This window comes from Myotis yumanensis, unplaced genomic scaffold (assembly GCF_028538775.1).
Source record: "Myotis yumanensis isolate MYYU_CA2020_CCGP unplaced genomic scaffold, mMyoYum1.0.hap1 SCAF_23, whole genome shotgun sequence".
Lineage (NCBI taxonomy): Eukaryota > Metazoa > Chordata > Mammalia > Chiroptera > Vespertilionidae > Myotis > Myotis yumanensis.
In genome coordinates this window covers 14834479-14978657 of record NW_027223774.1, presented here as the reverse complement: position 1 = coordinate 14978657, position 144179 = coordinate 14834479, and the positions used below count along the sequence as shown (strand labels likewise).

The 144179-nt window shown below is 43.2% G+C and overlaps 2 protein-coding genes, 1 long non-coding RNA gene and 1 pseudogene across 3 annotated transcripts; 1 reads left to right on the top strand and 3 right to left on the bottom strand.

Moving 5' to 3' along the window:
• Positions 1-8684: 8684 nt before the first annotated feature.
• LOC138999845 (cell adhesion molecule CEACAM21-like) lies at positions 8685-27184 on the bottom strand. Its single transcript, XM_070402059.1, has 6 exons — positions 27121-27184; positions 26183-26272; positions 25919-26083; positions 24422-24667; positions 10213-10566; positions 8685-8962 (listed from the first exon to the last, which is right to left on the bottom strand). Exons 1-6 carry the CDS (start codon positions 27182-27184, stop codon positions 8685-8687), a joined length of 1197 nt encoding a protein of 398 aa, XP_070258160.1.
• A 27217-nt stretch (positions 27185-54401) lies between these two features.
• Positions 54402-56435, bottom strand: LOC138999844 (zinc finger BED domain-containing protein 5-like; annotated as a pseudogene).
• A 4075-nt stretch (positions 56436-60510) lies between these two features.
• LOC138999861 (uncharacterized) lies at positions 60511-65538 on the top strand. Its single transcript, XR_011469465.1, has 3 exons — positions 60511-60848; positions 64265-64385; positions 65266-65538. It is a non-coding gene; the product is annotated as an uncharacterized lncRNA (long non-coding RNA).
• A 1453-nt stretch (positions 65539-66991) lies between these two features.
• Positions 66992-119616, bottom strand: LOC138999843 (cell adhesion molecule CEACAM1-like). Its single transcript, XM_070402058.1, has 5 exons — positions 119553-119616; positions 116837-117082; positions 95833-96078; positions 76920-77165; positions 66992-67269 (listed from the first exon to the last, which is right to left on the bottom strand). The coding sequence occupies exons 1-5, from the start codon at positions 119614-119616 to the stop codon at positions 66992-66994; spliced, it is 1080 nt and encodes a 359-aa protein (XP_070258159.1).
• Between the last annotated feature and the right edge of the window lie 24563 nt (positions 119617-144179).

The following is a 144179-nucleotide window of genomic DNA, read 5'->3' as shown; positions in this document are numbered from 1 at the left end:
CCTTTTTCGTACCCCTCACATCCATCTAGCTCTGGGGGAATGGCACACCAATACACTGTACTAGCTCCAGTGGCTGTTTTCTCAACAGATAGGGCAGCCCCTCTCCTGTTCCTCAACTCAACCTAAACCCACACATAGAGAGCCTTCCTATTTTACACCCCCAGATGCCATTTAACTCATAAAATGCCTCACACCCCCAAACCTCCCAAGCTTTACAATTTCCCATCCTGACTTTGAACAAACCCCATCCCTCCACGACCACTTCCTATGCTCCCTTCTGCTCACCCACAACACAACTTTGGCCAGGTCTGCAAAATTTTCCACCAAATATCCAGGAAGCCACAATGAGCAGGAAGTAAAATAGAACCAGAGGAGAGATATATTTCCATTTCCCATGTTCTGCTTATTGACGCTCTAAGGACAGGCACATCGAGTTTGCAAAGCAGCGACAAAAGGAGACAAAGAATGAGGACCCTGATGTCTGGCCTGAGCTCTGGGTCATGGAGGGCTGGAAACAGGGTGGTCCATTGTAGGCCTGCAGGTGGCTGACGTCACAGGGACGTGCATGTTTACTGGAGTTGTTCTTTATCACTGAATATTGGCTTAATTCTCTGTGATATTGTTCTTCAAAGGTGCAGTGAATATGAATATAGAATGAGAACACTTTTGATGGATAGATCGCATCTTCTCAGATTTGGTGCAAAGGCCACTCTGAGGCAACCTGGGAAAGATCTGGGAAGTCAGGCCATCTCCTGCTGTGAACCCCACTTCAGAAGAGAGGAAGAAAAGTGGGAAACATTTATTTGGAGGATTGTAGCCACATAAGGAAAGAAATGGGAAAATCTAAAAATATAATAAGGATTGACACTGTAAGATGACTGGTTCAGCTAATTACAGGTAGATGATGTCAAAGTAATTCTTGAGCCTGACAAATTCAGGGAGACAAGAGAGTCCTTATTCAAGACCATGCAATAGGGCAGTGAGACTGACCTCAACACCACTGAAATAAAAAGCTGCGGAGATTTTAAGAACAGGAGAAAGAATCATTGGCATCTGTGTTTGCTAATTGGATTGACACAAAAGATAAATAAAACTCATTAAATCCTAACAGGATGGTTTTCTTTATTGTTACATTTATCCCTCACTCAGGGATAAGATTTTATGAAACAGAAAGAGAGAGAGAGGGGAAGAGAGAGAGAGAGAGAGAGAGAGAGAGAGAGAGAGAGAGAGATGAGAGAGAAAATAACCAGTTGTGCAGGAGGCCGCACATTTTCTTTATTAGCAGAGAAGTGCAAACAAGGATCCAGAATGCTGGTGAACATTGAACCCATGGCAAGGGCCTGAGTTATGCACCGATTGTCTAGTCCTGACAAAGGGGCTCAAGCTATTTCCTGATCAAATAGTCTCCAAGTAAATCCTTCTAATATTTACTGACCTTTAAGATAGCCTGTCTGTTACTGCAATTACCTGCTTAACTAAGGGTTTTATGTTTAACCGAAGTTGAATAAAAGCCTGGAGAGACCTGGGCACCAGTGGAAGTCCTTCCCCTTGAGTTGGACTTGCCCGCCTGGCCTCCCAATATTTCCAAATTATCTCTTGTCTCTTCTATTTCATTTGTGTGCAGCTCCTCTTCCAGATCCTGAACCTTGAATCATGCGAAACATGGGGAACACACATATACATCTGCCACCTCAACGGGACATCTGGAAGAGAAGACTTCGCCTAGAGTGAAAAAACCGAGATTCACTGGCAAGGTGGGAAAGAATTCACCGTATAGGTGGGCACACAGTAGAGGTGGGAAGATATTTCACCGCACAAAAAGCCCACGATCAGCTGCAGAAATTGCGATCTGTAAGTGGGGTGAAACGTGTCTTTTTAGCCAGTCTAATGGAGCAGGATTCAGCTTAAAAGTAAGAAACTTTATTGTAGATTTTTGATTTGCATGCTTAAGAAATTAAAGTTTCAGAAGGTAATCTCTTACAGTTTGTGCATGTTATTACAGAACATAACCCTTGGTTTCCGGAAGAAGGTACATTAGGTCATGAATGTTGAAAGAAATTAGTCAGAACTTGGAAAAAAAAGACTCATCAGCAGGGAAAAAACTTGCATCCATACTGTTTCTCTTTGTGGAACACAGTATGTCATTTACCAGAGCCTTTTAAAGAGGCTAAAGAGGATAAACCTGGCTGAATGCTCAAACAACTTATGAAATGTTAGCAGGGCTGGGACAGTATAATGACCTGCAAAATCAGCTCAATTATATGCAGAAAGCTTATAAGCAAATCAGACTTTGTGGTAAAGTTCTTCTGTGATAATGTGCTGATAGTAAAGGGCCAGTTGCTCTTCTCTCTGTAGAAGCAGAAAAGCCAGAGAAGCCTGCGGTGGCAACAGAAAACTTATCTTTAAAGAAAAAAGTGGCGCTTTAAATCCCCTCCCCCTGCCTTCTTGCCATAACAGTTTTCCAAAGCCTTTGGTAACTTAAGACTTTAGAACATTGCTGAATTAAATAATAAAAATTATTAAATATCTAGGTATTTTAAAATGACAAAAATATGGAAATATTAACCTGAGTTTACCTCATTTAAAAAAAAATCTAGAGGATAGAATATAATCTGTTAATTGAATAGGCCTTGTATTTTATTGGAAACACATCCTTAAAATATAAATGTATTACTAATTTGAGAAATGCTAAGTATTTAACTTGCCACCTGAAATTTGAAGCTTCTAAGAATTCAAATTAAGTTGGAAGAAATTATATAGTTGTATTAACAAAATGCCCAAAGTATAGAAATTTATTTTTGAGAAAATAATTTTTGTGTTTTCTCTGAAATAATTAGGAATTCAAAATATGTTACTTGTTGGTCTAATTTTTAAAAAGGAAGATTAATTCTGTGATCCCAACTAAATTTTTAATACAAAAACCAGTTTCAACTTCATTAGTATCCTATCTAATAAAAGAGAAAATTGGTAATTAGCCGTACCTCCGTTACCCTTCCCATTGGCTAATCAGGGCGATATGCAAATTACCTGCCAGCCAAGATGGCGGCCGGCAGCCAGGCAGCTTGAAGCGAACATGAGGCTTGCTTGCCTCAGTGACGGAGGAAGCCAACGTTCCCCGCCTGCCTTGCTGGCCTCTGAGCTTGCAGGTTGAAACATTGTTACAAATATAGAACTAAACAAAACCCCAGAAACCTGCTTTCAGCCAGCCGGGATCTCAGAGCTGCAGTTGAAACAGTGTTTCGATTATAGAACCCAAACAAACCAGATACCTACTTTCAGCAGCCGAGGCCTCAGAGCTGGAGCCAAGCCTCAGAGCTAAAGCTGGCCCAGAATTTAAAAAAAGAAAGAAAGAAAGGAGCGGTTAGGAGCTTCAGTCACCTGCCAACCTGAAAACAGCCCTCAGCCCCTCACCCAGACTGGTCAGGCACCCCAGTGGGGACCCCCACCCTGAAGGGGGTGTGACCAGCTGCAAACAGCCATCATCTCCTCACCCAAGCTGGCCAGGCACCCAAACGGGACCCCCACCCCGATCCAGGACACTCTTCAGGGCCTCCTTGCACTGGGATCAGTGTGACAGGGGGCAGCACTCAAACCCCCTAATCGCCCTGAGGCTCTGTGTGTGACAGGGGGCGGGGCCACAAACTCCCTATCCGCCCTGTTCTGTTCGTGACAGGGAAAGTTACCTCAACCCCCTGATCAGCCCTGCTCTGTTCCTGATAGGGGGGAGTGCCCCACCCCCTGATCGCCCTGCGGCTCTGTATGTGACAGGGTGCGGTGCCCCAACCCCACCCCCACATGGGCCCTGCTCTGTGTGTGACAGGGTAGAGCCATAACCTCCCCATCGGCCCTCCTCTGTGTGTGACAGGGGGCAGTGCCCCAACTCCCCTATCGGCCCTACTCTGTGAGTGACAGGGGGGAGCTCCCCAACCCCCCTGATGGGCCCTGGTCTGTGAGTGACAGGGGGCAGTGCCCCAACCCCCAATTGGCCCTGCTTTGTGTGTGACAGGGTGTGGCGCCACAACATCCCCATCGACTCTGCCTTGTGTGTGACAGGGGCAGTGCCCCAACTCCCCAATCAGCCCTGCTCTGAGCCCGACCAGGGGCTGCACCTTGGGATTGGGCCTGCCCTCTGCACCCGGGGGCAGGCCTAAGGCAGCAGTTCATTATCTCCTGAAGGGTCCCAGACTGCGAAAGGGCACAGTCCGGGCTGAGGGACCCTCCCCCCTCCCCAAGTGCACAAATTTTTGTGCACCGGGCCTCTAGTCTTTTAATAATTACAAAAAGGATATAATCTTTAAATATATATCTGACAGTCTTCCCAGGTTAAATTTCAAGGCTATAACCAAGGGATGATTCTTAGAAAACTCCAAGGGCCCAGAGTGATCCAAAAAAGAATTTGTCCTCTCTTATTGAAGGAAATAATTTAAATAGAGTCAATCTAATATACTTGAAATTGTATGTAAAGCTTTAATTAAATAAAAATTAATAACTATATTTTACTTATACATATATTTTAAATGTTATGAAGATTTTGGCCTCTAAGGAGGGCAAAATAAAGTAACAAAATATTTCTTAAAATCCAACAGCAGAATTTTAAGACAGAATTCTAATTGCAGAAGCCTCTAATGGCCTGCATTTTGGGTAGGCTAGAGGTAGGGCAGCGTTTGTGCCTTGTGAATCAGACATATAAGTTTACTAAATTTACTTGCTTTGCTTTTTAAATAAAGATATCTGCTTTAATTACCTTATAAACTGGCTTTTGAAATTATAATCAAGGTTTCATATAATTTCAGCTAAATGAAAGCCAACATTTTTATAAATAATTAAATTCTAATAAATCCCTCTGAAAGTTACTGGGACTACTCTGTATAATCCCTCCGTATATGCAAATAAGCCTAAGGAGATACGCTTTAAAAATATAATTCTAAGATTAATAAAAAGGAGAAATTTAAAACTTTTGAAATCTCTTCCGCTAATATTTACAGGGTAAATTAAAGATTATTATTAAAATATTAAATCTGATCCTTACTAGTAGTCAACATAATGTAATGAGAGTCATTGAAATATAGCTATTTGGCTGCATGACCCAATATCCAAGCAGCAGCCTGTAAGTTGCTTGGTGTAAAAAGAAAGAAAAGGGTCTTTTAAGAGACACTCTCTAAGTGTGTCTTAATACTTGCTCTGGAAGGAAATAAAAAGAGGTTTCCTTCAAATACATGAAAGCTGTACTGAAAAGTCAATGTTAGGCTTCATAAGCAAAAGTACGTAATTTGTGTTTTTGTCTCCCTGAGAAAACTTAGGTAAACTTATTCAAAGGCTAATAGCACAAATTTAGTTAATGTCATTTACTGTCTATAACCTAGGACAAGTGAAGTTAAAAAATAAACTTTATTTTAGATTAACTTAAATTAGCTAGTTAAAATAAATATCCATAAAAACGTTGTTCTACTGGTCAGGAAACTGTCCCTGAAGCGTTACCTAATTTTTTACTAATGGTTTATCTCATAGTAAACTTGCAATGAATTCAAAGCAGTCCTATTTCTATACAGAAAATTAAAATTAAAAAGTTATCAAGACTGCATTGCAGAATTTCTAAAAGCCTTTTAATATTATTAGGATCAAAAAAAAAAAAGAAGGGGAGTAGTGGAATAATCCCCTGTGAGTAAATTACATAAAGAAAAATTTTTACTATAAAAATTATTTTTCACTTGTAATGCTAAAGACAAGTATGAAAACACACATGGTGTGAAAATAAGCCAAAGGAAAATGTTTTGGCCACAATGAAAGAAAGGACACAAGTCTAGTTTATAAAAAAGATTCCTTTATTAATCTTGGTCAAGAATATGTTTGTGTATTTCCAGAAAACTCCTCCAATCCCAAGTGGTTTCCTGCAACAACATATCACAGAAAAAAACTGACCAGATTGCTCCAGGAATGAAGATGTAGAAGACTCCTTGCAATGCTAGCAGTCAGCAGCTGTGCGTCACTGCAGGTTGCCCAGACCAAGCCGGAGAAGGTCGGACATGCATTGCCACCGTTTGCCCACCGTCCAAAACTAATATATCATGGCTGGCATGTACACATAAAGAACTGTTGGACAAGGACATTGAAATTCGGACACAAAGAACTATTGACCCAGTAAGAAACTTACTGCAGACTGATTAATTTGCCCCTCAACATACCCACTATTGCTTGTCTCATTTTTGTTCTCATATGTTTATTTCTAGTCTACAGATACGGAATTACTAAGGAAAAGAAACGGGGGAGATGCAGGAGGCCGCCAATTGTCTTTACTAGCAGAGAAGTGCAAACAAGGATGCCAGAACACTGGTGAACCTTGAAGCCATGGCAAGGGCCTGAGTTATGCACCAATTGTGTAGTCCTGACAAAGGGGGCTCAAGCTATTTCCTGATCCTTCTAATATTTACTGACCTTTAAGATAGCCTGTCTGTTACTGCAATTACCTGCCTGACTAAGGGTTTTATGTTTAACCAAAGTTGAACAAAATGATGGAAAAGCCTGGACACAGGTGGAAGTCCTTTCCCTTGAGTTGGACTTGCCCGCTTGGCCCCCAATATTTCCAAATTATCTCTTGTCTCTTCTCATTTATTTGTGTGCAGCTCCTCTTCCAGACCCTGAACCCTGAACCACGCGGGACGTAGGGGAACACACATACACACAGTTGCCTACCGTAAATGTCTTGACCAAGGATTGAACATGCGAACTTTAGGTGTTCAGGACAAAGTGCCAACCAACTTGGAAACACTGGTGAGGGTAAGCAGGATTTTTTATACATGATAAGGTCCTTACAAGATAAGGTCCTACCCTTCCTCAGAGAATGAGACACAGAAAACAGGAGAATTAAATTTTAGCAGAATGGACCCAAAACTTCTAGGCCAGTGATGGTGAACCTTTTGAGCTCGGCATGTCAGCATTTTGAAAAACCTTAACTTAACTCTGATACCATGTCACATATAGACATTTTTTGATATTTGCAACCATACTAAAACAGAGAGTTATATTTTTGATATTTATTTTATATATTTAAATGCCACTTAAAAAAGAAAAATCAACCAAAAAATTAGTTTGAGTGTCACCTCTGAAACACATTTCATAGGTTCCCCATCACTGTTCTAGACAGATATTCTATGAACCATATCACTGGCAAGTACTTGTGTTTTTTAAAAATATGCTTTTATTGATTTCAAAGAGAGGAAGGAAGAAGGGGAGAGAAATGGAAACATCAATGATGAAAGAGAATCATTGATTGACTGCTTCCTGCACAACTTTACTGGAGATCAAGCTTGAAACCTAGGAATTTGCCCTGACAGGGAATTGGACCATGACCTCCTGGGTCTTCGGTTGATGCTCAACCACTGAGCCATTCCAGCCAGGAAGCAAGAAGCTTTTAAAGAGATATAGGTATATTTCAAAAGGACAGGGAATGAATCTGCAATTACAAATTACAGTTACATTTCTAAAGGAAATGCTCTAAAACAAAGAATCGAGGTAAGAGGGCTATAGTCAGGAAGAAAGGTTAGAGACTCTGAGGGAATAATGAGGTCTTTGGTTCACAACACAACTGCTTTCTTCACAGCAGAGGGAAACACAACTAATTCCTTTCAGCAAAAACCCAGTTTGCATTGCCATCAGTTCCTGCAATTTATAAAGAAGGGCAAGTTCCCAGTTGTTTATAAATAGGTGCAAAATTGTTGAGAGACTGAACAGAGATGGCATCTGATCTCCCAGAAGGCTATCCTTCTGGAATTTTCCATGGAGACTATACATTTCTCTCTACAGTCACCTTCCCTTTGATAAAATGTCATCTCCAAGGAAGAAGAGTATTTTCCATCCTCCAACATGGCTGGATTCTGCTTAGTGACCTAAGTGCAGAGGACTGACATTCACATCATAGTTTGCTCTGATGCAGGTTTTTCTATGAAACCTGAGATGGGACATTTAACAGCCCCTTGAGCTTATGCGGCCTCACCCTAACACTTAACCTTCAGTCTCTCTACCTTTGGGTGATGCCCTCCTCTCAAACAGATTACAAGTCTTCATCAGGTCAAAATGAGCTCCATAAAAGGTGAGGTCACTTATAATTCTGAGGGCATCAGTTTGACCTAGGACATTTGCTAAGCCATGGTTGCATTAACAACATTCCCCATTCTATTCTATCAACAAAGAGGACAGAGTGCTACTGAATTCATGCAAATAAATCTATTGCTATAAACATAAGAATACTCCAGAAAGCATTAATAATTTTTTGGGAGAAGTAAAACAGGGAGGCAGTGTCACTGTTGCATCTCACAGAAGTGTTCTATTCCCTATTTCCATCGTCACAAGTGTCCAGGCACCCTGCACTGGTCTCCCTGGAATGGCAAAAAGTTTATGTTCCTGTGAGCTTATCTCTTACTCATGCCAGTCTTCATACAATGACTGCCCCTCCTGTGAAGCACATAGTGTCCCCTCCATTGTGGAGATGACACAAATGGGACCAATCAGAGATGAGATCCAATGTGGAATGTTATCTTATGCCAACAATAATGACAATGCCAGCTCACATTTTTTAGTATTTATTGATTCAAATCAAGTCCTCTAAGCAATTTCCACCACCACAAGAAATCTAATAGGTGCATTTTTATTTTTTTAGTTTAAGATCATAGGGGAGGAGAAGAAGATCACTAGTACTTGACATATAACTCTACAGGCGCACTTTCACTGTAGCTGACGGGGTTGGAGACTTTACACTGGTAGTTCCCAGCATCCTCTCTCCTGACAGGGTCTATGGTGAGGGTTGTGTTGTCCTCGGACAGCTTCATCCTCCTCCCGAGCTGCAGACTCGTAGCATTGAATAACCATTTGATGGAGATCTCATCTGTGTAGCAGGTCATGACCACGGCATCCTCATTCTCTGTGACTGTGGTGTTGCTGGCTAGGAGTGTCGGCACACTCACTGGCCCTGTGAAGAAATAGAGGGTGAGAATGATTGAGTGTGGGCTTGAGGCCTGGGGCCATGCTCCTTCCTCAAACATCTCAGCCCTGACTCTGATGGTTCTGAGGGTAATTTGGTTCCACAGTAAACATTAATTAATTCTAAATTTGCCCTCACTCCCCAGACCAAATCTACCCCTCTTAGCTGAAGACCCCTAAAAAGGAAGGAAATGAACCAATGATTGATCTAGGGATCCAAAGACATCTAATAAGGCCACTGGGATTGGAAGAAAAGTGGATCTATGGCTGCAGATAGACCTCAAGTGTCTCAGATCAATTTCTCATGGACTTCCTGATTCTGCTTAGGGACTGTATCTCCCTCTGACTCACTTTCCCCTCAGTGAAGGAGAATGAATATTTCACTGCCAGGCCGACAATGTACTAATCATAAAATTTTCACAGTATCTGACATTAATATTGGGAAGGAAAACTGCTCAAAAAGAGGTATTTGTTATTGATGGACTTCGTGAGAGACTCCCCTGGGCTGATCCCTGGTAAATGAGAGTTGCCGGGAGCATCTTTTCTCCTGCTCGTCACTTGGGATGCTGACCTTTCCCTGGACTCTCCTAAGTTCCCCAGAAGAGTCAGCTAATAATCTGTGGAGCTCGTCCCGTTGTGCTCTCCACACACAGTCTCATGGGAAGGACCAGGCTCCATCTCTTCCCAGAAGTGGCTGTTAGGGTTGAGCTCCAACTAGAGTCCAGATCAGGAGCCCTGTGACTCTGGCACATGGGAAACTGTTGTTCTCACTCAGCCCTTCCCAGGAGGCAAAACCCAACCTCACACAGGCTCCCTAGGGACTCCAGCTTCAGGACATTCTGTCAGGGGCCTGGAGAGGGGCTTCTCAAACTGAGATTCTCTGTGAAGAACGCAGAGAGTCCCTCAGGCCAGGACCTTACAGAGCTCTGCAGGGTCTATCTTAGGAACATGATAAGTGAAAGGGGGTCAGGGACCCAGACTGAGACAGGTGTCTCTAGGCTGACTCAATCTCATCAAACTGGTCCTTCTCTCTGTGGTGAATGTCTGTGGGGCTGGAATCTGGGAAGGGAAATCTGACTTTAGAAAATTTGTCTCCACTGTGTTTCCTGCACTAAATGCCAAAACCCAACTTGGGACACAGTGCAGAGGGGGATGGAGGAGAGTCCAGGGCTGGCATTCCTGTGTGTGAAGTAGAATTCACCCCACCCGACACCTAGAGGTCAGAGAGCAATAACTCACGGTATACATTGAGGCGTCCAAATCCCTTTACTATTTTCGAATCGTCAATGACGGCTACTGCTGTGTAGATTCCTAGGTCCCACACAGTGATGTTTCTTATGACCAGAGATCCATCAAATTTTACTGTCTCTCGACCAGTGTATGCAGGCCCTGTTATATATATCCTTGGATCCCATGATTTGTATGAAATTAAATTAGTGTAGTTCTGCCCTAATCCCCTGTACCAAATAAAGCCTGTAACATCGGGAGGCCTATTTTGGGTACGTAGAGTCACATCCTGCCCTTCAAGAGCACTGGTCATGACAATCTCAAATTGCGCAGTGGTGGGCGGGATCCAGAAGTTTAAGAGGAAGACTAGAAGAGAAGAGAGAAATTGGTCAGTATTTCATCGGTGTATTGGGATGGAGAGATGAGGCATTTCTCTTCATCTCTCAGCCTTGGTCTGCATGTGAGTTCATGTGTGCATCTCCTTGGTCATGGTCAGCAACATGGCCACCATGGCTTCAGCACCTTGGATCCTATGCTTTTTGTTTTGAATTCTCTGTCCCAGCTGTCTGTGTATCTATCCTCCTCACTGCCCTCAGATCCGTGTTGACACTCAGGGGCCTTCTTGGAAGACCTTCCCTGACCACGTTCTCTAAAGACCCTCTATCTTCACTCTCTGACCTGTCCCAGCTCTGTGCCTTTCAGGGCACTTGTGGGTACATGATGTCACTTGTAGATCTCTGTTCGTCTCTTTTCTCCCCATATAATGTGAGCTTCATGTGGGCACAGGGTGTTGTGATCTTGTGCCCCCAGTGCCTGCAATAGGCTGCAAACACCTGTGGGTCCATGAATGAGTGTTCCAGGCTTGACCAGGTCCCATGTTGTATTTTCCCATATTTGTAGTTGGTAGTGGGGACAATGTTTAGCACCCCTGGTTAAAATGTTTCTGATATCACCTGAAATAAATTGTTATGACTCTGGTCAATTGTCAAATTCAATACTCAGTGAGGAATAACAGAAAATGAATGGCAATTGAGGTTTTCCTGGCCCTCTCCACTTCCACATGATGAGATTTTCCTGCTGCTGAGCCCCCTCTCTCATCCTACTCTGCTCCCCTGTCCTATCACTCAGGTCCAAAGGAAAGTCCTTCCTCCCCTCCCAGAGTACTGTCCTCCCCAGGAGATCTTGGCCAGTCTCCGACTCCCAACCTTCCTTCAATTCCCAGGGATTGTCTCCTCCTTACCAGCCATTAGGAGCCTCAGCCAGGGGACAAGTCCTCTGCGGACAGGAGCTGCAGGGAACAGCATGGTGACTGCTAACTGCTCTGTCCCTCCCTCTGAGACAAGAGCTCAATGTCCAGTAAGGCTTCCAGGCACCTCTGTCCAGACTGGTGGGATGTGCTGTCCCTCCTAACTGTGCTGAGCCTCCTGCTGGGGCAAGATAACCTCCCTGGTCATGTGGGCCAGGGCACAGTCAGAGCTCAGTACCCTCCCTCTCCCTCTCCTCATTTTTGCCAAGCCTGTTGCCCCTTTCAGTTTACCTTTACTCTGTATTTTGGTTCCCTGGAAACTGGTGAAGCCTCTGACAACACACACAGATACAAACACAATCTTGCACATGCAGAGACAGGTGCCCAGAAAAGCAGTAGCCTGAGGCGTCCAGTTCCTGGTCATTCTCCACAGCTCCCTGTCAGTGCATGTTTGACATTTTCCTTCAGCAAAAGAGGTCTAGGGCCACCTCAGAAAATTGTTACAGGGATGTTAACCCAGCTCTGCATTGGATCTCCTGTGAAGCTTTGTAAGGACTGGCATGCCCAAGTGACATTTTAGAAAGGCTGCTTCAGGAGCTGCCCATCTACATGGATGCCAGGATGAGACCCAATGATGTGTGGGTAGGGGGCCCTGCCCCTCTCCTGTGCACAGGGAGGGTCTCCACATCCTGTTAAAATGTAAATTCTGACTCTGCGGCTGTGCCATGAACCAGAGACTATGCACCTGAGAAGCTCTCAGGGGAGGTGGAACTTACTGGCGTGTGAGCTCACTTGTTATAGCAAGGCTGTTGGGGGCACATGGCCCCTGAGAGGCTGACCCTCTAACAACAGCATTGGCCCCTGCTGCATCTTGGTCTTGGGTCTGTCAGCACCACACAATAATCCCCAATCTGGGGATTATTTCTGTTTGTGACAAAGAAACCAAGCTGGGCACTAGGTCTTCCCTGTGTTCTCAAATGTGCTGGGAAGATGAGATTTCCTCCCAGCAGGAAAGCCACAGAGGTGACTGGGGGTGAGAAGGCGTCAAGCCGGGTGATGAGTGCAGAGGGGACCCTCCATCTATTTCAGGTTATCACCAGCCTGGCCATTGTTTCTAGAGACGGAGACCCCATCATAACAGGTCTCACAAGGACCTGCAGTTTCCAGGTGTGAAGGGTAAGGTGTGAAGCAAGGACTGTGGTAGGAGCTCTCGTGGCTGTGGGTTCCAGGGACTTTGGGGAATGTTTTTCAGGAGACCCTCCCTCTCTTTGTTCGTTGACCCTCTATATGTCCTCCCTGACTATTCAGGCAGCCCCTGTCCTCTGCCTGGGGCACTTTTTTGAGGTCACTTCACCTTGATCATGTGTGATTCCAGTTAAGAGTTGGGGAGCAGCATAGAGATCCCTGAAAAAACAGCTGCACCTAGACACTGTCAAGGTCAGAAATGTTCAAACCTGTGGAGGATTTTTATGAGTATTTCAGCTGAATCGATGTCATATGACTGCAAGCAAGATCTCAAATCCTGAGAGGAACAGCAGTTTTATAGCTTATTTTTTACATTATAATCAAAGTAGAAGATGAAAAAAGTTGCATGAAATCCATTGTAAAGTGAGGAAAAGCATAGCAGGGAAATCTCTAGAAATAAATAAAAAGCAAAATGGAGAAACACCTATTATCTTGACTTTGGAGGGTCAGGACAGTTAACATTTCCAGCAGGTACAGAGGCTGTGCAGGCAACCAGGCAACATAAGCGCTCTGGGGGCTTGTATTCTGGTGCCACAGGCTCTGCCTTCAATGGGTCTAGCAAAGAAAATTTGCTGGAGGTATGTGATATCAAAGATATGTTATCCATGATGCATACGAACAGGCAAAGGGCTCACTTGAGGTAAAGTCTGACATTTGCAAAGGAAGCTGTGGGCTTGTGACCTGACTACCTGCCATCACCTGCCCAGTTAGGCATTTGTGATCAGACCACACTGTGCGTCACTGAGCTTGTCAGGCCTGTCATGTGGCCCCCTGGGCTTATCAGGTTTCTTGCACAGCCCCGTATTCATTCACAATTTCTGGAAAGAGCAGGTGGGACAGTGCAGGCATGACAGAGGGGCCAAAAAAATTCTGTTAGGGAATGGAAATAGGTCTCCTTCTGCACCTCCTTAGCCAAAGCCCAGTTCAAGTGTGGATTTCTTGTGTTTTGTAGGTGCTTCTCAATATCGCCCCCTGGAAGGCAAAAGAAGACCTGCAGGCAATGTCAGGTACTGCACTAGAAATGCTGACCAGGCTCCATAGGTGGGAGCTCACTGTGAGCCCTGGACAGAGGTGAGCCCTGATCACTAGACTAAGAGCCAGCCATCCGGGGCTTGGTCCCTGTGTGTCTCATGTCTCCTGACTGCATCCCAGGGCACGCTGGGCCCAGTGAGAGGACTGATTTTGTCCAGAGTATTATGAATCCAGTGTCAGGGGAGCTGTTCCCTCTGGTGGATGTGCTGTTTCAGGAGGATGTGCTGTTCCAGGTTTTCAAAACCAGGGCCTGGTGAGGGCTCTTTTGGGAGAGGGTGCTGGCCTGAATGGTTGAACCTCAAACTTCCCTCTATGTATTCCATCACAACATTGGGATGGTGCATCCAGTCCTCCATGTCCTTGTCTGTCATCTGCTCTAGGCCTCCCTAAGGGGCCCAGGGTCTGGAGCAGCTACACATGGAATGTCAACAAGGGGACTTTGTGGGTCCCCCTGTTAGGGGAGGGGAGGCCACCATGGGACCTTGAGCACCTCTGGCATGGAAGCAACCCCATATCCTGGGTTCTCTTCTCCCATCTGCTGAGGAAGTTCCCTTGTTCCCCAGGACACCGTGGGCTGGTGAGATGTCTCTATGGGGCCACAGGCAGCTGTATCCAGACCATAGACCTTGGGGATGGGGAGTCATCCCCTAATTTCCTTGAGGTGAGTGTGAGCACCCTCCTGCCTTGGTAGAAACTCTACCTGGGATGGAGAACCCAGAATGTCTGCCAGATTAGGGATCTGTGATAAAAGGAAGAACATGGGCTGCTTTCCAGGCCATGAAGATGTGAGGGATGTGGAGGGCTGTGATTTCCTGGCAATGAAATCAGAGAGGTCTGACCCCTCACTGTGAGGAGGTTCCTGTCCCCCTTTCCTCACTGTAAGTGGGGTAAACACCTGGGCCTGGGACATTGCAGTGTAAAAAGGGGCTGTGGTCTCCTCCTGGCTGACACCAAGGCCTTCGTGTGGATAAGGAACATGATCTGACTGCATGTTTCACACAGGGTGACCGGCTTCCATTATATGGCTTCCCTCATCTATTTAATGAGAGTTTAATGAGTATCTGTGGTGTTTCAGGTCAGGGATGGGCCCTGTGAAAACCACAGAGAGCAGGAAATACGTGGGCCCTGCTCTCGAGGAGTTTAACTTGTAAGGAAAGACAGGCTCTTAGATAAATGTTCCTTAAACATTTGTATAGAAAAGTCTTTCACACAAAGAATTAGGTGCCTGTAAAATTATTAAAGGGCTAGAGAAATGGAAGTAAAGAGTTGCCACTGGAAGTTGGGTTTCAAGGTCACACTGTCACAGCGCCTCTCACAGGTAAAAAATTAGCTGTGTCTCCCAGCGGCCACCCATCAGTCAACACAGTAGCAGACATGATAGGCCCATCTCCTCTCCAGTTTCCAAATTACACACATGTGCATCTCAGACGCTGAATTTAATTCACATCTGGATTCTCAGTCACAAGGAGTCGGGGAATGGAATATTTAACCTTTCAGTCTACCTGATATCAGAGGGAACATGGAAAGAGGTGGAACATAAAAGTCATGTGCCAACACATGGCATGTCTGAGCCCACATGCAGGCTGTGGGACTCTAGGCAAGTGATCCCACCTCAAAAATCTTCAGTGATATCATAGAAAGATATTTGGTGTTATTTCCTGGTTCTTAGAACTGAGCAACGAAAAATACTTGGAATTTTCTGATTGATAAGGGTTGATAAGAGTGTCTTTTGTGATGATGAAGAAACTCTGACAGGCCTCTGAATAGATGCAAGGTAAGGGCAGGTCAGCATAAAGCCAAAACCTTGCTTAGAATCTGGAATTTCCTTGAAGAGATGAGGGTACATAAAATGTGTAGGAATATTTGGCTGCCAACGTAAGAAGTGTTTAAACATGTAGATAATTTTTATGAGTTCATTTGAGCCAAACTGATGAGAATTGCTGGAAAGCCAAAACTCAATGGACTGAGAAAATGCTTCAGAGAATGGGAGTTTTACTTCTTATTTTATACATTACACTCAAAGCAGAAGGCGTAAGGGGCCAGAGGCACAAGAGGGAATGACTGTGCTTTTACAAACTCTCAAATCCACTGAGCTGGTTCGGGCGGGTCTCTGAGGCCCCAGGCCCCAAGGCGAAAGACGGCACGGCCTTCCAGCGGTCAGAAAGCGAGGGAGGCTCTGGCGCTTGGCTGCTCGCCGACACTGGGGGACGCAAAGTCCTGGTGTCCTGGATAGGCAAGGGGCCTCTGAGTCTCCGCCCCGGCGACTCCCTGTGACCCCGCCCTACGCAATTTACATTCCCATCTGGGCTGTGCCAGACTCACAAGTAGAAACGCCTTTGCTTCTGCAAACTTTCAAATCCACTGAGCTGGTTCAGGCGGAATCATGAGGCACCAGACCCTACGGGGAGAGGCAGCACGGCCTTGCAGCCATCAGAAAGCGAGGGAGACTCTGTTGACAGCTGCTCGCCGACACTGGGGGACACAAAGCCCTGGCAGAGATTCAAGGGGCCGCGGAGACTCAGCCAGTGCTATTTGCTCCGCCATGGCGACTCCCTGAGACTCAGCCCTAATCAATTTACATCCCCATCCAAGCTGTGCCAGGTGCACAAAAAGACCCACCTGCGCTTTTGCAGCCTATCCCAACAAATTGCAGACTTCAACTGCTCGCAGCCATGAGAGACACACTCAAGAAGCAGACCCAGGAGAACCAGGATGGCGGCATAAGGAAGAGACCTGTGCGTGCTACCTCACACAACAACATCGAAACTACCAAATATCAGACAAACACCTATCATACAGAACCATGGGAAAGTTGGCCCAGTGGAAGCTCTACAACTGGAAGGAGAGAAAGAACATTGAGACTGAGTAGGATGTGACACCAAGTACAGAGCCCAACCCAACAAACTGCAGATTTCAACTCCTCGCATAGAAAGAAGCGCATTGAGACTGAGTAGGATGTGCAGAGGCACCAAGTACAGAGCCCATCCCAGCAGGCTGCAGATTTCAGCTCCTTGCATCTGGGAGGGACGCAATTGGGGGCAGAGTCGGGTCCGGGGCCGGCCAGGGCTGGGCCTGACTGGGCCGGCACTGTGGAACTGCTGTACCAGCAAGCGCACAAACATGCCCACTGGTCCCAGTCTCTTGTGGGGCGCTGGGGGACAGCAGACAGGCAGTCTGTGCACTTGGTGGAGGGCAGGAGTGCTGGATGTTCAACCACCAGGAACGCCTGGAGATTTTGTCTGGTGGGGAGCCGCCGGCAGGGGACAGAGGGCCAAACTTCCTGTTTCCCCGGTCAGGCTGGGATGGCCCCGGTGAGGTCGGGATGGCCCCGGTGAGGTTGAAACGGCCCCGGTGAGGTTGAAACAGCCCCCGTGAGGTAGGGACGACCCCGGTGAGGTCGAAACGGCCCCGGTCTGGTAGGGACAACCCCAGTCAGGTCGAAACGGCCCCGGTGTGGTAGGGACGACCCCGGTGAGGTTGAAACGGCCCCCGTGAGGTAGGGACGACCCCGGTGAGGTTGAAACGGCCCCCGTGAGGTAGGGACGACCCTGGTCAGGTCGAAAGGGCCCCGGTGTGGTAGGGACAACCCCGGTGAGGTTGAAACGGCCCCCGTGAGGTAGGGATGACCCCAGTCAGGTCGAAACGGCCCCGGTGTGGTAGGGACAACCCCAGTGAGGTTGAAACGGCCCTGGTGAGGTCGGGACGGCCCCGGTGAGGTTGAAACGGCCCCCGTGAGGTAGGAACGACCCCGGTGAGGTTGAAACAGCCCCTGTGAGGTAGGGACGACCCCGGTCTGGTAGGGACAACCCCGGTCAGGTCGAAACAGCCCCGGTGTGGTAGGGACGACCCTGTTGAGGTTGAAACGGCCCCCGTGAGGTAGGGACGACCCCGGTGAGGTTGAAACGGCCCCCGTGAGGTAGGGACGGCCCCGGTGAGGTTGAAACGGCCCTGGTGAGGCTCAGACGGCCCTGGTGAGGTTGAGACTACTCCAGTGAGGTTGGGACAAATAAAGGGGACCAGTATGGACTGATGAACAGGGGTAGATACAGAAGCAGAGCAACATTGAACAGAATGTTAAACTACAGTGGGAAGCCTTGGGAGGGTTTGGGGGGGAATTAAGAGACCAACTGAAGGACTTATATGCATGCATATAAGATTAACCAATGGACACAAGACACGGGGCGGGGGGGGGGTAGGGGCCGGGGGAATGTCAAGCAGGGGAAAAAAGGAGACATATGTAATACTCTTTGTAATACTTTAAGAAATAAAAATTATTAAAATATTAAAAATATATATATATATTTTTTTAAAGAGAAAAAAAAAAACACTTAGGGGGAAAAATGTGGATTCTTTTTTCTAGTTCTTGGTACAACCAGTAAGTATGTCATATGGTTCATGCAAAGCCAACTTCTTCATTTTAGTCAGCAAAGGTCATCTCCTCAGCTGGCAATTAGTGGGTGAACAGAATCCACTCAGTATCATCTTTACAAGGTACCCATTTGGAAACTGTAGAAGTCTGTTGCTGGTCTTTTAGTCATCACAGCTCTGGCCACCAGATTGGAAAACCATAAAATTCTTTAAGGCTTTTCCTGTGACTGCTTTGCACTAATGAGGAGGACTTGGCCAAATCACTCTGTTAGTCATGCAGAGAAGACTGGGCAGGACCTGAATGCCCACAGGCACATGTTACTGTTTCTGGGCTCTTCTCATTCTTGTCATATTCCAATACATGGGGAAGGAGTCCTATCTTATTTTTTTAACAAATATTTATTAAATGTCCACTGTGGGTGTGTCACTTTACCAGGTATCTAAAGATGGAGAGGCATGGATAGTACCTTCCAAGAGTTATTAGTTTAGTGGGAAGAAAGGCAAATCAATAGACTGTAGGAATCCAATGTAATGTGTTCTGTATCAACCCAAGGTGCACAAGCAGGGTAGGAATAGAGGGTAAATTGCTATTTTGTCTGGAAAGATATAGAAATCCTATATAATAAAAGCCTAATATGCAAAAAAATAAAATAAAAAAATTAATGAATATTCATTAAAAAAAAACATTTTTTGTACTGGGCAGGAAACTGTTCCTGAAGCATTAGCTAATTTTTTTAAATAAATCTTTATTGTTCATATTATTACAGTTGTTCCTCTTTTTTCCCCCATAGCTCCCCTCCACCCAGTTCCCACCAACACTGTCCTCATCCATAGGTTTAGATTTTTGTCCAGTCTCTTCCCACACCCCCACACACCTTTTCCCCCTGAGAATTGTCATTCCACTCCCTTTCTATGCCCCTGATTCTATTATATTCAGCAGTTTACTCTGTTCATCAGATTTTTTATTCACTTGATTTTTAGATCCACTTGTTGATAGATATGTATTTGTCATTCATAATTTTTTTCTTTACCTTTTTCTTCTAAAGGAATACCTTTCAGCATTTCATATAATACTGGTTTGCTGGTGATGAACTCCTTTTGTTTTTTCTCATCAGTGAAGCTCTTTATCTGACCTTCAATTCTGAATGATAGCTTTGCTGGATAAAATAATCTTGGTTGTAGGTTCTTGGTATTCATCACTTTGAATATTTCTTGCCACTCCCTTCTGGCCTGCAAAGTTTCTGTTGAGAAATCAGCTGACAGTTGTATGGGTACTCCCTTGTAGGTAACTGACTTTTTTTCTCTTGCTGCTTTTAAGATTCTCTCTTTGTCTTTTGCCCTTGGCATTTTAATTGTGATGTGTGTTGGTGTGGTCCTCTTTGGATTCCTTTTGTTTGGGGGTTCTCTGTGCTTCCTGGACTTACAAGTCTATTTCATTCACCAGGTAGGGGAAGTTTTCTGTCATTATTTCTTCAAATAGGTTTTCAATATCTTGCTCTCTCTCTTCTTCTGGAACCCTTATAATTCGAATGTTGGTACGCTTGAAGCTGTCCCAGAGGCTCCTTACACTATCTTGATATTTTTGGATTCATTTTTCTTTTTGCTTTTCCGGTTGGGTATTTTTTGCTTCTTCATATTTCAAATCTTTTACTTGATTCTTGGGATCCTCTTGTCTACTGTTGGATCTCTGTATATTATTCTTCACTTCAATCACTGTATGTTTAATTTCTAGTTGGTCCTTGTTCATAACTTCGAGGGTCTCACTAAATTTATCGGCGGTTTCTAGAAAATTCTAGAAAAACCTTATAACTGTGGTTTTTAACTCTGTATCCAGTAGTTTGTTTTCCTCCATTTCTGTCGTTTGTGATCTGTTTCTTTGTCTCCGCATTTTGGCTGCTTCCATGTGTTGATAGAGTGACTTTGTGTGCTATGTGTCCTATAGGGCCCAGTGGCTCAGACTCCCCAATTACCTGAGGTGGACACTCTTGGTGCACCCCTTTGTGGGCTGTATGCACAGTCTTGTTGTAGTTAAGCCTTGATTGTTTTAGGTGTCACTGGGAGGAATTGGCCTCCAGGCTTGTTGTCTGAGAATCAGCGGTGTCTAGAGTGGGAGAACTTCTGTGCTGAAAACACCCTTATGGGGCAAGACTTGCTTCAGTGGGGCTTTGGTGCTCACTGAGTCTGCCCCCTGAGTGTGTCCCTTAAGGATCTAAGGAGTTGTAATCTGGATGGTCCCACTCTGACCACTGGGTACACTGACTCTTACATCTCTAAGGAGGTGCTAATTTAGCCTCTACCTGAGGCTACCCAGCAGGAGCTGTGGAGAGATCTGCAGATTCTTATTCCTTGTTTCGGGTTTGGAGGTACCCAGATGAGACCCAGCTTTGAAGCAATGCAAGCTGCTGTGGGGCCTTGGGCCTTCTTTTGGATGTTCTGGGTCTCTCTGACCCAGCTGCAATTTGTTAGGTAATATTCAGAATGCAAAGGGCTAGGCCTTTCATATGCAAAGCCTCTGCACACAGCTTAGGTGGGGCAGGGTCTCAAGGGAACAACAGGGCGGAGCAAACAGCTATGGCTGACCCTCAGCCCTGTCCTAAGAGGCCACCAGGTCTCAGTGTCCCACGCTAATCGCTGCAAGCACCTCTGCAAGAAAGCCGCCCTCGAGTTCATCACAGTCCAGTTTCTCCCCATATGAGTCTGGGTCCCCAGAGACTTGCCCGGAACTGGAGTTCAGAGCAGTTTGGAGCTTGAGACTCCCTCCCGATTGAAAGAGATACTAGTGTCCTCCGTTGCCAACCCTTTCCTCGCATCCCCATACCTTTGCACTTTACTTCTGCACCTCCTCTGAGTCTCAGTGTGCTTTTCTCTTTCCTTCTAGTTGTAGAATTCCCACTCAGCCAGCCTTCCTGTGGTTCTGGATGATGTCTATTTTGTCTTTTAGTTGTAGTTTTGAAGTGGTTGAGGGAGGCAGCAATTTCAGGTGTTTACCTATGCCGCCATCTTGGTTTCTCCAGTTAAAGTTCTGTGAAGGTGTGTCAACTAATTTTTTACTAATGGTTTATGTCATAGTAAACTTGCAATGAATTCAAAGAAGTCCTATTTCTGTACAAAAATTTAAAATTAAAAAGTTATGAAGACTGCATTGCAAAATTTCCAAAAGCCTCTTAATATTATTTAGATCATAAAAGAAGGGAGATAGTGGAATAATCCCTTGTGAGTAAATTACATCAAGAAAAATTTTTACTTTAAAAATTATTTTTCAGCCCTGGCCTATTTGGCTCAGTGGATAGAGTGTCGGCCTGCGGACTCAAGGTTACAAGGTTCGATTAAGGTGAAGGGCATGTACCTTGTTTGTGGTCACATACCCAATAGAAAGTGTGCAGGAGGCAGCTGATCAATGTTTCTTTCTCATTGATATTTCTAGCTCTCTATCTCTCTCCCTTCCTCTCTGTAAAAAACCAAAAAAATATATTTTTTGAAAAAATAAATAAATAAAAATTATTTTTCACTTGTAATGCTGAAGACAAGACACCTATGAAAACACACATGGTGTCAAAATAAGCCAAAGGAAAATGGTTTGGGCACAATAAAAAGAAAGGATCCCAAGTCTAGTTATAAAAAAGTTTCCTTTATTAACCTTTGGTCGAGGATATGTTTGCATATTTCCAGAAAACTCCTCCATGCCCGAGTGGATTCCTGCAACAACATATTACAAAAAGAAACTGACCAGATTGCTCCAGAAATGAAGATGGTGAAGACTCCTTGCCATGCTAGCAGTCAACAGCTGTGCTTCGCTGCAGATTGCCCAGAATGAGCAGAGAAGGTGGGACATGCATTGCCACCATTTGCCCACCATCCAAACACTAGCATATCATTGCTGGCATGTACACATAAAGAACTGTTGGACAATGACATTAAAATTGGGACTCAAAGAGCTGTTGACCCAGGAAGAAACTTACTGCAGACTGATTAATTTGCCCCTCAACATACCCACTATGCTTGTCTCATTTTTGTTCTCATATGTTTATTTCTAGTCTACAGATGCGGAATTACTAAGGAAAAGAAATGGGGGAGATGCAGGAGGCCGCACATTGTCTTCACTAGCAGAGAAGTGCAAACAAGGATCCCAGAACGCTGGTGACCCTTGAACCCATGGCAAGGGCCTGAGTTATGCACCAATTATCTAGTCCTGACAAAGGGGGCTCAAGCTATTTCCTGATAAAATAGTCTTATAGTAAATCCTTCTAATATTTACTGACCTTTAAGATAGCCTGTCTGTTACTGCAATTACCTGACTGACTAAGGGTTTTATGTTTAACCAAAGTTGAATAAAAACTTGGCGAGGCCTGGGCACCAGTGGAAGTCCTTCCCCTTGAGTTGGACTTGCCCGCCTGGCCCTCCAATATTTCCAAATTATCTCTTGTCTTTTCTCTTTCATTTGTGTGCAGCTCCTCTTCCAGATCCTGAACCCTGAACCACACAGGACATGGGGGAACAGACATACACACAGTTGCCTCCCATAAATGCCTTGACTGAGGATTGAACATGCAAACTTTAGGTTTTCGGGACAAAGTGCCAACCAACTTGGCCACACTGGTGAGGGTAAGCAGGACTTTTTACATCTTGGTTTAAAATGTTCCCACCCAAGTTAAGCTCCTACTCTTCCTCAGAGAATGAAACATGGAAAACAGGAGAATTACATTTTAGCAGAATGGACCCACAATTTCTAGGCAGATACTATATGAATCATAACTGAAAAGAAGTTATGCTTTTTAAACATACACTTTTATTGATTTTAGAGAGAGGAAAGGAGAAGGGGAGAGACATAGAAACATCATTGTTGAAAGAGAATCATTGATTGACTGCTTCCTGCACATCACTACTGGGGATCAAGCCTGAAACACAGGCATGTGTCCTGACTGAGAATTGAACCATGACCTCCTGTTTCTTGGGTTAATGCTCAATCACTGAACCACTCCAGCTAAATGTCAAGAAGCTTTTAAGGAGACATAGGTATATTGCAAAAGGACGGAGAATGAATCTGTAATTACAAATTGCAGTTACATTTCTAAAGGAGATGCTCTAAAAACAAAAAATCAACATAAGAGGCTTATAGTCAGGAAGAAAGGTTAGAGACTCTGAGGCAATAATGAGGCCTCTTGTTCGTAACACAACTGCTTTCTGCACAGTGGAGGGAAACACACCTAAATCCTTTCAGCCAAGACCCAGTTTGCATCACCATTAGTTCCTGTGATTTATAAATAAGAGCAAGTCCCCAGCCATTTATAAATAGTTGCAAAAAGGTGGAAAGACTGAACAGAGATGGCATCTGATCTCCCAGAAGGCCGAGCTTCTGGAGTTTTCCATGGAGACAATACATTTCTCTCTACAGTCACCTTCCCTTTGATAAAATGTCATCTCCAAAGAAGAAGAGTATTTTCCATCCTCCAACGTGGCTGGTTTCTGCTTGGTGACCTAAGTGCAGAGTACTGACATTCACCTCATAGTTTGCTCTGATGTAGGCTTTTCTATGAAACCTGACATGGGAGATTTAAAAGCCCCTTGAGCTTAGGCGGTCTCACCCTCACACTTCACCTGCAGTCTCTCTAGCTTTGGGTAATGCCCTCCTCTCAAACAGATTACAAGTCTTCATCAGGTCAAAATTTGCTTCATAAAAGGTGACGTCATTTATAATTCTGTGGGCATCAGTTTGAACTAAGGACATTTGCTAAGCCATGGTTGCATTACCACCATTCCCAATTCTATTCTATCAACAAAGAGGACAGAGTGCTACTGAATTCATGCAAATAAATCTATTGATTTCTTTGCAAATAATTCTTATGAACATAAGAATACTCCAGAAAGCATTAGTAATTTTTTGGGAGAAGTAAAACAGGGAGACAATGTCACTGTTGCATCTCACAGAAGTGTTCTCTTGCCAATTCCCATCATCACAAGTGTCCAGGCAGCCTCCACAGGTCTCCCTGGAATGGGAAAAAGTTTATGTTCCTGTGAGCTTATCTCTTACTCCTGCCAGTCATCAAACAATGACTGCCCCTCCTGTGAAGCACATGGTGTCCCCTCCATTGTGGAGATGGCATAAATGGGAACAACCAGAGATGGGGTCCAATGTGGAATCTTACCTTATGCCAACAATAATGACAATGCCAGCTCATATTTTTTAGTATTTATTGATTCAAAGCAAGTCTTCTAAGCAATTTCCACCACCACAAGAAATCTGATACGTGCATTTTTATTTTTTTTTAGTTTAAGAACACAGAGGAGGAGAGGAGGATCACTAATACTTGACATCTAACTCTACAGGCGCACTTTCAGTGGAGTTGATGGGGTTGGAGACTTTACACTGATAGTTCCCAGCATCCTCTCTCCTGACAGGGTCTATGGTGAGGGTTGTGTTGTCCTCGGACAGCTTCATCCTCTCCTTGAGCTGCAGAGTCGTAGCATTGAATAACCAGTTAATGAAGATCTCATCTGTGTAGCAGGTCATGACCACAGCATCCTCATTCTCTGTGACTGTGGTGTTGCTGGCTAGGAGTGTGGGCACACTCACTGGCCCTGTGAAGAAATAGAGGGTGAGAATGACTGAGTGTGTGCTTGACACCTGGGGCTATGCTCCTTCCTCAAAGATCTCAGCCCTGACTCTGATGGTTCTGAGGGTTATTTGGTTCCACAGTAAAAATTAATTTATTCTAAATTTGACTTCACTCCCCAGACCATATCTACCCCTCTTAGCTGAAGACCCCTAAGAAGGAAGGAAATGAACCAATGATTGATCTAGGGATCCAAAGACATCTAATAAGGCCACTGGGATTGGAAGAAAAGATGGAGCTATGGCAGCAGATAGACCTCAAGTGTCTCAGATCAATTTCTCATGGACTTCGTGATTCTGCTTAGGGACTGTATCTCCCTCTTCCTCACTTTCCCCTCAGTGAAGGAAAATGAATATTTGACTGCCAGGCTGACAATGTACTAATCATAAAATATTCACAGTATCTGACATAAATATTGGGAAGGAAACTGCTCAAAAAGAGGCATTTGTTATTGATGAACTTCACTAGAGAATCCCCTGGGCTGATCTCTGGTGGATGAGCAGCTGCCAGGAGCATCTTTTCTCCTGCTCCTCCCTTGGGATGCTGACCTTTCCCTAGACTCTCCCAAGTTCCCCAGTAGAGTCAGCTAATAATCTGTGGAGCTCGTCCCGTTGTGCTCTCCACACACAGTCTCATGGGAAGGACCAGGCTCCATCTCTTCCCAGAAGTGGCTGTTAGGGTTGAGCTCCAACTAGAGTCCAGATCAGGAGCCCTGTGACTCTGGCACATGGGAAACTGTTGTTCTCACTCAGCCCTTCCCAGGAGGCAAAACCCAACCTCACACAGGCTCCCTAGGGACTCCAGCTTCAGGACATTCTGTCAGGGGCCTGGAGAGGGGCTTCTCAAACTGAGATTCTCTGTGAAGAACGCAGAGAGTCCCTCAGGCCAGGACCTTACAGAGCTCTGCAGGGTCTATCTTAGGAACATGATAAGTGAAAGGGGGTCAGGGACCCAGACTGAGACAGGTGTCTCTAGGCTGACTCAATCTCATCAAACTGGTCCTTCTCTCTGTGGTGAATGTCTGTGGGGCTGGAATCTGGGAAGGGAAATCTGACTTTAGAAAATTTGTCTCCACTGTGTTTCCTGCACTAAATGCCAAAACCCAACTTGGGACACAGTGCAGAGGGGGATGGAGGAGAGTCCAGGGCTGGCATTCCTGTGTGTGAAGTAGAATTCACCCCACCCGACACCTAGAGGTCAGAGAGCAATAACTCACGGTATACATTGAGGCGTCCAAATCCCTTTACTATTTTCGAATCGTCAATGACGGCTACTGCTGTGTAGATTCCTAGGTCCCACACAGTGATGTTTCTTATGACCAGAGATCCATCAAATTTTACTGTCTCTCGACCAGTGTATTTGCGCCCTTTTATATATTGCCCTGAACATCATGACACATATACAATTAAATTAGTGTAGTTCACCATGAATCCCCTGTACCAAAAAAAGCCTGTAACATTGGGAGGCATATTTTGGATACGTAGAGTCACATCCTGCCCTTCAAGAACACTGGTCATGACAGTCTCAAATTGCGCAGTGGTGGGCGGAATCCACAAGGTTAAGAGGAAGACTAGAAGAGAAGAGAAAAATTGGTCAGTATTTCATCGGTGTATTGGGATGGGAGATGAGGCATTTCTCTTCATCTCTCAGCCTTGGTCTGCCTGTGAGTTCGTGTGTGCATCTCCTTGGTCAAGGTCAGCAACATGGCCACCATGGCTTCAGCACCTCAGATCCTATGCTTTTTGTTTTGAATTCTCTTTCCCAGCTGTCTGTGTGGCTGTCCTCCTCACTGCCCTCAGATCCCTGTTGACACTCAGGGGCCTTCTTGGAAGACCTTCCCTGACACATTCACTCTCTGACCTGTCCCTGCTCTGTGCCCTTCAGGGCACTTGTGGGTACATGATATCACATGTAGATCTCTTCTCGTCTCTTTTCTCCCTGTATAATGTGAGAAGCATGTGGGCAAAGGGTGTTGTGATCTTGTGCCCCCAGTGCCTGCAATAGGCTGCAAACACCTGTGGGTGCATGAATGAGTGTTCCCAAGCTTGACCACGTCCCATGTTGTATTTGCCCATATTTATAGTTGGTGGTGGGGACAATATTTAGTGACCCTGGTTAAAATGTTTCTGATATCACCTGAAATAAATTGTTATGACTGTGGTCAGTTGTCAAAATTCGATACCCAGTGATAAATAACACAAAATGAAAAGCAATTGAGATTTTCCTGGCCCTCTCCACATGATGAGATTTTCCTGCTGCTGGGCCCCCTCTCTCATCCTAATCTGCGCCCCTGTCCTTTCACTCAGGTCCAAGGGGAAGCCCTTCCTCCCCTCCCAGAGCGCCGTCCTCCCCAGGAGATCTTGGCCAGTCTCCAACTCCCAACCTTCCTTCCATTCCCAGGGATTGTCTCCTCCTTACCAGCCATTAGGAGTCCCATCCAGGGGACAAGTCCTCTGCTGGCAGAAGCTGCAGGGAACTCCATGATGACTGCTGTCTGCTCTGTCCCACCCTGAGACAAGAGCTTGATGTCAAGTAAGGCTCCCAGGCACCTCTGTCCAGACTGGTGGGATGTGCTGTCCCTCCTAACTGTATGCTGAGCCTCCTGCTGGGGCAAGATAACCTCCCTGGTCATGTGGGCCAGGGCGGGGTCAGGGCTCAGAACCCTCCCTTTCCCTACCCTCATTTTTGCCAAGGCTGTTTCCCCTTTTAGTATTTTGGTTCCCTGGAAACTGGTGAACCCTCTGACAACACACACAGATACAAACACAATCTTACACATGCACAGTCTGGTGCCCAGAAGAGCAGTAGCCTGAGGCATCCAGTTCCTGGTCATTCTCCACAGCTCCCTGTCTGTGCACGTTTGACATTTTCCTTCAGCAAAAGAGTTCTAGGGAAACCTCATAAAATTGTCACAGGGATGTCACCCGGCTGTGCATTGGATTTCCTGTGAAACTTTGTAAGGACTGGGATGCCCAAGTGACATTTTAGAAAGGCTGCTTCAGCAGCAGCCCATCCACATGGATGCTAGGATGAGACCCTATGATGTGAGGGTGAGGGGCCCTGCTTCTCTCCCGTGCACAGGGAGGGTCTCCACATCCTGTTAAAATGTAAATTCTGACTCTGTAGCTGTGCCGTGAACCAGAGACTATGCACCTGAGAAGCTGTCAGGGGAGGTGGAACTTACTGGCCTGTGAGCCCACTGGCTATAGCAAGGCTGTTGGAGGCACATGGCCCCTGAGAGGCTGACCCTTTCACCCCAGCATTGGCCTCTGCTGCATCTTGGTCTTGGGTCTGTCAGCACCACGCAGGGAGGCCCACAGGCCCCAAACTGGGGATTATTTCTGTTTGTGACACAGAAACCAAGCTGAGTACCAGGTCTTTCCTGTGTTCCCAAATGTGCTGGGAAGCTGGGATTTCCTCCCAGCAGGAAAGCCACAGAGGTGACTGGGGGTGAGAAGGCGTCAAGCTGGGTGATGAGTGCAGAGGGGACCCTCCCTCTATCTCAGGTTGTCACCAGCCTGGCCTTCTTTGCAGAGACAGAGACCACATCACCAAGTGTCTCAGGAGGATCTACAGTTTCCAGGTGTGAAGGTTAAGGTATGGAGCAAGGACTGTGGTGGGAGCTCAGGTGGCTGTGGGCTCCAGTGTCCTTGGGGAAGGTTTTCAAGGAGACCCTCCCTCTCTTTGCTGGTTGACCCTCTCCATGTCCTCCCTGACTATTCGGGCAGCCACTGTCCTCTGCCTGGGGGACTTTTTTGAAGTCACCTCTGTGTTATTCCAGTTAAGAGTTGGGGAGCAGCATAGAGATCCCTGAAAAAACAGCTGCACCTAGACCCTGTCAGGGTCAGAAATGTCCAAACCTGTGAAGGATTCTTATGAGTATTTTCAGCTGAATCGATGTTATATGACTGCAAGCAAGATCTCAAATCCTGAGAGGAACAGCAGTTTTATAGCTTATTTTTTACATGATAATCAAAGGAGAAGATGAAAAAAGTTGCATGAAATCCATTGGAAAGTGAGGAAAAGCATAGCAGGGAAATCTCTAGAAATAAATAAAAAGCAAAATGGAGAAACACATATTATTTTGACATTGGAGGGTCGAGTACAGTTAACATTTCCAGCAGGTACAGAGGCGGTGCAGGGAACCAGCCAACATGAGTGCTGTTGTGGTCTTGTATTCTGGTGCCGCAGGCTCTGCCTTCAATGGGTCTAGCAAAGAAAATTTGCTAGAGGTATGTGATGTCAAAGGTACGTTATCCATGATGCGTAAGAACAGGGAAAGGGCTCACTTGAGGTAAAGTCTGACATTTGCAAAGGAAGCTGTGGGCCTGGGACATGACTACCTGCCATCACCTGTCCAGTTAGGCATTTGTGATCAGACCACACTGTGCGTCACTGAGCTTGTCAGGCCTGTCATGTGGCCCCCTGGGCTTATCAGGGTTCTTTCACAGCCCCGTATTCATTCACAATTTCTGGAAAGAGCAGGTGGGACAGTGCAGGCATGACAGAGGGGCCAAAAAAATTCTGTTAGGGAATGGAAATAGGTCTCCTTCTGCACCTCCTTAGCCAAAGCCCAGTTCAAGTCTGGATTTCCTGTGTTTTGTAGGTGCTTCCCAATATCGCCCCCTGGATGGCAATGTCAGGTACTGCACTAGAAATGCTGACCAGGCTCCATAGGTGGGAGCTCACTGTGAGCCCTGGACAGAGGTGAGCTCTGATCACTAGACTAAGAGCCAGCCATCCGGGGCTTGGTCCCTGTGTGTCTCATGTCTCCTGACTGCATCCCAGGGCACGCTGGGCCCAGTGAGAGGACTGGCTTTGTCCAGAGTATTATGAATCCAGTGTCAGGGGAGCTGTCCCCTCTGGTGGATGTGCTGTTTCAGGAGGATGTGCTGTTCCAGGTTTTCAAATTCAGGGCCTGGTGAGGGCTCTTTTGGGAGAGGGTGCTGGCCTGGATGGTTGATCTTCAAACTTCCCTCTATGTATTCCATCACAACATTGGGATGGTGCATCCAGTCCTCCATGTCCTTGTCTGTCATCTGCTCTAGGCCTCCCCAAGGGGCCCAGGGTCTGGAGCAGCTACACATGGAATGTCAACAAGGGGATTTGTGGGTCCCCCTGTTAGGGGAGGGGAGGTCACCGTGGGACCTTGAGCACCTCTGGCATGGAAGCAACCCCATATCCTGGGTTCTCTTCTCCCATCTGCTGAGGAAGTTCCCTTGTTCCCCGGACACCGGGGGCTGGTGAGATGTTTTTAGGGGCCTCAGGCAGCTGTATCCAGACCATAGACCTTGGGGATGGGGAGTCATCCCCTAATTTCCTTGAGGTGAGTGTGAGCACCCTCCTGCCTTGGTAGAAACTCTACCTGGGATGGAGAACCCAGAATGTCTGCCAGATTAGGGATCTGTGATAAAAGGAAGAACATGGGCTGCTTTCCAGGCCATGAAGATGTGAGGGATGTGGAGGGCTGTGATTTCTTGGCAATGAAATCAGAGAGGTCTGACCCCTCACTGTGAGGAGGTTCCTGTCCCCCTTTCCTCACTGTAAGTGGGGTAAACACCTGGGCCTGGACATCCCCATGTAAAAAGGGGCCGTGGTCTCCTCCTGGCTGACACCAAGGCCTTCGTGTAGATAAGGAACATGATCTGACTTCATGTGTCACACAGGGTGACTGGCTTCCATTATATGGCTTCCCTCATCCATTTAATGAGTGTTTACTGAGTATCTGTGGTGTTTCAGGTCAGGGATGGGCCCTGTGAAAACCACAGAGAGCAGGAAATACGTGGGCCCTGCTCTCGAGGAGTTTAACTTGTAAGGAAAGACAGGCTCTTAGATAAATGTTCCTTAAACATTTTTATAGAAAAATCTTTCACACAAAGAATTAGGTGCCTGTAAAATTATTAAAGGGCTAGAGAAATGGAAGTAAAGAGTTGCCACTGGAAGTTGGGTTTCAAGGTCACGCTGTCACAGCCACTCTCACAGGTAAAAAATTAGGTGTGTCTCCCAGCGGCCACCCATCAGTCAACACAGTAGCAGAAATGATAGGCCCATCTCCTCTCCAGTTTCCAAATTACACACAAGTGCATCTCAGGGACTGAGTTTAATTCACATCTAGATTCTCAGTCACAAGGAGTGGGGGAATGGAATATTTAACCTTTCAGTCTACCTGATATCAGAGGGAACATAGAAAGGGGTGGAACATAAAAGTCATGTGCCAATACATGGCATGTCTGAGCCCACATGCAGGCTGTGGGACTCTAGGCAAGTGATCCCACCTCAAAAATCTTCAGTGATATCATAGAAAGATATTTGGTGTTATTTCCTGGTTCTTAGAACTGAGCAACGAAAAATACTTGGAATTTTCTGATTGATAAGGGTTGATAAGAGTGTCTTTTGTGATGATGAAGAAACTCTGACAGGCCTCTGAATAGATGCAAGGTAAGGACAGGTCAACATAAACACAAGACGTTGCTTAGAATCTGAAATTTCCTTGAAGAGATCAGGGTACATAAAATGTGTAGGGATTTTTGGCTGCCAACGTAAGAAGTGTTTAAACATGTAGATAATTTTTATGAGTTCATTTGAGCCAAACTGATGAGAATTGCTGGAAAGCCAAAACTCAATGCACTGAGAAAATGCTTCAGAGAATGGGAGTTTTACTTCTTATTTTATACATTACACTCAAAGCAGAAGGCGTAAGGGGTTACATGAAATCCATTGGTGAAATATTAGAAGGCAGGAGAAAGCAAAGTGGGGAAATCTCTGAGATAGGATAAACAGTAAAACAAGTAGACACTTGCTAATTTTACATGGGTGGGTACAGAATATTAACAGTTAACAATTAACATGATGACAATAACAATGCGGGGTTCTGCAGTGCAGTACAAGTCTGGAAATAAAGGAATTACACAAACTTTCCAAAAGTATGCTATTGTAGACAGGGCTCAGCTAAACAAAAATTGACCTTTTTTAGGGAAGAGATTGGCCTAAGCTATGACTACCCACCATGGCTTGCTTTTGTTTAGGAAATTTCATTTCAGACCATCCTATGTGCTTACTGTAAGTCTCTAAGTTTGTAAATACCACCACAGGCCTCCCTTTAGCTTGTCAGGTTGAGTATGTGGCCCTTTTATGTCAACACTTTCAAATTTTAGTCATAAGTCAATCTAAAGGATGCATTACCAACATTTTGATTGGATAATATGCTCCCATGGTGCTAGGAAGGCTCATTCCTAAAAAGCCTTAGTATAAGCATTTTTCTTGCTGAACAATGGACCATCAGGAATGGGCTAAGACTGTAACCATGGATGGAAGTCAAATCTGAATTTTCTCAAAAGGAAAATCAGGTAAGTGGAAGGCAGGCAGGTTCCATGGGCCTTCACTAAGGAAAACATTCTGGATTATTTCTAACCTGTAATCCAAGTTTGCTCTCTGTATTTTGTCTCTAGAATGACATTTACTCATAGTTTGAGGACAACCTATATAACTCTTCAATTATTCCTATCTGACCATGAGTTGTTCCCATTTATATGGCCCATATATTTCCCATTGAAAACACTGTAGTGCTATTCATTATTAATCTGATTGCTGCTACTTGTGCAATTGGAAGCTATAATCTTAAGGTTTATGCAGAAACAAGGCTGTAAGAACACAATGCTATAAATTATAATTACCATCTAAACATTCCAAACACAAGGAAGACAGTAAGAGTTTAATCAGAAAATTTCCTGACTCAGCAGCAGTTATAGAGAGCCTTGTTTGTAAAGTTTCTATTTTAATTAATAAAGTTAGTATTCCTTGCTAGGTTAAAGTGTAAGCATATTCCCATAATCTGTTCTACTATTCATACAAAAAACATCTTTCTCAACATTTCTTTCCACTAACATTCTACATCTTCCCTTGTTCTTCTTGATTTATCTCATTACAGTCCTTCAAAAATAACCAACTTATGTAAACATGCTCAAAGTCACTAATCATCCAAGAAATGCAAAACAAAACTACAATGAGGTACCTTCTTACACTGTCAGAATGGCTATCATCAACAAATCAATAATTACAAGTGCTGGCAAGGATGTGGAGAAAAAGGAACACTCTTATATTGCTTGTGGGAATGCAGAATGGTGCAGCCACTGTGGAGAACAGTGTGGAAAGCCACTGTGGAAAGCAATTTCCTCAAAAAATTAAAAACGGAACTTCCATTTGACCCAGTAATCCCACTTCTAGGAATATATCCCAAGAAAACAGAAATACCAGTCAGAAAGGATATATGCACCCCTATGTTCATAGCAGCAAAATTTATAATAGCTAAGATCTGGAAACTGCCTAAGTACCTATCAGCAGACAACTGGATTATAAAATTGTGGTAAATTACACAATGGAATATATGCGGCAGTAAAAAAGAAGGAATTCCTACCATCTGCAACAGCAGGAATGGAACTGGAGAACATTATGGTAAGCAAAATAATCCAGTTAGAAAAAGATAAATATCACATGATCTCACTCATTCGTGGAATAAAATGAACAACATAAAGTGATGAACAAAAATAGGACCAGAGACATAGAAGCATCAAACAGACTAGACTGTCCAACCTATGAGGAAAGACAGGAGATGAGAGGCTAAGAGATCAACCACTGGACTTGTATGCATGCATATGAGCATAACCAATGGACACAGACAGTAGGGGTGTGAGGGCATATGCTGATGGGTGGAAGCAGCTGGGGAGAGGTCAATGGGGGGAAAAGGAAACTCAGGTAATACATTAAACAATAAAAAATTAATTTTTTAAAAGCATAAAAGTGCTTTTAATCTTAAAAAAATAAAATAAAAAAACAACTTGGCCAGCCAGTGTGGATCAGTGGTTGAGCATCAACCCTTGAACCCGGAGGTCACAGTTCAATTCCCACTCAGGGCACATGCCTAGGTTTCGGGCTCCATCCCCCACAGCCAATCTATGTATGATTCTCTCTCATCATTAATGTTTCTCTCTCTATCTTCCTCTCCCTTCCTCTCTCTGAAATCAATAAAAACATTTTTCATATAACCAACTGATTAGGAAAAACTACTTACTTTTAAACTCTCTTAAAAACAAACACATTCCTTTCCTTTGCAATAACATTCCTTCTAAATTTCAAACTGTTACCAGAAAGGGAGCCAGGTCCTGAACAGATTTGCTTAAGGCTGGCCTGCAGTGTGTGGGTTCTTGACTTGGTGCAAGAAAGATTTCACAACATGAGTTCAGGTGATTTTGAAAGTCTGTTTTTTAAAGCTTGAACACTGAAATAAGGAAGGGCTTAGGATAGAGGCAGTAGGGGCTAGGCAGGGCTCTTTGGGCTCTCTAGAAACATTATGGGAATGAACGGAGTCTAGGTGGGGCTGCTGTCAGCTTACAGGAAAGTTAGAGTAGAAAAGTTTGGGGGACAGGTCAATGGGATTAGTCCCTGACAAGCTGCTGCTGCCCATTGCTCCCCTGGTTGCAAGTTGCATGGGCACCTCATAGAGTTTAAGAGAAAAAAAAAACACGCAAAAATGAGATTGGGCGGAGGGGGACACAAGGAAGGCACACACAGGCTTCTTTGTCTTGAGCGATTTTATTTACTTTCCAAAGGTGGGGATTTAGTGGAGGTCTCAGGGGAGATCTCAATAGAATTTTCATCAGCTTCCCCAAATGTCCCTTTTAAAGGTCATGGTCTCTAATAATAGGTCAGTGGCAGGGCAGGCAGTCTAAGCCTCATTATCAGCAATATCACAGGGAAAGGAAGGCCTCCCTGGGGGCAGTTTTGCCCATTACAAGGCACCCGGGGCTCTCCACCCTGATGGCATTCTGTATCTGGCTGAAAATCACTTGGCCAGTTTGTTCAGCTGTCTGTCTCAGTTGCCTAATTCCACTTGCCAAGGAATTTTCCTAGCTTCTTACTATCCTGTCTCAAAAAAAGAAAACATAAAAAAGTATTATTAACAATACAGAAGTTATCATAGGCACCTTTAGTCATTATTAAAAAGTGAGCTATATAGGCAATGTTTGAGAAAAGTCCAAAGAACAAGTGTAATTATTATTATCATTTATATTCACAGACAGGTCAAGATAATCAATTTGTAGTTATACAGGCCTTGTCTTGGGATAGGTCTCAATCTCTGATGTCAGTGACCTCTCATTCTCAAGAAGTCGTTGTTCACTGTAGGTGGAAGCAAGTGTCAGAGAGAGGGCAGATGTCCATTTGCAGTTGGGCACCTGATAAGGTCCCTTCAAACAATATTGGGGAGTCTTTCATTGATGTATTTTCCAATTGCTAAAATAAGTCATGGTCTCTGAAGTCTTCAGGTGCTGAGAGCATTCCTGTAAATAATGTCACTAATTTATCTTTCCCTATCAGCTGGTTTAGAAGATCTTGATAATAATGTAGAATTTCGCCTTTTCGTAAGGTTGGTTCATATGTCTCTTCATTTAGATACATGGGGTTACTGGTGACTATTTAATGAAGAGAAAAGCTATGTGTTTACCAAAAAAGGAGATTCCAGGTTGAGAAGAACCATAAGGAGGGCTTTAGGCCAAGGGAGATTAAAAGCTTCTGAAAATATACCTAGTGGAGAGAACTAGAGCTTTAGGTACAATAAAAATACTAGTAGAATAGGCCAAACATTAGAAATGAATTGTATTTTTTGAACAGTGAAATGTGTCCCTAAGTCACTGTAACTCATAGGAAATTCCCCAATAGGTGTTAATTTTCCCCAAACATAACTTACCTTTCTAACTGTTGCTCTCCTTCAAGTGAATACCTCAACCTAGTGAGAATAACATACAAATCATAACTAAGACATATTTGTATTCCTGAGATGGTATCACTTGGATAAAATTCAATTACCATCTTTAAAATGGAACTACAGGCAGGAAGTAGGAAATAACCTTGGGGATCATGGAATGATTTTCCAGGGTTATATTTAGACAGTAGAACATCTGCTACACACTTTGCAATCTATAGAAGGAAAAGGAGTGACATGAAATCCAGTGGTTAAAGATTGGAGAGGTAGGAGAAAAAACAGCAAGGCATAGAGAGAATCTCTGGAACTGGATAAAAGTGAAACCAATCAACGCATACTTCTTTTATATTGGTTGGTATAAGATAGCTAGCAGTAAGCAATTAGCATGATAACAATAACATGGAGGGGTCTTGTGCTCTCTGCTCTGGAGTTGTGAGGGGTTTGGTGTAGCTGGATATTTGTAAACAAGGATCTGAAGTCCTACCAAGAAGAGGTGAATGTTCTATCAGGAACAACCGCGTGACTTGCAAGCGAGTCACACTGGGTCAAGATTGCACAAAATCTTCAGTTCCCAGAATATTTACCTCCCTAAGAAAGGATAAGATTAAAAAGTCATGGGTAGAGCAGAAAAGGAATTGCACCCATGCAAGTTGTCTTCAATGCGCTATTGTAATAATATAGAACAAAACAAGATTTTGTTGATTAAGTGCTGATGCACTAATCTTGTGCCAAACCCCCATAAAAGCAATGGTTGAGGGTTCAGGGTTGTTACATGCCTGAGCAAGCTGTAGCCCTCTGTCCGGCACCAATTGCCTGCGTGCTCATCTTATCTCTGCGTCTTTGGTCCATTAAATATCCCTCAACACTTGGTGCACAGAACATGGGACCTTAAGGAAGTCCAGGCCATACACAGGACCGAAAGAAAAAAAGTCTGTGACGGTTTACCAAAACTTTCGGCAAGCCAGGCAGAGCAATGGGGAACTAACTCCCCGACAGCAGAGAATCAATATATGACTCTGCTGCATTCAGTGCTTAACAGCACTGGGGTTAGTGTGTCTCAAGACTCTTTTTGGAAATTAGCTAGAAAAATAAGAAGGCACTGTTATTGGTTTGAGCCGACAGGTAGAAATCAGTTAAATCTAAAAGTTTGGAAACAGGTTGTTCATGCACTACGGCATGCTCAAACAGAATGGAGATCCTATAGGACATGAAGTTTGGTCCTCGTGTACTTTGATTACCATGGCTCTTACATCTTTGCAGTCAGAATCAGATTATGAGGCTGCTCCAGTTAAAGTTACTAGCTCTCATTCTCGCTCTGCTTGTGAAACTGATAAAGACATGCCTAATAGACCATTACCTTCTTTGCCTCATGAAAATAATATGGAGCAAAAAAGGAAAGATGTTGAACAGAAGTTGGAGGAATATGAACATATAGAGGGACTGATAAAGAGGGCATCCAGGATCTCTCAGAAAATGAAACTAGTAGCACTGATTCTAGTGGTAGGGAAAGGAAGAGATTATTAAAAAAGAAAAGCAAAACAAGGGATGACAAACAAGAGTTATTAAAAGATTTGCTGATTCATAGGAAGGCTTTAATATGTGGTATCCCACTGCCTCATGTTAAACCCACTAATAAGTTATAGGAATTAATCAAAAATGCTTTTCCAGTTCAACAGCCACTGTCGGAGGATCCCAGAGTAACTCCCACAGCTCCTCCTCCAGACACACCAAATTATTCCACAGGGGTACATTGGCGATTCCAGCTGCCCTTGCCTACTGAAATAAACAAAATATTATTATATTTAGAACCTGGGGATGAGATTGTTCCTCCCACATAGAGAAGAGAAAAAGATTCCCTTGCATTTCCAATGCAGCAGCAGCAAATGCCACCGGATCTGCAACAATATCTCCAATATCCAAATGGTTAATGCAGAAAAAGGAGGGGGCCCTTGGCAGGGAGAGCAGGGAGAGAGAGTTTTTGTTAATTTTTTACTTATCTGAACTATGCTGGACTCAAGGCCACAAGCTAATACTAAGCACAACAAGTTTCTCTCTGCCCCGTTTTGTTCTCTTTAACCGTTCTAATACTAAATTAGACCAGGGTCATATTGAATATTTCTCTAGTCCCTGGAGTTCACCTGTGTTTGTTATTAAGAAAAAATATGGCAAGTAGAGAATGTTAACTGATCTACAGAAAATTAATGAAGCTATACAACCAAAGGGACCCTTACAGCTTGGGATTCCTAACCCCTCGCTAATTCCTAAACATTGGTCCATTGTCATAATTGATTTAAAAGATTGTTTCTTCATTATTCCTTTGCAACCTCAAGACTGTGAGAAATTTGCATTTACTTTCCCAGCTTTAAATCAGGCTCAACCCACTCAATGGTATCAATGGAAAGTCTTACCACAAGGAATGTTAAACAGTCCCACTATGTGTCAGGCATATGTGCAACAACCTTTAGAAATAGTCAGAAAAAGATTTCCTAATGTCTGAAATTCAATCACAATTACAGGAGATTTACCAATACCTCCTTCAAAAACTCTAAGACTACGGATTAGAAGGAGCCCCAGAAAAATTACAATGGTAGGAGCCATGGAAATATCTTGGGCAAAAATTAGCAGATGTCTCCATTATTTCACAGAAGGTTCAAATTAGAAGAGACAGTTTAAAGACTCTAAACAATTTTCAAAAGTTATTAGGAGACATTAATTGGTTGAGACCCAGCCTTGGTATACGTACTTATCAATTGACTAATTTATTTCAAATCCTAGAGGGGCCATCTGAATTAAATAGTTCCCCTGTTTTAACCCCTGCTGCAGAAAAAGAATTAACTTAGGTAAAACAGCATGTACAACAAGCACAATTAGATAGAATTCTTTGCATGGACAATTTTAAATTATTAGTTTTCCACACTGAGCATTCTCCTACAGGGTTACTTGTTCAAGACATTAATGTTGTTGAATGGATTTTCTTTTTTTTTTTTTTTTTTTATTTTTTTATTTTTTATTTTCCTCTTAAAGTATTACAAAGGGTATTACATAAGTATCCTTTTTCCCCCCCCCGCCCTTGACAAACCACTACCCTCCCTTACCCCCCAGTGTCTTATGTCCATTAGTTATGCTTATATGCATGCATACAAGTCCTTCGGTTGATCTCTTACTCCCCTCCCTCCTGCCCCCCAACTCTCTCTGGCCTTCCCACTGCAGTTTGACAATCAGTTTGAGGCAGCTCTGCCTCTGTATCTATTATTGTTCAAAAGTTTGTAATGGTCTTTATTATCCATGAATGAGTGAGATCATGTGGTATTTTTCCTTCATTGACTGGCTTGTTTCACTTAGCATAATGCTCTCCAGTTCCATCCATGATGTTGCAAATGGTAGGAGTTCCTTCTTTTTAACAGCAGCATAGTATTCCATCGTGTAGATGTACCACAGTTTTCTAATCCATTCATCTACTGATGGGCACTTAGGCTGTTTCCAGATCTTAGCTATGGTGAATTGTGCTGCTATGAACATCTGGGTGCATATATCCTTTCTGATAGGTGTTTCTGGTTTCTTGGGATATATTCCTAGTAGTGGGATCACAGGGTCAAATGGGAGTTCCATTTCCAATTTTTTGAGGAACCTCCATACTGCCTTCCATAGTGGCTGCACCAGTCTGCATTCCCACCAGCAGTGCACAAGTGTTCATTTTTCTCCACATCCTCTCCAGCACTTGTCGTTTGTTGATTTGTTGATGATGGCCATTCTGACAGGTGTGAGATGGTACCTCATTGTTGTTTTGATTTGCATCTCTCGGATGATTAGTGACTTTGAGCATGTTTTCATATGTCTCTTGGCTTTCTGAATGTCCTCTTTTGAAAGGTGTCTATTTAGATCCTTTGCCCATTTTTTGATTGGATTGTTTATCTTCTTTTTGTTAAGTTGTATGAGTTCCCTATAAATTTTGGAGATTAAGCCCTTATCCGATATGACGTTGGCAAATATGTTTTCCCACGAGGTGGGTTTTCTTGTTGTTTTGTTGATGGTTTCTTTTGCTGTGCAGAAGCTTTTTATTTTGATGTAGTCCCATTTGTTCAGTTTCTCTTTAGTTTCAACTGCCCTAGGAGCTGTATCAGTGAAGAAATTGTTTTGGCATATGTCTGAGATTTTGTTGCCTTTGTATTCTTCTAGAATTTTTATGGTTTCCTGTCGTACATTTAAGTCCTTTATCCATTTTGAGTTTATTCTTGTGTATGGTGTAAGTTGGTGGTCTAGTTTCATTTTCTTGCATATGTCTGTCCAATTTTCCCAACACCATTTATTGAAGAGACTATCTTGGCTCCATTGTATGTTCATGCCTCCTTTGTCAAAAATTAATTGAGCATATTGGTTCGGGCTAATTTCTGGACTCTCTATTCTATTCCACTGATCTATATGTCTGTTCTTGTGCCAGTACCAGGCAGTTTTGAGAACAGTGGCTTTGTAATACAGCTTGATATCTGGCATTGAGATCCCACCTACTTTGTTCTTTCTCAGGATCGTTGCAGCTATTCGGGGTCTTTTTTTATTCCAGATGAATTTTTGGAGAGTTCGTTCTAGATCTTTGAAGAAGGCCATTGGTATTTTAATGGGAAGTGCGTTGAATGTATAGATTGCTTTGGGTAGTATGGACATTTTAATGATGTTGATTCTACCAATCCAAGAACATGGTATGTTCTTCCATCTGTTTATGTCTTCCTCTATCTCTTTTTTCAACGTCCTGTAGTTTTCTGAGTAGAGGTCTTTAACCTCTTTAGTTAAGTTTATTCCTAGGTATCTTAATTTTTTTGGTGCGATGGTAAATGGGATTGTTTTTCTGATCTCCCTTTCTGAAAGTTCACTGTTGGTGTATAGAAATGCCTCAGATTTCTTGGGGTTAATTTTGTATCCTGCTACATTGCCAAATTCATGTATTAAGTCTAGTAGCTTTTTGATGGAGTCTCTAGGGTTTTGTATGTATAATATCATGTCATCTGCAAATAAGGACAGTTTTACTTCCTCTTTTCCAATTTGGATGCCTTTTATTCCTTCTTCTTGCCTAATTGCAATGGCTAATACTTCCAGTACTATGTTGAACAGGAGTGGTGAGAGTGGGCATCCCTGTCTTGTTCCTGTTCTTAGGGGAAATGGTGTTAGTTTTTGTCCATTGAGTATGATGTTGGCAGTGGGCCTGTCATATATGGCTTTTATTATGTTGAGGTATGATCCTTCTATTCCCACCTTTCTGAGAGTTTTTATCAAAAATGGGTGTTGGATTTTGTCGAATGCTTTTTCTGCATCAATTGATATGACCATGTGGTTTTTTTCTTTCAATTTGTTTATGTGATGTATCACATTTATTGATTTACGGATGTTGTACCATCCTTGCATCTCTGGGATGAATCCTACTTGGTCATGGTGTATGATCCTTCTGATGTACTGCTGGATCCGATTTGCTAAGATTTTGTTGAGGATTTTGGCATCTATGTTCATGAGGGATATTGGCCTGTAATTCTCTTTCATTGTGATGTCTTTACCTGGTTTTGGTATTAGGGTGATGCTGGCTTCATAGAATGAGCTTGGAAGCGTTCCTTCCTCTTGAATTTTTTGTAGTAGTCTGAGGAGGGTAGGTTTTAGTTCTTCCTTGAATGTTTGGTAGAACTCCCCTGTGAAGCCGTCTGGCCCTGGGCTTTTGTTTGCTGGAAGCTTTCTGATGACTGCTTCAATTTCTTCCATAGTTATTGGCCTATTGAGGTTTTTAGATTCTTCCTGATTGAGTTTTGGAATGTTGTATTTTTCTAGGAATTTGTCCATTTCCTCCAGGTTGTCCAGTTTGTTGGAGTAGAGTTGCTCGTAGTATTGTTTAACAATCATTTGTATTTCTGTGGGGTCTGTTGTTATTTCGCCTCTATCATTTCTGATTTGGTTTATTTGGGACCTCTCTCTTTGCTTCTTGGTGAGCCTGGCTAGGGGTTTGTCAATCTTGTTTATCCTTTCAAAGAACCAGCTCTTGGTTTCATTGATTTTCTGTATTGTTTTTTTGGTCTCTATTTCATTGATTTCTGCTCTAATCTTTATTATCTCCTTCCTTCTGCTCACTCTGGGGTTTTCTTGTTGCTCTCTTTCTAATTCTTTGAGTTGTAGAGTTAGATGATTGACTACCATTTTTTCTTGTTTTTTGAGATAGGCCTGTAGAGCTATAAACTTCCCTCTCAGGACTGCTTTCATTGTGTCCCAGAGGTTTTGGATTGTTGTGTTTTCATTGTCATTAGTGTCCAGGATGTTTTTAATTTCTTCTTTGATGTCATCGGTAACCCAATCAATATTTAATAACATGCTATTCAGCTTCCAAGTGTTTGAGTATTTTGGGTTGTTTTTATTGTAGTTTATTTCTAACATTATGCCATCGTGGTCTGTGAAGAAGCTTTTTATGATTTCAATCTTCTTGAATTTGTGGAGACTTTGCTTGTGACCCAATATGTGGTCTATTTTTGAATATGTCCCATGAGCACCTGAGAGGAATGTATATTCCGCAGCTGTGGGGTGAAGTGTTCTGAAGATGTCAATTAAGTCCATCTGATCTAGTGAGTCATTTAGGATTGCTGTTTCTTTGCTGAGTTTTTGTCTAGCGGATTTATCCAGTGATGTCAGTGGTGTATTAAAGTCCCCTACTATGATTGTATTGTTGTCGATCTCTCCCCTGATATCTTCCAGAAGTTTTCTTATGTATGTGGGTGCTCCTGCATTGGGTGCATATATGTTTACCAGGGTTATATCTTCTTGTTGTATTGATCCCTTTAGTATTATGAAGTGGCCTTCCTTATCTCTGGTTATGGCCTTCACTTTGAGATGTACTTTGTCAGATATAAGTATTGCTACCCCAGCTTTCTTTTCCTTTCCATTTGCGTGAAAGATATTTTTCCATCCCTTCACTTTCAGTCTGTGTGAGTCCCTTCTAATGAGGTGGGTCTCTTGTAGACAGCAGATGTATGGGTCATGTTTTTTTATCCATTCAGCCACTCGATGTCTTTTGGTTGGAGCATTTAGTCCATTTACATTTAAAGTTATTATTGAAAGGTATTTGTTTGTAGCCATTTCTTTTTGTGTGTGTGTGTGTGTGGCTGTTTTCTTTCTGAGCTTGATATTTCTTCTTTTTACACCAGTCCCTTTAGCATTTCTTGCATGGCTGGCTTGGTGGTGATAAACTCCCTTAGCCCTTTTTTGTCTGTGAAGCTTCTTATTTCCCCTTCAATTTTGAATGATAGCCTTGCTGGATAGAGTATTCTTGGATTCAGTCCTTTGCTTTGCATCACTTTGTAGATTTCCGTCCATTCTTTTCTGGCCTGATGTGTTTCTGTTGAGAAATCATTTGATAATCTAATGGGAGATCCCTTGTATGTTACTTTCCGTCTCTCTCTTGCAGCCTGTAAGATTCTCTCTTTATCCTGAACATTTGCCATGGTAATTATGATGTGTCTTGGTGTGGGTCTTTTCGGGTTCACCTTGTTTGGGACTCTCTGGGCTTGTGTGACTTTTTTCTTCCCCACCTCAGGGAAGTTTTCTGATATTATTTCTTCGAATAGGTTTTCTAATCCATGTTCATCTTTCTGTTGTTCTGGCACCCCTATTATTCGTATGTTGTTTCGTTTCATGTTGTCCCAAAGCTCCCTTAGGCTCTCCTCCTGTCTTTTAATTTTTTTCTCCATTTGCCGTACAGTTTGAGTGTGTTTTGCTTCCTTGTCTTCTAATTCACTAATTCGGTCCTCCGCTTCTCCCAGTCTACTGTTGATACTTTCAATGGAGTTTTTTATTGAAGCTATGTCACTCTTCATTTCTTCTTGGGACTTACTTAAGTTGTTGATTTTTTCATCTGTTTCTTCTAGCTTCTTGCATAAGTAGTTGAGTTTTTCATCTGTTTCTTCTTGCTTCTTGAACATGTGGTGCATGTACTCTAGGAACCTTATTCTGAATTCTTTTTCCGTCATGTTGCATATCTCTGTCTCACTTAGCTGCTTTTCTGGCGAGTCCTCCTTTTCTTTCCTTTGGGGGTTTCTTTGCCTACCCATGTTTGATCTCGCTGACATATGTAGATGTTGAGGTGTTCAGTGGCTGCTCCCTGGGTGGCAGGGGCTCCTTGGGTTGTGGTTGCTGCTCAGACGGTTGCGGTAGCAGCTGCTTTCCAGTTGGCAGCAGCTCCTCTGGTGGGTGTTGTTCACAGCTGTGTTGGCTCTTCTGGCTGGTGGGGGGAGGCTTCACGTACAGTTGCTGTTCCACAGACAGAGGGTGTGGTGATCAGGAGGCTGTGGTGATCAGGAGGCTGCGGTGATCAGGGGGCTGCTGTTGCTTGGATCTGCTGCGTTGATTTAAAGGCACAAAATACAACAGAGCAAGGCACAACGTACCAGGCACTGAACACAAGTATATTCACAATATTAATAACTCCAAATAAAGGTGACCACCCGAATTAAGAGAATTAGGGGATAAGGGAGAAAGAAGAGAAGAAGATAAAAGAGAGAACAGAAAAGAAAAATAAGAAAAAAACAAACAAAAAAGGAGTGCAAAAATAGAATTGGGAAAAAAGAGGGGGGAAAAAAGAGAGCGAAAAAAGAGAATGAAGTAGAAGTGGGGAAGAGACTCCCCGTATGAGGAGCAAACTCCAATAGAACTGCCACTAATCTCAACAAATTCCAGCAACAGATCCCTGGAGATGAATGCAAACTACAAACCACCAATAATATCCAGAGGGGTAAGGGAAAACAGAAGCACAAAAATAGCTGGGGTGGGGTGGGGGAGGGAAGGGAAAAACCAGCAGAAAAAAAAAGAAAAAGAAAAAGAAAAAGAAAAACAACCTCACAACCAGTCCTAAAAAAGAAGAAAAAACACAAAACAAAACAAACAAACAAATTAAAAAAAAAAAAAAAAAAAAAAAAAAAAAAAAAAAGCCCAATATATTCAACAATCAAGAAAACAATAGAAAGATAAGAGAGAAAAAAAAATGGTTGGAAAGTGAAGAAGGATAAAGAATAGGTGTATAAGGATTTAGAGCAGTAGATTGGAAATAGGATATATAAGTAGGGTGGAATTAGACAGGGGGTAAAAAGAGGGAATTGGGAAAGTCTGGAGCAGGAATAGGGTAAGAGAAACAGGACACCAAAAGGGGAAAAGTAAGGAAGAGGGTTTTAGCAAAGAGGTGGAATTGAGATAGGGAAAATTAATGCTAAAGGAACGATGAAAATAGAATGGAGAACACTAATCCCAAAAGAAAATAAAGAGAAAATAAAATGGCACTTTAAAAAATGGTAAAATGGTAGGAGTAATAATACTGGTTAAAAATAAAAATGTGGTAATTGAAAGGGTAAAATCAGGTGATGGAAAAAGAAGAAAAAGAGAAAAAAAAAATTGGTTTCTTAGTAAAAAGGTGAAAAAATTAAAAAGAAAAAGAAAAAGAAAAAATTTGCAGTAGTGATGGTCTTTCGGTTCTTCTACTCTTCAGCCTGGTTCGCCTTGGTCCTGCCAGGTATTTAGGAGAGTGTTGCCTGCATTACACTGTTCCTCCGTGTTGTAAATCACAGTCCTGATTTTAAAGCAGGCCGTATTTGTGATCCAGTCTGCCTTAATTTGTATTCCCCTAAGAGTCAGTTTGTGGCTCAACCTCTGGGTGGCAGTGTTTTTGGGTTGGCCTCTGAGGCTATACAGCTTCTCTATCCTTTTTTAATCCTTACCCTGCTCTGTGTTGTTGGTGGGACTGAAAATCCCTCTATAGGCCAGACCCTGGTAACTCCCAGGGACTAATCAGCTTGTTTTAGTCCTTTATCTCATACAGGGTGGAATCTGGGTGTGGCTGTGCTCCTTGCCTGGGGGGCTGGGGGGAGGAATTCCACCCTCTGGAGGAATGGCTGCCCCAGTCCTGGGCCCAGGGGGGTCTCAGCACTCAATTCGCTGCCACCTCCTCCGGCTCCCCCTCTTTCCTCAGCCTCTCCCCAGATTCCCCTCGTCTGCACCTTCACCCTCTCTTCAGCACAGGTGAGTGTCTGTATCCGAACTGTCCTATGAGCAGGGTTCAGTGAAAACAAAGAAACAGACAAACGCCGGCCGGCCGCGGAAACGCTCCTCTTACCGGTCTGGGAAACGCTCCTCTTACCAGCACTGCATGGTCTGGGAAACGCTCCTCTCTTATGGGCACTGCACGGTCTGATCAGTTCCTCAGGATGCCCCCTTTAGTCTCAGTTCTCCGCAATCACAAAATCCAAATCTCAAATCTCCTGGCGCCAGCAAACCCGCGGAACTCCTTACCCTGGTCAGGGTCTGTGTCTGTCCCAAGAGACGCGGCTGTCTGCCATGCGGTCTCCCTCCGACCCTCTGGGCTCAGGTCTGGCAAACTTTCCTGCCCAGATCCCTGGTTTTTAACCTTTCCAGGGGAGGTCTGCCCTTCCAGGCTGCAAGCCGTCTCACCAGCTGAGTAAATTTGCCAATTCGGGGTGGGTGTTATTAGTTTCAGCTGCTTACTCCGTTTGCTCCGGGACAAGACCTGGGACGCGTCTGCCTATATCGCCGCCATCTTGCTTCCTGAATGGATTTTCTTGCCTCATAAATCACAGAAAAAATTACAGACTTATATTTTAAAATTTGCCAAATTATTTAAAAAGGAAGATTAAGATTGAGACAATTATGTGGTTTAGATCCAGAAGAAATTATAGCACCTTTTACTGTCAAGGAAATTCAAGAATTGTTTCAAATATGCGATGATTGGCAAACTGCTTGTGCTCATTTTTTGAGAAAATACATAATCATTATCCTACAGAGAAAATGTTACAATTTCTTAAGAAAACTCAATGGATATTGCCTCGTATTGTAGCTAATGATACAGTTCAAGGTCCTAAGATGGGGAGAGGTTATGCTTATATTTCCACAGGTAAAGAAAAGATCTGGGTTCCTGAGAGGTGTCTTAAGCTGAGACATGGGAAACAAAAGGAAGTTCCACTTAAGTGACCTGACCAAGGATTTCTCAGAGATGATGTTGATGGGGACTTCTATCTGCAAAGCTCTATGGTCAATGCAACATTCATCTGTACCAACCTGGGGTCAGGTGAAGAAGCTTACCCAAGAGGGAGAACAACTGGTCCAGCATCATGGTAAAGAAGTGACGCCATCTACGTTGTTCCTTACTATGCTTGCGCTAATAACCACGCAGGTAAATGCTGAGAATCATACATACTGGGTTTACATTCCTAATCCCCCACTGAATAGAGGTGTTTCTTGGTTGGATTCAAAGGTTCAAATTTATGTTGACGACTCAAATTGGTTACCTGGACCTTATGATGATCGAGGCCCATTAAAACCAGAAGAGGAAGGTAGAATCATAGAAAATTATACCACTGGAACGCAGGGAGTGCCAATATGCTTAGGTCAAGGAGAACATTGTTTAACAATACAGGCACAAGCCTAGCTGTGCATTTTGGAAAACACTACTACTACAACAAAAAAACAGGTGCTTGTTTTTCTGAGTGTCCATGGGTTTAAAAATGTTAGTTAGGATAACAAGAGTACACCTCCATTACTTCCACCATGTCATGTGCCTATGTTTACGCACTTGTCCAATTGGGTCCATTGGGAATCCTGTCAAGGAGAGATGGTTCGGGTTTTATCTAATACTTCCTATGGAAGTGTCATTGATTGGAGCCCTTCAGGTTCTGCCTGTTCCAAAGCCAAAGGAGATCATATAGGATGGTGTAGAGGAGAGAACAATTCCATGTCCACACAAGTGAATGCAAGCATCGTGTGGCATGGTGGAGGATTTGCACCCCCAACACCTTATCAAGAAGGACATCCTGTTCAGTCTGACTTATGGATATTGGGATCTGCGTTACACTCTTTGGGGCTTTTTTGTTTTGTTTTGTTTTTAAATATATTTTATTGATTTTTTACAGAAAAAAAAGGAGAGGGATAGAGAGCCAGAAACATCAATGAGAGAGATCGATCAGCTGTCTGCTGTACGCCCCCCCCAGTGGGGATGTGCCCACAACCAAGGTACATGCCCTTGACTGGAATTGAACCTGGGACCCCTGAGTCTGCAGGCAGATGCTCTATCCACTGAGCCAAACTGGTTCGGCAACCTTACACTCTTTGAAAGCATGGACTGGCTACTATGAAAGTAACTCTGGAGAAAAACCAAGATGGTGGCATAGGTAAATACTGGAAATTACTGCCTCCCACAACAAACTCAAAAATACAACTAAAAGACAAAATGGACATCATCCAGAACCACAGGAAGGCTGGCTGAGTGGAAATTCCACAACTAGAAGGAAAGAGAAAAGCACACTGAGACTCAGAGGAGGTGCAGAAGTGCAGAGGTACAGAGGCACACGCGGCAGGGGCTGGCAACTGAAGACCCGGCTGTCTTTTAGAATCGGTAGGGAGTCTCAAGCCCCCAACTTCTCTGAACTCCATTTAGAGGTGAGTCTCCGGGGACCCAGACTCATACAGGAAGAAACTGGACTGTCTGGCAGGGGGTAGAACTCAGAAATCAAGGGCGACTTTCTCTCAAAGATGCTTGCAGCAATTACCTGGACACGGAGACACGGGGCCCCTTAGGGCAGGGCTGAGGATCAGGCATAGCTGCTTGCTCCACACCCTGTTGATTCCCTGAGACCCCGCCCCACCCAAGCTGCTGCAGAGACTTTTGCATATGAATGCCCTGGCCCTTTACAATCTGAAAATTACCTAACAAACTGCAGCTGGGCCAGACAGACCCAGAACTTCCAACTGAAGGCCCAAGGCCCCACAGTAGCTTGCATTGCTTCACAGCTGGGCCTCATTTGGGCACCTCCAAACCCCAAACTAGGAAGGGGAATCTGCAGATCTCCTCCTCGCTCCTGCTGGGTAGCCTCAGGAAGAGGCTAAATTAGCACTTCCTTAGATCCAAGAGCCAGTGTACCCAGTGGTCAGAGTGGGAACATCCAATTACAACTCCTCAGATCCATAATGCACACAATCAGGGGCAGACTCAGTGAGCACCAAAGCCCCACTGAAGCAAGTCTTGACTCATAAGGGTGTCTTCAGCACGGAAGTTCTCCCACTGTAGACACAGCTGACTCTCACAGCCAATTAGCCTGGAGGTCAATTCCATCCAGTGATACCTACAACAATCAAGGCTTAACTACAACAAGACTGTGCACAAAGCCCACAAAGGGGTGCACCAAGAGTGTCCACTTCAGGTAATTGGGGAGGCTGAGCCACTGGGCCCTGTAAGACACCTAGCACACAAAGCCACTCTACCAACACAAGGAAGCATAAAAAATGAGGAGACAAAGAAACAGGTCAAAGATGACAGAAATGGAAGAAAGCAAACGACGGGATACAGAGTTCAAAACCACACTTTTAAGGTTTTTCAAGAACTTTCTAGAAACGGCCAATAAATTTAGTTAGACCCACAAAGTGACTGGTGAGGCCACTGATAAATGTAGTGAGACCATCGAGGTTATGAAAAAGGACTTACTAGAAATTAAGCATACACTGACTGAAATAAAGGATATTATGCAGAGTTCCAACAGCAGACTAGAGGATTGCAAGAATCAAGTCAAAGATTTGAAATACAAAGAAGCAACAAACACCAAATCGGAAAAGCAAAATGAAAAAAGAATCCAAAAGTGCAAAGATAGTGTAAGGAGCCTCTGGGACAGCTTCAAGCGTACCAACATCCGAATTATAGGGTGTCAGAAGAAGATAGAGAGCAAGATATTGAAAACCTATTTGAAGAAATAATGACAGAAAACTTCCCCTACCTGGTGAAAGAAATAGACTTACAAGTCCAGGAAGTGCAGAGAACCCTAAACAAAAGGAATCAAAAGAGGACCACATCAAGACACATCATAATTAAAATGCCAAGGGCAAAAGACAAAGAGAGAATCCTAAAAGCAGCAAAAGAAAAAAAGTCAGTTACCTACAAGGGAATACCCATACGACTGTCAGCTGATTTCTCAACAGGAACTTAGCAGGCCAGAAGGGAGTGGCAAGAAATATTCAAAGTGATGAATGCCAAGAACCTACAAACAAGATTACTTTATCCAGCAAAGCTATCATTTTGAATTAAAGGTCAGATAAAGAGCTTCATAGAGAAGAAAAAGCTAAAGGAGTTCATCACCAGCAAACAAGTATTATATGAAATGCTGAAAGGTATCCTTTAAGAAGAGGAAGAAGAAGAAAAAGGTAAAGATACAAATTATGAACAACAAATACACATCTATCGACAAGTGAATCTAAAAATCAAGTGAATAAATAATCTGATGAAGAGAATGAACCGGTGATTATAATAGAATCATGGCCATAGAAAGGGAGTGGACTGACTATTCTTGGGGGGGAAAGGGTGTGGGGGATGCAGGAAGAGACTGCACAAAAATCGTGCACCTATGGATGGGGACAGTAGGGAGGGTGAAGGCGGAAGGGTGGTGGGAACCGGGTGGAGGGGAGTTATGGGGCATAAAAGAGGAGCAACTGTAATAATCTGAACAATAAAGATTTAATTATAAAAATAAAATAAAAACCTAAAAAAAAACCTCTGGGAATTACACCTTACAATTTCATGTTAACAAAACTGCCTTTGTACAAGCCTGTGTTCAATTACCATTTTTATTAATGAAAGGAGATGTTAAGTGCAATGCTAACTCGGGGGAAATTTCCTGCATTAATTATTCTTTCTATACTTCTCTAAAATCTTCTACTGCATTTAATCAAGCAACTAGCTAATAGAAAAGCAGCTGTGTTATCTCTAATGCTCCATCAAATGAAGCGAGAAAAAAGGGGGAATTGTAGCTGAACATTTGTAAACAAGGATCTGAAGTCCTGCCAAGAAGAGGTGAATGTTCTATCAGGAAGAACCATGTGACTTGCAAACGAGTTACGCTGGGTCAAGATTGCACACAATCTTGAGTTCCCAGAACATTTACCTCCCTAAGAAAGGATAAGATTAAAAAGGCGTGGGTAGAGCAGAAAAGGAATTGCACAGCTGCAAGTTGTCTTCAATGCTCTACTGTAATAATATAGAACAAAACAAGATTTTGTTGATTAAGTGCTGATGCACTAACCTTGTGCCAAACCCCAATAAAAGCAATGGTTGAGGGTACAGGGTGGTTACATGCCAGAGCGATCTGTAGCCCTCTGTCCAGCATTAATCACCTGTGTGCTCGTCTTATCTCTGTGTCTTCGGTTCATTAAACATCCCTCAACATTTGGAAAAATGAAGATCACCCTGACATGGCAAAGGTATGTTACAGATGCAAAAAGTCAATAGATGGGCTCAGTTAATGTAAAGATTGACCTTTGTCAGGAAAGATACCAGCCTAGCACATGACTACCCACCATGACTCACTTAAAGTTAGTAAGTTTTTCTTTTCAGACCATCTTGTGGGGTTTCTTCAGGTTTCAGAGTTTGTAAGGCCCTCAAAGAGGCCTTTCCTGAGCTTGTGAGGTTGAGTGTGTGGCCCCTTTTTCATTCAAAGAGCCCAACTCCTTAACCTCTTGGGAAGAGAGAGGAGCTAGAGATAATAACAAATGGCCAATTACTTCATCAATTATGCCAACATACGGATACTTCCAATAAAAACTTTAAACAGGGGGTTCAGAAAACTTTGTGCTGATGCTGAAAGGCTGAGCACTCAGGGAAAAAATGGAAGTTTCACACTTCTCCCCATGCCTTGATCTGCCAGTCTCTCCCATTTAGTTATTCCTGAATTGTATAGTTACAATAAACCAGTAATAGTAAGCAAAGTCCTGTCCTGAGTACTGTTTGGGGTTGTTAGATAATTATAAAGCAGGAGGGGTCATAGGAACCTCCAAACCTGGACTTAACCAGGACAAAATGTGAGTTACTTGGGCACCCCATCTGTGATGGCATCTGAAGTTATGTTACTAAGTCTTGAACCTATGGGGTCTGAACCCATTTCAGATATTTAGAATAAGAAGTGAAATGAATTGTAGGACAACCCATTGGAGAATTGGTAGTTGATGGGAAAAACAGAAACAAAAACCTCATATAAAAACTACCTAGCAGGGTAATGCTAGAAGTGATTATGATATTGTTAGTGATCTGCCTGTATTAGGTGCTCAGGGAGTTTGAGAAGACTTGACTTTCACTCCCCTCTCTCACTAAGCCCTCTCTCATCTTCAGAGTCCACTTTCACCCCTTTTCCTCTTCTTTGTTCTCACAGAATGAGGCTTGAGGCAGTGGTTCTGACCCCAGGAGCAGTGGAGGTACATGCCTGTAAGTCTATTCATATTGTTGTTCACCCTGAGGTGGGATCTGTTCTCTGAATGCCTAGACAGCCAGTAAACTGACATCATGTTGCAGTGAAAGGAAGAAAGTATATATTACAAAGGTACTAATGAAGGGTAATGGAGCAGCTGTTGCTCAAAGACCAGAACTCACAGTGGTTTGTATTTAGGATCTTTTAAGGGGCAAAAGTCATGACGTTGGTTTCAGAGTCATGAGTTTTCAGGATTCGTCAGCTATGTTATAAGTACTCATAATGTGACTTATTTCTCCTGGCATCATCCTGGCTGGGGTTTTTGGTTATTGGGGCCTAGAAGTCTTCCTTCGTGCAGACAACTCAATATTCAGCAACCCATTTTGGGGTTAGGTCAGTGATGTTACTCTAAGAGCGGAAAACATCTATCCATCTTGTGCTTAGCAAAAAACATCTTTCTCTTATCTTGAGCAAGATATCTCTTGCAACCTTTTTCACAGACTAGTTTCCAGGCTCAGGCCCCATGTGCATTCTTTCCTATCACACCTGCCAGGTTCTATTTTCTATTTATTCATTAACTGGAAATCATAACATCCAGCTATGGGAACAAAGGGTATTCTTCCTCTCATCTTTTAAATTCTTCTATCTGGGCTAAAAGTCATTATCAGACAAATTAACGGGAGACAATGTACAAAGTCTGTTATAAGAATGAATATTCTGGGGCTATAAGAATAGAGACCAAAGGAAGCATTGGGTAGTGGAGGCTTGTATGTCATTCTCAAGCTAAGGGGGAAAGAGGGTTGTGGCTTGAGGCTTCAAAAGGCAGGAACATTGGCATGGATATGCCAAAGCAAATGGGAATGTTCCTCCTGGAGCTAGTGCTCCATCTATACACATTCAAGGCCAGCGGTTCTCAACCTGTAGGTCATGACCCATTTGGTGGTCGAACGACCATTTCACAGGGGTCACCTAAGACCATCCTGCATATCAGATATTTTTTTTAAAATATATTTTATTGATTTTTTACAGAGAGGAAGGGAGAGAGGTAGATAGTTAGAAACATCGATAAGAGAGAAACACCGATCAGCTGCCTCCTACACATCTCCCACTGGGGGTGTGCCTGCAACCCAGGTACATGCCCTTGACCGGAATCGAACCTGGGACCCTTCAGTCCGCAGGCCGACGCTCTATCCACTGAGCCACACCGGTCTCGGCAGCATATCAGATATTTACATTACTATTTACAACAGTAGAAACATTACAATTATGAAGTAGCAATAAAAATAATTTCATGGTTGGGTCACAACATTAGGAACTGTATTTAAAGGGCCAGAAGTTTGAGAACCACTGTTATAAGCAGTTTAGTGGGAAGGTCCAAGGCTTATTTCTTAAACCTTTTTTTCCCGCAATTAGGATACCAGTATCAATACCCTAAAAGGTACATCTTGGGCAAACCCTCTACTTCCCTTCACAGCAAAGCAATGACTCTTAGTACGGTTTAAAATTCTAACTAAGGGGACCCTATCCCTCTCCCTACTTGGGAGTCAGTACTGTGGGACTCTTTCCCTCTCCCCATGTGGGAGTCTATACTTGTTCTTCAATAAATCTCCATCTTTGCTATAAAAAAAAGTCTAACTAAAAGATCAATCCTAGTTACCTAGTCGTTGAACTAATTCATTGGCAAAACAAAACAAAACATAAAAATACTTAAACATTGTTCTTTCAGTCTAAATGTGTCCATTTTTTACTTCTCATTAGAAAATAACTAAAAGATACATTGGAATCTACCATAAAAAATTTCATTCCTGGAGAGCAACTTGTCACATTCATATCATCCATAGCTGTTCAGGAAGAACTAGGAGTCCTGAGACCCTGGCTCACGTCTCAGATTAGTGTTTCCACCATCACTGCTCACTGGTTAAGCTGTTCCTTTGTTGTGTTTGTACATGTCCCTAATTTTGACTAGTATGTGAGCTTCTTGCCTGTGTGAAGGACTCCAGTCATGTCTTTATTGTTGATGAATTGCGGGCAGGAGTCTTGCCGCGGATATCCAGCTAAGCTTCAATATTACCCATGCAATTTCATGTTTAACTTAATTTAGATGCAAAATTCGTACAGCATGAATGCGGGAGAAAGGTCCTGATGTGACTTACAAAAACAAAGGGATTCCTAAAGGCCACCGCAGTCATGGTAACTTTATGGCATCTCTGTATTTTTTCAGTCACTAAGACATATTGTAAATGAGTGTCCAGGATAGAATCTGATTGTTCATTTGTTAATTCTTAGAATATGTAATGTACCCCTACTATGTACCTACCCATGACTATCTGGGGCCCTAGAGCAGTGGTTCTCAACCTTCCTAATGCTGTGACCCTTTAATACAGTTCCTCATGTTGTGGTGACCCCCAACCATAAAATTATTTTTGTTGCTACTTCATAACTGTAATTTTGCTATTGTTATGAATTGTAATATAAATATCTGATATGCAGGATGTATTTTCATTATTAGAAATTGAACATAATTAAAGCATAGTGATTAATCACAAAAACAATATGTAATTATATATTGTGAAATATTTATTTCTAATTACAAATAAATGAAATTTTGTCTTGAAGCATGGTGTAGCATGGGTAACAGTCTTAATATAACAACAGTAAACTACATTGCTACATTTTGCGACAGTATGGGTAAAAAGCCAAAGTCAGAGAGAAGGTTGAGTTTGCTTCTTTCTCACCAGATCAGAAATTCTTGGGGCAGTCTTTGCAAGAGCACAACGAAGATCATCTTCCACAACAAGTCTACTTCTGTATTTAGACTTGATAACCAACAAGCTGGAAAACCCTGTTTCACAAAGATATGTTGTTGGAAATGGTAGAAGAAGGCGCAACACAGTCTCAGACAGAACAGGATATGACTGCAAACACTTGATCCAGAATTTTGCACCTGGCATTGTAGAGAAGTCAGTTCTCGCTGCATCGTTGTTAATAAGTTCAATGAACTCTTCTTGTGCTGTCTCAGGAACACCTTCAACTTTGACTGTGTATGGGCTTCTGGCAAGTGCAAATGGGGTGTCAGGTAGATTTGGAAAGTACGATGAAATTTTGTCTGCAAGCATGTGCAAGTGTTCTTTCACAGAAATTACCATGGTAAACCTTTTGTCTGGTTCAATGTCATGTTCGTCAGAGAAAGCAGATAAGGTAGGCAACATGTAAGTTTTATTTTCATCTAATTTTTTTTTGCCAAAGCTGAAGTTTCATTTGGAATGCTCGGATCCTTTCAGACAAATAGAGGCATGTTGCTGTTGGTCCTTGCAGTGATAAATTTAACTCATTCAAGATGGCAAAGATGGCAACCAAGTAAGCTATTTTCTGCAGTTCACTTTTATCATTGAAAACAGATTTGAATGACAGTCTTGCTTTCTGATTTAAAAAAAAACGTTTTGAGTTCATCATGAAGCTCAAAAACACGTTTTAAATTTTTTCCATTTGACAACCATCTCACTTCAGTGTGAAATAGCAGAGCATTGTTCAGCGCATCCAACTGGTTGCACAATTGGGAAAACAATCGACTGTTTAAAGTGCTCACCTTTACAAAATTGACACAACTTATGACGCTTTTCATTACTTCTTGTAACTCTTGTGGGAGCGCCTTCTTTGCTAATATTTTCCAATGCATCATACAGTGCATTCCGATGACTTTTGGTGACTCATTCAGTACTAAAGGTTGAAATCCAGATCAACATCCTAGCATAGCTGGAGCGCCATCTGTGCAAACACCAGAAACCTTTCCCCAAGAGATCTTATGCTCTTTCAGAAATGAACCAATTGTGTCAAGTACAACACATGCAGTAGTTGTCATTTCAAGAAGTTTGCAAAAAAGAAACTCATCTTTAAAGTCGCCATCATTGCCATAACCGGTTCGGCTCAGTGGATGGAGTGTCGGCCTTTGGACTGAAAGGTCCCAGGTTTGATTCCGGTCAGGGGCATGTACCTTGGCTGCGAGCACATCCCCAGAAGGAGGTGTGCAGGAGGCAGCTGATCGATGTTTCTCTTTTATCGATGTTTCTAGCTCTCTATCTCTCTCCCTTCCTTTCTGTAAAAAAAAATCAATAAAATATATAAAAAATAAATAAAGTCGCCATCATTAATATACCTCACGTAAGCCAATAACTGTGATGAGTTTGCAATATCCGTAGACTCATCAAGATGGATACTAAATATTGGAAGTGGAGCAGATTTAATTTCCTGGATAACATGATCAAGAATATCAGGAGGCATGTCATTGATACTTCTGCAGAAAGTGTCATTAGATAAGGATATTGTACTCAGTTTCATAACAAATTCGTCTCCGATCATAACTCAAACAATGTCTTTGGCCACTGGCAACAGTAAATCCGCAGCAATGGTGTGAGGTTTCATAGCTCTGGTGATTCTGAGTGCCACCAAATATGAAGCTTCAATGGCTGCTACGTTTTGTTTGTGGTACTTGCCACCAGTGTCAAGTCTGTCTTTCTTGAGTCCATCAGATTTGCTTCTAAAAAGTTGGTATCCTTGCTGCCAAAGCTATCAAAATGATGTTTTAGTTTGTTCGGCTTCATAGATTTGGCTGATAGAACTTCACAGCAAATAACACATTTCGATTTCTCAAGTCCTGCTGTAATTATTGAGGTAAAACCATACTGTAAAAAATCCTCATTATATTTTCTTTTCTTAACATTCTTCTGTACACGAACCATTGTCATGGGATGGTTTGCTAATGGAAATAATATATAACAATAGCTTTAATAATACAATAGATGATGCATGGCATAGTTCAGTCAATACAGTGCATTAAAGTGTCCTATGATTTACCATTCTCTATGTTGTTGTTTTTTACATACCTGTTACTATCACATGGGGGCAGTATTCACATCAACCACAGCTAAAGATAAAAAGAAAGATCAGCAACCACATTAAGTTCCCATGGTACAGATATTTTTTTTTTTTTACAGTAGTTGATGATTTTACAGTACATGATTTTACATTTACCCAGGAATTATAATTCATGAAGTGTCGTTTTACCTCCAATACTCCTGCTTTCAACACAGTAGCTGCTTTTAACAGAGTAGCTGCTATCAATATAGCAGCTGCTTTCTACACAGTAGCTGCTCTCTACACAGGTGTGACTGGTCCGCATAAGTACATTATGGTGTCAATCCTGTCACATACACCTTGGGTTGGCGCGATGATGTCATCACCCTGGGTACTCCTATGTGGGCATATCTGCATGTGGGTGGACTCGCCTGGAGATGGATAGAGGAGCGGTGTCTCGGTTCCTAAGACCATCGAATATATGTGTTTTCCGATGGTCTTAGGAGACCCCAGTGAAAGGGTTGCTTGGCCCCAGATGGGGTTGTGACCCATACGTTGAGAACCGCTGCCCTAGAGGCATGATAGTGGATGAGGGAGACAAACTGGACATGATTGCTGATGTCCAACTATTTATTTGACAACTAATAGTTGAAAGGCACTTCAAGATGCCCTGAGATCCTTGATCCCCGCCAAACTTCTTACCTCAGTGTGCTCCTCCAGAATATTCCTGAATCTCTTTCTCTGTTTCCCACACCCCACATCCAATCTTTCAGAAAATGCTCTTGAATTCATGCTTTCAACAAATACAGAAACTTACCTCTTCCTCCCACACTAGTCTGACCACCCTCACCTGTCACCTGGATGACTGCACTTGCCTCCTCACTGGGCTCCCTGCCCTCCACCCAGCAGCCACACAGGTGCTGAGGAATGTAGGCTAAGGTGAACATCCTTTCTTGAGCAAGTTTTTCTGTCTGAATCAATGGCAGGAATGTGGGGGCAGAAAGGGTCAAAAGTTCTTTCTGAGTTTTGCTTCTTAAAAGCTTGAAATCAATATCCCAAAATAGGAACTTCAGAAAGGCTAAATTTAGGATGCCTTCGCTAAATACAGATCACTCATGCTCACTCGGGCTCTGAGCCCTACGAAGGCTCCTCAGATCACTCAGAGGGAAGCCAGACTTCTGGCTATTGCCCCTCCCTCTCTGACTTCATCTTCTCTCATCTCCAGCTCTGTCTGCTCCAACCAGCTTGCCTCCTTTTTGCTGCTCCAACATTTTTAAATGAAAAGAAATAAAAACACCCCACACATGCCTTATTTCACTCTAAAGCACTATCACATTATTACTGTTGTTGCTGTGTGGGTTACTGGGTGACTGCCCCACTAGCAGGCCATGTCCATGAGGACTGGGATTTTGTCTGTTCTGTCTCACACCTGAACCCCCATTGCTTAGAGCAGTGTCAGCAAATGGTGAGCAGTGGGTTGGTCTTATTTGATAAATGAGTGAAGAAGTTAGACATGTGATCATGGTTGAAAGGGTGAAATATGGAGCATCATGACCTCACATAGCTAGGATTCTGACCTAGACTGGGGGACCAGGGAGACTGTCCTGAAGAGAAGCGTCTAATAGAGCAAGAGCTTAGGTTAACCTAGAGCCGATGGAGGGCAGAAGTAAGAGGTCCAGGCAGAGAGCACAGCAGGTGTAAAGGCCCGGATGTGGGAAAGTCAAGGGAAGCAAACGAGTTAAACTGACTCATTTGGGTGATTAAATGAGCTAATAGACCTGAAGTGCCCAGTACACCCTGTGTACTAGAAAAAGGCCAGCTGTTGCCATTATTGCACATCCAGGGTCTGCCCTCCATGGAACAACAATAACATAATAAAGGGGTTCTTCCCTCCCAAACTACACAAGCAATTCATGACATCAAGCCTTGATTACAGCTTAACTGTGGTATAAGTGACAGGCGATAAACCACACATATGTAAATTCACACTCCTTGTCATGCAAAAGTTTCTCATGTGCTTTTGTAGTCCCTCTCTCTGCACCCCACCCCACAGTCATCAGGCAATCACTCATCCTGTCTTTCTTGATAGATTATTTTGCATTTTCTAGAATATTATATGCATGGAATTACATTATTATGCTCTCCTTTTGGAATGGCTTCTTTAAGTAAGCATAATGATTTTTCTGAGGTGAAATTCTTATAACAAGATATTAATCCTTTTAAAGTGAAGATTTTACTGGCAGTATAGAAACATGTTGTTCAGCCACCATGTTACCTGCTACTAAAACATTTTCTTCCCCCAAATAAAACTCTGCACCCAATGAGAGGTTGCTCCCATCCCCCAGCCCCTATCCCTCGAAATCACCAATCTTTGTTCTGTCTCCTTCTCTTTCTTGTCCCCTGTTCTTTGTACCATCTACCCTGTCAGCCTGTACATCTGGTGCCCCACTTGTCTCAATGTCAGTGCAGTAATCTAAGCCTTCCAGACCTTATTCTTCCTTTGAACCCCTTTTCCCACCCCTTAAATCCATCTAGCTCTGGGGGAATGGAACCCAAATACCACTGCGCCAGCACCATTGGCTGCTTTCTCAACAGGTAGGGCAGCCCTTCTCGTGTTCCTCAGCCCAACCTAAACCCACACATAGAGAGCCTTCCTACATTACACCCCCAAGTGCCATTGAACTCATAAAATGCATCACACCCCCAAACCTCCCAAGCTTTACAATTTCCCATCCTGACTTTGAACAAACCCCATCCCTCCACGACCACTTCCTATGCTCCCTTCTGCTCATCCACAACACAACTTTGGCCAGGTCTGCAAAATTTTCCACCAAATACCCAGGAGCCCACAATGAGCAGGAAGCAAAACAGAACCAGAGGAGAGATTTATTTCCATTTCCCATGTTCTGCTTTTTGACGCTCTAAGGCCAGGCACATCGAATTTGCAAATCAGCAACGAAAAGAGACAAAAAATGAGGACCCTGATGTCTGGCCTGAGCTCTGGGTCACGGAGGGCTGGAAACGAGGTCGTCTAATGTAGGCCTGCAGGTGGCAGACTTCACAGGGATGTGCATGTTTACTGGAGTTGTTCTTTTATCACTGAATATTTGTTGAATTCTCTGGGATATTGTTCTTCGAAGGTGCAGTGAAAATGAATATAGAATGAGAACACTTTTGATGGTTAGGTCACGGCTTCTCAGATCTGGTGCAAAGGCCACTCAGAGGCCTTCTGGGAATGATATGGGAATTCAGGCCATCTCCTGCTGTGAACCCCACTTCAGAAGAGAGGAAGAAAAGTGGGAAACATTTATTTGGAGGATTATAATCACATAAGGAAAGACATGAGAAAATTTGAAAATATAAGGGTTGGCACTGTAAGATGACAGGTTCTGCTAATTACAGGTAGATGATGTCAAAGTAAATCTTGAGCCAGACAAATTCAGGGAGACAAGAGAGTCCTTATACAAGACCATGCAATAGAGCAGTGAGACTGATTTCAACACACTGAAATAAAAAGCTGCGGAGATTTTAAGAACAGGAGAAAGAGTAATTGGCATCTGTGTTTGCTAATAAGATCAACACAAAAGAAAAATAAACTCATTAAATCCTAACAGGATGGTTTTCATTATTGTTACATTTAACCCTCACTTAAGGATAAGTTTTTATGAGAGAGAGAGAGAGAAAAGAAAATAACCAGTTGGGCAGGAGGCCGCCCATTTTCTTCACTAGCAGAGAAGTGCAAACAAGGATCCCGGAACACTGGTGAACCTTGAACCATGGCAAGGGCCTGAGTTATGCACCGATTGTCTTGTCCTGACAAAGGGGGCTCAAACTATTTCCTGATCAAATAGTCTCAGAGTAAATCCTTCTAATATTTACTGACTTTAAGATAGCCTGCCTGTTAATGCAATTACCTGCCTGACTAAGGGTTTTATGTTTAACTGAAGTTGAATAAAAGCCTGGCGAGCCCTGGGCACTTGTGGAAGTCCTTCCCCTGGAGTTGGAATTGCCCACCTGGCCCCCCAATATTTCCAAATTATCTCTTGTCTCTACTATTTCATTTGTGTGCAGCTTCTCTTCCAGATCCTGAACCCTGAATCATGCGGGACATGGGGGAACACACATACACATCTGCCGCCTCAATGGACATCTGGAAGAGAAGACTTCACTTAGAGCGAAAAAACCGAGATTCACCGGCAAGGTGGGAAAGAATTCACCGTATAGGTGGGCACACCGTATAGGTGGGAAGATATTTCACCGCACACAAAGCTCTCGATCAGCTGCAGAAATCGAAATCTGTAAGTAGGTTGAGAATGTGTCTTTCTAACCAGGCTAATGGAGCAGGATTCGGCTTAAAAGTAAGAAACTTTATTGTAGATTTTTGATTTGCATGCTTAAGGAATTAAAGTTTCAGAAGGTAATCTCTTACAGTTTGTGCATGTTATTACAGAACATAACCCTTGGTTTCCTGAAGAAGGTACATTAGGTCTTGAATGTTGGGAAAAAGTTAATCAGAATAAAAATAAAAAAAAAAAAAAGACTCATCAGCAGGGAAAAAACTTGCCTCCAAATTGTATCTCCTTGTGGAACACGGTATTTCATTTGCCAGAGACTTTTAAAGAGATTAAAGAGGATAAACCTGGCTGAATGCTCAAATAACTTATGAAATGTTAGCAGGGCTGGGACAGTATAATGATGTGCAAAATCAGCTCAATTATGTGCAGAAAGCTTATAAGCAAATCAGACTTTGTGGTAAAGCTCTTCTGTGGTAATGTGTTGATAGTAAAAGGCCAGTCGCTCTTCTCCCTGTAGAAGCAGAAAAGCCATGGAAGCCTGCAGTGACAACAGAAACCTTATCTTTAAAGAAAAAAGTGGCACTTTTAAATCCCCTCCACCTGCCTTCTCGCCAAAAACAGTTTTCCAAAGCCTTTGGTAACTTAAGACTTTAGAACATTGCTGAATTAAATAATAAAAATTATTAAATATCTAGGTATTTTAAAATGACAAAAAAATACGGAAATATTAACCTGAGTTTACCTGATTTAACAAAAATCTAGAAGATAGAATTTAATCTGTTAATTGAATATGCCTTGTATTTTATTGGATATATATCCGTAAAATATAAATGTATTACTAATTTGAGAAATGCTAAGTATTTAACTTGCCACATGAAATTTGAATCTTCTGAGAATTCAAATTAAGTTGGAAGAAATTATAGAGTTGTAATGACAAAATGCCTAAACTGTGGAAATTTATTTTTCAGGAAATCATTTTTGTGTTTTCTCTGAAATAATTAGGAATTCAAAATATGTTCCTTATTGGTCTAACTTTAAAAAAGGAAGATTAATTTTGTGATCCCAACTAAATTTTTAATAGAAAAAAATTTCATTAATATCTTTTAATAATTATAAAAAGTATATAATCTTTAAATATATATCTGACAGTCTTTCCAGGTTAAATATCAAGGCTATAACCAAGTGATGATTCTTAGAAAACTCCAAGGTCCAGGAGTGATCCAAAAAAGAATTTGTTCTCTCTTCTTAAAGGAAATATTCTAAATTTAGTCAATCTAATATACTTGAAATTGTAAGGAAAGATTTAATTAAATAAAAATTAATAACTATATTTTACTAATACATATATTTTAAATGTTATGAATATTTTGGACTCTAAGGAGGGCAAAATAAAGTAACAAAATATTTCTTAAAATCCAACAGCAGAATTTTAAGACAGAATTCTAATTGCAGAAGCCTCTAATGGCCTGCATTTTGGGTAGGCTAGAGGTAGGGCAACGTTTGTGCCTTGTGAATCAGACGTATAAGATTACTAAATTTACTTGCTTTTCTTTTTTAATAAAGATATCTACTTTAATTACCTTATAAATTAGCTTTTTTTAAATTTTTTTATTGCTTAAAGTATTACAAAGGGTATTACATATGTGTCCTTTTTTCCCCCGCAATTGACAATCCCCTGGCCTCCCCTACCCCCCAGTGTCTTATGTCCATTTGTTATGCTTATATGCATGCATACAAGTCCTTCAGTTGATCTCTTACCCCCCTCCCTCTTGCCCCCCAACCCTCCCCGGCCTTCTCACTGCAGTTTGACAATCTGTTTGAGGCAGATCTGCCTTTGTATCTATTATTGTTCAAAGGTTTATAATGGTCTCTATTATCCATGAATGAGTGAGATCATGTGGTATTTTTCCTTCATTGACTGGCTTTTTTCACTTAGCATAAATTAGCTTTTTAAATTATAATCAAGGTTTCATATAATTTCAGCTAAATGAAAAGCCAACATTTTAATAAATAATTAAATTCTAATAAATCCCTCTGAAAGTTTCTGGGACTACTCTGTATAATCCCTCTGTATATGCAAATAAGCCTAAGGGGATACGCTTTAAAAATATAATTCTAAGATTAATAAAAAGGAGAAATTTAAAACTTTTGAAATCTCTTCCGCTAATATTTACAGGGTAAATTAAAGATTATTATTAAAATATTAAATCTGATCCTTACTAGTCGTGAACATAATGTAATGAGAGTCATTGAAATATAGCTATTTGGCTGCATGACCCAATATCCAAGCAGCAGCCTGTAAGTTGCTTGGTGTAAAAAGAAAGAAAAGTGTATTTTATGAGAAACTCTCTAAGTGTGTCTTAATACTTGCTCTGGAAGGAAATAAAAGGAGGTTTCCTTCAAATACATGAAAGCTGTAAAGAAAAGTCAATGTTAGGCTTCATAAGCAAAAGTAAGTAATTTGTGTTTTTGCCTCCCTGAGAAAACCTGGGTAAAGTTATTCAAAGGCTAATAGCACAAATTTAGTTAATGTCATTTACTGTCTATAACCTAGGACAAGTGAAGTTAAAAAATAAACTTTATTTTAGATTAACTTAAATTGGCTAGTTAAAATAAATATTCATACATACGTTGTTCTACTGGGCAGGAAACTGTTCCTGAAGCATTAACTAATTTTTTACTAATGGTTTATCTCATAGTAAACTTGCAATGAATTCAAAGCAGTCCTATTTCTGTACAGAAAATTAAAATTATAAAGTTATCAAGACTGCATTGCAAAATTTCTCAAAGCCTCTTAATATTATTTAGATCAAAAAAAGAAGGGGGATAATGGAATAATCCCCTGTGAGTAAATTACAACAGAAAAATTTTTACTATAAAAATTATTTTTCACTTGTAATGCTAAAGACAAGACACCTATGAAAACACACATGGTGTCAAAATAAGCCAAAGGAAAATGATTTGGGCACAATGAAAAGAAAGGATCCCAAGTCTAGTTTATAAAAAAGATGCCTTTATTAACCTTTGGCTGAGAATATGTTTGTATATTCTGGAAAACGCCTCCAAGCCCGAGTGGATTCCTGCAACAACATATCACAGAAAAAAACTGACCAGATTGCTCCAGAAATGAAGATGGTGAAGACTCCTTGCCATGTTTGCAGTCAGCAGCTGTGCGTCGCTGCAGGTTGCCCAGACCAACCCGGAGAAGGTCGGACATGCATTGCCTCCGTTTGCCCACCATCCAAAACTAGCATATCATTGCTGGCATGTACACATAAAGAACTGTTGGACAAGGACATTGAAATTCGGACACAAAGAACTGTTGACCCAGGAAGAAACTTACTGCAGACTGATTAATTTGCCCCTCAGCATACCCACTATTGCTTGTCTCATTTTTGTTCTCATATGTTTATTTCTAGTCTACAGATACGGAATTACTAAGGAAAAGAAACGGGGGAGATGCAGGAGGCCGCACATTGTCTTCACTAGCAGAGAAGTGCAAACAAGGATCCCAGAATGCTGGTGAACCTTGAAGCCATGGTAAGGGCCTGAGTTATGCACCAATTGTCTAGTCCTGACAAAGGGGGCTCAAGCTATTTCCTGATTAAATAGTCCTAGAGTAAATCTTTCTAATATTTACTAACCTTTAAGATAGCCTGTCTGTTACTGCAATTACCTGCCTGACTAAAGGTTTTATGTTTAACCAAAGTTGAATAAAATGATGGAAAAGCCTGGGCAACAGCAGAAGTCCTTTCCCTTGAGTTGGACTTGCCCACCTGGCCCCAAATATTTCCAAATTATCTCTTGTCCCTTACCTTTCATTTGTGTTCAGCTCCTCTTCCAGATCCTGAACCCTGAACCACACGGTTACGTAGGGGAACACACATACACACAGTGGCCTACCGTAAATGTCCTGACCAAGGATTGAACATGCAAACTTTAGGTGTTCGGGACAAAGTGCCAACCAACTTGGCCACACTGGTGAGGGTAAGCAGGATTATTTTTACAGGATAAGGTCCTCACAAGAAAAGGTCCTACCCTTCCTCAGAGAATGAGACACAGAAAACAGGAGAATTAAATTTTAGCAGAATGGACCCAAACCTTCTAGGCCAGTGATGGTCGACCTTTTGTGCTCGGCATGTCAGCATTTTGAAAAACCCTAACTTAACTCTGGTGCCGTGTCACATATAGAAATTTTTTGATATTTGCAACCATAGTAAAACAAAGACTTATATTTTTGGTATTTATTTTATATATAAATGCCATTTAAAAAAGAAAAATCAACCAAATAAATGAGTTTGCATGTCACCTCTGACACACATTTTATAGGTTCCCCATCACTGTTCTAGACAGATATTCTATGAACCATATCACTGGCAAGTACTTGTGTTTTTTAAAAATATGCTTTTATTGATTTCAGAGAGAGGAAGGAAGAAGGGGAGAGAAATGGAAACATCAATGATGAAAGAGAATCATTGATTGACTGCTTCCTGCACACCTCTACTGGAGATCAAACTTGAAACCCAGGAATTTGCCCTGACAGGGAATTGGACCCTGACCTCCTGGGTCTTCGGTTGATGCTCAACCACTGAGCCACTCCAGCCAGGAAGCAAGAAGCTTTTTAGGAGACATAGGTATATTTCAAAAGGACAGAGAATGCCGAAACCGGTTTTGCTCGGTGGATAGAGCGTCGGCCTGCGGACTGAGGAGTCCCGGGTTCGATTCCGGTCAAGGGCATGTACCTGGGTTGCGGGCACATCCCCAGGAGGAGATGTGCAAGAGGCAGCTGATCGATGTTTCTCTCTCATCGATGTTTCTAACTCTCTATCTCTCTCCCTTCCTCTCTGTAAAAAATCAATAAAATATATTTTAAAAAAAAATTAAAAAAAAAAGACAGAGAATGAATCTGCAACTACAAATTGCAGCTACATTTCTAAAGGAAATGCTATAAAACAAAGAATCAAGGTAAGAGGGCTATAGTCAGGAAGAAAGGTTAGAGACTCTGAGGGAATAATGAGGCCTTTGGTTCACAACACAACTGCTTTCTTCACAGCAGAGGGAAACACAACTAATTCCTTTCAGCAAACACCCAGTTTGCATCGCCATCAGTTCCTGCAATTTATAAAGAAGTGCAAGTGCCCAGCCCAGCCGTTTATAAATAGATGCAAAAAAGTTGAGAGACTGAACAGAGATGGCATCTGTTCTCCCAGAAGGCTATCCTTCTGGAATTTTCCAAGGAGAGATTTCTCTCTACAGTCACCTTTCCTTTGATCAAATGTCATCCCCAAAGAAGAAGAGTACTCTCCATCCTCCAACATGGCTGGTTTCTGCTTAGTGACCTAAGTGCAGAGGACTGACATTCACCTTATAGTTTGCTCTGATGCAGGTTTTTCTATGAAACCTGAGATGGGAGATTTAACAGCCCCTTGAGGTTAGGGGGCCTCACCCTCACACTTCACCTGCAGTCTCTCTAGCTTTCGGTGATACCCTCAACTCAAACAGATTCTGAGTTTTCATCAGGTCACAATTAGCTCCATAGAAGGTGAGGTAATTTATAATTCTGTGGGCATCAGTTTGAACTAGGAGATTTGCTAAGTCTTGGTTACATTACCAACGTTTCCAATTATACTCTATTAACAAAAAGGACAGGGTGCTACTGAATTTATGCAAATAGTCTATTGCTATAAACATAAGAATACTCCAGAAGGCATTGGAAATTTTTTGGGAGAAGTTAAACAGGGAGACAAAGTCACTGTTGCATCTCACATAGGTGTTCTCTTGTCTATTCACATTAATACAAGTGTCCAGGCAACCTCCACAGGTCTCCTTGGAAATGGGAAAGAGCTCATGTTCCTGTGAGCTTATCTCTTAGTCGTGCTAGTCATCACACAATGATTGCCCCTCCTGTGAAGCACACGGTGCCCCTTCCATTCTGGAGGTGGTGCAAATGGGACCAACCAGAGATGGGGTCCAATGTGGAATGTTACCTTATGCCAACAATAATGACAATGCCAGCTCACATTTTTTAATATTATTGGTTCAAAGCAAGTCTTCTAAGCAATTTCCACCACCACAAGAAATCTAATAGGTGTGTTTTTATTTTTAGTTAGTTTAGTTTAAGAACGTAGGGCAAGGGATGAGGATCACTAGTACTTGACATCTAACTCTACAGGCACACTTTCAGTGGAGCTGACGGGATTGGAGACTTTACACTGGTAGTTTCCAGCATCTTCTCTCCTGACAGGGTCTATCGTGAGGGTTCTGTGGTCCTCAGATAGTTTCATCCTCTCCTTGAGCCACAGACTCTTAGCATTGAATAACCAGTTGGTGGAGCTCTCATCTGTGTAGCAGGTCATGACCACAGCATCCTCATTCTCTGTGACTGTGGTGTTGCTGGCTAAGAGTGTGGGCACACTCACTGGCCCTGTGAAGAAATAGAGGATGAAAATAATTGAGTGTGGACTTGAGACCTGGGGATATACTCCTTCGTCAAAATCTCAGCCCTAACTCTGATGGTTCTGAGGATAATTTGGTTCCACACTAAAATTAATTTATTCTAAATTTGACTTCACTCCCCAGACCATATCTACCCCTCTTAGCTGAAGACCCCTAAGAAGGACGGAAATGAACCAATGATTGATCTAGGGATCCAAAGACATCTAATAAGGCCACTAGGATTGGAGGAAAATATGGGGCTATGGCTTCCGATAGACCTCAAATGACTCAGATCAATTTCTCATGGTCTTCATGATTCTGCTTAGGAACTGTATCTCCCTATGTCTCACTTTCCCCTCGGTAAAGGAAAATGAATATTTGACTGCCAGACTGACAATGTTCTAATCATTAAATATTCACAGTATCTGACAAAAATATTGGAAGGGAAAACTGCTCAAAAAGAGGTATTTGTTATTGATGAACTTCATGAGACAATCCCCTGGGCTGATCCCTGGTGGATGAGCAGCTCCCAGGAGCATCTTTTCTCCTGCTCCTCCCTTGGGATGCTGACCTTTCTCTGGACTCTCCTAAGTGCCCAGAACTGTCAGCTAATAATCTGTGGAGCTCGTCAAGTTCTACTCTCCTCACACTGTCTCAGGTGAATGACCAGGCTCCATCTCTTCCCAGTCGTGGCTCTTATGGTTGAGCCCCAACTACTGACCAGATTAGGAGCCTTGTGACTCTGGCACATGGCAAACTGTTGCTCTCACTCAGCCTTTCTCCGGAGGCAAAACCAAGCTCACACAAGCTTCCCAGAGCCTCTAGAGAGGGGTTCTCAAACTTTAAGCAGGGGGCCAGCTCACCGTCCCCCAGACCAATGGAGGACCAGACTATAGTTTTAAAAAAAAAAACTCTGAACAAATTCCTATGCACACTGCACATATCTTATTTTGAAATAAAATAAGAAAACAGGAACAAATACAATATTTGTCTTTGCATGTGGCCCGCGGGCCAAAGTTTGAGGACCCCTGCTCTAGAGTCAGGACATTGTGACAGGGGCCTAGGGAAGGGCTGCCCAAGCTGAGAGTCTCTGTGAAGAACCCAGGGAGCCCATCAGGCTGGGTCCTTACTGAGCACTGCAGGGTCTACCTCAGGGACGTGATCAAGGAAAGGAGCCCAGGGACCTGAACTGAGACTGGTCTTCGTGTGCTGACTCACTCCCAACAAACTGGTCCTTCTCTCTGTGGTGAATATCTGTGGGGCTGGAATCTGGAAAGGGAACTCTGATCTTAGGAAGTTTGTATGTACTGTGTGTCCTGTGCTAAATGCCCAAACCCAGCTTACGACATGGTGCAGAGGAGGATGGAGGAGAGTCCAGGGCTGGCAGTCCTGTGTGTGAAGTAGAATTCACCCCACCCAACACCTAGAGATCAGAAAGCAATCACTCATGGTATACAGTGAGCCATCCAAATCTTATTTCTCTTTCTGCATTTAGAAGGGTGGCTACTACGATGTAGATTCCTAGGTCCCATACAGTGACGTTTCTTATGATCTGGGATCCATCAAGTTGTACTTTCTCTCAAACAGTGTATTTGGGCCCTGTTACATATCGCCTTGAACGCCATCCATCAGACCCAATAAAATTAGAGTAGTTCAAGTCTAATCCCCTGTACCAACTAAAGACTGTAACACCACGAGGCCTATTTTGGGTATGCAGAATCACATCCTGCCGTTCAAGAGCATTGGTTGAGACAACAGCAAATCGGGCAGTGGCATGCGGGACCCAGAAGGCTAAGAGGAAGACTAGAAGAGAAGAGAGAGATTTTTCAGTATTTCATCTGGGTATTGGGATGGAGAGATGAGGCATTTCTCTTCATCTCTCAGAGTGGGTGTGTGCATCTCCTTGGTCAAGGTCAGCAACATGGCCACCAAGGCTTCAGCACCTCGGAACCTATGCTTTTTGTTTTGAATTCTCTTTCCCAGCTGTCTGTGTGTCTATCCTCCTCACTGCCCTCAGATCCCTGGTGATACTCAGCGGTCTTCTTGGAAGACGGTCAATGACCACATTCTGTAAAGAACCTCTATCTTCACTCTCTGAACTGTCCCCACTCTGTGCCCTTCAGGGCACTTGTGGGTACCTGATGTCGCATGTAGATCTATTTTCATCTCTTTTTTTATATATATAATGTGAGCAGCATGTGGGCAGAGGGTGTTGTGATCTTGTGGCCCCTGTGCCTGCAATAGGCTGCAAACACCTGTGGATGCAAGAATGAGTGCTCCTAGGCTTGACCACATCCTATTAAAAGACAAATTCTGACTCTGCAGCTGTGCCGTGAACCAGAGACTATGCACCTGAGGAGCTCTCAGGGGAGGTGGATCTTACTGGTGTGTGAGCCCACTTGCTATAGCAAGGCTGATGGGGGCACATGTCCCCAGAGAGAGTGACCCTCTTACCCCAGCATTAGCCCCTGCTGCATCTAGGTCTTGACTCTGTCAGCACCACACAGGGAGCCCCACAGGCCCCAAACTGGGGATTATTTCTGTTTGTGACACAGAAACCCAGCTGGAAACCAGGTCATCCCCATGTACTCAAACTTGCTGAGAAGATTTGATTTCCTCCCAGCAGGAAGGCCACAGAGGTGACTGGTGGTGAGAAGGCGTCCAGCTGGGTGATGAGTACAGAGTGACCCTCCCTCAATCTCAGGTTGTCACCAGCATGGCCGTTGTTTCCAGAGGCAAAGACCTCATCCCCACGGGTCTCAGAAGGACTTGCAGTTTCCAGGTGTGAAGGGTAAGGTGTGAGGCAAGTTCTGTGGTGGGAGCCCAGGTGGCTGCGGGCTCCCTGGTTTGGGGAACATTTTCAAGGAGATCCTCCCTCTCTTTGCTGGTTGACCTTCTCCATGTCCTCCCTGACTATTCGGGCAGCCTCTGTCCTCTGCCTGGGGAACTTTTTTGAGGTCACCTCGCCTTGCCCATGTGTGATTCCAGTTAAGAGTTGGGGAGCAGAGAAAACCACGATGGCGGCATAGGTAAAGACCGGAGTTTGCTGCCTCACACTGCCACTTCAAAAATACAACTAAAAGACAAAACAGACATCATCCAGAACCACAGGAAGGCTGGCTGAGTGGAAATTCTACAACTAAAAGGAAAGAGAAAAGCATACTGAGACTCAGAGGAGCTGCGGTGCAGAAGTAAAATACTAAGGTATAGAGGTGCACGCAGAGCAGACTGGCGGGTGAGGGCGTGGTTGTCTTTTTCATTTGGGAGGGAGTCTCAGGCTCTGAGCTCCAGTTCCGGGTGGGTCTCTGAGGACCCAGACTCATACAAGAGAAGCGGGATTGTCTGGCATCGGTCAAAACTCCAGGGCAGCTTTCTCTCAGAGGTACTTGCAGCAATTGCTGGGACACTGAGAAGCGGGGTCTCTGAAGGCAGGACTGAGAGCAGCCATAACTGCTTGCTCTGCCCACCCTGTTGATCCCCTGGGACCTGTCCCTCCCGAGCATTGCACAGAGGCGTTTGATTGATAGCCTCAGGCAGAGGCTAGATTACCAACTCCCTAGAGATCCAGGACAGAAGTTCTCCCCCTGCAGACACAGCTGAGTCTCACAGCCAATTGGCCTGGAGGTCAATCCCTCCCAGTGTTTCTTTCCTACAACAATCAAGGCTTAACTACAATAAGACTGTGCACAAAGACCACAAGGGGGTGCACCAAGAATGTCCTCCTCAGGTAATTTGGGAAGCTGAACCACTAGGCCCTAGAGGACACTTAGCACAGAAAATCACTTCATCAACACAGTGAAGCATAAAAAATGCGGAGACAAAGAAATAGGACACAAATGACAGAAATAGAGGAAAGCAAACTGCTGGACATAGAGTTCAAAACCACACTTTTAAGGTTTTTCAAGAACTGTCTAGAAGCCGCCAATAAATTTAGTAAGACCCTCGAAAAGACTGGTGAGACCACCGATAAATGTAGTGAGATCCTCAAGAAATCTAATGAGACCCTCGATGTTGTGATAAAGGACCAACTAGAAATTAAGCATACACTGACTGAAATAAAGAATATTATACAGACTCCCAACAGCAGACCAGAAGACCACAAGAATCAAGTCAAAGATTTGAAATACGAAGAAGCAAAAAACACCCACCCGGAAAAGCAAAATGAAAAAAGAATCCAAAAATACGAAGATAGTGTAGGGAGCCTCTGGGACAGCTTCAGGCATATCAACATCCGAATTATAGGGGTGCCAGAACAAGAGAGTGAGCAAGATATTGAAAACCTATTTGAAGAAATAATGACAGAAAACTTCCCCTACGTGGTGAAAGAAATAGACTTACAAGTCCAGGAAGCACGGAGAACCCCAAACAAAAGGAATCCAAAGAGGACCACACCAAGACACATGATAATTAAAATGCCAAGAGCAAAGGACAAAGAGAGAATCCTAAAAGCAGCAAGAGAAAAAAAGTCAGTTACCTAAAAGGGAGTACCCATACGACTGTCAGCTGATTTCTCAACAGGAACTTTGCAGGCCAGAAGGGAGTGGCAAGAAATATTCAAAGTGATGAATGCCAAGAACATACAACCAAGATTACTTTATCCAGCAAAGCTATCATTCAGAATTGAAGGTCAAATAAAGAGCTTCACAGATAAGGAAAAGCTAAAGGAGTTCATCACCACCAAACCAGTATTATATGAAATGCTGAAAGGTATCCTTTAAGAAGAGGAAGAAGAAGAAAAAGGTAAAGATACAAATTGTGAACAACAAATACACATCTATCAACAAGTGAATCTAAAAGTTAAGTGAATAAATAATCTGATGAACAGAATGAACTGGTGATTATAATAGAATCAGGGGCATAGAAAGGGAATGGGCTGACTATTCTTGGGCAGGGGGTAAAGGGGTGTGGAGGATACGGAAAGAGACTGGACAAAAATCGTGCACCTATGGATGAGGACAGTGGGTGGGGAGTGAGGGCAGAGGGTGGGGTGGGAACTGGGTGGAGGGGAGTTATGGGGGGAAAAAAGAGGAACAGATGTAATAATCTGAACAATAAAGATTTAATAAGAAAAAAACAGTTGGGAGCAGCATAGAGATTCCTGAAAAAGCAGCTGCCCCTAGACCCTGTTAAGGTCAGAAATGTCCAAACCTGTGGAGGATTGTTCTGAGTATTTTAGGTGAATTCCTGTCATATGACTGCAAGCAAGATCTCAGATCCTGAGAGGAACAGCAGTTTTGTAGCTTGTTTTACACATCATAATCAAAGGAGAAGATGAAAAAAGTTACAAGAAATCTATTGGAAAGTGTGGAAAAGAAAGGAGGGAGATCTCTAGCAATAAATAAAAAGAAAAATAAAGAAACACATATTATTTTTACTTTGGAGGGTCCAGGACCATTAACATTTCCAGCAGGTACAGAGGCTGTGCAGGGAACCAGGCAACATGAGTGCTCTGTGGTCTTGTATTCTGGCTCCACAGGCTCTGCCTTCAATGGGTCTACCAAAGAAAATTTGCTGGAGGTATGTGATGTCAAAGGTATGTTATCCATGATGCATAAGAACAGGGAAAGGTCTCACTTGAGGTAAAGTCTGACATTTGCTAAGGAAGCTGTGGGCCTGTGACCTGACTACCTGCCATCACCTGCCCAATTAGGCATTTGTGATCCGACCGCACTGTGAGTCACTGAGTTTGTCAGGCCTGTCATGGGGCCCCCTGGGCTTATCAGGTTCCTTGCACAGCCTCTTTTTCATTCACAGTTTCTGAAAGAGCAGGTGGGACAGTGCAGGCATGACAGAGGGGCCCAGAAAAATCTGTTAGTCAGAGAATGGAAATAGGTCTCCTTCTGCACCTCCTTAGCCGAAATCCAGTTCAAGTGTGGATTTCCTGTGTTTTGTATTTGCGTCTCAATATCACCCCCTGGAAGGCAAAAGAATACCTGCAAGCAATGTCAGGTACTGCACTAGGAATGCTGACCAGACTCCAGAAGGTGGGAGCTCACTGTGAACCCTGGACAGAGGTGAGCTCTGACCTTTACACTAAGAGCCAGCCATCCGGGGCCCAGTCCCTGTGTGTCTCATGCCTCCTGACTGCATCCCAGGGCAGGCTGGGTCCAGTGAGAGGACTGGCTTTCTCCAGAGTATTATGAGTCCAGTGTTCAGAGAGCTGTCACCTCTGGTGGATCTGCTGTTTCAGGAGGATGTACTGTTCCAGGTTTTCAAAGCCAGGTCCTGGTGAGGGTTCTTTTGGGAGATGGTGCTGGCCTGCATGGTTGATCCCCAAAATGCCCTCCTTGTTTCCCATCACAGCGTTTGGATGTTACATCCATTCCCCTGTGTCCCTGTTTGTCATCTGCTCTAGGCCTCCCCACAGGGCCCAGGTTCTGGAGCAGCTCTACATGGAGTGTAAGCAGGGGACTCTGTGTGTCCTTCTGTTAGGGGAGGGGAGGCCCCAAGGTACCCTCAGCACCTCTGAGATGGAAGCTACCCCAGATCCTGGGTTCTCCTTTCGCATCCTGCTGTGGGGAACACCAGCCCTTGTTCCCCAGGACACTGTGGGCTGGTGAGATATCTTTAGGGGCCACAGGCAGCTGTATTCATACCGGGGAACTTGGGGATGGGGAGTCATCCCCTAATTTCCTGAGGTGAGGGTGAGCACCCTCCTACCTTGGTAGAAACTCTACCTGGGATGGAGAATCCAGAATGTCTGCCAGGTCAGGGATCTGTGATATAAGGAAGAACATGGGCTGCTTTCCAGTCCCCGAAGAGATGAGAGGTGGGGAGGGCTGTGAGTTCCTAGCAATGAAATCAGAGATGTCTGATCCCTCACTGTTAGGAGGTTCCTGTCCCCCTTTCCTGACTGTAAGTGTGGTAAACACCTAGTCCTGGGACATCCCCGTGTAAAAAGGGGCTGTGGCCTCCTCCCAGGCTGACACCAAGGCCTTTGTGTAGATAAAGAACATGATCTGACTGCAAGTGTCACACAGGGTGACCAGCTTCCATTATATGACTTCCCTCATCCATTTAATGAATGCTTCCTGAGTATCTGTGGTTTTTCTGGTCGGGGCTGGGCCCTGGGAACACCACAGAGAGCAGAAACTAGTTGGGCCCTGCACTTGAGGAGTTTAACTTCTAAGGAGAGACAGGTTCTCAGATAAACGTTCCATAAATATTTGTGTAGAAAAGTCTTTCAGACAAAGAATTAGGTGCTTGTAAAATTATGAAAAGGCTAGAGCAGCGGTTCTCAACCTGTGGGTCGTGACCCTTTTGAGGGTCAAATGACCCTTTTATAGGGGTTGCCTAAGATCATTGGAAAACCATTATGTAATTACAAATTGTTTTGGGGATTAATCACTATGGTTAAATTATGTTCAATTTGTAACAATGAAAATACATCCTGCATATCAGATATTTACATTATGATTCATAACACTAGCAAAATTACAGTTATGAAGTAGCAATGAAAATAATTTTATGGTTGGGGGTCACCACAACATGAAAATCTGTATTAAGGGTCAGTACATTAGGAAGTTTGAGAACCACTGGGCTAGAGAAATGGAAGTTAAGGAGTTGCCACTGGAAGTTGGGTTTCAAGGTCATGCTGGCACAGCCGCTCCCACAGGTAAAGAATTAGCTGTGTCTGCCAGAGGCCACACATCAGTCAACACAGTAGCAGAAATAATAGGCCCACCTCCTTTCCAGCTTCCAATTTACACACAAGTGCATCTCAGAGGCTGAGTTTAATTCACATCTGGATTCTCAATCACAAGGAGTGGGGGAATGGAATATTTAACCTTTCAGTCTACCTGATATAGGAGGGAACATGGAAAGGGGTGGAACATAAATGCCATGTGCCAATACATGGCATGTCTGAGCCTACATGCAGGCTGTGGGACTCTAGGCAAGTGATCCCACCTCAAAAATCTTCAGTTTCCTATGTGATATCATACAAAGATATTTGGTGTTATTTCCTGGTTCTTAGAACTGAGCAACAAAAAATAGTTGAATTTTCTGACTGATAAGGGTTGATAAGAGTGTCTTTTGTGATGATGAAGAAACTCTGACAGGCCTCTGGATAGATGCAAGGTAAGGGCAGGTCACCATAAAGACAAAATCTTGCTTAGTAGCTAGAATTTCCCTGAAGAGATTAGGGTACGTAAAATGTGTAGGAATTTTTCGCTGCCAATGTAAGAAGTGTTTAAACTTCCTTGGCTGCTTCCTGCACACCCCTACAAGATTTCAAGCCTGAAACCCAGGCATGTGCCCTGACTGGGAAATGAACCATGATCTCCTGCTTCTTGCCGTGATGATCAAACACTGAGCCACTCCAGCTAGGCAGCAAGAAGCATTTAAGGAGACTTACGTAAATTTCAAAAGTACAGAGAAAGTATCTGCAATTACATATTGCAGTTACATTTCTAAAGACATAATCGAGGTAAGAGGCCTATAGTCATGAAGAAAGGTTAGAGACTCTGAGGGAATAATGAGACCTTTGTTTCATAACGTACCTGCTTTCTGCACAGCAGAGGGAAACAGAACTGAATCCTCTCAGCCAACACACAGTTTGCATCGCCATCAGTTCCTGCAATTTATAAAGAAGTGCAAGTTCCCAGCCATTTATAAATAGATGCAAATTAGTTGAGAGACTGAACAGAGATGGCATCTGATCTCCCAGAAGGCTGTGCTTCTGGAGTTTTACAAGGGAACTTTTCTCTCTACAGTCACCTTCCCTTTGATCAAATGTCATCTTCAAGGAAGAAGAGTATTCTCCATCGTCCAACATAGCTGGTTTCTGCTTAGTGACCTTAGTGCAGAGGACTGACATTCACCTCACTCTTTGCTGTGATGCAGGCTTTTCTATGAAACCTGAGATGGGAGATTTAACAGCCCCTTGAGGTTAGGGGGCCTCACTCTCACACTTCACCCGAAGTCTCTCTAGCTTTGGGTGATGCCCTCCTCTCAAACAGATTCTGAGTCTTCATCAGGTCACAATTAGCTCCATAAAAGGCGAGGTAGTTTATAATTCTGTGGGAATCAGTTTGAACTAGGAGATTTGCTAATTCTTGGTTACATTACCAACATTTCCAATTCTAGTCTATCAACAAAGAGGACAGGGTGCTACTGAATTTATGAAAATAAGTCTATTGCTATAAACATAGGAATACTCCAGATGGCATTAGTAATTATTTGGGAGAAGGAGAACAGGGAGACAAAGTCACTGTTGCATCTCACATAGGTGTTCTCTTGTCTATTCCCATTAACACAAGTGTCCAGGAACCCTCCACTGGTCTCCCTGGAAATGGGAAAGAGCTCATGTTCCTGTGAGCTTATCTCTTACTCCTGCCAGTCATCACACAATGATTGCCCCTCCTGTGAAGCACACGGTGTCCCCTCCATTGTGGAGATGGCGCAAATGGGACCAACCAGAAATGGGGTCCAATGTGGAATGTTACCTTACGCCAACAATAATGACAATGCCAACTCACGTTTTTTAGTATTTATTGAATCAAAGCAAGTCTTCTAAGCAATTTCCACCAACACAAGAAATCTAATAGGTGCATTTTTTTATTTTATTTTTTTTAGTTTAAGAACATAGGGGAAGGGAGGAGGATCACTAGTACTTGACATCTAAATCTACAGGCGCACTTTCAGCGGAGCTGACGGGGTTGGAGACTTTACACTGGTAGTTCCCAGCATCCTCTCTCCTGACAGGGTCTATGGTGAGGGTTCTGTGGTCCTCGGATAGCTTCATCCTCTCCTTGAGCCACAGACTCTTAGCATTGAATAACCAGTTGGTGGAGCTCTCATCTGTGTAGCAGGTCATGACCATGGCATCCTCATTCTCTGTGACTGTGGTGTTGCTGGCTAGGAGTTTGGGCACACTCACTGGCCCTGTTAAGAAATAGAGGGTGTGAATGATTGAGTGTGGGCTTGAGACCTGGGGCCATACTCTTTCCTCAAAGATCTCAGCCCTGACTCTGATTGTTCTGAGGGTAATTTGGTTCCACAGTAAAAATTAATTTATTCTAAATTTGCCATCACTCCCCAGACCAAATCTATCCCTCTGAGCTGCTGACCCCTAAGAAGGAAGGATCTGAACTAATGTTTAGGCTAGGGATCCATAGACACCTAATAATGCCATCAGGGTGGAGGTAAAGATGGGGCTATGGCTGCACATACCTCAGGTGATACAGATCAGCTACTCATAGTCTGCGTGACTCTGTATCTCCCTGTGCCTCGGTTTCCCCTCAATGAAGTAAAATGAATATTTGACTGCCAGGCTGTCAATGTATTAATCATAAAATATTCACAGTATCTGACATAAACTTTGAGCATGGATACCTGCTCAAATAAGAGGCATCTGTTATTGATGGACTCCAAGAGAGAATCCCCTGGGCTGATCCCTGGTGGATGAGCAGCTGCCAGGAGCATCTTTTCTCCTGCTCTTCCCCTGGGATGCTGACCTTGGTTTGGACTCTCCTAAGTCCCCCAGAACAGTCAGCTAATAATCTGAGGAGCTTGTCCAGTTGTGATCTCTGCTCACAGTCTCAGGTGAATGACCAGGCTCCATCTCTTCCCAGTCGTGGCTCTTAGGGTTGAGCCCCAACTGGTGACCAGCTCAGGATCCTTGTGACTCTGGCACATGGGAAACAGTTGGTCTCACTCAGCCCTTCCATGGAGGCAATACCCAACCTGAAACAGGCTCCCCAGGTCCCTGGAGTCAGGACATTGTGACAGGGGCCGGGAGAGGGGCTGCCCAAGCTGGCTTCTCTGTGATGAACTCAGGGAGCCCCTCAGGGAGCCCTGCAAGGTCTACCTCAGGGTCATTGTCAGGGAGAGGGGACCAGGGACCTGGACTGAGATGGGTCTCCCTCTGCTGACTCACTCGTATCAAACGGGTCCTTCTCTCTGTGGTGAATGTCTGTAGGGCTGGAATCTGGGAAGGGATCCTTGACCTTGGGAATTTTGTCTCCACTGTGTGTGTCCTACATTAAATGCCCAAACTCAGCTTGGGACATGATTCAGAGGGGGATGGAGGAAAGTCCAAAGCTGGCAGTCTTGTTTGTGAAGTAGAATTCACCCCACCCGACACCTAGAGGTCTGAGAGCAATCACTCACGGTATACATTGAGCCGTCCAAATCCTATTTCTCGTAGTGAATTTTGAAGGACGGCTATTACGGTGTAGGTTCCTGTGTCCTTCAGAGTGACTTTTCTTATGATCAGGGATCCTTCAAGATTTGCTGTCTCTCGACCACTGTATTCGGGCCCTGTTCTATATCGTCTCACACGCCATGCAACAGATGCAATAAAATGATAGTAGTCCCTCTTTTCTCCCCTGTACCAAATAAAGCCTGCACAACTGGGAGGCCTATTGCGGGTATGTAGAATCACATCCTGCCCTTCAGCAGCATTAATCGAGACAATTGAAAATTGCGCAGTGGTGGGCGGGATCCAGTAGGTTAAGAGGAAGACTAGAAGGGAAGAGAGAAATTGGTCAGTATTTCTTCAGTGTATTGGGATGGGAGATGAGGCATTTCTCTTCATCTCTCAGCCTTGGTCTGCGTGTGAGTTCGTGTGTGCATCTCCTTGGTCAAGGTCAGCAACATGGCCACCATGGCTTCAGCACCTCGGAACCTATGCTTTTTGTTTTGAATTCTCTTTCCCAGCTGTCTGTGTGACTGTCCTCCTCACTGCCCTCAGATCCCTGTTGACACTCATGGGCCTTCTTGGAAGACCTTCCCTGACCACATCCTCTAAAGACCCTCTATCTTCCCTCTCTTACCTGTCCCCACCCTGTGCCCTTCAGGGCACTTGTGGGTACCTGATATCACATGTAGAACTCTTCTCATTTCTTTTTTCCAATATAATGTGAGAAGCAGGTGGGCAGAGGGTGTTGTGATCATGTGCCCCCAGTGTGTGCAATAGGCTGCAAACACCTGTGGGTGCATGAATGAGTGTTTCCAGGCTTGGCCACGGCCCATGTTGTATTTTCCCATATTTGTAGCTGGTGGTGAGGACAATGTTTAGCACCCCTCGGTAAAATGTTTCTGGTATCACCTGAAATAAATTGTTATGTCTGTGGTCAGTTGTCAAAATTCAATACTCAGTGATGAATAACTTAGGAAATCAACAGCAATTGAGGTTTTCCTGCCCCTCACCACCTCCACATCATGAGATTTTCCTGCTGCTGAGACGCCCTCTCATCATACTGTGCAACCCTGTCCTTTCACTCAGGTCCAAAGAGAAGCCCGTCCTCCCCTCCCAGAGCACTGTCCTCCCAGGAGATCTTGGCAAGTCTCTGACTCCAACCTCCCTACCATTCCCAGGAATTGTCTCCTCCTTACCAGCCAGCAGGAGTCCCAGCCAAGGGGCAATTCCTCTGAAGGCAGGGGCTGAGGGGGACTCCATGGTGACTGCTGCCTTCTCTGTCCCTCCCTCTGAGAGAACAGCTCGATGTCCAGTAAGGCTCCCAGGCACCTCTGTCCAGACTGGTGGTTTGTGCTTTCCCTCCTCCCTGTGTGCTGAGCCTCCTGCTGGGGCAAGATAACCTCCCTGGTCATGTGGGCCAGGGCTGGGTCAGGGCCCCGGTCCCTCCCTCTCCCTCCCCTCATTTTTTGCCAACCCTGTTGCCCCTTTCAGTATTTTGGTTCCCTAGAAACTACTGAAGCCTTTGACAACACACACACACTCGCGCACATACAAACACAAACACACACATGCACAGACAGGTGCCCAGAAAGCACTGGCCTGGGGCGTCCAGTTCCTGGTCATTCTCCACAGCTCCCTGTCAGTGCACATTTGACTTTTCCCTTCAGATCAAGAGTTCTGGGTGCACCTCAGGAATATTGTCACAGGGATGTCACCCCGGCTCTGCATTGGATCCCCTGTGAAACTTTCTAAGGATTGGGATGCCCAGGTGACATTTTAGAAAGGCTCCTACAGCAGCTGCCCAGTTATATGGATGCCAGGAAGAGACCCTATGATGTGAGCTAGGGGGGCCCTGCCCCACTCCTGTGCACAGGGAGGGTCTCCACATCCTGTGAAAATGCAGATTCTTACTCTGCATGTGTGCAGTGGACCAGACATTCTGAATATAAGATGCTCTCAGGGGAGGTGGATCTTACTCGCCTAGGGAGCACATTTGCAACAGCAAAGCAGATGGGGTCACATGTCCCCTGAGAGGGTGACCCTCTCACTCCAGCATTGGCCCCTGCTGCATCTTGTTCTTGGGTCTGTCAGCACCACACAGAGTACCCCACAGGGGACCAAACTGGGAATTATTTCTGTTTGTGACACAGAAACACAGCTAGGTACCAGGTCTTCCCCGTGTTCTCAAATGTGCTGGGAAGATGGGATTTCCGCCTGGCAGGAAGGCCACAGAGGTGACTGAGGTTGAGAAGGGGTCAAGCTGGGTGATGACTGCAGAGGGGACCCTCCCTCTATCTCAGGTTGTCACCAGCCTGGCCATTCTTTCCAGTGGCAGAGACCCCCATCACCACGGGTCTCAGAAGGACATGCAGGTGCCAGGTGTGAAGGGTACGGTGTAAAGCAAGGACTGTGGTGGGAGCTCAGGTGGCTGTGGGCTCCATGGTCCTTGCGGAATGTTTTCAAGGAGACCCTCCCTCTCTTTGCTGCTTGACCTTCTCCATGTTCTCCCTGACTATTCGGGCAGCCTCTGTCCTCTGCCTGGGGAACTTTTTTGAGGTCACCTCGCCTTACCAATGTATGATTCCAGTTATGAGTTGGGGAGCAACATAGAGATCCCTGAAAAGGTAGCTGTCCCAGACCCTGTCAAGGTCAGAAATGTCCAAACCTGTGGAGGATTGTTATGAGTATTTCAGCTGAATAGATGTCATATGACTGCAAGCAAGATCTCAAATCCTGAGAACAGCAGTTTTATAGCTTATTTTTTACATTATAATCAAAGTAGAAGATGAAAAAAGTTGCCTGAAATCTATTGGAAAATGATGGAAAGGATAGCAGGGAAAGCCCTAGAAATAAATAAAAAGAAAAATGGAGAAACACATATTAATTTTTACTTTAGAGGGTCCAGGACCATTAACATTTCCAGCAGGTACAGAGGCTGTGCAGAGAACCAGGCAACATGAGCGCTCTGTGGTCTTGTATTCAGGCGCCACAGGCTCTGCCTTCAATGGGTCTACCAAAGAAAATTTGCTGGAGGTATGTGATGTCAAAGGTACGTTATCCATGATGCATAAGAACAGGGAAAGGTCTCACTTGAGGTAAAGTCTCACATTCGCTAAGGAAGCTGTGGGCCTGTGACCTGACTACTTGCCATCACCTGCCCAGTTAGGCATTTGTGATCAGACCACACTGTGCGTCACTGAGCTTGTCAGGCCTGTCATGTGGCCCCCTGGGCTTATCAGGTTTTTGCACAGCCTCTTTTTAATTCACAGTTTCTGAAAAAGCAGGTGGGACAGTGCCGGCTTGACAGAGGGGCACAGAAAAATCTGTTAGTCAGAGAATGGAAATAGGTCTCCTTCTGCACCTCCTTAGCCAAAATCCAGTTCAAGTGTGGATTTCCTGTGTTTTGTATTTGGGTCTCAATATCACCCCCTGGAAGGCAAAAGGAGACCTGCAGGCAATGTCAGGTCCTGCACTAGGAATGCTGACCAGACTCCAGAATGTGAGAGCTCACTGTGAGCCCTGGACAGAGGTGAGCTCTGACCTCTAGACTAAGAGCCAGCCATCCGGGGCCCAGTCCCTGTGTGTCTCATGCCTCCTGACTGCATCCCAGGGCAGGCTGGGCCCAGTGAGAGGATTGGCTTTCTCCAAAGTATTATGAATCCAGTGTTCAGAGAGCTGTCACCTCTGGTGGATCTGCTGTTTCAGGAGGATGTGTTGTGCCAGGTTTTCAAAGCCAGGGCCTGGTGAGGGTTCTTTTGGGAGATGGTGCTGACCTGGATGGGTGATCCCCAAAATGCCCTCCATGTTTCCCATCACAGCATTGGGATGTTGCATTCAGTCCCCTGTGTCCCTGTCTGTCATCTGCTCTAGGCCTCCCCACAGGGCACAGGTTCTGGAGCAGCTCCACATGGAGTGTCAACCAGGGGACTCTGTGGGTCCCTCTGTTAGGGGAGGGGATGCCCCCGTGGGACCCTCAGCACCTCTGAGATGGAAGCAACCCCAGATCCTGGGTTCTCCTTTCTCATCCTGCTGAGGATGTTCCCCTTGCTCCCCAGGTCACCGTGGGCTGGTGAGATGTCTTTAGGGGCCATAGGATGCTGTATTCAGACCAGGGACCTTGGGCATGGGGAATCATCCCCTAATTCCCTTGAGGTGAGGGTGAGCACACTCCTGCCTTGATAGGAACTCTACCTGGGATTGTGAATCCCTCATGTCTGTCAGGTCAGGGATCTGTGATAAAAGTCAGAACATGGACTGCTTTCCAGGCCCTGAAGATATGACAGGTAGGGAGGGCTGTACGTTCCTGGTGATGAAATCAGAGAGGTCTGATCCCTCACTATGAGGAGGTTCCTGTCTCCCTTTCCTGACTGTAAGTGTGGTAAACACCTGGTCCTGGGACATCCCCGTGTAAAAAGGGGCTGTGGCCTCCTCCCAGGCTGACACCAAGGTCTTCCTGTGGATAAGGAACATGATCTGACTGCAAGTGTCACACAGGATTACTGGCTTCCATTATATGGCTTCCCTCATCCATTAAATGAGTGTTTACTGAGTATCTGTGGTGTTTCAGGTCTGCACTGGGCACTGGGAACACCACAGAGAGCAAGAAATACGTGGGCCCTGCGCTCAAGGAGTTTAACTTGTAAGGAGCGACAGTCTCTCAGATAAAATTTCCATAAACATTTGTGTAGAAAAGTCTCTCACACAAAGGGTTAGGTGCTTGTAAAATTTTCAAAGGGCTACAAAAATGGAAGTTGAAGACTTGCCACTGGAAGTTGGGTTTCAAAGTCACGCTGACAAAGCCCCCTCTCACAGATAAAGAGTTAGCTGTGTCTGCCAGAGGCCACACATCAGTCAACACAGTAGCAGAAATAATAGGCCCATGTCCTCTCCAGCTTCTAAATTACACACAAGTGCATCTCAGAGGCTGAGTTTAATTCACATCTGGATTCTCAATCAAAAGGAGTGGGGGAATGGAATATTTAACCTTTCAGTCTACCTGAAATCGGAGGGAACATGGAAATGGGATTGATTAGTACAAGACAAGCTGCTGTTGCCCATTGCTCCCCTGGTTGCAAGTTTCATGGGGACCTTATAGAGTTTTAAAGGAATAAAATTCACTCAAAAAGCAGATTATTTGGGTCGTGGGGGTGGTGCCAGAAGGAGGCACACCCTGGCTTCTTTGTCTTGAGTGATATTATTTACTTTCCAAAGGTGAGGATTTAGTGGAGGTCTCAGGAGAGATCTCAATAGAGTTTTCATCAGCTTTCCTAGATGTCCCGTTTAAGGGTCATGGTCTCTATTAATGGGTCAGTGCCAGGGCAGGCAGTCTAAACCTCATTATCACTAATATTACAGTGAAGGAAAGGCCTCCCTGGGGCCAGTTTCGGGCATTACAAGGCATCCGGGGCTCTCCACCCTGATGGCCTTCTGATTCTGGCTGTAAATTGCTTCGACAGTTGGTTCAGCTGTCTGTCTCAGTTGCTTAATTCCACTTGCCAAGAAATTTTCTTAGTTTCTTACTAACCTGTCTCAAAAAGAGAAAACATAAAAAAGTTATTATTAATAAATTGTATTATTAATAACACAAAAGTTATCATATACACCTTTAGTCATTATTAAATATTGGGCTATATATACAATGTTTGAGAAAAGTCCAAAGAACAAGTGTAATTATTATTATCTACTTATATAAAAATCATGGGTGGTGTTCATCATGTCCAGAAGAACCGCCATGACCAAAGGGAAGGAAGTCAGTCCTGCAGGGGTTTTCTTGGCAATGGCTGCGCACCCCGCCCCCCCCTCCCCAAGCTGCTTTCCGGAGCTGTTTCCTGTAAGGGTGGGTTTTGAGGCAGGAACTAACCCTCGGAGCATGGAGGCAGATCTTTCTAAAGTGTGCCGAGCACCAGCACGGCCATGGGTGAACCTGAGCAGGGGCGGCTGGAAGGCTTACAAAAGACAGACAAGAGAATGAAAGCCGGGTCTCGGTGGGATGCTGCTTCTCTGAGAGACAGTGACCATGCCCACAGCCATGCCTTTATTTTATAGCAGATGCTACGAGGCAAAGTAAGGTGTGACCAAGATGTTTACAACATTCTCCTGGGTTTCAATACTACTCAACTACATACACCTGAACTCTATCAAGCCTACATCACTCAGGCACATGGGGCCATGTTTTCCAACCATAGGTTCAAGCTTACAACTACAGCTGTTAGCTATAATTGTGCTGGGAGGGCTCTGCCCTCCAAGCTAGGACTTGCATGTGGCAATGAGAGGACTGTGCCCTCTCATCAGTCCAAGGCTTGAACCTGTCCAAAACACTGTAGCGGCTCCCCACAATAAAGTTTTAATTCTGTTTCTTTGTTTCTGATGTTGTGGCCCCACCTTATAGCAAAGAAACAATTTCTGGAGAATTAGGCACAGGAATCAGAATTTTAAAAAGATTCCCAGGTGATTCTAATGTGCAGCCAAGGTTGAGAACCACTGCTATAGATAATATTAAAACTATATCTAAACGTGCAATTCTTTGTCCAAAATTTGAGCATGTTCAAAAATTAAATGAAGAAAATTTGGATATACTCCATGGAGATTTTCACACATATTTGAGTGATGATTCCATTGATTCCACAGATGATGCTGAAAAGGAAAACTTTCCTATCAAATTTCTTAATAGCATTTATTACTCTTTCGGGAATGCCATGTCATAAATTAAAATTGAAAGTGGGTGCAATCATCATGCTATTGAGAAATATCAATAGTAAATGGAGTCTTTGTAATGGTACCAGATTTATTATCAAAAGATTACAACCTAACATTATCGAAGCGAAGCTGAAGTATTAACAGGATCTGCAGAGGGAGAGGCTGTTCTGATTCCAAGAATTAATTTGTCACCATCTGACACTGGCATCCCATTTAAATTGATTCAACGACGGTTTCCCGTGATGCCAGCATTTGTGATGACTATTAATAAATCACAAGGACAAACTCTAGACAGACTAGGTATATTCCTACCTGAACCCGTTTTTGCACATGGTCAGTTATATGTTGCTTTCTCTCAAGTTTGAAGAGCATGTAATGTTACAGTTAAAGTCCTAAGTACTTCATCACAAGGGAAATTAGTCAAGCACTCTGAAAGTGTTTTCACTCTTAATGTGGTGTACAGGGAGATAATAGAATAAGTTTAATCACTTTATCAGTCACTGTTTGCATCACTGTTGTTTTTATATCATGTTTTTGTTGTTTTCATATCATGTTTTTGTTGTTTTCATATCATATTTTTGTCATTTTTATATCATGCCTCTGTTGTTGTTATATCCTTTTGATACTGTTTATTTATTAATAAATTTATATATTATTTTCATATACATTTTACTAATTTCCTTTCATCTCTCGAACTTCTGTTCTAGAGAAAGGGCAAATAGCAATATTAAAATATCTCTGCTAATTAATTCCATTTTATAAATAAGTATATTTATTGATTTTTTACAGAGAGGAAGGGAGAGGGATAGAGAGTTAGAAACACCGATGAGAGAGAAACATCAATCAGCTGCCTCCTACACACTCCCCACTGGGGATGTGCCCACAACCGAGGTACATGCCCTTGACCAGAATTGAACCGGGACCCTTGGGTCTACAGGCCAATGCTCTATCCTCTGAGCAAAACCGGTTAGGGCAACTAATTTCCTTTTAATGTGCATAGATTTCGTGCACCAATTACTAGTCACTAATATTCACAGGCAGGTAAAGATAATCAATTTGTAGTTATACAGGCCTTCTCGGTGTCTTGGGATAGCTGTCAATCTCTGATGTCAGTGACCTCTCATTCTCAAAAAGTCTTTGTTCACTGTAGGTGAAGGCAAGTGTGGGAGACAGGGCAGATGTCCATTTGTGGTTGGGCACCTGATACCGTCCATTCAAACAATGTTGGAGAGTCTTTCATTGAAGTCTTTTCCAATTGACAAAATAAGTCATGGACTTTGAAGACTTCATGTGCTGAGAACACTCCTGTAAATAAATGTCACTAACTTATCTGTCCCTATCAGCTGGTTAAAATGTTCATGATAATAATGCAGAATGTCTCCTTTTCATAAAGTTGATTCATATGTCTCTTCATCTAGATCAGTGGTTCAAAACCTGTGGGTGGCGACCCTTTCACAGGGGATGTCTAATACTATCGGAAAACACATATATAATTACGCATTGTTTTTGTGATCAATCACTATGCTTTAATTATGTTCAATTTGTAACAATGAAAATACTTCCTGCATATCAGATATTTACATTATGATTCATAACAGTAGCAAATTTATAGTTATGCAGTAGCAACAAAAATAATTTTATGGTTGGGGGTCACCACAACATGAGGGACTGTATTAAAGGGTCGTGGCATTAGGAAGGTTGAGAACCACTGATCTAGATACATGGGGTTACTGGTGACAATTTAATGAAGAGAAAAGCTATGTGTTTACCAAAATAGCAGATTCCAGGTTGAGAAGAACCATAAGGTGGGCTTTAGGCCAAGGGAGATTAAAAGCTTCTGAAAATTTAGCTAGTTGACTTTTAATTATATCATTTGTATATTACACCAATCCAGAGAACTGGAGTTATAGGTACAATAAAAAGACTAGTAGAATAGGCCAAATGTTAGAAATGGATTGTATGTTTTGAACAGTGAAATCTGTCCCTCAGTCACTTTAACTCATAGGGAATTCCGTAAGAGTCATTAATTTTCCCCAATCATAATTTACCTTTTTAACTGTTGCTCTCACCTGGAACACACACTGAGAATGCTTCAGTGAATGCCTCAACGTAGTGAATGCCTCAACATAGTGAGAATGACATAGAAATCATAACTAAGACATATTTGTACTCCTGAGATGGTATCACTTGGATAAAATTCAATTAGCATCTTTAAAAGGGATCTACAGGAAGAAGGAAATGACCTTGGGGATCTTGGAATGATTTTCCAGGGTTATATTTAGACAGTAGAACATCTGCTACACACTTTGCAATCTATAGAAGGAAAAGGAGTGACATGAAATCCAGTGGTTAAAGATTGGAGAGGTAAGAGAAAAAACAGCAAGGCACAGAGAAAATCTCTGGGACTAGATAAAAAGTAAAAGCAATCAACGCATACTTATTTTATATTGGTTGGTATAAGTTAGTTAGCATTAAACTATTAGCATGATAACAATAAATTGACGAGTCTTGTGCTCTCTTCTCTGGAATTGTGAGGGGTTTGGAAAAAAGAAAATCACCCTGACATTCCAAAGGTATGTTATTGTGGATGTAAAAAGTCGATGGATGGGCTCAGTTAAGGTAAAGACTGACCTTTGTCAGGAAAGATACCTGCCTACCATATGACTACCCACCATGACTCACTTTAAGTTAGAAGGTTTTATTTTCAGACCATCCTGTGGGGTTACTTAAGGTTTCTGAGTTTGTAAGGCCCCCACATAGTCCTTTCCTGAGCTTATGAGGTTGAGTATGTGGCCCCTTTTTCATTCACACAGTCCAACTCCTTAACCTCTTGGGAGGAGAGAGGAGCTAGAGATAATTACCAATGGCCAGATATTTCATCAATTATGCCAACATAAGGATACATCCAATAAGAAACCTAAACATGGGACTCAGGAAACTCTGTGTTGATTCTGGAAGGCTGAGCACTCAGGGAAAAAATGAAAGTTTCACACCTCTCCCCATGGCTTGGTCTGCCAGTATCTCCATTTTAGGTATTCCTGAATGGTATAATTACAATAAACCAGTAATTGTAAGTAAAGTCCTTTCCTGAGTACTTTGTGGGGTTTTTAGATAATTATAAAGAATGAGGGGTCATGGGAACCTCCAAATCTAAAGTTAACCAGGCCAAAATGTGAGTTACATAGGCACCCCATTTGTAATGGCGTCTGAAGTTATGTCACTGAGCCTTTAACCTATGCGATCTGCACCCACTTCAGATAGTATCAGAATGAATTGTAGGACACCCCATTGGAGAATTGGTTGTTGATGAGAAAAAAACAGAAACAAAACCTTCAGCTCATATAAAAACTACCCAGCAGGGTGATGCTAGAAGTGATTATGATATTGTCAGTGATCTGCCTGTATTAGGTGCTCAGGGAGTTTGAGAAGACTTCACTTTCACTCCCCTCTCTCACTAAGACCTCTCTCACCTTCAGAGTTCACCTTCACCCCTTTTGCTCCTCTTTGTTCTCACAGAACAAGGCCTGAGGCAGTGGTTCTGATCCCAGGATCAGTGGAGGAGCAAGCATGTAAGTCATTCATATTGTTGTCCACCCTGAGGTGGGATCTGTTCTCCTAATGCCTAGACAGTCAGTAAACTGATATCAGGTTGCAGTGAAAGGAAGAAAGTATATATTATAAAGACACCAATGAAGGGAAATGGAGCAGCTGATGCTCAAAGACCAGAACTCACAGTGGTTTATATTTAGGGTCTTTTAAGGGGCAAAAGTCATGACATGGGGTTCAGAATCATGGGTTTTGAGGATTGGTCAGTTATGCTATAAGTACTCATGATGTGATTTATTTCTCCCGGCATCATCCCGGCTGGGGTCTTTGGTTATTGGAGCCTAGAGGTCTTCCTTCGTGCAGACAACCCATAGCTCTCCAACCCATTTTGGGGTTGGGTCGTTTATGTTCCCTTAAGAGCAGAAAACATCTATCCATCTTGTGTTTAGCAGACAACATCTTTCTCTGATCATGAGCACGATATCTCCTGCAACCTGTTTCACTGACTAGTTTCCAGGCTCCAGGCTACATGTGCATTCTTTCCTATCACACCTGCCAGTTTCTATTTTCTATTTATTATTTAACTAGAAATCATAACATCCAGCTATGGGAACAAAGCGTAATCTTCCTCTCATATTTTAAATTCTTCTATCTGGGCTAAATGTCAAATTAACAGACAGATTAACAGGAGACACTGTAAAATCTGATATATGAACAAATATTCTGGGACTGTAAGAATAGAGAACGAAGGAACCATTGGGTAGTGGAATCTTATATGTCATTCTGAAGCTGAGGGGGAAATAGGGTTGTGGTTTGAGGCTTCAAAAGGCAAGAATATTGTCATAGAGATGGCAAAGCAAATGGGAATGTCCCTCCTAGAGCTGGTCCTCTAACTAAACACATTCAAGGCAGTTTAGTGGGAAAGTCCAAGGCTTATTTCTTAAACCTTGTTTTCCCCAGTGACGATATCAATATCAACACCCTAAAAGGCACATCTCGGGTAAACACTCTGCTTCCCTTCACAGTAGAGCCACGACTCTTAGTAAGGTTTAAAAGTCTAACTAAAAACTCAATCCTAGTTACCAAGTCATTGAACTAAGTCATTATCAAAACAAAACATAAAAACACTGAAACATTGCTCTTTCAGTCTAAATGTGTCCTCTTTTGACTTCTCATTAGAAAAAAAACTAAAAGATACATTGGAATCTACTATAAAAAATTTCTTCATTCCTGGAGAGTAACTTGACACACTCATATCATCCATAGCTGTTCAGGAAGAACTAGGAGTCCTGAGACCCTGACTCATGTCTCAGATTAGTGCTTCCGCCATCACTACTCAATAGTTAAGCTGTTCCTTTGCTGTGTTTGTACATGTCCCTAATTTTGACTAGTATGTGAGCTTCTTGCCTGCATGAAGGACTCCAGTCATATGTCTATTGTTGAGGAATTGGGGGCAGGAGTCTTGCTGCGAGTGTCCAGCTAGGCTTCAATATTACCCATGCACTTTCATGTTTAACTTAATTTAATTCCAAAATGCGTACAGCATGAATGCGGGAGAAAGGTCCTGATGTGACTTAAAAAAACAAAGGGGTTCATAAGAGCCCCTGCAATCATGGTAACTTTATGGCATCTCTGTTTTTTTCAGTCATTAAGAGCTATTGTGTATGAGTGTCCAGGATAGGATCTGATTGTTTATTTCTCAATTCTTGGAATATGTAATGTACTCCTACTATGTACCTACCCATCACTATGCAGGGCCCTAGAGGCAAGAGAGTGGATGAGAGAGACAAACTGGACATGATTGCTGATGTCCAATTATTTATTTGACAACTAATACCTGAAAGGCACTTCAAGATGCCCTAAGATCCTTGATCCCAGCCAAACTTCTGACTTCAATATGCTCCTCCAGAATTTTCCTGAATCTCTTTCACTGTCTCCCACACCCGACATCCAGTCTTTCAGCAAATTCTCTTGAATCTATACTTTCAACAAATACATAAACTGACCTCTTCCTCCCACACTAGTCTGACCACCCTCACCTGTCACCTGGATGACTGCACTTGCCTCCTCAGTGGGCTCCCTGCCCTCCACCCAGCAGCCACACAGGTGCTGAGGAATGTAGGCTAAGGTGAACATCCTGATTCCTTTCTTGAGCAAGTTCTTTTGTCTGACTCTATGGCAGGAATGTGGGGGCGTGGGGAGGGGTCAAAAGTTCTTTCTGAGTTTTGTTTCTTAAAAGCTTGAAATCAATATCCCAAAATAGGAACTTCAGAAAGGCTAAATTTTGGTTGCTGTTACTAAACACAGATCACTCACGCCCACTGGGCTCTGAGTCCTCCAGAGGCTCCTCAGGTCACTCTGAGGGAAACCAGATTTCTGGCTATGGCCCCTGCCTCTCTGACTCCGTCTCTTCTCATCTCCAGCTCTCTCTGCTCCAACCAGCTTGCCTCCTTTTTGCTGCTCCAACATTTTTAAATGGAAAAAAAATAAAAACACCCCACACATGCCTTATTTCACTCTTACATCTATCACATTATTACTGTTCTTGCTGTTTGGGTTACCGGGTGACTCCCCCCACCAGCATGCCATGTCCATGAGGACTGGGATTTTGTCTGTTCTGTCTCACATCTGCACCCCCAGTGCTTAGAGCAGTGTCAGTAGATGGTGAGCAGTGGGTTGGTCTTCTTTGATAAAAGGGTAAAGAATTTACACTTGTGATCATGGTTGAAAAGGTGAAGTATTGAGGGACATGACCTCACCTAACTGCGATTCTGACCTAGACTGAGGGTCCAGGGAAGACTTTCCTGAAGAGAGGCATCTAATAGAGCAAGAGCCCAGGCTAACCTAGAGCTGATGGGGGGCAGGAGTAAGAGGTCCAGGCAGAGAGCACAGCAGGTGCAAAGGCCCGGAGGTGGGAAAGTCAAGGGAAGTAAATGAGTTAAACTCACTCATTTGGGTGATTAAATGAGCTAATAGACCTGAAGTGCCCAGTACACAGTATGTGCTGGAGAAAGGCCAGCTGTTGTCATTATTGCACATCCAGGGTCTGCCCTCCTGGGAACAACAATAACAGAATAAAGGCGTTCTTCCCTCCCAAACTGCACAAGCAATTCATGATATCAAGACTTGATTACAGCTTGACTGTGGTATAAGTGACAAGTGATAAACCACACATATGTAAAGTGTACAATCCGGTAAGTGCTGACACACATACACACTCCCTGTCACCCAAAAGTTTCTCATGTGCTTTTGTGGTCCCTCTCTCTGAAACCCACCCCACAGTCATCAGGCAATCATTCATCCTGTATTTATTGATAGATTATTTTGCATTTACTAGAATGTTATATATATAGATGAAATTACATCATATACTCTCCTTTTGGTGTGGCTTCTTGCAGTGAGCATAATGATTTTTATGAGGTGAAATTCTTATAACAAGATATTAATCTTTGTAAAGTGAAGATTTTACTGGCAGTATAGCCACATATTGTTCAGCCACCATGTTACCTAGTACTAAAATATATTCATCCCCCAAATAAAACCCTGCACTCAATGAGATGTTGCTCCCATCACCCAGCCCCTATCCCTTGAAACCACCAATCAGTATTCTGTCTCCTTCTCTTTCTTGTCCCCCGTTCTTTGTACCATCTACCCTGCCAGCCTGTACATCTGGTGCCCCACTTGTCTCAATGTCAGGGCAGTAATCTAAGCCTTCCAGACCTTATTCTTCCTTTGAACCCCCTTTCCCACCCCTCACATCTATCTAGCTCTGGGGGAATGGCACACCAATACCACTACACCAGCTCCAGTGACTGCTCTCTCAACTCGTAGGTCAGCCCTTCTCGTGTTCCTCAGCCCAACCTAAACCCACACATAGAGAGCCTTCCTATTTTCACCCCCAGGTGCCACTGAACTCATAAAATGTCTCACACCCCCAAACCTCCCAAGCTTTACAATTTCCCATCCTGACTCTGAACAAACCCCATCCCTCCACAACTACTTCCTGTGCTTCCTTCTGCTTACCCACCATCCAACTTGGGCCAGGTCTCCAAAATTTTCCACTAAATACCCAGGAAGCCACAATGGGCAGGAAGCAAAAGAAAACCACAGGAGAGATCATTTCCATTTCCCAGGTTCTGCTCGTTGACGCTCTAAGGCCAGGCACATCGAGTCTGCAAAGCAACAACAAAAATGAGACAAAGAAGTAGGACCCTGATGTCTGGCCTGAGCTCTGGGGCATGGATGTCTGGCAATAGGGTCGTCCAGTGTAGGCCTGCAGGTGGCTGACATTACAGGGATGTGCATGTTTACTGGAGTTGTTCTTTTATCACTGAATATTTGTTTAATTCTCTGTGATATTGTTCTTCGGAGGTGCAGTGAAAATGAATATAGAATGAGAACACTTTTGATGGTTTGGTCACATCTCCTCAGATCTGGTGCAAAGGCCATTCAGAGGCAACCTGGGAATGATCTGGCAAGTCAGGCCATCTCCTGCTGTGAACCCCACTTCAGAAGAGAGGAAGAAAAGTGGGAAACATTTATTTGGAGGATTATAACCACATAAGGAAAGAAATGGGAAAATTTGAAAATATGATGAGGATTGACACTGTAAGATGACAGGTTCAGCTAATTACAGGTAGATGATATCAAAGTAAATCTTGAGCCAGACAAATTCAGGGAGACAAGAGAGTCCGTATACAAGACCATGCAATAGGGCAGTGAGACTGACCTCAACACCACTGAAATAAAAGGCTGCGGAGATTTTAAGAACAGGAGAAAGATTCATAGGCATCTGTGTTTGCTAATTGGATTGACACAAAAGATAAATAAAACTCATTAAATCCTAACAGGAGGGTTTTCATTATTGTAACATTTAAACCTCACTCAAGGATAAGTTTTTATTGATGAGAGAGAGAGAGATGTGAGAGAGAAAATAACCAGTTTTGCAGGAGGCCGCCCATTGTCTTCACTAGCAAGAAGTGCAAACAAGGATCCCAGAATGCTGGTGAACCTTGAACCCATGGCAAGGGCCTGAGTTATGCACTGATTGTCTTGTCCTGACAAAGGGGGCTCAAGCTATTTCCTGATCAAATAGTCTCAGAGTAAATCCTTCTAATATTTACTGACCTTTAAGATAGCCTGACTGTTACTGCAACTACCTGCCTAAGGGTTTTCTGTTTAACCAAAGTTGAATAAAAGCCTGGCGAGGCCTGGGCACTAGTGGAAGTCCTTCCCCTTGAGTTGGACTTGCCCACCTGGCACTCCAATATTTCCAAATTATCTCTTGTCTTTTCTCTTTCATTTGTGTGCAGCTCCTCTTCCAGATCCTGAACCCTGAACCACACAGGACATGGGGGAACACACATACACACAGTTGCCTCCCATAAATGCCTTGACTGAGGATTGAACATGCAAACTTTAGGTGTTCGGGACAAAATGCCAACCAACTTGGCCACACTGGTGAGGGTAAGCAGGACTTTTGACATCTTGGTTTAAAATGTTCCCACCCAAGTTAAGCTCCTACTCTTCCTCAGAGAATGAAACATGGAAAACAGGAGAATTAAATTTTAGTAGATTGGACCCAAAATTTCTTGGCAGATATTATATGAATCATAACTGGAAAGAAGTTATGTTTTTTAAACTTACACTTTTATTGATTTTAGAGAGAGGAAAGGAGAAGGGGAGAAACATAGAAACATCAATGTTGAAAGAGAATCATTGATTGACTGCTTCCTGCACATCACTACTGGGGATCAAGCCTGAAACACAGGCATGCGTCCTGACTGAGAATTGAACCATAACCTCATGTTTCTTGGGTTGATGCTCAATCACTGAACCACTCCAGCTGAATGTCAAGAAGCTTTTAAGGAGACATAGGTATATTTCAAAAGGACAGAGAATGAATCTGCAATTACAAATTGCAGTTACATTTCTAAAGGAGATGCTCTAAAAACAAAAAATTGACATAAGAGGCTTATAGTCAGGAAGAAAGGTTAGAGACTCTGAGGCAATAATGAGGCCTCTTGTTCATAACACAACTGCTTTCTGCACAGTAGAGGGAAACACACCTAAATCCTTTCAGCCAGGACCCAGTTTGCATCACCTTCAGTTCCTGCGATATATAAATAAGTGCAAGTTCCCAGCCATTTATAAATAGATGCAAAAAGGTGAAGAGACTGAACAGAGATGGCATCTGATCTGCCAGAAGGCTGTGTTCCTGGAGTTTTCCATGGAGACATTACATTTCTCTCTACAGTCACCTTCCCTTTGATAAAATGTCATCTCCAAGGAAGAAAAGTATTTTCCATCCTCCAACATGGCTGGTTTCTGCTTAGTGTCCTAAGTGCAGAGGACTCACATTCACATCACAGTTTGCTCTGATGCAGGCTTTTTTATGAAACCTGAGATGGGAGATTTAAAATTCCCTTGGAGCTTAGGCGGCCTCACCCTCACACTTCACCTGCAGTCTCTCTACCTTTGGGTGATGCCCTCCTCTCAAACAGATTACAAGACTGCATCAGGTCAAAATTAGCTCCATAAAAGGTGAGGTCATTTATAATTCTGTGGGCATCAGTTTGAACTAGGACATTTGCTAAGCCATGGTTGCATTACCATCATTCCCAATTCTATTCTATCAACAAAGAGGACAAAGTGCTACTGAATTCATGCAAATAAATCTATTGCTATAAACATAAGAATACTTCAGAAGGCATTAGTAATTTTTTGGGAGAAGTAAAACAGGGAGACAGTGTCACTGTTGCATCTCACAGAAGTGTTCTCTTGCCTATTCCCATTGTAACAAATGTCCAGGTACCCTCAACAGGTCTCCCTGGAATGGGAAAGAGTTTATGTTCCTGTGAGCTTACTCTTACTCATGCCAGTCATCATACAATGACTGCCCTCCAGTGAAGCACATGGTGTCCCCTCCATTGTGGAAATGGTGCAAATGGGACCAACAGAGATGGGGTCCAATGTGGAATGTTACCTAATGCCAACAATAATGACAATGCCAGCTCACATTTTTTAGTGTTTATTGATTCAAAGCAAGTCTTCTAAGCAATTTCCACCACCGCAAGAAATCTAATAGGTGCATTTTTTTTTCAGTTTAAGAACAAAGGGGAGGGGAGAAGGATCACTAGTACTTGACATATAACTCTACAGGCGCACTTTCACTGTAGCTGACGGGGTTGGAGACTTTACACTGGTAGTTCCCAGCATCCTCTCTCCTGACAGGGTCTATGGTGAGTGTTTTGTCATCCTGGGACAGCTTCATCCTCCTCCTGAGCCGCAGACTTGTAGCATTGAATAACCATTTGATGGAGATCTCATCTGTGTAGCAGGTCATGACAACAGCATCCTCATTCTCTGTGACTGTGGTGTTGCTGGCTATGAGTGTGGGCACACTCGCTGGCCCTGTGAAGAAATAGAGGGTGAGAATGATTGAGTGTGAGCTTGATACCTGGGGTCATGCTCCTTCCTCAAACATATCAGCCCTGATTCTGATGGTTCTGAGGGTAATTTGGTTCCACAGTAAACATTAATTAATTCTAAATTTTCCCTCACTCCCCAGACCAAATCTACCCCTTTTAGCTGAAGAACCCTAAGAAGGAAGGAAATGAACCAATGATTGATCTAGGGATCCAAAGACATCTAATAAGGCCACTGGGATTGGAAGAAAAGATGAAGCTATGGCAGCAGAAAGACCTCAAGTGTCTCAGATCAATTTCTCATGGACTTCCTGATTCTGCTTAGGGACTGTATCTCCCTCTGACTCACTTTCCCCTCAGTGAAGGAAAATGAATATTTGACTGCCAGGCTGACAATGTACTAGTCATAAAATATTTACAGTATCTGACGTAAATATTGGGAAGGAAAACTGCTCAAAAAGAGGCATTTGTTATTGATGAACTTCACGAGAGAATCCCCTGGGCTGATCCCTAGTGGATGAGAGCTGCCAGGGGCATCTTTTCTCCTTCTCCTCTCTTGGGATGCTGACCTTTCCCTGAACTCTCCTAAGTTCCCCAGAAGAGTCAGCTAATAATCTGTGAAGCTCGTAAGGTTGTTCTCGCCATACACAGTCTCAGGGGAAAGACCAGGCTCCATCTCTTCCGAGACATGGCTTTTAGGGTTGAGCGCCAACTACTGACCAGATCAGGAGCCTTGTGACTCTGGCACATGGGAAACTGTTACTCTCACTCAGCCCTTCCCTGGAAGCAAAACCCAACCTCACACAGGCTCCCCAGGGACTCAGGAGTCAGGACATTGTGACAGGGGCCTGGAGAGGGGCTGCCCAAACTGAGATTCTCTGTGAAGAACCCAGGGAACCCCTCAGGCCAGGACCTTACAGAGCTCTGCAGGGTCTATCCTTGGGACATGATCAGGGAAAGAGGATCATGGACCTGGACTGAGACGTGTCTCTCTCCATTGACTCAATCTCATCAAACTGGTCCTTTTCTCTGTGGTGAATGTCTGTGGGGCTGGAATCTGGGAAGGGAACTCTGGCTTTAGGAAGTTTGTCTCCACTGTGTGTCCTGCACTAAATGCCAAAACCCAGCTTGGGACACGGTGCAGAGGGGGATGGAGGAGAATCCAGGGCTGGCAGTCCTGTGTGTGAAGTAGAATTAACCCGACCCGACACCTAGAGGTCAGAGAGCAATAACTCACGGTATACATTGAGCCGTCCAAATCCTATTTCTCTTTTTGAATGGTGAAGGATGGCTACTACGAGGTAGATTCCTAGGTCCCACACAGTGACGTTTCTTATGGTCAGGGTTCCATCAAATTTTACTGTCTCTCGACCAGTGTATTCGGGCCCTTTTATATATTTCCCTGAACTCCATGATACATATGCAATTAAATTAGTGTAGTTCATCACGAATCCCCTGTACCAAATAAAGCCTGTAACACCGGGAGGCCTATTTTGGGTACGTAGTATCACATCCTGCCCTTCAAGAGCACTGGTCATGACAATCTCAAATCGTGCAGTGGTGGGCGGAATCCACAAGGTTAAGAGGAAGACTAGAAGAGAAGAGAAAAATTGGTCAGTATTTCATTGGTGTATTGGGATGGAGAGATGAGGCATTTCTCTTCATCTCTCAGCCTTGGTCTGCCTGTGAGTTCGTGTGTGCATCTCCTTGGTCAAGGTCAGCAACATGGCCACCATGGCTTCAGCACCTCGGAACCTAGGCTTTTTGCTTTGAATTCTCTGTCCCAGCTGTCTGTGTGTCTATCCTCCTCACTGCCCTCAGATCCCTGTTGACACTCAGGGGCCTTCTTGGAAGACCTTCCCTGACCACATTCTCTAAAGACCCTCTATCTTCACTCTCTGACCCGTCCCTGCTCTGTGCCCTTCAGGGCACTTGTGGGTACATGATGTCACATGTAGATCTCTTCTCGTCTCTTTTCTCCCTGTATAATGTGAGAAGCATGTGGGCAGAGGGTGTTGTGATCTTATGCCCTCAGTGCCTGCAATAGGCTGCAAACACCTGTGGGTGCATGAATGAGTGTTCCCAGGCTTGACCACGTCCCATGATGTATGTGCTCATATTTGTAGTTGGTGGTGGGGACAATGTTTAGTGACCCTGGTTAAAATGTTTCTGGTATCACCTGAAATAAATTGTTATGACTGTGGTCAGTTGTCAAAATTCAATACCCAGTGATGAATAACAGAAAATGAACAGCAATTGAGGTTTTCCTGGCCCTCTCCACATGATGAGATTTTACTGCTGCTGAGCCCCCTCTCTCATCCTACTCTGCGTCCCTGTCCTTTCACTCAGGTCCAAGGGGAAGCCCTTCCTCTCCTCTCAGAGCGCCGTCCTCCCCGGGAGATCTTGACCAGTCTCCGACTCCCAACCTCCCTTCCATTCCCAGGGATTGTCTCCTCCTTACCAGCCATTAGAAGCCTCAGCCAGGGGACAAGTCCTCTGCTGGAAGAGGCTGCAGGGAACTCCATGATGACTGCTGCCTGCTCTGTCCCGCCCTCTGAGAAAAGAGCTCGATGTCAAGTAAGGCTCCCAGGCACCTCTGTCCAGACTGGTGGGATGTGCGGTCCCTCCTAACTATATGCTGAGCCTCCTACTGGGGCAAGATAACCTCCCTGGTCATGTGGGCCAGGGAGGAGTCAGGACTCAGGACCCTCCCTCTCTCTACCCTCATTTTTGCCAAGCCTGTTGCCCGTTTTAGTATTTTGGTTCTCTGGAAACTGGTGAAGCCTCTCACAACACACACAGATACAAACACAATCTTGCACATGCACAGACAGGTGGCCAGAAAAGCAGTAGCCTGAGGCGTCCAGTTTCTGGTCATTCTCCACAGCTCCCTGTCAGTGCACGTTTGACATTTTCCTTCAGCAAAAGAGTTCTAGGGCCACCTTAGAAAATTGTCACAGGGATGTCACCCCGGCTGTGCATTGGATCTCCTGTGAAACTTTGTAAGGATTGGGATGCCCAGGTGACATATTAGAAAGGCTGCTTCAGCAGTAGCCCATCTACATGGATGCCAGGATTAGACCCTATGATATGAAGGTGGGTGGCCCTGCCCCTCTCCGCTGCACAGGGAGGGTCTCCACATCCAGTTAAAATGCAAATTCTGACTCAACAGCTTTGCCATGAAGCAGAGACTATGCACGTGAGAAGCTGTCGGGGGAGGTGGAACTTACTGGCCTGTGAGCCCACTGGCTATAGCAAGGCTGTTGGGGGCACATGGCCCCTGAGAGGCTGACCCTCTCACAATAGAATTGGCCCCTGCTGCATCTTGGTCTTGGGTCTGTCAGCACCACACAGGGAGCCCTACAGGCCCCAAACTGGGGATTATTTCTGTTTGTGACACAGAAACCCAGCTGGGTACCAGGTCTTCCCTGTGATCACAAATGTGCTGGGAAGATGGGATTTCCTCCCAGCAGAAAGGCCAGAAAGGTGACTGGGGGTGAGAAGGCGTCAAGCTGGGTGATGAGTGCAGAGGGGACCCTCCCTCTGTCTCATGTTTTCACCAGCCTGGCCGTTGTTTCCAGAGGCAGAGACCCCATCATAATGGGTCTCGCAATGACCTGCATTTTCCAGGTGTGAAGGATAAGATGTGAAGCAAGGACTGTGGTGGGAGCTCAGGTGGCTGTGGGCTCCAGGGTCCTTGGGGAATGTTTTCAAGGAGACCGTCCCTGTCCTTGCTGGTTGACCCTCTCCATGTCCTCCCTGACTGTTCGGGCAGCCTCTGTCCTCTGCCTGGGAAACTTTTTTGAGGTCACCTCACCTTGACCATGTGTGATTCCAGTTAACAGTTGGGGAGCAGCATAGAGATCCCTGAAAAAGCAGCTGCACCTAGACCGTGTCAAGGTCAAAAATGTCCAAAGCTGCGGAGGATTCTTATGAGTTTTTCAGCTGAATAGATGTCATATGACTGCAAGCAAGATCTCAAATCTTGAGAGGAACAGCAGTTTTATAGCTTATTTTTTACATGATAATCAAAGGAGAAGATGAAAAAGTTGCATAAAATCCATTGTAAAGTGAGGAAAAGCATAGCAGGGAAATCTCTAGAAATAAATAAAAAGCAAAATGGAGAAACACATATTATTTTGACATTGGAGGGTCAGGACAGTTAACATTTCCAGCAGGTACAGAGTCTGTGCAGGGAACCAGGCAACATGAGTGCTCTGGGGGCTTGTATTCTGGTGCCACAGACTCTGCCTTCAATGGGTTTAGCAAAGAAAATTTGCTGGAGGTATGTGGTGTCAAAGGTATGTTATCCATGATGCGTAAGAACAGGGAAAGGGCTCACTTGAGGTAAAGTCTGACATTTGCAAAGGAAGCTGTGGGCCTGGGACATGACTACCTGCCATCACCTGCCCAGTTAGGCATTTGTGATCAGACCACACTGTGCGTCACTGAGCTTGCCAGGCCTGTCATGTGGCCCCCTGGGCTTATCAGGTTTCTTGCACAACCGCTTTTTCATTTACAGTTTCTGAAAGAGCAGGTGGGATAGCACAGGCATGACTGAAGACCCGGAAAAATCTGTTAGTCAGGGAATGGAAATAGGTCTCCTTCTGCACCTCCTTAGCCAAAGCCCAGTTCAAGTGTGGTTTCCTGTGTGTTGTAGTTGCTTCTCAATATTGCTTCCTGGAAGGCAAAAGGATACCTGCAGGCAATGTCAGGTACTGCACTGGGAATGCTGACCAGGCTCCAGAAGGTGGGAGATCACTGTGAGCCCTGGACAGAGGTGAGCTCTGACCTCTAGACTAAGAGCCAGCCATCCGGGAACCAGTCCCTGTTTGTCTCATGCCTCGTGACTGCATCCCAGGGCAGGCTGGGTCCAGTGAGAGGACTGGCTTTCTCCAGAGTATTATGAGTCCAGTGTCCAGAGAGCTGTCCTCTCTGGTGGATCTGCTGTTTCAGGAGGATGTGCAGTTTCAGGTTTTCAAATCCAGGGCCTGGTGAGGGCTTTTTTGGGAGAGGGTGCTGGCCTGGATGGTTGATCCCCAAAATGCCCTCCATGTTTCCCATCACAGCATTGGGATGTTGCATTCAGTCCCCTGTGTCCCTGTCTGTCATCTGCTCTAGGCCTCCCCACAGGGCACAGATTCTGGAGCAGCTCCACATGGAGTGTCAACCAGGGGACTCTGTGTGTCCCTCTGTTAGGGGAGGGGGTGCCCCCGTGGGACCCACAGCACTTCTGAGACGGAAGCAACCCCAGATCCTGGGTTCTCCTTTCCCATCCTGCTGAGGATGTTCCCCTTGCTCCCCAGGACACGGTGGGCTGGTGAGATGTCTTTAGGGGCCATAGGATGCTGTATTCAGACCAGGGAACTTGGGGATGGGGAGTCATCCCCTAATTCCCTTGAGGTGAGAGTGAGCACCCTCCTACCTTGGTAGAAACTCTACCTGGGATGGAGAATCCAGAATGTCTACCAGGTCAGTGATCTGTGATAAAAGTCAGAACATGGGCTGCTTTCGAGTCCCTGAAGATAAGAGGGGTGGGGAGGGCTGTGATTTCCTGGCAATGAAATCAGAGAGGTCTGATCCCTCACTGTTAGGTTCCTGTCCCACTATCCTGATTGTAAGTGTGGTAAACACCTGGCCCTGGGACATCACAGTGTAAAAGGCAGCTGTGGCCTCCTCCCAGGCTGACACCAAGGTCTTCCTGTGGATAAGGAACATGATCTGACTGCAAGTGTCACACAGGGTGACAGGCTTCCATTATATGACTTCCCTCATCCATTAAATGAGTGTTTAATGAGTATCTGTGGTGTTTCAGGTCAGGGCTGGGCCCTGGGAACACCAGAGAGAGCAGGAAATATGTGGGCCCTGCTCTTGAGAAGTTTCACTTGTAAGGAGAGACAGGCTCTCAGATAAACATTCCATAAACATTTGTGTAGAAAAGTCTTTCACACCAAGAGTTGGGTGCTTGTAAAATTATCAAAGGGCTAGAGAAATGGAAGTTGAAGACTTGCCACTGGATGTTGTGTTTCAAGGTCACACTCACACAGCCCAGTCTCACAGGCAAAGAGTTAGCTCTGTCTGCCAGAGGCCACCCATCAGTCAACACAGTAGCAGAAAATATAGGCCCAACTCCTCTCCAGCTTCCAAATTACACACAAGTGCATCTCAGGGGCTAAGTTTAATTCATATCTGGATTCTCAATCACAAGGAGTGGGGGAATGGAATATTTAACCTTTCAGTCTACCTGATATCGGTGGGAACATGGATAGGGGTGGAACATAAATGCCATGTGCAAATACATGGCATGTCTGGGCCCACATGCAGGCTGTGGCACTCTAGGTAGTGATCCCACATCAAAAATCCTCAGTTTTCCTGTGTGATATCATACAAAAATATTTGGTGTTATTTCCTGGTTCTTAGAACTGAGCAACAAAAAATACTTGGAATGTTCTGATTTATAAGGGTTGATAAGAGGGTCTTTTGTGATGATGAAGAAACATTTACAGGCCTCTGGACAGATGCAAGGTAAGGGCAGGTCACCATAAAGACAAAACCTTGCTTAGAAGCTGGAATTTCCCTGAAGAGATGAGGTTATATTAAATGTGTAGGAATTTTTGGCTGTCAATGTAAGAAGAGTTTAAACCTGTACATAATTTTTATGAGTTTATTTGAGCCAAACTGATGAGAATTGCTGGAAAGCCAAACTCAATGGACTGAGAAAATGCTTCAGAGAATTGGAGTTTTACTTCTTATTTTATACATTACAATCAAAGCAGAAGGCGTAAGGGGTTACATGAAATCCATTGGTAAAATATTAGAAGGTGGGAGAAATCAAAGTGGGGAAATCTTTGAGATTCGATAAAAAGTAAAACATGTAGACACATACTAATATTACATGGGTGGGTACAGAATAGTTAACAGTTAACAATTAACATGATGACAATAACAATTAGGGGTTCTGCAGTGCAGTAGGAAATCTGGAAATAAATAAATTACACAAACATTCCAAAAGTATGCTATTGTAGTGGCTTAGTTAAACTAAAGATTGACCTTTGTTAGGGAAGAGATTGGCCTAAGACAAGACTACCCACCATGGCTTGCTTTTGTTTAGAAAATGTTAATTTCAGATCATCTTATGTGGTTACTGTAGGTCTCTGAGTTTGTAAATTCCACCACAGGCCTCCTCTGACCTTGTCAGGTTGAGTGTGTGGCCCTTTTATGTCAACACTTTCAAATTTTGGTCATAAGTCAATCTAAAGGATGCATTAATGACCAACATTTTGATTGGACAATGTGCTCCCACAGGGCTAAGAAGGCTCATTCCTAGAAAGCCTTAGTGTAACCATTTGTCTCGCTGAACATCCCCAACGGACCATTGGGGATGAGTCAAGACTGTAACCTTGGAAGGAAGTCAAGGCTTAATTTTCTCAAAAGTGAAAAGCAGGTAAATGGGAGGCAGGCAGGTTCCATGGGCCTTCACTAAGCAAAACACTCTGGATTATTTCTAACCTATAATCCAAGTTTTGCTCTCTGTCTCATTTCTCTGTATTCTTCCTCTAATACAGGGGTCCTCAAACTTTTTAAAGAGGGGGCCAGTTCACTGTCCCTCAGACCATTGGAGGGCCAGACTATAGTTTAAAAAAAAACCATGAACAAGTTCCTATGCACACTGCACATATCTTATTTTGAAGTAAAAAAAACAAAACAGGAATAAATACAATATTTGTATTTGCATGTGGCCCTCAGGCCATAGTTTGAGGACCCCTGCTCTAGTATGACACTTACTCATAGATTGAGGGCAACCTATACAACTCTTCAATTATTATCATCTCATCATGAGGTCGGTTCCCATTTATTATCGCCCCTATATTTCCCATTGAAAACACTCAAGTGTTATTCATTATTAATCTGATTCCTGCTAGTTTTGCAATTAGAAGCTATAATCTTAAGGTTTGTGCAGAAAAAACGTTGTAAGAACACAATGCTATAAATTACAATTACCATCTAAATATTCCAAAGTCAAGGAAGACAGTAAAAGTTTAATCAGTAAATTTCTTATATCTCAGCAGCAGTTATAGAGAGCCTTGATTGTAAAGCTTCTATTTTAATTAATATAGTTTGTAGTCCTTGCTAGGTTAAAGTGTAAGCATATTCCCATGATCAGGTTCTAGCATTCATACAAAAAATATCTTTCTCAATATTTCTTTTCCACTAACTTTCTACATCTTCCCATGATCTTCTTGATTTATTGCTTTAATCATTCAAAAATAACCAACTTACGAAAACATGCTCAAAGTTGCTAATCGCTGAGAAATGCAAATCAAAATGACAATGAAGTATCATGTCACACTGTCAGAATGACTATCATCAACAAATCAACAAATTACAAGTGCTGGCAAGTTTGTGGAGAAAAAGGAACCCTCTTGCACTGCTGGTGGGAATGTAGACTGGTGCAGCCACTGAGGAAAACAGTATGGAGTTTCCTCAAAAAATTAAAAATGGATCTTCCATTTGACCCACTAATTCCACTTCTAGGAATATATCCCAAGAAAACAGAAACATCAATCAGAAAGGATATATGCACCCCCTTATTCATAGCAGCACAATTTACAATAGCTAAGGTCTGGAAACTGCCTAAGTACCCATCAGCAGACTAGTGGATTAGAAAGCTGTGGTACACTTACACAATGGAATACTACGCTGCTGTAAAAAAAGAATTACTACCATTTGCAACAGCAGGGATGGAACTGGAGAACATTGTGCTCAGGGAAATAAGCCAGTCAGAGAAAAACAAATATCACATGACCTCACTCATTTGCAGAATATAATGGACAACAAACTAATGAACAAAAATAGAACCAGAGACATAGAAGAATCAAACAGACTGCCAACCAATGAGGGAAGGCAGGGGATCAGAGGATTAGAGAACAACCAAAGGACTTTTATGTATGCATATTAGCATAACCAATGGACACAGACAGTAGGAGTGGTGAGAGCCTGTGCTGGTGGTTGGAAGTGGCTGGGGAGAGGTCAATGGGAGGAAAAGGAAACTCATGTAATACTTTAAACAATAAAAAATTTAAATGTCTTTAAAAGCATAAAAGTGCTTTTATTCTTTAAAAAATGTAACCAACTTTCCCAGCCAGTGTGGATGAGTGGTTGAGCATCAACCCATGATCCAGGAGGTCACAGTTCAATTCCCATTCAGGGCACATGCCTACGTTTCGGACTCCATCCTCCCCAGGGAACATGCAGGAGACAGCCAATCTATATATGATTCTTTCTCATCATTGATGTTTCTCTCTCTATCTCCCTCTCACTTCCTCTCTCTTAAATCAATAAAAATATTTTTTTAAATAACCAACTGATTAGGAAAAACTACTTACTTTTAAATTCTCTTAAAAACAAACACATTCCATTCCTTTCCTTTGCAATAGCATTCCTTCTAACTTTCAAAATGTTACCAGAAAGAAAGCCAGGTCCTGAACTGATTTGCTTAAGGCCAGCCTGCAGTGTGTGGGTTCTTGACTTGGTCAAGAAAGCTTTCACAACATGAGTTCAGGTGATTTTGATAGTATGTTTTTTAAATCTTGGAACATTGAAACAAGGAAAGGCTTAGGATAGAGACAGTAGGAGAGAGAATAGGCAGCACTGTTTGGCCTCTCTAGAAACATGGGGATGAAGTGAGTCTAGGTGAGGATGCTGTCAGCTCACAGGTAAAAGAGTCTGGGGGTTAGGTCAATGGGATTGATTAGCCCAGGACAAGCTGCTGCTGCCCATTGCTCCCCTGGTAAACTCATAGAGTTTAAAAGAAAGAAAATTCACTCAAAAAGGAGATTTTTTGAGGGGGGGAGTGCCAGAAGGAGGCATGCCGTGGCTTCTTTGTCTTGAGAGATTTTATTTACTTTCCAAATGTGGGGATTTAGCAGAGGTCTCAGGAGAGATCTCAATAGAGTTTTCATCAGCTTTCCCAGGTGTCCCATTTAAGGGTCATGGTCTCTATTAATGGGTCACTGCCAGGGCAGGCAGTCTAAACCTCATTATCACTAATATTACAGGGAAGGAAAGGCCTCCCTGGGGCCAGTTCTGTGCATTACTAGGCACCCGGGGCTCTCCACCCTGATGGCCTTCCATATCAGGCTGTAAATTGCTTGGACAGTTGGTTCAGCTGTCTGTCTCAGTTGCCTAATTCCACTTGCCAAGGAATTTTCCTAGCTTCTTACTAACCTGTCTCAAAAAGAGAAAACATAAAAAAGTTATTATTAATTACTTGTATTATTAATAATACAAAAGTTATCATATACACCTTTAGTCATTATTAAACATCGGGCTATATATACAATGTTTGAGAAAAGTCCAAAGAACAAGTGTAATTATTATTATCTTCTTATATAAAAATCATGGGTGGTGTTCATCATGTCCAGAAGAACCGCCATGACCAAAGGGAAGGAAGTCAGTCCTGCAGGGGTTGTCTTGGCAATGGTTGTGCCCACCCCAAGCTGTTTTCCAGAGTTGTTTCCTATAAGGGTGGGTTTTGAGGTAGGAACCCACCCTCGGAGCATGGAGGCAGATATTTCTAAAGTGTGCCGAGTACCAGCACAGCCACGGGTGAACCTGAGCAGGGGCGGCTGGAAGGCTGACAAAAGACAGACAAGAGAATGAAAGCCGGGTCTCGGTGGGATGCTGCTTCTCTGAGAGACAGTGACCATGCCCATAGCCATGCCTTTATTTTATAGCAGATGCTATGAGGCAAAGTAAGGGTGTGACCAAGATGTTTACAACATTCTCCTGGGTTTCAATACTACTCAACTACATACACCTGAACTCTATCAAGCCTACATCACTCAGGCACATGGGGCCATGTGTTCCAACCATAGGTTCAAGCTTACAACTACAGCTGTTGGCTATAATTGTGCTGGGAAGGCTCTGCCCTCCAAGCTAGGACTTGCACGTGGCAATGAGAGGACTGTGCCCTCTCATCAGTCCAAGGCTTGAACCTGTCCAAAACACTGTAGCTGCTCCCCATAATAAAGTTTTAATTCTGTTTCTTTGTTACTGATGTTGTGGCCCCACCCCATAACAAAGAAACAATTTCTGGAGGATTAGGCCTAGGAATAATAATTTTAAAAAGATTCCCAGGTGATTCTAATGTGCAGCCAAGGTTGAGAACCACTGCTATAGATAATATTAAAACTATATCTAAACGTGCAAGTCTTTGTCCAAAAAATGAACATGTTCAAAAATTAAATGAAGAAAATTTGGATATCCTCGATGGAGATTTTCACACATATTTGAGTGATGATTCCATTGATTCCACAGATGATGCTGAAAAGGAAAATTTTCCTATCAAATTTCTTAATAGTATTTATTACTCTTTCGGGAATGCCATGTTATAAATTAAAATTGAAAGTGGGTGCAATCATCATGCTATTGAGAAATATCAACAGTAAATGGAGTCTTTGTAATGGTACCAGATTTATTATCAAAAGATTACAACCTAACATTATCGAAGCTGAAGTATTAACAGGATCTGCAGAGGGAGAGGCTGTTCTGATTCCAAGAATTAATTTGTCACCATCTGACACTGGCATCCCATTTAAATTGATTCAGCGATGGTTTCCCATGATGCCAGCATTTGTGATGACTATTAATAAATCACAAGGACAAACTCTAGACAGACTAGGTATATTCCTACCTGAACCCGTTTTTGCACATGGTCAGTTATATGTTGCTTTCTCTCAAGTTTGAAGAGCATGTAATGTTACAGTTAAAGTCCTAAGTACTTCATCACAAGGGAAATTAGTCAAGCACTCTGAAAGTGTTTTCACTCTTAATGTGGTGTACAGGGAGATAATAGAATAATTTTAATCACTTTATCAGTCATTGTTTGCATCACTGTTGTTTTTATATCATGTTTTTGTTGTTTTCATATCATGTTTTTGCTGTTTTCATATCATATTTTTGTCATTTTTATATCATGCCTCTGTTGTTGTTATATCCTTTTGTTACTGTTTATTTATTAATAAATTTATATATTATTTTCATATACATTTTACCAATTTCCTTTCATCTCTCACACTTCTGTTCTAGAGAAAGGGCAAATAGCAATATTAAAATATCTCTGCTAATTAATTCCATTTTATAAAAAAGTATATTTATTGATTTTTTACAGAGAGGAAGGGAGAGGGATAGAGAGTTAGAAACATCGATGAGAGGGAAACATCGATCAGCTGCCTCCTACACACTCCCCACTGGGGATGTGCCCACAACCGAGGTACATGCCCTTGACCAGAATCGAACCTGGGACCCTTGAGTCTGCAGGCCGATGCTCTATCCTCTGAGCAAAACCGGTTAGGGCAACTAATTTCCTTTTAACTTGCATAGATTTCGTGCACCAATTACTAGTCACTAATATTCACAGGCAGGTAAAGATAATCAATTTGTAGTTATACAGGCCTTCTCGGTGTCTTGGGATAGCTGTCAATCTCTGATGTCAGTGACCTCTCATTCTCAAAAAGTCTTTGTTCACTGTAGGTGAAGGCAAGTGTGAGAGACAGGGCAGATGTCCATTTGTGGTTGGGCACTTGATACCGTCCATTCAAACAATGTTGGAGAGTCTTTCATGAAAGTCTTTTCTAATTGACAAAATAAGTCATGGTCTTTGAAGACTTCATGTGCTGAGAACACTCCTGTAAATAAATGTCACTAACTTATCTGTCCCTATCAGCTGGTTAAAATGTTCTTGATAATAATGCAGAATGTCTCCTTTTTGTAAGGTTGTTTCATATGTCTCTTCATCTAGATCAGTGGTTCAAAACTTGTGGGTGGCGACCCTTTCACGGGGGTTGCCTAAAACCATTGGAAAACACATATATAATTACATATTATTCTTGTGATCAATCACTATGCTTTAATTATGTTCAATTTGTAACAATGAAAATACTTCCTGCATATCAGATATTTACATTATGATTCATAACAGTAGCAAAATTACAGTTATGAAGTAGCAACAAAAATAATTTTATGGTTGGGGGTCACCACAACATGAGGAACTGTATTAAAGGGTCATTGCATTAGGAAGGTTGAGGACCACTGATCTAGATACATGGGGTTACTGGTGACTATTTAATGAAGAGAAAAGCTATGTGTTTACCAAAATAGCAGATTCCAGGTTGAGAAGATCCATAAGGAGGGCTTTAGGCCAAGGGAGATTAAAAGCTTCTGAAAATTTACTGAATTGAGTTTTAACTTTATCATTTGTATATTACACCAATCCAAAGAGCAGGTGTTGTAAGTACAATAAAAAGACTAGTAAACTAGGCCAAACATTAGAAATGGATTGTATTTTTTGAACAGTGAAATCTGTCCCTCAGTCACTTTTACAGAATTCCCTAATAGGCGTTAATTTTCCCCAATCATAATTTACCTTTTTAACTGTTGCTCTCCTTCAAGTGAATGCCTCAACCTAGTGATACTAACATAGAAATCATAACTAACACATATTCATATTCCTGAGATGGTATCACTTGGATAAAATCCAATTACCATCTTTAAAAGGGATCTACAGGAAGAAGGAAATGACCTTGGGGATCATGGAATGATTTTTCAGGGTTATATTTAGACAGTAGAATATCTGCTACATACTTTGCAATCTATAGAAGGAAAAGGAGTGACATGAAATCCAGTGGATAAAGATTAGAGAGGTAGAAGAAAAAAACAACAAGGCATAGAGAGAATCTCTGGGACTCGTTAAAAAGTAAAACCAATCAACCCATACATCTTTTATATCGGTTGGTATAAGTTAGTTAGCAGTACACAATTAGCATGATAACAATAATATGGAGGGGTCTTGTGCTCTCTGCTCTGGAATTGTGAGGGGTTTGGAAAAAAGAAAATCACCCTATCATTTCAAACGTGTGTTATTGTAGATGTAAAAAGTCACTGGATGGGCTCAGTTAAGGTAAAGACTAACATTTCTGAGAAAAGATAGCAACCTAGCACATGACTACCCACCATGACTCACTAAGTTAAAAGGTTTTGTTTTCAGACCATCCTATCGGGTTACTTCAGGTTTCTGAGTTTGTAAGGCCCCCACATGGTCCTTTTCTGAGCTTATGAGGTTGAGTATGTGACCCCTTTTTCATTCACACAGCCCAACTCCTTAACCTTTTGGGAGGAGAGAGGAGCTAGAGATAATAACCAATGGCCAATTACTTCATCAATTATGCCAACGTAAGGATACATCCAGTAAAAACCCTAAACATGGGATTCAGGAAACTCTGTGTTGATTCTGGACGGCTGAGCACTCAGGGAAAAAACGGAAGTTTCACACCTCTCCCCATGGCTTCATCTGCCAGTCTCTCCCATTTAGTTATTGCTGAATTGTATACTTACAATAAACCAGAAACAGTAAGTAAAGTCCTTTCCTGAGTACCTTGTGGGGTTTTTAGATAATTATAAAGCATGAGGAGTCATGGGAACCTCCAAACCTGGACTTAACCGGGCCAAAATGTGAGTCACGTGGGCACCACATCGGTGATGGCATCTGAGCCTTGAACCTATGGGGTCTGCACCCACTCAGATAGTTACTCAAATGGATTGTAGAACACCCCATTGGAGAATTGGCAGTTGATGGGGAAAACAGAAACAAAAATATTCAACTCATATAAAAACTACTCAGCAGGGAGATACTAGAAGTGATGATGGTATTGTCAGTGATCTGCCTGTATTAGGTGCTAAGGTAGTTTGAGAAGACTTCACTTTCACTCCCCTCTCTCACTAAGCCCTCTCTCACCTTCAGAGTCCACCTTCACCCCTTTTCTTCCTCTTCGTTCTCACAGGACGAGGCTTGAGGCAAGGTTCTGATCCCAGGAGCAGTGGAGGTACAGGCAAGTAAGTCTATCCATATTGTTGACCACCCTGAGGTGGGATCTGTTCTCCTAATGCCTTGACAGCCAGTAAACTGATATCAGGTTGCAGTGAAAGAAAGAAAGTATATATTATAAAGACACCTATGAAGGGAAATGGAGCAGCTGATGCTCAAAGACCAGAACTCACAGTGGTTTATATTTAGGGTCTTTTAAGGGGCAAAAGTCATGACGTGGGGTTCAGAGTCATGGGTTTTGAGGATTGGTCAGGAAACTGTTCCTGAAGCATTAGCTAATTTTTTTAAATAAATCTTTATTGTTCATATTATTACAGTTGTTCCTCTTTTTTTCCCCCATAGCTCCCCTCCACCCAGTTCCCACCAACACTGTCCTCATCCATAGGTTTAGATTTTTGTCCAGTCTCTTCCCACACCCCCACACACCTTTTCCCCCTGAGAATTGTCAGTCCACTCCCTTTCTATGCCCCTGATTCTATTATATTCAGCAGTTTACTCTGTTCATCAGATTTTTTATTCACTTGATTTTTAGATTCACTTGTTGATAGATATGTATTTGTCGTTCATAATTTTTTTCTTTACCTTTTTCTTCTAAAGGAATACCTTTCAGCATTTCATATAATACTGGTTAGCTGGTGATGAACTCCTTTTGTTTTTTCTCATCAGTGAAGCTCTTTATCTGACCTTCAATTCTGAATGATAGCTTTGCTGGATAAAATAATCTTGGTTGTAGGTTCTTGGTATTCATCACTTTGAATATTTCTTGCCACTCCCTTCTGGCCTGCAAAGTTTCTGTTGAGAAATCAGCTGACAGTTGTATGGGTACTCCCTTGTAGGTAACTGACTTTTTTTCTCTTGCTGCTTTTAAGATTCTCTCTTTGTCTTTTGCCCTTGGCATTTTAATTATGATGTGTCTTGGTGTGGTCCTCTTTGGATTCCTTTTGTTTGGGGGTTCTCTGTGCTTCCTGGACTTACAAGTCTATTTCATTCACCAGGTAGGGGAAGTTTTCTGTCATTATTTCTTCAAATAGGTTTTCAATATCTTGCTCTCTCTCTTCTTCTGGCACCCTTATAATTCGGATGTTGGTACGCTTGAAGCTGTCCCAGAGGCTCCTTACACCATCTTTATATTTTTGGATTCTTTTTTCTTTTTGCTTTTCCGGTTGGGTATTTTTTGCTTCTTCATATTTCAAATCTTTTACTTGATTCTTGGGATCCTCTTGTCTACTGTTGGATCTCTGTATATTATTCTTCACTTCAATCACTGTATGTTTAATTTCTAGTTGGTCCTTTTTCATATCTTCGAGGGTCTCACTAAATTTATCGGCGGTTTCTAGAAAATTCTAGAAAAACCTTATAACTGTGGTTTTTAACTCTGTATCCAGTAGTTTGTTTTCCTCCATTTCTGTCGTTTGTGATCTGTTTCTTTGTCTCCGCATTTTGGCTGCTTCCATGTGTTGATAGAGTGACTTTGTGTGCTATGTGTCCTATAGGGCCCAGTGGCTCAGCCTCCCCAATTACCTGAGGTGGACACTCTTGGTGCACCCCTTTGTGGGCTGTATGCACAGTCTTGTTGTAGTTAAGCCTTGATTGTTTTAGGTGTCACTGGGAGGAATTGGCCTCCAGGCTTATTGTCTGAGAATCAGCTGTGTCTACAGTGGGAGAACTTCTGTGCTGAAAACACCCTTATGGGGCAAGACTTGCTTCAGTGGGGCTTTGGTGCTCACTGAGTCTGCCCCCTGAGTGTGTCCCTTAAGGATCTAAGGAGTTGTAATCTGGATGGTCCCACTCTGACCACTGGGTACACTGACTCTTACATCTCTAAGGAGGTGCTAATTTAGCCTCTACCTGAGGCTACCCAGCAGGAGCTATGGAGAGATCTGCAGATTCCTATTCCTTGTTTCGGGTTTGGAGGTACCCAGATGAGGCCCAGCTTTGAAGCAATGCAAGCTGCTGTGGGGCCTTGGGCCTTCTTTTGGATGTTCTGGGTCTCTCTGACCCAGCTGCAATTTGTTAGGTAATATTCAGAATGCAAAGGGCCAGGCCTTTCATATGCAAAGCCTCTGCACACAGCTTAGGTGGGGCAGGGTCTCAAGGGAACAACAGGGCGGAGCAAACAGCTATGGCTGACCCTCAGCCCTGTCCTAAGAGGCCACCAGGTCTCAGTGTCCCACGCTAATCGCTGCAAGCACCTCTGCAAGAAAGCCGCCCTCGAGTTCATCACAGTCCAGTTTCTCCCCATATGAGTCTGGGTCCCCAGAGACTTGCCCGGAACTGGAGTTCAGAGCAGTTTGGAGCTTGAGACTCCCTCCCGATTGAAAGAGATACTAGCGTCCTCCGTTGCCAACCCTTTCCTCGCGTCCCCGTACCTTTGCACTTTACTTCTGCACCTCCTCTGAGTCTCAGTGTGCTTTTCTCTTTCCTTCTAGTTGTAGAATTCCCACACAGCCAGCCTTCCTGTGGTTCTGGATGATGTCTGTTTTGTCTTTTAGTTGTAGTTTTGAAGTGGTTGAGGGAGGCAGCAATTTCAGGTGTTTACCTATGTCGCCATCTTGGTTTCTCCAGTTAAAGTTCTGTGAAGGTGTGTCAACTAATTTTTTACTAATGGTTTATGTCATAGTAAACTTGCAATGAATTCAAAGAAGTCCTATTTCTGTACAAAAATTTAAAATTAAAAAGTTATGAAGACTGCATTGCAAAATTTCCAAAAGCCTCTTAATATTATTTAGATCATAAAAGAAGGGAGATAGTGGAATAATCCCTTGTGAGTAAATTACATCAAGAAAAATTTTTACTCTAAAAATTACTTTTCAGCCCTGGCCTATTTGGCTCAGTGGATAGAGCGTCGGCCTGCGGACTCAAGGTTACCAGGTTTGATTAAGGTGAAGGGCATGTACCTTGTTTGTGGGCACATACCCAATAGGAAGTGTGCAGGAGGCAGCTGATCAATGTTTCTTTCTCAATGATATTTCTAGCTCTCTGTCTCTCTCCCTTCCTCTCTGTAAAAAACCAAAAAAATATATTTTTTGAAAAAATAAATAAATAAAAATTATTTTTCACTTGTAATGCTGAAGACAAGACACCTATGAAAACGCACATGGTGTCAAAATAAGCCAAAGGAAAATGGTTTGGGCACAATAAAAAGAAAGGATCCCAAGTCTAGTTATAAAAAAGTTTCCTTTATTAACCTTTGGTCGAGGATATGTTTGCATATTTCCAGAAAACTCCTCCATGCCCAAGTGGATTCCTGCAACAACATATTACAAAAAGAAACTGACCAGATTGCTCCAGAAATAAAGATGGTGAAGACTCCTTGCCATGCTAGCAGTCAACAGCTGTGCTTCGCTGCAGATTGCCCAGAACGAGCGGAGAAGGTGGACATGCATTGCCACCATTTGCCCACCATCCAAAACTAGCATATCATTGCTGGCATGTACACATAAAGAACTGTTGGACAATGACATTAAAATTGGGACTCAAAGAGCTGTTGACCCAGGGAGAAACTTACTGCAGACTGATTAATTTGCCCCTCAACATACCCACTATGCTTGTCTCATTTTTGTTCTCATATGTTTATTTCTAGTCTACAGATGCGGAATTACTAAGGAAAAGAAACGGGGGAGATGCAGGAGGCCGCACATTGTCTTCACTAGCAGAGAAGTGCAAACAAGGATCCCAGAACGCTGGTGACCCTTGAACCCATGGCAAGGGCCTGAGTTATGCACCAATTATCTAGTCCTGACAAAGGGGGCTCAAGCTATTTCCTGATAAAATAGTCTTATAGTAAATCCTTCTAATATTTACTGACCTTTAAGATAGCCTGTCTGTTACTGCAATTACCTGACTGACTAAGGGTTTTATGTTTAACCAAAGTTGAATAAAAACTTGACGAGGCCTGGGCACCAGTGGAAGTCCTTCCCCTTGAGTTGGACTTGCCCGCCTGGCCCTCCAATATTTCCAAATTATCTCTTGTCTTTTCTCTTTCATTTGTGTGCAGCTCCTCTTCCAGATCCTGAACCCTGAACCACACAGGACGTGGGGAAACACACATACACACAGTTGCCGCCCATAAATGCCTTGACTGAGGATTGAACATGCAAACTTTAGGTTTTCGGGACAAAGTGCCAACCAACTTGGCCACACTGGTGAGGGTAAGCAGGACTTTTGACATCTTGGTTTAAAATGTTCCCACCCAAGTTAAGCTCCTACTCTTCCTCAGAGAATGAAACATGGAAAACAGGAGAATTACATTTTAGCAGAATGGACCCACAATTTCTAGGCAGATACTATATGAATCATAACTGAAAAGAAGTTATGCTTTTTAAACATACACTTTTATTGATTTTAGAGAGAGGAAAGGAGAAGGGGAGAGACTTAGAAACATCATTGTTGAAAGAGAATCATTGATTGACTGCTTCCTGCACATCACTACTGGGGATCAAGCCTGAAACACAGGCATGCGTCCTAACTGAGAATTGAACCATAACCTCCTGTTTCTTGGGTTGATGCTCAATCACTGAGCCACTCCAGCTAAATGTCAAGAAGCTTTTAAGGAGACATAGGTATATTGCAAAAGGACGGAGAATGAATCTGCAATTACAAATTACAGTTACATTTCTAAAGGAGATGCTCTAAAAACAAAAAATCAACATAAGAGGCTTATAGTCAGGAAGAAAGGTTAGAGACTCTGAGGCAATAATGAGGCCTCTTGTTCATAACACAACTGCTTTCTGCACAGTGGAGGGAAACACACCTAAATCCTTTCAGCCAAGACCCAGTTTGCATCACCATTAGTTCCTGTGATTTATAAATAAGAGCAAGTCCCCAGCCATTTATAAATAGTTGCAAAAAGGTGGAAAGACTGAACAGAGATGGCATCTGATCTCCCAGAAGGCCGAGCTTCTGGAGTTTTCCATGGAGACAATACATTTCTCTCTACAGTCACCTTCCCTTTGATAAAATGTCATCTCCAAAGAAGTAGAGTATTTTCCATCCTCCAACGTGGCTGGTTTCTGCTTGGTGACCTAAGTGCAGAGTACTGACATTCACCTCATAGTTTGCTCTGATGCAGGCTTTTCTATGAAACCTGACATGGGAGATTTAAAAGCCCCTTGAGCTTAGGCGGCCTCACCCTCACACTTCACCTGCAGTCTCTCTAGCTTTGGGTGATGCTCTCCTCTCAAACAGATTACAAGTCTTCATCAGGTCAAAATTTGCTTCATAAAAGGTGACGTCATTTATAATTCTGTGGGCATCAGTTTGAACTAAGGACATTTGCTAAGCCATGGTTGCATTACCATCATTCCCAATTCTATTCTATCAACAAAGAGGAGAGAGTGCTACTGAATTCATGCAAATAAATCTACTGCTATGAACATAAGAATACTCCAGAAAGCATTAGTAATTTTTTGGGAGAAGTAAAACAGGGAGACAGTGTCACTGTTGCATCTCACAGAAGTGTTCTCTTGCCAATTCCCATCATCACAAGTGTCCAGGCAGCCTCCACAGGTCTCCCTGGAATGGGAAAAAGTTTATGTTCCTGTGAGCTTATCTCTTACTCCTGCCAGTCATCAGACAATGACTGCCCCTCCTGTGAAGCACATGGTGTCCCCTCGATTCTGGAGATGGCATAAATGGGAACAACCAGAGATGGGGTCCAATGTGGAATGTTACCTTATGCCAACAATAATGACAATGCCAGCTCATATTTTTTAGTATTTATTGATTCAAAGCAAGTCTTCTAAGCAATTTCCACCACCAAAAGAAATCTGATAGGTGCATTTTTATTTTTTTTTAGTTTAAGAACACAGAGGAGGAGAGGAGGATCACTAATACTTGACATCTAACTCTACAGGCGCACTTTCAGTGGAGTTGATGGGGTTGGAGACTTTACACTGGTAGTTCCCAGCATCCTCTCTCCTGACAGGGTCTATGGTGAGGGTTGTGTTGTCCTTAGACAGCTTCATCCTCTCCTTGAGCTGCAGAGTCGTAGCATTGAATAACCAGTTAATGAAGATCTCATCTGTGTAGCAGGTCATGACCACAGCATCCTCATTCTCTGTGACTGTGGTGTTGCTGGCTCGGAGTATGGGCACACTCACTGGCCCTGTGAAGAAATAGAGTGTGAGAATGACTGAGTGTGTGCTTGAGACCTGGGGCTATGTCCTTCCTCAAAGATCTCAGCCCTGACTTTGATGGTTCTGAGGGTAATTTGGTTCCACAGTAAAAATTAATTTATTCTAAATTTGACTTCACTCCCCAGACCATATCTACCCCTCTTAGCTGAAGACCCCTAAGAAGGAAGGAAATGAACCAATGATTGATCTAGGGATCCAAAGACATCTAATAAGGCCACTGGGATTGGAAGAAAAGATGGAGCTATGGCAGCAGATAGACCTCAAGTCTCTCAGATCAATTTCTCATGGACTTCCTGATTCTGCTTAGGGACTGTATCTCCCTCTGACTCACTTTCTCCTCAGTGAAGGAAAATGAATATTTGACTGCCAGGCTGACAATGTACTAATCATAAAATATTCACAGTATCTGACATATATATTGGGAAGGAAAACTGCTCAAAAAGAGGCATTTGTTATTGATGAACTTCATGAGAGAATCCCCTGGGCTGATCTCTGGTGGATGAGCAGCTGCCAGGAGCATTTTCTCCTGCTCCTCCCTTGGGATGCTGACCTTTCCCTAGACTCTCCCAAGTTCCCCAGAATAGTCTGCTAATAATCTGTGGAGCTCGTCCCGTTGTGCTCTCCACACACAGTCTCAGGGGAAGGACCAGGCTCCATCTCTTCCCAGACGTGCTCTTAGAGTTGAGCCCCAAATAGTGACCAGATCAGGAGCCTTGTGACTCTGCCACCTGGAAAACTGTTGCTCTCCCTCAACCCTTCCCCGGAGGCAAAACCCAACCTCACACAGGCTCCCCAGGGACTCAGGAGTCAGGACATTGTGACAGGGGCCTGGAGACGGGCTGTCCAAACTGAGATTCTCTGTGAAGAACACAGGGATCCCCTCAGGCCAGGACCTTACAGAGCCCTGCAGGGTCTATCTTAGGGACATGATCAAGGAAAGAGGATCAGGGACCTGGACTGAGACAGGTGTCTCTAGGCTGACTCAATCTCATCAAACTGGTCCTTCTCTCTGTGGTGAATGTCTGTGGGGCTGGAATCTGGGAAGGGAAATCTGACTTTAGGAAATTTGTCTCCACTGTGTGTCCTGCACTAAATGCCAAAACCCAACTTGGGACAGAGTGCAGACGGGGATGGAGGAGAGTCCAGGGCTGGCAGTCCTGTGTGTGAAGTAGAATTCACCCCACCCGACACCTAGAGGTCAGAGAGCAATAACTCACAGTATACACTCAGCCATCCAAATCCTATTTCTGTTTTTGAATGGTTAAGGACAGCTACTCCGATGTAGATTCCTAGGTCCCACACAGTGACGTTTCTTATGACCAGAGATGCATCAAATTTTACTGTCTCTCGACCAGTGCATTTGCGCCCTTTTATATATTGCCCTGAACATCATGACACATATACAATTAAATTAGTGTAGTTCACCATGAATCCCCTGTACCAAAAAAAGCCTGTAACATTGGGAGGCATATTTTGGATACGTAGAGTCACATCCTGCCCTTCAAGAACACTGGTCATGACAGTCTCTAATTGCGCAGTGGTGGGCGGAATCCACAAGGTTAAGAGGAAGACTAGAAGAGAAGAGAAAAATTGGTCAGTATTTCATCGGTGTATTGGGATGGGAGATGAGGCATTTCTCTTCATCTCTCAGCCTTGGTCTGCGTATGAGTTCGTGTGTGCATCTCCTTGGTCAAGGTCAGCAACATGGCCACCATGGCTTCAGCACCTCGGATCCTATGCTTTTTGTTTTGAATTCTCTGTCCCACCTGTCTGTGTGGCTGTCCTCCTCACTGCCCTCAGATCCCTGTTGACACTCAGGGGCCTTCTTGGAAGACCTTCCCTGACACATTCTCTAAAGACCCTCTATCTTCACTCTCTGACCTGTCCCTGCTCTGTGCCCTTCAGGGCACTTGTGGGTACATGACGTCACATGTAGATCTCTTCTCATCTCTTTTCTCCCTGTATAATGTGAGAAGCATGTGGGCAGAGGGTGTTGTGATCTTGTGCCCCCAGTGCCTGCAATAGGCTGCAAACATCTGTGGGTGCATGAATGAGTGTTCCCAAGCTTGACCACGTCCCATGTTGTATTTGCCCATATTTATAGTTGGTGGTGGGGACAATATTTAGTGACCCTGGTTAAAATGTTTCTGGTATCACCTGAAATAAATTGTTATGACTGTGGTCAGTTGTCAAAATTCAATACCCAGTGATAAATAACACAAAATGAACAGCAATTGAGATTTTTCTGGCCCTCTCCACATGATGAGATTTTCCTGCTGCTGGGCCCCCTCTCTCATCCTAATCTGCGCCCCTGTCCTTTCACTCCGGTCCAAGGGGAAGCCCTTCCTCCCCTCCCAGAGAGCTGTCCTCCCCAGGAGATCTTGGCCAGTCTCCGACTCCCAACCTTCCTTCCATTCCCAGGGATTGTCTCCTCCTTACCAGCCATTAGGAGTCCCAGCCAGGGGACAAGTCCTCTGCTGGAAGAGGCTGCAGGGAACTCCATGGTGACTGCTGTCTGCTCTGTCCCACCCTGAGACAAGAGCTTGATGTCAAGTAAGGCTCCCAGGCACCTCTGTCCAGACTGGTGGGATGTGCTGTCCCTCCTAACTGTATGCTGAGCCTCCTGCTGGGGCAAGATAACCTCCCTGGTCATGTGGGTCAGGGCGGGGTCAGGGCTCAGAACCCTCCCTTTCCCTACCCTCATTTTTGCCAAGACTGTTTCCCCTTTTAGTATTTTGGTTCCCTGGAAACTGGTGAAGCCTCTGACAACACACACAGATACAAACACAATCTTACACATGCACAGTCTGGTGCCCAGAAGAGCAGTAGCCTGAGGCATCCACTTCCTGGTCATTCTCCACAGCTCCCTGTCAGTGCACGTTTGACATTTTCCTTCAGCAAAAGAGTTCTAGGGAAACCTCATAAAATTGTTACAGGGATGTCACCCGGCTGTGCATTGGATTTCCTGTGAAACTTTGTAAGGACTGGGATGCCCAAGTGACATTTTAGAAAGGCTGCTTCAGCAGCAGCCCATCCACATGGATGCTAGGATGAGACCCTATGATGTGAGGGTGGGGGGCCCTGCCCGTCTCCTGTGCACAGGGAGGGTCTCCACATCCTGTTAAAATGTAAATTCTGACTCTGTAGCTGTGCCGTGAACCAGAGACTATGCACCTGAGAAGCTGTCAGGGGAGGTGGAACTTACTGGCGTGTGAGCCCACTGGCTATAGCAAGGCTGTTGGAGGAACATGGCCCCTGAGAGGCTGACCCTCTCACCCCAGCATTGGCCTCTGCTGCATCTTGGTCTTGGGTCTGTCAGCACCACGCAGGGAGGCCCACAGGCCCCAAACTGGGGATTATTTCTGTTTGTGACACAGAAACCAAGCTGAGTACCAGGTCTTTCCTATGTTCCCAAATGTGCTGGGAAGATCGGATTTCCTCCCAGCAGGAAAGCCACAGAGGTGACTGGGGGTGAGAAGGCGTCAAGCCGGGTGATGAGTGCAGAGGGGACCCTCCCTCTATCTCAGGTTGTCACCAGCCTGGCCTTTCTTTGCAGAGACAGAGACCACATCACCAAGTGTCTCAGGAGGATCTACAGTTTCCAGGTGTGAAGGTTAAGGTATGGAGCAAGGACTGTGGTGGGAGCTCAGGTGGCTGTGGGCTCCAGGGTCCTTGGGGAATGTTTTCAAGGAGACCCTCCCTCTTTTGCTGGTTGACCCTCTCCATGTCCTCCCTGACTATTCGGGCAGCCACTGTCCTCTGCCTGGGGGACTTTTTTGAAGTCACTTCTGTGTTATTCCAGTTAAGAGTTGGGGAGCAGCATAGAGATCCCTGAAAAAACAGCTGCACTTAGACCCCGTCAAGGTCAGAAATGTCCAAACCTGTGGAGGATTGTTATGAGTATTTCAGCTGAATCGATGTTATATGACTGCAAGCAAGATCTCAAATCCTGAGAGGAACAGCAGTTTTATAGCTTAGTTTTTACATGATAATCAAAGGAGAAGATGAAAAAAGTTGCATTAAATCCATTGGAAAGTGAGGAAAAGCATAGCAGGGAAATCTCTAGAAATAAATAAAAAGCAAAATGGAGAAACACATATTATTTTGACATTGGAGGGTCTAGTACAGTTAACATTTCCAGCAGGTACAGAGGCGGTGCAGGGAACCAGCCAACATGAGTGCTGTTGTGGTCTTGTATTCTGGCGCCGCAGGCTCTGCCTTCAATGGGTCTAGCAAAGAAAATTTGCTAGAGGTATGTGATGTCAAAGGTACGTTATCCATGATGCATAAGAACAGGGAAAGGGCTCACTTGAGGTAAAGTCTGACATTTGCAAAGGAAGCTGTGGGCCTGTGACCTGACTACCTGCCATCACCTGCCCAGTTAGGCATTTGTGATCAGACCACACTGTGTGTCACTGAGCTTGTCAGGCCTGTCATGTGGCCCCCTGGGCTTATCAGGTTTCTTGCACAGCCCCGTATTCATTCACAGTTTCTGGAAAGAGCAGGTGGGACAGTGCAGGCATGACAGAGGGGCCAAAAAAATTCTGTTAAGGAATGGAAATAGGTCTCCTTCTGCACCTCCTTAGCCAAAGCCCAGTTCAAGTCTGGATTTCCTGTGTTTTGTATTTGCGTCTCAATATCGCCCCCTGGAAGGCAAAAGGAGACCTGCAGGCAATGTCAGGTACTGCACTAGAAATGCTGACCAGGCTCCATAGGTGGGAGCTCACTGTGAGCCCTGGACAGAGGTGAGCTCTGATCACTAGACTAAGAGCCAGCCATCCGGGGCTTGGTCCCTGTGTGTCTCATGTCTCCTGACTGCATCCCAGGGCACGCTGGGCCCAGTGAGAGGACTGGCTTTGTCCAGAGTATTATGAATCCAGTGTCAGGGGAGCTGTCCCCTCTGGTGGATGTGCTGTTTCAGGAGGATGTGCTGTTCCAGGTTTTCAAATTCAGGGCCTGGTGAGGGCTCTTTTGGGAGAGGGTGCTGGCCTGGATGGTTGATCTTCAAACTTCCCTCTATGTATTCCATCACAACATTGGGATGGTGATTCCAGTCCTCCATGTCCTTGTCTGTCATCTGCTCTAGGCCTCCCCAAGGGGCCCAGGGTCTGGAGCAGCTACACATGGAATGTCAACAAGGGGATTTGTGGGTCCCCCTGTTAGGGGAGAGGAGGTCACCGTGGGACCTTGAGCACCTCTGAGATGGAAGCAACCCCATATCCTGGGTTCTCTTCTCCCATCTGCTGAGGAAGTTCCCTTGTTCCCCGGACACCGGGGGCTGGTGAGATGTTTTTAGGGGCCTCGGGCAGCTGTATCCAGACCATGGACCTTGGGGATGGGGAGTCATCCCCTAATTTCCTTGAGGTGAGTGTGAGCACCCTCCTGCCTTGGTAGAAACTCTACCTGGGATGGAGAACCCAGAATTTCTGCCAGATTAGGGATCTGTGATAAAAGGAAGAACATGGGCTGCTTTCCAGGCCATGAAGATGTGAGGGATGTGGAGGGCGTGATTTCTTGGCAATGAAATCAGAGAGGTCTGACTCCTCACTGTGAGGAGGTTCCTGTCCCCCTTTCCTCACTGTAAGTGGGGTAAACACCTGGGCCTGGGACATTGCAGTGTAAAAAGGGGCTGTGGTCTCCTCCTGGCTGACACCAAGGCCTTCGTGTGGATAAGGAACATGATCTGACTTCATGTGTCACACAGGGTGACTGGCTTCCATTATATGGCTTCCCTCATCCATTTAATGAGTGTTTACTGAGTATCTGTGGTGTTTCAGGTCAGGGATGGGCCCTGGGAAAACCACAGAGAGCAGGAAATACGTGGGCCCTGCTCTCGAGGAGTTTAACTTGTAAGGAAAACAGGCTATAGATAAATGTTCCTTAAACATTTGTATAGAAAAATCTTTCACACAAAGAATTAGGTGCCTGTAAAATTATTAAAGGGCTAGAGAAATGGAAGTAAAGAGTTGCCACTGGAAGTTGGGTTTCAAAGTCACGCTGACAAAGCCCCTCTCACAGGTAAAAAATTAGGTGTGTCTCCCAGCGGCCACCCATCAGTCAACACAGTAGCAGAAATGATAGGCCCATCTCCTCTCCAGTTTCCAAATTACACACAAGTGCATCTCAGACGCTGAATTTAATTCACATCTGGATTCTCAGTCACAAGGAGTGGGGGAATGGAATATTTAACCTTTCAGTCTACCTGATATCAGAGGGAACATAGAAAGGGGTGGAACATAAAAGTCATGTGCCAATACATGGCATGTCTGAGCCCACATGCAGGCTGTGGGACTCTAGGCAAGTGATCCCACCTCAAAAATCTTCAGTGATATCATAGAAAGATATTTGGTGTTATTTCCTGGTTCTTAGAACTGAGCAACGAAAAATACTTGGAATTTTCTGATTGATAAGGGTTGATAAGTGTGTCTTTTGTGATGATGAAGAAACTCTGACAGGCCTCTGAATAGATGCAAGGTAAGGGCAGGTCAACATAAAGACAAGACCTTGCTTAGAATCTGGAATTTCCTTGAAGAGATGAGGGTACATAAAATGTGTAGGAATTTTTGACTGCCAACGTAAGAAGTGTTTAAACATGTAGATAATTTTTATGAGTTCATTTGAGCCAAACTGATGAGAATTGCTGGAAAGCCAAAACTCAATGGACTGAGAAAATGCTTCAGAGAATGGGAGTTTTACTTCTTATTTTATACATTACACTCAAAGCAGAAGGCGTAAGGGGTTACATGAAATCCATTGGTGAAATATTAGAAGGCGGGAGAAAGCAAAGTGGGGAAATCTCTGAGATAGAATAAACAGTAAAACAAGTATACACTTGCTAATTTTACATGGGTGGGTACAGAATATTAACAGTTAACAATTAACAAATGACAATAACAATGCGGGGTTCTGCAGTGCAGTACAAGTCTGGAAATAAAGAAATTACACAAACATTCCAAAAGTATGCTATTGTAGACAGGGCTCAGTTAAACAAAAATTGACCTTTGTTAGGGAAGAGATTGGCCTAGGCTATGACTACCCACCATGGCTTGCTTTTGTTTAGGAAATTTTCATTTCAGACCATCCTATGTGCTTACTGTAAGTCTCTGAGTTTGTAAATACCACCACAGGCCTCCCCTGAGCTTGTCAGGTTGAGTATGTGGCCCTTTTATGTCAACACTTTCAAATTTTAGTCATAAGTCAATCTAAAGGGTGCATTAATTACCAACATTTTGATTGGATAATATGCTCCCATGGTGCTAGGAAGGCTCATTCCTAGGAAGCCTTAGTATAAGCATTTGTCTTGCTGAACAATGGACCATCAGGAATGGGCTAAGACTGTAACCATGGATGGAAGTCAAATCTGAATTTTCTCAAAAGGAAAATCAGGTAAGTGGAAGGCAGGCAGGTTCCATGGGCCTTCACTAAGAAGAAGACTCTGGATTATTTCTAACCTGTAATCCAAGTTTTGCTCTCTGTATTTTGTCTCTAGTATGACATTTACTCATAGTTTGAGGACAACCTATACAACTCTTCAATTATTCCTATCTGACCATGAGTTGTTCCCATTTACTATGGCCCATATATTTCCCATTGAAAACACTGTGGTGCTATTCATTATTAATCTGATTGCTGCTACTTGTGCAATTGGAAGCTATAATCTTAAGGTTTATGCAGAAACAAGGCTGTAAGAACGCAATGCTATAAATTATAATTACCATCTAAACATTCCAAACACAAGGAAGACAGTAAGAGTTTAATCATAAAATTTCCTGACTCAGCAGCAGTTATAGAGAGCCTTGTTTGTAAAGTTTCTATTTTAATTAATAAAGTTAGTATTCCTTGCTAGGTTAAAGTGTAAGCATATTCCCATAATCTGTTCTACTATTCATACAAAAAATATCTTTCTCAACATTTCTTTCCACTAACATTCTACATCTTCCCTTGTTCTTCTTGATTTATCGCATTACAGTCCTTCAAAAATAACCAACTTATGTAAACATGCTCAAAGTCACTAATCATCCAAGAAATGCAAAACAAAACTACAATGAGGTACCTTCTTACACTGTCAGAATGGCTATCATCAACAAATCAATAATTACAAGTGCTGGCAAGGATGTGGAGAAAAAGGAACACTCTTATATTGCTTGTGGGAATGCAGGATGGTGCAGCCACTGTGGAGAACAGTGTGGAAAGCCACTGTGGAAAGCAATTTCCTCAAAAAATTAAAAACGGAACTTCCATTTGACCCAGTAATCCCACTTCTAGGAATATATCCCAAGAAAACAGAAATACCAGTCAGAAAGGATATATGCACCCCTATGTTTATAGCAGCAAAATTTATAATAGCTAAGATCTGGAAACTGCCTAAGTACCTATCAGCAGACAACTGGATTATAAAATTGTGGTAAATTACACAATGGAATATATGCGGCAGTAAAAAAGAAGGAATTCCTACCATCTGCAACAGCAGGAATGGAACTGGAGAACATTATGGTAAGCAAAATAATCCAGTTAGAAAAAGATAAATATCACATGATCTCACTCATTTGTGGAATATAATGAACAACATAAAGTGATGAACAAAAATAGGACCAGAGACATAGAAGCATCAAACAGACTAGACTGTCCAACCTATGAGGAAAGACAGGAGATGAGAGGCTAAGAGATCAACCACTGGACTTGTATGCATGCATATGAGCATAACCAATGGACACAGACAGTAGGGGTGTGAGGGCATATGCTGATGGGTATAAGCAGCTGCGGAGAGGTCAATGGGGGGAAAAGGAAACTCAGGTAATACATTAAACAATAAAAAATTAATTTTTTAAAAGCATAAAAGTGCTTTTAATCTTAAAAAAATAAAATAAAATAAAAAAACAACTTGGCCAGCCAGTGTGGATCAGTGGTTGAGCATCAACCCTTGAACCAGGAGGTCACAGTTCAATTCCCAGTCAGGGCACATGCCTAGGTTTCGGGCTCCATCCCCCACAGCCAATCTATGTATGATTCTCTCTCATCATTAATGTTTCTCTCTCTATCTTCCTCTCCTTCCCTCTCTCTGAAATCAATAAAAACATTTTTTATATAACCAACTGATTAAGAAAAACTACTTACTTTTAAACTCTCTTAAAAACCAACACATTCCTTTCCTTTGCAATAACATTCCTTTCCTTTGCAATAACATTCCTTCTAAATTTCAAACTGTTACCAGAAAGGGAGCCAGGTCCTGAACAGATTTGCTTAAGGCTGGCCTGCAGTGTGTGGGTTCTTGACTTGGTGCAAGAAAGCTTTCACAACATGAGTTCAGGTGATTTTGAAAGTCTGTTTTTTAAAGCTTGAACACTGAAATAAGGAAGGGCTTAGGATAGAGGCAGTAGGGGACTAAGCAGGGCTCTTTGGACTCTCTAGAAACATTATGGGAATGAACGGAGTCTAGGTGGGGCTGCTGTCAGCTCACAGGAAAGTTAGAGTAGAAAAGTTTGGGGGACAGGTCAATGGGATTAGTCCCGGACAAGCTGCTGCTGCCCATTGCTCCCCTGGTTGCAAGTTGCATGGGCACCTCATAGAGTTTAAAAGAAAGAAAATCACTCAAAAATAAGATTAGGGGGAGGGGGCATAAGGAGGGCACACACTGGCTTCTTTGTCTTGAGCGATTTTATTTACATTCCAAAGGTGGGGATTTAGTGGAGGTCTCAGGGGAGATCTCAATAGAATTTTCATCAGCTTTCCCAGATATCCCTTTTAAAGGTCATCGTCTCTAATAATAGGTCAGTGGCAGGGCAGGCAGTCTAAGCCTCATTATCAGCAATATCACAGGGAAAGGAAGGCCTCCCTGGGGGCAGTTTTGCCCATTACAAGGCACCCGGGGCTCTCCACCCTGATGGCATTCTGTATCTGGCTGAAAATCACTTGGCCAGTTTGTTCAGCTGTCTGTCTCAGTGGCCTAATTGCACTTGCCAAGGAATTTTCCTAGCTTCTTACTATCCTGTCTCAAAAAGAGAAAACATAAAAAAGTATTATTAACAATACAAAAGTTATCATAGGCACCTTTAGTCATTATTAAAAAGTGAGCTATATAGGCAATGTTTGAGAAAAGTCCAAAGAACAAGTGTAATTATTATTATCATTTATATTCACAGACAGGTCAAGATAATCAATTTGTAGTTATACAGGCCTTGTCTTGGGATAGGTCTCAATCTCTGATGTCAGTGACCTCTCATTCTCAAAAAGTCTTTGTTCACTGTAGGTGGAAGCAAGTGTCAGAGAGAGGGCAGATGTCCATTTGCAGTTGGGCACCTGATAAGGTCCCTTCAAACAATATTGGGGAGTCTTTCATTGATGTATTTTCCAATTGCTAAAATAAGTCATGGTCTCTGAAGACTTCAGGTGCTGAGAGCATTCCTGTAAATAATGTCACTAATTTATCTTTCCCTATCAGCTGGTTTAGAAGATCTTGATAATAATGTAGAATTTCGCCTTTTCGTAAGGTTGGTTCATATGTCTCTTCATTTAGATACATGGGGTTACTGGTGACTATTTAATGAAGAGAAAAGCTATGTGTTTACCAAAAAAGGAGATTCCAGGTTGAGAAGAACCATAAGGAGGGCTTTAGGCCAAGGGAGATTAAAAGCTTCTGAAAATATACCTAGTGGAGAGAACTAGAGCTTTAGGTACAATAAAAATACTAGCAGAATAAGCCAAACATTAGAAATGAATTGTATTTTTTGAACAGTGAAATGTGTCCCTAAGTCACTGTAACTCATAGGAAATTCCCCAATAGGTGTTAATTTTCCCCAAACATAACTTACCTTTCTAACTGTTGCTCTCCTTCAAGTGAATACCTCAACCTAGTGAGAATAACATACAAATCATAACTAAGACATATTTGTATTCCTGAGATGGTATCACTTGGATAAAATTCAATTACCATCTTTAAAATGGAACTACAGGCAGGAAGTAGGAAATAACCTTGGGGATCATGGAATGATTTTCCAGGGTTATATTTAGACAGTAGAACATCTGCTACACACTTTGCAATCTATAGAAGGAAAAGGAGTGACATGAAATCCAGTGGTTAAAGATTGGAGAGGTAGGAGAAAAAACAGCAAGGCATAGAGAGAATCCCTGGAACTAGATAAAAGTGAAACCAATCAACGCATACTTCTTTTATATTGGTTGGTATAAGATAGCTAGCAGTAAGCAATTAGCATGATAACAATAACATGGAGGGGTCTTGTGCTCTCTGCTCTGGAGTTGTGAGGGGTTTGGTGTAGCTGGATATTTGTAAACAAGGATCTGAAGTCCTGCCAAGAAGAGGTGAATGTTCTATCAGGAACAACCGCGTGACTTGCAAGCGAGTCACACTGGGTCAAGATTGCACAAAATCTTCAGTTCCCAGAATATTTACCTCCCTAAGAAAGGATAAGATTAAAAAGTCATGGGTAGAGCAGAAAAGGAATTGCACAGCTGCAAGTTGTCTTCAATGCGCTATTGTAATAATATAGAACAAAACAAGATTTTGTTGATTAAGTGCTGATGCACTAACCTTGTGCCAAACCCCCATAAAAGCAATGGTTGAGGGTTCAGGGTTGTTACATGCCAGAGCGAGCTGTAGCCCTCTGTCCAGCATCAATTGCCTGCGTGCTCATCTTATCTCTGCGTCTTTGGTCCATTAAACATCCCTCAACACTTGGTGCCCAGAACATGGGACCTTAAGGAAGTCCAGGCCATACACAGGACCGAAAGAAAAAAAGTCTGTGACGGTTTACCCAAAACTTTCGGCAAGCCAGGCAGAGCAATGGGGAACTAACTCCCCGACAGCAGAGAATCAATATATGACTCTGCTGCGTTCAGTGCTTAACAGCACTGGGGTTAGTGTGTCTCAAGACTCTTTTTGGAAATTAGCTAGAAAAATAAGAAGGCATTGTTATTGGTTTGAGCCGACAGGTAGAAATCAGTTAAATCTAAAAGTTTGGAAACAGGTTGTTCATGCACTACGGCATGCTCAATTAGAATGGAGATCCTATAGGACATGAAGTTTGGTCCTCGTGTACTTTGATTACTATGGCTCTTACATCTTTGCAGTCAGAGTCAGATTATGAGGCTGCTCCAGTTAAAGTTACTAGCTCTCATTCTCGCTCTGCTTGTGAAACTGATAAAGACATGCCTAATAGACAATTACCTTCTTTGCCTCGTGAAAATAATATGGAGCAAAAAAGGAAAGATGTTGAACAGAAGTTGGAGGAATATGAAAATATAGAGGGACTGACAAAGAGGGCATTCAGGATCTCTCAGAAAGTGAAACTCCTAGCACTGATTCTAGTGGTAGGGAAAGGAAGAGATTATTTAAAAAGAAAAGCAAAACAAGGGATGACAAACAAGAGTTATTAAAAGATTTGCTGATTCATAGGAAGGCTTTAATATGTGGTATCCCACTGCCTCATGTTAAACCCACTAATAAGTTATAGGAATTAATCAAAAATGCTTTTCCAGTTCAACAGCCACTGTCGGAGGATCCCAGAGTAACTCCCACAGCTCCTCCTCCAGACCCACCACATTATTCCACAGGGGTACATTGGCGATTCCAGCTGCCCTTGCCTACTGAAATAAACAAAATATTATTATATTTAGAACCTGGGGATGAGATTGTTCCTCCCACATGGAGAAGAGAAAAAGATTCCCTTGCATTTCCAATGCAGCAGCAACAAATGCCACCGGATCTGCAACAATATCTCCAATATCCAAATGGTTAATGCAGAAAAAGGAGGGGGCTGTTGGCAGGGAGAGAAGGGAGAGAGAGTTTTTGTTTATTTTTTACTTATCTGAACTCTGCTGGACTCAAGGCCGCAAGCTAATACTAAGCACAACAAGTTTCCCTCTGCCCCGTTTTGTTCTCTTTAAGCCTTCTAATACTAAATTAGACCAGGGTCATATTGAATATTTCTCTAGTCCCTGGAATTCACCTGTGTTTGTTATTAAGAAAAAATATGCCAAGTAGAGAATGTTAACTGACTACGGAAAATTAATGAAGCTATACAACCAAAGGGACCCTTACACCTTGGGATTCCTAACCCCTCGCTAATTCCTAAACATTGGTCCATTATCATAATTGATTTAAAAGATTGTTTATTCACTATTCCTTTGCAACCTCAAGACTGTGAGAAATTTGCATTTACTTTCCCAGCTTTAAATCAGGCTCAACCCACTCAATGGTATCAATGGAAAGTCTTACCACAAGGAATGTTAAACAGTCCCACTATGTGTCAGGCATATGTGCAACAACCTTTAGAAATAGTCAGAAAAAGATTTCCTAATGCTCTGAAATTCAATCACAATTACAGGAGATTTACCAATACCTCCTTGAAAAACTCCAAGACTATGGATTAGAAGGAGCCCCAGAAAAGGTACAATGGCAGGAGCCATGGAAATATCTTGGGCAAAAATTAGCAGATGTCTCCATTATTTCACAGAAGGTTCAAATTAGAAGAGACAGTTTAAAGACTAAACAATTTTCAAAAGTTATTAGGAGACATTAATAGGTTGAGACCCAGCCTTGGTATACCTACTTACTAATTGACTAATTTATTTCAAATCCTAGAGGGGCCATCTGAATTAAATAGTTCCCCTGTTTAGCCCCTGCTGCAGAAAAAGAATTAACTTAGATAAAACAGCATGTACAACAAGCACAATTAGATAGAATTCTTTGCATGGACAATTTTAAATTATTAGTTTTCCACACTGAGCATTCTCCTACAGGGTTACTTGTTCAAGACATTAATGTTGTTGAATGGATTTTCTTGCCTCATAAATCACAGAAAAAAGTACAGGCTTATATTTTAAAAATTTGCCAAATTATTTACAAAGGAAGATTAAGATTAAGACAATTATGTGGTTTAGATCCAGAAGAAATTATAGCACCTTTTACTGTCAAGGAAATTCAAGAATTGTTTCAAATATGTGATGATTGGCAAACTGCTTGTGCTCATTTTTTGAGAAAATACATAATCATTATCCTACAGAGAAAATGTTACAATTTCTTAAGAAAACTCAATGGATATTGCCTCGTATTGTAGCTAATGATACAGTTCAAGGTCCTAAGATGGGGAGAGGTTATGCTTATATTTCCACAGGTAAAGAAAAGTTCTGGGTTCCTGAGAGGTGTCTTAAGCTGAGACATGGGAAACAAAAGGAAGTTCCACTTAAGTGACCTGACCAAGGATTTCTCAGAGATGATGTTGATGGGGACTTCTATCTGCAAAGCTCTATGGTCAACGCAACATTCATCTGTACCAACCTGGGGTCAGGTGAAGAAGCTTACCCAAGAGGGAGAACAACTGGTCCAGCATCATGGTAAAGAAGTGACGCCATCTACTTTGTTCCTTACTATGCTTGCGCTAATAACCACGCAGGTAAATGCTGAGAATCATACATACTGGGTTTACATTCCTAATCCCCCACTGAATAGAGGTGTTTCTTGGTTGGATTCAAAGGTTCAAATTTATGTTAATGACTCAAATTGGTTACCCGGACCTTATGATGATCAAGGCCCATTAAAACCAGAAGAGGAAGGTAGAATCATAGAAAATTATACCACTGGAACGCAGGGAGTGCCAATATGCTTAGGTCAAGGAGACCATTGTTTAACAATACAGGCCTAAGCCTAGCTATGCATTTTGGAAAACACTACTACTACAACAAAAAACAGGTGCTTGTTTTTCTGAGTGTCCATGGGTTTAAAAATGTTAGTTAGGATAACAATAGTAGACCTCCATTACTTCCACCATGTCATGTGCCTATGTTTACACACTTGTCCAATTGGGTCCATTGGGAATCCTGTCAAGGAAAGACGGTTCGGGTTTTATCTAATACTTCCTATGGAAGTGTCATTGATTGGAGCCCTTCAGGTTCTGCCCGTTCCAAAGCCAATGCAGATTATCTAGGATGGTGTAGAGGAGAGAACAATTCCATGTCCACACAAGTGAATGCAAGCATCGTGTGGCATGGTGGAGGATTTGCACCCCCAACACCTCATCAAAAAGGACATCCTGTTCAATCTGACTTATGGAAATTGGGATCTGCCTTACACTCTTTGGGTTCTTTTTGTTTTGTTTTGTTTTTAAATATATTTTATTGATTTTTTACAGAAAAGAAGGGAGAGGGACAGAGAGCCGAAACATCAATGAGAGAGAGATCGATAAGCTGTCTCCTGTACACCCCCCCCAGTGGGGATGTGCCCACAACCAAGGTACATGCCCTTGACTGGAATTGAACCTGGGACACCTGAGTCTGCAGGCAGATGCTCTATCCACTGAGCCAAACTGGTTCGGCAACCTTACACTCTTTGAAAGCATGGACTGGCTACTATAAAAGTAACTCTGGAGAAAAACCAAGATGGTGGCATAGGTAAATACTGGAAATTACTGCCTCCCACAACAAACTCAAAAATACAACTAAAAGACAAAATGGACATCATCCAGAACCACAGGAAGGCTGGCTGAGTGGAAATTCCACAACTAGAAGGAAAGAGAAAAGCACACTGAGACTCAGAGGAGGTGCAGAAGTGCAGAGGTACAGAGGCACATGCGGCAGGGGCTGGCAACTGAAGACCCGGCTGTCTTTTTGAATAGGGAGGGAGTCTCAAGCCCCCAACTTCTCTGAACTCCATTTAGAGGTGAGTCTCCGGGGACCCAGACTCATACAGGAAGAAACTGGACTGTCTGGCAGGGGGTAGAACTCAGAAATCAAGGGCGACTTTCTCTCAAAGATGCTTGCAGCAATTACCTGGACACGGAGACACGGGGCCCCTTAGGGCAGGGCTGAGGATCAGCCATAGCTGCTTGCTCCACACCCTGTTGATTCCCTGAGACCCCGCCCCACCCAAGCTGCTGCAGAGACTTTTGCATATGAATGCCCTGGCCCTTTACAATCTGAAAATTACCTAACAAACTGCAGCTGGGCCAGACAGACCCAGAACTTCCAACTGAAGGCCCAAGGCCCCACAGTAGCTTGCATTGCTTCACAGCTGGGCTTCATTTGGGCACCTCCAAACCCCAAACAAGGAAGGGGAATCTGCAGATCTCCTCCTAGCTCCTGCTGGGTAGCCTCAGAAAGAGGCTAAATTAGCACTTCCTTAGATTCAAGAGCCAGTGTACCCAGTGGTCAGAGTGGGAACATCCAATTACAACTCCTCAGATCCATAATGCACACAATCAGGGGCAGACTCAGTGAGCACCAAAGCCCCACTGAAGCAAGTCTTGACTCATAAGGGTGTCTTCAGCACAGAAGTTCTCCCACTGTAGACACAGCTGACTCTCACAGCCAATTAGCCTGGAGGTCAATTCCATCCAGTGATACCTACAACAATCAAGGCTTAACTACAACAAGACTGTGCACAAAGCCCACAAAGGGGTGCACCAAGAGTGTCCACTTCAGGTAATTGGGGAGGCTGAGCCACTGGGCCCTGTAAGACACCTAGCACACAAAGCCACTCTACCAACACAAGGAAGCATAAAAAATGAGGAGACAAAGAAACAGGTCAAAGATGACAGAAATGGAGGAAAGCAAACGGCTGTATATAGAGTTCAAAACCACACTTTTAAGGTTTTTCAAGAACTTTCTAGAAACCGCCAATAAATTTAGTTAGACCCACAAAGTGACTGGTGAGACCACTGATAAATGTAGTGAGACCATCGAGGTTATGAAAAAGGACTTACTAGAAATTAAGCATACACTGACTGAAATAAAGGATATTATGCAGACTTCCAACAGCAGACTAGAGGATTGCAAGAATCAAGTCAAAGATTTGAAATACAAAGAAGCAACAAACACCAAATCGGAAAAGCAAAATGAAAAAAGAATCCAAAAATGCAAAGATAGTGTAAGGAGCCTCTGGGACAGCTTCAAGCATACCAACATCCGAATTATAGGGTGTCCGAAGAAGATAGAGAGCAAGATATTGATAACCTATTTGAAGAAATAATGACAGAAAACTTCCCCTACCTGGTGAAAGAAATAGACTTACTACTCCAGGAAGTGCAGAGAACCCCAAACAAAAGGAATCAGAAGAAGACCACATCAAGACACATCATAATTAAAATGCCAAGAGCAAAAGACAAAGAGAGAATCCTAAAAGTAGCAAAAGAAAAATGTCAGTTACCTACAAGGGAATACCCATACTACTGTCAGCTGATTTCTCAACAGGAACTTAGCAGGCCAGAAGGGAGTGGCAAGAAATATTCAAAGTGATGAATGCCAAGAACCTACAAACAAGATTACTTTATCCAGCAAAGCTATCATTTTGAATTAAAGGTCAGATAAAGAGCTTCACAGAGAAGAAAAAGCTAAAGGAGTTCATCACCAGCAAACAAGTATTATATGAAATGCTGAAAGGTATCCTTTAAGAAGAGGAAGAAGAAGAAAAAGGTAAAGATACAAATTATGAACAACAAATACACATCTATCAACAAGTGAATCTAAAAATCAAGTGAATAAATAATCTGATGAAGAGAATGAACCGGTGATTATAATAGAATCATGGCCATAGAAAGGGAGTGGACTGACTATTCTTGGGGGGGGGGGAAGGGGTGTGGGGGATGCAGGAAGAGACTGCACAAAAATCGTGCACCTATGGATGGGGACAGTAGAGAGGGTGAAGGCGGAAGGGTGGTGGGAACCGGGTGGAGGGGAGTTATGGGGCATAAAAGAGGAGGAACTGTAATAATCTGAACAATAAAGATTTAATTATAAAAATAAAATAAAAACCTAAAAAAAAACCTCTGGGAATTACACCTTACAATTTCATGTTAACAGAACTGCCTTTGTACAAGCCTGTGTTCAATTACCATTTTTATTAATGAAAGGAGATGTTAAGTGCAATGCTAACTTGGGGGAAATTTCCTGCATTAATTATTCTTTCTATACTTGTCTAAAATCTTCTACTGCATTTAACCAAGCAACTAGCTAATAGAAAAGCAGCTGTGTTATCTCTAATGCTCCATCAAATGAAGCAAGAAAAAAGGGGGAATTGTAGCTGAACATTTGTAAACAAGGATCTGAAGTCCTGCCAAGAAGAGGTGAATGTTCTATCAGGAAGAACCACGTGACTTGCAAACGAGTTACGCTGGGTCAAGATTGCACACAATCTTGAATTCCCAGAACATTTACCTCCCTATGAAAGGATAAGATTAAAAAGACATGGGTAGAGCAGAAAAGGAATTGCACAGCTGCAAGTTGTCTTCAATGCTCTACTGTAATAATATAGAACAAAACAAGATTTTGTTGATTAAGTGCTGATGCACTAACCTTGTGCCAAACCCCAATAAAAGCAATGGTTGAGGGTACAGGGTGGTTACATGCCAGAGCGATCTGTAGCCCTCTGTCCAGCATTAATCACCTGTGTGGTCATCTTATCTCTGTGTCTTCGGTTCATTAAACATCCCTCAACATTTGGAAAAATGAAGATCACCCTGACATGGCAAAGGTATGTTACAGATGCAAAAAGTCAATAGATGGGCTCAGTTAATGTAAAGATTGACCTTTGTCAGGAAAGATACCAGCCTAGCACATGACTACCCACCATGACTCACTTAAAGTTAGTAAGTTTTTCTTTTCAGACCATCTTGTGGGGTTTCTTCAGGTTTCAGAGTTTGTAAGGCCCTCAAAGAGGCCTTTCCTGAGCTTTTGAGGTTGAGTGTGTGGCCCCTTTTTCATTCAAACAGCCCAACTCCTTAACCTCTTGGGAAGAGAGAGGAGCTAGAGATAATAACAAATGGCCAATTACTTCATCAATTATGCCAACATACGGATACTTCCAATAAAAACTTTAAACAGGGGGTTCAGAAAACTTTGTGCTGATGCTGATAGGCTGAGCACTCAGGGAAAAAATGGAAGTTTCACACATCTCCCCATGCCTTGCTCTGCCAGTCTCTCCCATTTAGTTATTCCTGAATTGTATAGTTACAATAAACCAGTAATAGTAAGCAAAGTCCTTTCCTGAGTACTGTTTGGGGTTGTTAGATAATTATAAAGCATGAGGGGTCATAGGAACCTCCAAACCTGGACTTAACCAGGACAAAATGTGAGTTACTTGGGCACCCCATCTGTGATGGCATCTGAAGTTATGTTACTAAGTCTTGAACCTATGGGGTCTGAACCAACTTCAGATATTTAGAATAAGAAGTGAAATGAATTGTAGGACAACCCATTGGAGAATTGGTAGTTGATGGGAAAAACAGAAACAAAAACCTCATATAAAAACTACCTAGCAGGGTAATGCTAGAAGTGATTATGATATTGTTAGTGATCTGCCTGTATTAGGTGCTCAGGGAGTTTGAGAAGACTTGACTTTCACTCCCCTCTCTCACTAAGCCTTCTCTCACCTTCAGAGTCCACTTTCACCCCTTTTCCTCTTCTTTGTTCTCACAGAATGAGGCTTGAGGCAGTGGTTCTGACCCCAGGAGCAGTGGAGGTACATGCCTGTAAGTCTATTCATATTGTTGTTCACCCTGAGGTGGGATCTGTTCTCTGAATGCCTAGACAGCCAGTAAACTGACATCATGTTGCAGTGAAAGGAAGAACGTATATATTACAAAGGTACTAATGAAGGGTAATGGAGCAGCTGTTGCTCAAAGACCAGAACTCACAGTGGTTTATATTTAGGATCTTTTAAGGGGCAAAAGTCATGACGTTGGTTTCAGAGTCATGAGTTTTCAGGATTCGTCAGCTATGTTATAAGTACTCATAATGTGACTTATTTCTCCTGGCATCATCCTGGCTGGGGTTTTTGGTTATTGGGGCCTAGAAGTCTACCTTCGTGCAGACAACTCAATATTCAGCAACCCATTTTGGGGTTAGGTCAGTGATGTTACTCTAAGAGCGGAAAACATCTATCCATCTTGTGCTTAGCAAAAAACATCTTTCTCTTATCTTGAGCAAGATATCTCTTGCAACCTTTTTCAAAGACTAGTTTCCAGGCTCAGGCCCCAATGTGCATTCTTTCCTATCACACCTGCCAGGTTCTATTTTCTATTTATTCATTAACTGGAAATCATAACATCCAGCTATGGGAACAAAGGGTATTCTTCCTCTCATCTTTTAAATTCTTCTATCTGGGCTAAAAGTCATTATCAGACAAATTAACAGGAGACAATGTACAAAGTCTGTTATAAGAATGAATATTCTGGGGCTATAAGAATAGAGACCAAAGGAAGCATTGGGTAGTGGAGGCTTGTATGTCATTCTCAAGCTAAGGGGGAAAGAGGGTTGTGGCTTGAGGCTTCAAAAGGCAGGAACATTGGCATGGATATGCCAAAGCAAATGGGAATGTTCCTCCTGGAGCTAGTCCTCCATCTATACACATTCAAGGACAGCGTTTCTCAACCTGTAGGTCGTGACCCATTTGGTGGTCGAACGACCATTTCACAGGGGTCACCTAAGACCATCCTGCATATCAGATATTTACATTATGATTCATAACAGTAGCAACATCACAGTTATGAAGTAGCCACGAAAATAATTTCATGGTTGGGTCACAACATTAGGAACTGTATTTAAAGGGCCAGAAGTTGGAGAACCACTGTTCTAGGCAGTTTAGTGGGAAGGTCCAAGGCTTATTTCTTAAACCTTTTTTTCCCGCAATTAGGATACCAATATCAATATCCTAAAAGGTACATCTTGGGTAAATTCTCCACGTCCCTTCACAGCAAAGCAATGACTCTTAGTAAGGTTTAAAATTCTAACTAAGGGGACCCTATCCCCCTCCCTACTTGGGAGTCAGTTCTGTGGGACTCTTTCCCTCTCCCCATGTGGGAGTCTATACTTGTTCTTCAATAAATCTCCATCTTTGCTATAAAAAGAAGTCTAACTAAAAGATCAATCCTAGTTACCTAGTCGTTGAACTAATTCATTGGCAAAACAAAACAAAACATAAAAATACTTAAACATTGCTCTTTCAGTCTAAATGTGTCCATTTTTGACTTCTCATTAGAAAAAAAACTAAAATATACATTGGAATCTACCATAAAAAATTTCATTCCTGGAGAGCAACTTGTCACATTCATATCATCCATAGCTGTTCAGGAAGAACTAGGAGTCCTGAGACCCTGACTCATGTCTCAGATTAGTGTTTCCGCCATCACTACTCACTGGTTAAGCTGTTCCTTTGTTGTGTTTGTACATGTCCCTAATTTTGACTAGTATGTGAGCTTCTTGCCTGTGTGAAGGACTTCAGTCATGTCTTTATTGTTGATGAATTGCAGGCAGGAGTCTTGCCGCGAGTGTCCAGCTAAGCTTCAATATTACCCATGCACTTTCATGTTTAACTTAATTTAGATCCAAAATGCGTACAGCATGAATGCGGGAGAAAGGTCCTGATGTGACTTACAAAAACAAAGGGATTCATAAGGGCCCCCGCAGTCATGGTAACTTTATGGCATCTCTGTATTTTTTCAGTCACTAAGACATATTGTAAATGAGTGTCCAGGATAGAATCTGATTGTTCATTTGTTAATTCTTGGAATATGTAATGTACTCCTACTATGTACCTACCCATGACTATCCGGGGCCCTAGAGCAGTGGTTCTCAACCTTCCTAATGCTGTGACCCTTTAATACAGTTCCTCATGTTGTGGTGACCCCCAACCGTAAAATTATTTTTGTTGCTACTTCATAACTGTAATTTTGCTATTGTTATGAATTGTAATGTAAATGTCTGATATGCAGGATGTATTTTAATTGTTACAAATTGAACATAATTAAAGCACAGTGATTTATCACAAAAAAAATATGTAATTATATATTGTGAAATATTTATTTCTAATTACAAGTAAATGAAATTTTGTCTTGAAGCATGGTGTAGCATGGGTAACAGTCTTAATATAACAACAGTAAACTACATTGCTACATTTTGCGACAGTATGGGTAAAAAGCCAAAATCAGAGAGAAGGTTGAGATTGCTTCTTTCTCACCAGATCAGAAATTCTTGGGGCAGTCTTTGCAAGAGCACAACGAAGATCATCTTCCACAACAAGTCTACTTCTGTATTTAGACTTGATAACCAACAAGCTGGAAAACCCTGTTTCACAAAGATATGTTGTTGGAAATGGTAGAAGAAGGCGCAACACAGTCTCAGACAGAACAGGATATGACTGCAAACACTTGATCCAGAATTTTGTACCTGGCATTGTAGAGAAAGCAGTTCTCGCTGCATCGTTGTTAATAAGTTCAATGAACTCTTCTTGTGCTGTCTCAGGAACATCTTCAACTTTGACTGTGTATGGGCTTCTGGCAAGTGCAAATGGGGTGTCAGGTAGATTTGGAAAGTACGATGAAATTTTGTCTGCAAGCATGTGCAAGTGTTCTTTCACAGAAATTATCATGGTAAACCTTTTGTCTGGTTCAATGTCATGTTCCTCAGAGAAAGCAGATAAGGTAGGCAACATGTAAATTTGATTTTCATCCAATTTTTTTTTCCAAAGCTGAAGTTTCATTTGGAGTGATCAGATCTTTTCAGACAAATAGAAGCATGGTGCATTTGGTCCTTGCAGTGGTAAATTTAACTCATTCAAGATAGCAAAGATGTCAACCAAGTAAGCTATTTTCTGCAGTTCACTTTTATCAGTGAAAACAGCTTTGAATGACAGTCTTGCTTTCTGATTAAAAAACATTTTGAGTTCATCAGGAAGCTCAAAAACACGTTTTAAATTTTCTCCTTTCGACAACCATCTCACTTCAGTGTGAAATAGCAGAGCATTGTTCGGCACATCCAACTGGTTACACAATTGGGAAAACAATCGACTGTTTAAAGTGCTCGCCTTTACAAAATTGACACAACTTATGACGCTTTCCATTACTTCTTGTAACTCTTGTGGGAGCATCTTCTTTGCTAATATTTTCCAATGCATCATACAGTGCGTTCCGATGACATTTGGTGACTCATTCAGTACTAAAGGTTGAAGTCCAGATCAACATCCTAGCATAGCTGGAGCACCATCTGTGCAAACACCAGAAACCTTTTCCCAAGAGATCTTATGCGCTTTCAGAAATGAACCAATTGTGTCAAGTACAACATATGCAGTAGTTGTCATTTCAAGAAGTTTGCAAAAAAGAAACTCATCTTTAAAGTCGCCATCATTGCCATAACCGGTTCGGCTCAGTGGATGGAGTGTCAGCCTTTGGACTGAAAGGTCCCAAGTTTGATTCCGGTCAGGGGCATGTACCTTAGCTGCGAGCACATCCCCAGAAGGAGGTGTGCAGGAGGCAGCTGATCGATGTTTCTCTTTCATCAATGTTTCTAGCTCTCTATCTCTCTCCCTTCCTTTCTGTAAAAAAATCAATAAAATATATAAAAAAAATTAAAAAACAAAGTCGCCATCATTAATATACCTCACGTAAGCCAATAACTGTGATGAGTTTGCAATGTCTGTAGACTCATCAAGATGGATACTAAATATTGGAAGTGGAGCAGATTTAATTTCCTGGATAACATGATCAAGAATATCAGGAGACATGTCATTGATACTTCTGCAGAAAGTGTCATTAGATAAGGATATTGTACTCAGTTTCATAACAAATTCGTCTCCGATCATAACTCAAACAAAGTCTTTGGTCACTGGCAACAGTAAATCCTCAGCAATGGTGTGAGGTTTCATAGCTCTGGCGATTCTGAGTGCCACCAAATATGAAGCTTCAATGGCTGCTACGTTTTGTTTGTGGTACTTGCCACCAGTGTCAAGTCTGTCTTTCTTGAGTCCATCAGATTTGCTTCTAAAAAGTTGGTATCCTTGCTGGCAAAGCTATCAAAATGATGTTTTAGTTTGTTCGGCTTCATAGATTTGGCTGATAGAACTTCACAGCAAATAACACATTTCGATTTCACAAGTCCTGCTGTAATTATTGAGGTAAAACCATACTGTAAAAAATCCTCATTATATTTTCTTTTCTTAACGTTCTTCTCTACACGAACCATTGTCATGGGACGGTTTGCTAATGAAAATAATATATAACAATAGCTTTAATAATACAATAGATGATGCATGGCATAGTTCAGTCAATACAGTGCATTAAAGTTTCCTATGATTTACCATTCTCTATGTTGTTGTTTTTTACATACCTGTTACTATCACATGGGGGCAGTATTCACATCAACCACAGCTGAAGATAAAAAGAAAGATCAGCAACCACATTAAGTTCCCATGGTACAGATATATTTTTTTGCAGTAGTTGATGATTTTACAGTACATGATTTTACATTTACCCAGGAATTATAATTCATGAAGTGTCGTTTTACCTCTAATACTCCTGCTTTCAACACAGTAGCTGCTTTTAATAGAGTAGCTGCTTTCAACATAGCAGCTGCTTTCTACACAGTAGCTGCTCTCTACACAGGTGTGACTGGTCCGCATAAGTACATTATGGTGCCAATCCTGTCACATACACCTGGGGTTGGCGCGATGATGTCATCACCCTGGGTACTCCTATGTGGGCATATCTGCATGTGGGTGGACTCGCCTGGAGATGGATAGAGGAGCGGTGTCTCGGTTCCTAAGACCATCGAATATGTGTTTTCTGATGGTCTTAGGCAACCCCAGTGAAAGGGTTGCTTGGCCCCAGATGGGGTTGTGACCCATATGTTGAGAACCGCTGCCCTAGAGGCATGATAGTGGATGAGGGAGACAAACTGGACATGATTGCTGATATCCAACTATTTATTTGACAACTAATATTTGAAAGGCACTTCAAGATGCCCTGAGATCCTTGATCCCCGCCAAACTTCTTACCTCAGTGTGCTCTTCCAGAATATTCCTGAATCTCTTTTTCTGTTTCCCACACCCCACATCCAATCTTTCAGAAAATGCTCTTGAATTCATGCTTTCAACAAATACAGAAACTTACCCCTTCCTCCCACACTAGTCTGACCACGCTCACCTGTCACCTGGATGACTGCACTTGCCTCCTCACTGGGCTCCCTGCCCTCCACCCAGCAGCCACACAGGTGCTGAGGAATGTAGGCTAAGGTGAACATCCTGATTCCTTTCTTGGACAAGTTTTTCTGTCTGAATCAATGGCAGGAATGTGGGGGCAGAAAGGGTCAAAAGTTCTTTCTGAGTTTTGCTTCTTCAAAGCTTGAAATCAATATCCCAAAATAGGAACTTCAGAAATGCTAAATTTAGGATGCCTTCGCTAAACACAGATCACTCATGCTCACTGGGGCTTGAGCCCTACAAAGTCTCCACAGATCACTCAGAGGGAAGCCAGACTTCTGTCTATTGCCCCTCCCTCTCTGACTTCATCTCCTCTCATATCCAGCTCTGTCTGTTCCAACCAGCTTGCCTCCTTTTTGCTGCTCCAACATTTTTAAATGAAAAGAAATGAAAACACCCCACACATGGCTTATTTCACTCTAAAGTACTATCACATTTTTACTGTTGTTGCTGTGTGGGTTATTGGGTGACTGCCCCACCAGAAGGCCATGTCCATGAGGACTGGGATTTTGTCTGTTCTGTCTCACACCTGAACCCTCATTGCTTAGAGCAGTGTCAGCAAATGGTGAGCAGTGGGTTGGTCTTATTTGATAAATGAGTGAAGAAGTTAGACATGTGATCATGGTTGAAAGGGTGAAATATGGAGCGTCATGACCTCACATAGCTAGGATTCTGACCTAGACTGGGGGACTAGGGGGACTGTCCTGAAGAGAAGCAACTAATAGAGCAAGAGCTTAGGTTAACCTAGAGCCGATGTAGGGCAGAAGTAAGAGGTCCAGGCAGAGAGAGCACTGCAGGTGTAAAGGCCCGGATGTGGGAAAGTCGAGGGAAGTAAACGAGTTAAACTGACTCATTTGGGTGATTAAATGAGCTAATAGACCTGAAGTGCCCAGTACACCGTGTGTGCTAGAGAAAGGCCAGCTGTTGTCATTATTGCACATCCAGGGTCTGCCCACCTGGGAACAACAATAACATAATAAAGGGGTTCTTCCCTCCCAAACTACACAAGCAATCATGACATCAAGCCTTGATTACAGCTTAACTGTGGTATAAGTGACAGGCGATAAACCACACATATGTAAATTCACACTCCTTGTCACGCAAAAGTTTCTCATGTGCTTTTGTAGTCCCTCTCTCTGCAACCCACCCCACAGTCATCAGACAATCACTCATCCTGGCTTTCTTGATAGATTATGTTGCATTTTCTAGAATATTATATGCATGGAATTACATTATTATGCTCTCCTTTTGGAATGGCTTCTTTAAGTAAGCATAATGATTTTTCTGAGGTGAAATTCTTATAACAAGATATTAATCCCTTTAAAGTGACCATTTTACTGGCAGTATAGAAACATGTTGTTCAGCCACCATGTTACCTGGTACAAAAACATTTTCATCCCCCAAATAAAACTCTGCACCCAATGAGAGGTTGCTCCCATCCCCCAGCCCCTATCCCTCGAAATCACCAATCTTTGTTCTGTCTCCTTCTCTTTCTTGTCCCCCGTTCTTTGTACCGTCTACCCTGTCAGTCTGTACATCTGGTGCTCCACTTGTCTCAATGTCAGTGCAGTAATCTAAGCCTTCCAGACTTTATTCTTCCTTTGAACTCCTTTTCCCACCCCTTAAATCCATCTAGCTCTGGGGGAATGGAACCCCAATACCACTGCACCAGCCCCAGTGGCTGCTTTCTCAAAAGGTTGGGCAGCCCCTCTCGTGTTCCTCAGCCCAACCTAAACCCACACATAGAGAGCCGTCCTAATTACACCCCCAAGTGCCATTGAACTCATAAAATGCCTCACACCCCCAAACCTCCCAAGCTTTACAATTTCAATTTCCCATCCTGACTTTGAACAAACCCCATCCCTCCACGACCACTTCCTATGCTCCCTTCTGCTCATCCACAACACAACTTTGGCCAGGTCTGCAAAATTTTCCACCAAATACCCAGGAACCCACAATGAGCAGGAAGCAAAACAGAACCAGATGAAAGATTTATTTCCATTTCCCAGGTTCTGCTTTTTGACGCTCTAAGGCCAGGCACATTGAATTTGCAAAGCAGCAACAAAAAGAGACAAAGAATGAGGACCCTG

What these genes read in the sequence shown, in the direction of transcription:
- LOC138999845 (XM_070402059.1), bottom strand. Translation starts at nt 27,184, where the DNA reads ATGGAGTTCCCTGCAGCTTCTGCCAGCAGAGGACTTGTCCCCTGGATG. An exon ending in TGGACGCCTCAATGTATACC is followed by an intron (nt 24,668 to 25,918) that starts GTGAGTTATTGC and finishes ATTTCTTCACAG; the next exon opens with GGCCAGTGAGTGTGCCCACA. An exon ending in TGGACGCCTCAATGTATACC is followed by an intron (nt 8,963 to 10,212) that starts GTGAGTTATTGC and finishes ATTTCTTCACAG; the next exon opens with GGCCAGTGAGTGTGCCGACA.
- LOC138999843 (XM_070402058.1), bottom strand. Translation starts at nt 119,616, where the DNA reads ATGGAGTTCCCTGCAGCCTCTTCCAGCAGAGGACTTGTCCCCTGGCTG. An exon ending in CCCCGTCAGCTACAGTGAAA is followed by an intron (nt 77,166 to 95,832) that starts GTGCGCCTGTAG and finishes ATTTCTTAACAG; the next exon opens with GGCCAGTGAGTGTGCCCAAA. An exon ending in CCCCGTCAGCTCCGCTGAAA is followed by an intron (nt 67,270 to 76,919) that starts GTGCGCCTGTAG and finishes ATTTCTTCACAG; the next exon opens with GGCCAGTGAGTGTGCCCACA.